Below are 107409 nucleotides of genomic sequence, written 5' to 3'. Positions count from 1 at the left end.
TCCTGGATTTCACAGCTCTTCCTACAGCCAGGCAGAGTGGATTCTTCAATTGTAAATATATGGAAAAACCACTTTTTCATTTTTTTTAATTTTATCTTTTTGCAGCATTTCACTCCCTTGACTCAAAGCTTTTTTTCCTAAGGAGAAAAATAAATAAATAAATAAATAAATAAATAGATAAATAAATCAACTAACTAGCTAACTAAATAAATAAATGTATTCAACTTGGCAAGGATTATTTGATTTAATTGCTGTTCACCTGCCCATTCCAGCTCCCAGGAATCCACAGAAATCATTGCACAAATGGAAAAACTGAGGAATTTTATTTTGAAATTGTGATTTTCAGGAGATTTGGAGCTCCCTGTGTCCAACAGATGGGGCCATTTGCACACCCAACACCTGAGATCCCTCTGAGCAACCTCTCCCAGTGCCCACAGCAAGGTGGCTCCAGAGCCCCTGGGATGAAATTCCCAATTCCCATGGGATGTGCTGAGGAAAAGCTGCCGGGGGGAAGATCAATGGAAAAGGTCTTGGAACAAAATCCTGCTCTTCTACCTCTTTCCCATGATAAAACCTGCCAGTAAAATCTGGAGAAACTCCTCCAGGGTAGATTTGAGCAGCAGTGGGAGAACAGCAAAGATTTTCCCTTTTCCACACCAGCACCATCACCCCTGAAATTTCCACTTGTAGGGATGCAGGATTTCTCTCTGAGCCAGGGAACTTTGAGGATTCACCAGGGAATCACAGCATTCCCAGAATGGGGGTGAGGGACCAGCAAAGAATCCACCAAAAAGGCAGAAAGAAACATTTTGGAAAAGCAGAGAAAATGAAGACTTGTTGCAGAGGTAAATAAGAGCTCCTCTTTTATTCCATTTTCATCCCTTGTGTGTAAAGACTTGAACTTGTAAAAAACAAAATAAAAACATTCAATTTTTTTTAATTTTTTTTTTATAGCAAGAGTTTTCCTGCTGATTAATAATCCTTAAATATTATTCAGTTGGCAAGTGGCAGAGAGCAGTGCTGGGGCTTGTCTGGCCACAGGTTCCATTCTGGATTAAATCCAGGACTGTTGAATTCTCACTCCTGACCTGTGGGAAGGACAGAAAGGCCCCAAACCAAAGTGAAAAACCCCAAATATCAAAGGAAAGCTCAGCAAGGTGCTGAGGACAAGGTTGAGTCACCCAGCCACAACCCAGCAGCACAGGTAGGTGCTGGTGCTGGGGTTTTACAAGGCTGTGCCAGTCACACCTGGAATCACAGAATATCCTGAGCCAGCAGGATTCCATGGGGATCATTGAGAGCAAATCCTGGTCCTGCACAGGATAAGCCCAAAAATCACACACTGTGATTTTTTTTATTCATTTGATTTCTTTGAATTTTCTTTATTACTTTATTATATATATAATATATAATATATATTTTATATTATATATTATATATATAATATATAATATATAATATATAATATATAATATATTACATTTTATATATTATATATTATATATTATATATTTTTATATGTATTTAATATATTATATATATATATATTATGTAAAACATATATATATTTTATGTGGTCTAATTGAGGAGTTAGGGCATGGGTTGGACTTGATGATCTTGAAGGTCTCTTCCAACCTGTTCATTCTGTGACTTCTATGAATTCTGTGAATCATTTATTTATTTATTCTTTTCTTTTCTCCCACCTGAGATAAAATGCCCCACCTTTGCTCAGATTCAAGGCTGTGTTACCCCAGCTCTTCTCTCCCACATCCCTCACCTTCCCCAAGCTGCTTCACCCCCAAACCCTTTTCCCAAAATTTTGGCTCCTCCTATTGCTCCAGGCCAAGATTCTCAATATCAAGGGCCACCTTCATCACCCAAATCCTCACTCACCCCCTGAGCTGCTGCTGGAGATTGTTCCCAGCTTTTTCCTTGGCCCAGGATTTGCTGCAGTTTGCAGGAGCTGCTGGAAGTCTCAGTGAGGCTTTGCCTCAAGACAGGACCTGAAGGAAGGATGGACAAGGTCCAGCCTGTGCTGGAAGTGCCAACAAACCTTGCACATACTTTGGAGGATTTAAAGTAAGTTTTAAATTAGATGGGATTTTTATTTTTATTGTTTTTCATCTGCCCAGCAGCCCAGGCCAGCTCTTGGGAGCTGCAGGATCCTTCTTGGGTTTGGAATTTGGCCCTGTGGAGGAGCCCAGGGCACAGGGAGCACCTTTGCTCCAGGTGGGAGCACACAGAGCTGGGCACAGCCAGGGCAGCCCCTCCTGCCACCCCCGAGGTGCTCAGAGCCCTGAGCAGGATGGGCTGGGACTGGAATCAGGGCTAACTGCAGAATTATGGAATGTGCTGAGTGGGGAGGGACCCACAAGGATCCAATCCTGCACAGGCACCCCAAATCCCAGCCTGAGCATCCCTGGAGCTCTGTGGGGCTCCCTGGGGAGCCTGAGAAGTGACTCCTTCATCCTGTGGGGGAAGATTCCCACCCCAAACCTCTCCTTGTACAGCTCAGCCCTCCCTGAGTCCTGTCACAGCCACAGGGAGAAGAGATGGGTCCCTGCTCCTCCCCTTCCCCTCAGGAGGAGCTGCAGAATTCCTGATTTTGGGGATGTGTCTGAGACTCTTTTGGCTGGAGGTGGGATGCAGGAAGGATGTGGAAATGCAGGAAAGAGGAAACCTGGGCTGGTAAAAGGTTCAGGAGGTGATTAAGAAAGGCTTGTGCAAGGTGATGATTTTTATTTTTGTCTTTTCCACCCTCACAGCTGTTTGCCTGCTCAGGCTCACACCAACAAGCTGTGAAGGAGCACAAATGTCTCAGCAGATCCCCTCCAAAAAAAGATGTATTTTGGGTGTCCTGTGCCTTGCCCATTCTCCTCCACACCAGGCCCACGGTGCAGAGGTGCCTGAGCAGCAGCTGAGTGGCCAAGGAGCCTCTCTGCAGGAGATTTGTGTCCCTTCCATCACTTCTTTCTTGCCTTTGTGTCCCTTCCATCACTTCTTTCTTGCTTTTTCGTCCCTTCCATCACTTGTTTCCAGCTGAACCCAGCATTTTGCTATCTCAGAATGACAAAGCTGCCCCTCCTGCACCCCCTGTGCTCCCCAAAGCCTGGTTTTAAATCAGGGTTTGGTGGCAGGGGATGCTCCAGTGCCCTGTGCCTGCCCTGTGGGAGTGCTGACAATGATTTACAGGTCAGCAGGGTTTGCATGCCCAACACAGCCCCAAAATGCACCTGCAGCTCACAGCCTGCACTGGGATGGATTCTGCTCCTCATCCAGGGGAGCAGAGCACAGATTCCCTCGTGCTCATTGTGGGAACAGCCAAAATAAGAGAGAGGAGGGGAGGGAGGGAGTGGTGTGATGGCTGCCCCCCTAGTCTATCCTCCCTAGATATAGTCTATTCCTTGATCCAGGTGTGCACAAGGTTCAGGCAGCCACAAAAAGTTTGGAAAAAATGTTCCCAAGCCAACCAGACTGTGATCCTGCCCATGGCCCAGTGATGTGATGTGACTTTTTAAAAAAAAAAATTGAGTGCTCAGCAGCTCCAGAGCATTCAGCAGAACATTTTCCTGCTATCAACCCCAGAAATGGATTTTTAAAAAGCCACAAGATGAAGGAGAGTAGCAGTAACATGGAGATAAACTGGAAATTAGTGATCAGGTGTCTCCTAAACCTCCTGGGGAAGGAAAGATGAAAATGCAGAACCACACTTGGTCTGGTCTGTGGCTCCTTCCAAACTCAAATTCTGCTTCTTGTTGCACATCCAAGCTGAGGTCACCAGGCAAAGATGTGTGAGTTATCCATTCACTTGTGGGGCTCTGGGAGCCAGAAACCTCCCAGGACAGGGCTTTGCTGAACCCAGGGGAGATTTCCATGCATTTGGGTCACTCCATGTGCCTCAGGGGGCTCCAGACCAGGAGAAAAGCAGCCCAAGGTCATTGGAAGGATTTCCCACGTGTTTGGTGATGAGATCAGAACCCCACAAATCATAAAATGATCACAAAAACCATGCACTTGTGAGATTTCCTCTCACATGGAGCCCCCAAATCTCAAACCAGCTGCCTCAGTGCAGATGTTGGATGTTGCCTGAGGCACTGTGGGGCATTGAGAACATCCACATGTGCCTGAGCTGCAGGACATCAAACCTGTGGGATGTTCTGCATCCAGGTGGGAAGGCAGCTGGAGGCTGTGGGGCAGCCCAAGGAGGATTTTGGGTGGCTGGAGGTCCCTGTGGTTGAACCCCAGGTGCAGACACCAAATTTAGATGTTCCAGAGTGCATCCACACCCCATTTCTCCAAGGTTTGGAGGTTAAACCAAAGGATTCCTGTGGCCAGCAGGGCTTTAAGGGAGTGGTGAACAAGAAGAAAAAAGCCAAACTGGAGAATTTGGGGACCTGGGGGTGCTTTTCCACCCTCTGCATCCTTTTCCTGGGCATGAACTCTGGCACCAAGAGTCTCCTAAACAGTCATGAGTAGCCCTGGGCTGCTGCCAGATTTTCCTTTGGCCATAGACCTGAGAGCCCCAGAGCTCAGGTTTTATTGGGAAGTGATAAAATAAAACCATTTTGCTGCAGGAACATTCAGCAGGGGGAATCCCCAAGGATCAATGTCAAGAGTTTTACCCAAGCTCTATTTGCAGGTCAAGAGCAATGGCTTCATAAAGAACTGGGAATTGAAACCCTGGAGTTTTTATTTAGTTGGAAATTAGTGTGGTAAATAATTTAGACCTGCTGGAGAGAGAACCTGGCTGGGGACAGAATTTCTAGTTGCTTTTATTGGTTTGCAATAATCTGTTTTTGGTATTTTGTGGAGATTATCAGCCTCTCTCTTTCCTGAGAGAAGGAATTTCAGTTTATATTTTAGGATAGTGCAAAAGGAGACAAAAACAAAAAGGTTTTAAAAGAGTGAAGTGGAGAAACTGGAGACTGGCTCCAAGAAGCAGCAGAGTGACCTGCAGGGAGGAATGATACAGAAATGACTGATGGATTGCTGAAATATGTATTTTCTGTACCTTAAAAATGCCATCTGCAGAACATGAGTTAGGATTTGAACTGAAACTGAATTTCATGGGTGAGGACCCTTGGGAAAGAGAAAAGTGGCTTCAAATAGATGTGGCTGGTCAGAGTGGAGAAAGTTGCTGTGATTTTCACCTGCTGCCCCATCCCTGGAAGTGTCCAAGGCCAGGATGGAGCACCTGGGATAGTGGAAGGTCCCTTGGCAGGGAGCTGGGACAGGATGATCTGCAGGACTTCTTCTGGGATTTTGTGCCAGGCATGGATGTGCCTTTAAGGTGCTCCTTAGACAGGTTTTTTCCTGGATTCTCAGTTAAAAAAAAAAAAAAAAAAAAAAAATCATCCTGGTAGCAAAGGCTTGAAATGAAAGCAATCAGAGCTTCCAGGGGGATGAGATCCCAGAGGCTGGAGGGTTTGTTGGTATTGGATGGAGAGGAGCTGGGCTAAAACAGAGGGGCCAAACAGGCAGGTGTGAACTGTGTGAATTTTAAACAGGTTCATGATTTTGTGCTGGGGAGGTTTTTCTGTGTGTTGCTTTGCAGAAAGAGGAGATATTCTGTCTCTGCTCCTTGGGGTAAAATTGTTACTCCACCATTTGCCTTGGTGATTTTAGTGAGTTTTCTGGGTGTCCTGGTTGGTGATTTCTGGGTGACCCCTCCAGCCCTGAGCCTGTCCCTGCTGCTGCCAGCCAGGCTGCAGACAGCTGCCACTAATGTTTAACTGCAGCCTGTGTCACTGCATTCAGAGCCTGCTCTCCCTCCCCTCTGGACAAGTTTATTCCCAGTGGATGCAGTGACCCCATCACCTCTCAGTGTCCCCTACTGCAAACAAGGCTCTCTGTCCCCAGTGCCCTTCACAGGAACTTTCTGAGAGCTCTTTTCATCTCAGATCTCCAGCTCTGACCCCCTCCAGGGGGGCACATCCTTCCCTGGAGCAGCAGAAGGGGTTTTGTTGGGAAGAGCAGGTGGATTCCTGTGCTGGCATGAGGATGGGGTCCTGACACAGCTCAGGTTTATATTTATATTTATATTATTTATTATTATTTATTTAATTTATATTTATTGAAATATTAAGATTCAGATTTATTGACCCTGAGCAGAGGAAAAACCATCCCTGTCATCCTTTGATGTTGGATTTGCTTCATTATCTTTCACTTGCAAGGTTGGATATTTCAATCAGGGCAGTGAAATGATGATTGATGACTGTGATATGATGACTATGATGATGGTTTTATGTTTTATTATTATCTATATTTGTAGCTATTAGTATGAGTGTTATGGTTATGTATTTTATTATAGACTATTCTCATTGTTGGTGTGATTATGATTGGTGGTTATTGATGATGATGGTGCATTATTATATGTATATTTATATTTATATTTATATTTGTATTCATATTCATATTCATATTTATATTTATATTTATATTTATATTTATATTTATATTTATATTTATATTTATATTTATATTTATATTGAAACATATTATATATATATTTATTTTTTATTTAGTATTTAATATTATATATTTTATATTTATATATATTTTTTTTTAATGTTTTATTTTTATTATTATCCTCTGCAGTACCTGTGCTGTGGGCACTGTCCCATAATCTCCTTCAGGAATTCAGAACCCTCTGGCACAAGGGCACATGGAGGAGCTCCTGCCTGGACCCAGGGCAAAAGTCTGACTGTTTTCACCTCACTCTGTAATTCCCTGTGCCATTCCCCTTGATTCCAGAACCTCCAGCACATTTTCCCCAATGGCCACCACCTCTCCCCATCATCCTGTGTAACATCGCTGCCTAACAACAGCAAAATCAGCTTTAATGACAAAATCTAATTAATGACAAAAGAATGCACTTGAAAGGCTCCTCATCCCTGGAAGGCTGGAAGTGCCAAGTGTCCTCTGGGGAGGAACAAACACTCCAAGTGTTTGCAGACCCTTCTCCTCTTGCCTCTTTCCTCCTGGGATGATGACAAAAACTCCAGGCTGCTGTTCCTGGAGGGGACTTGAAGTGTGTTGACCTTGCTGAGTCACACGAGTCTCAAGGTGACTCTGTGTCTGGTCTGTCAGCCCTGAGTGGATCAATTTCTCTTTTTTTCCCCCTCTTGGGTGTTGTTTCCTGGTGTTGGGCTGTGTGTTTTAGGAGATAGGAAAAATGGGGATATCCTGCTGAGAGTGATGGGAATGGACCAAGGGAGATATCAAGGGAGATGAGATATCAAGGGAGATATCAAGGGAGTTATAAAAGGAGTTATGTGTTCCCAGGGTACTGGGGCTGCTGTTTCCTCCTGTAATTCCCTGTGGGAAGGGACAGGGCTCTGGAAGTGACCAGCTCAAGGGAGTTGGATGCTTTATTTTGATTATGTGTGGAATCAAACTTCTGTCAAATTTAGATGAGTCATAGAATCGTGGATTATCCTGGGCTGGAAGAGATCCACCAGGATCATCCAGTGCAGCTCCTGGCCCTGCACAGACCCCCCAAAAATCCCAGCCTGTCCCTGGGAGTGGTGTCCAAACACTCCTGGGGCTCTGGCAGCCTCAGGAATGTGCCCAGCACCCTCTGGGGACAGAACCTTTCCCTGAAATCCAACCCAAACCTCCCCTGGCACAGCTCCAGCCCTTCCCTGGGTCCTGCCACTGTCACTGAGAGAAAAACTCAGTGCCTGCCCCTCCACTTGGGGTGAAAGTGCACATTTGTCACTGTCACACAGAGGATGCAATCATGAGGTTTGATACTTTCTGAATACACTAAGGAAGAAAATTTGACCCAGAGGCTCCTTCCTTGACACAGACAAACTCTGATTTCTCATGTGGGTGAGTCCAGGGAGATGTCCCCATCAGATGTGCTGCTTGGGGACATGGTTCAGGTGGATTTGGCAGTGCTGGATGAATGGTTGGACTTGATGATCTTGACTTTCCAACCTCAACGATTCCAAGGCCCTCCAGGAATGGGAAAAGTGGTGTGTTCCCTGTGTTAGACATGTCCAAACAAGAGACAACTCCAGAGTGGTGCCAGTGGGTAAAACTTGGCCCCCTGACTCCTCCACAGCATCTCTGATGGATCTGTGCAGACAGCAAAGGGTGCAGGGTGGGATGTGAATCAGAGTCACAGGAGACACCCCTGAGACCCTGAAACCCTGAATGGTGATGGGCCTCAGCCTGACTTGCTGCTGAAAGAATTTGGAGTGAGTTTTGCCTGTGAGCTCACAAGCACTTGTGTGAAATTCCACCTGCTCTAGTGGAAGGTGTCCTGCCCATGGGCAGGTCCCTTCCAACCCAAACTATTCTGTGATTCTGTGGTCATCAGCTCATTTAACTGTTGGGAAATCATGTGGGGTGTAAATAATAATTTCATGTGTGTGTTTCTGCCCTACACACATTTCTGCCTGTGCATGAATATACACACACAGAAATGGATTTGTGGCTGGTTTTTGCTCCTAGCCCAGCATTTCCCTCTCCCCCTTGTGCCAGTGTGAAATCCTTGCCCTGCTCAGCCTGTCACATGAACTGCAGGCCAGGGGCATTATCTGCCTGCCTTTCCTGAACAATGCAAGTAGATGATTAACCATTAAAGCAACACACTTTGCTGAGCCATTAACCAGGGAGGAAAGCCTGTGCTTGGCTGAACAATGAGTTCCATACAGAAACCAGCCCAGCCTGTCCATCCTGGAAGTGCCTCTCTGACAGACCTGGCTGCATTTTGCCTTGGAATGGCTCAGTTTGGGCTCTCATGCAGCCAAACCCGTGCTGGGGAAGGTGCTCCCCACCTTTCCACCTGACCTTGGAAGCTGATCTTGCCCAAATCCACACTTTGGATCAAATCTCAGGAGGTTTAGGAGCTGCCAGTCATTTTCCAGCCTCCCTTTTGCAGGCTGCAGGAATGCTGGGTGGGAATTCAGGAGCTCCAGATTTACTCATCTGGAGGCATTCCAAACACATCAGACAGAATTAATCATTTCTCTCTATCTGATCATTGCTAATTGCATCTTTTTTTTTGGGAATTGTGGTGCTCCATCCCACCCTGGCTGTGTCAGATTAGTCCTCAATCAAACCATCACAGAATCACTGAAGGGCTTGGCTTGGAAAGGAACCTTAAACACCATCCAGTTCCATCACTCCTGTGCTTTAAAATCCACCAGATTCCATCTGGATGTGTGTTTTAGAGTCCTTTTTTTAGTGTTTTAAAGACCATCGAATGGGATTTAAAGACCATCTAATTCTTAAAGACCATCCAGCTCCTTGACTTTTATTTTGGGTCTGTTCACACCCAGCTGTCCAATTTTTATCCCCTGTCATTCTCCTTGGTGGATGCCACTGGAAAATCAGGGAAAAAAATTTCCTAACTCTTTGATCACAAAAAAGCCCAAAAAAACAAAAACAAAACTGGTGATGTGAAAATACAAAGGAGGGAACTCTTCTCTCTGTATACCATCAAAACTGGATGTGACACAAAAACTGGACATTGTGATGGGAAGATTCCTGGTTTTTTTTTGCCCCTGCCCAGGTTAATCCATGGACACAGCCTGGGGGGATGTTCTGCAATGTGTGCATTTGGTACATGGAATATTCCTTGGTGCACCTCAGGCTTCCCAGGAATGCTGAAACAGGAAATCCCCCAAAGGCAGAGATCCTTGGAGTTGCATTTGGCTCAGATTTCCAAAGTCCTTTACAATTAATATTAAAATAGAACACAAAATATTTCTTCTGAGGCTGGGAAGAATAGTGAAAAAATGGGTGAAAATCCTGTTTTTGTGGCACTTGGAGACCCAGTTTTGGGTTTTGAGTTTTATTTTGGATCCACGTTGGTGCTTGGTTAATTGTTGGAGTGGTCTTGAGGGTCTTTTCCATCTTTGATGACTCTGAATTGAAACTTTGAACACAATATCTGCTTGAAACACATTGAGCTTCATCTCTGCTTCCCCACACAAATATCTTTAAAAATCCCCTGTCAGATTAACCAGAGACATGGCAGAAGTTGGATTTTGGGCCTGATATTCAGTTTTTCCCCAGCTGTGAGTTACCTGTTGAGAGCTGGGATTTTTGTTCTGCTGCTTGGATGGAAACAACCCTGGGAAAGGATTTTGGGGTTGTAGCAGGCTGGGATGAGCTTTGCAACAACTTGAGCAGCAGCTGGAACTTGTAAAATTATTATTTCTGTATTTTGGCTGTGCAGGGAGGCAAAAACACTGGCAGCAGGCAGATAGAGCAGCAAGAAAAATACTCTATGAATATTTTTAATATATATCCACTATTCCAGGCTGCTCCCAGCCCGATCCAGGACACTTCCAGGGATCCAGGGGCAGCCACAGCTGCTCTGGGAATTCCATCCCAGCCCCTCCCAGCCAGGAATTCCTCCCCAAAATCCAATCTAAACCTTCTCTCTGGCACTTTGCATCCATTCCCCTCTCATCTTGTCACTCCAGGGTGTTGTTAAAAGGATTTTTTGAACTTGAGTTTTCTTTCAAAAGGCTCATTTTCCTCACAGGAGCAGGGGAATCACTCACAGGAACTTTGTTTTAACTCAGCCAGGACCTGGCACAAGCCAGGTGACAACACCCAGCTCCAGACACTCTGGCAGGGGACCAGACAGATGACAACCCTCAGGACAATGACATTTCAGTTCCAGCAGGAAATCATGAGCCCAGTTTCAAAGAAAGCAAAACACTGTAAAATAAAAAAAAAAATAAAAACTTTTATTAGGAAAAAAAAAAAAAAAAAAAAAAAAAAAGTGAAATAACACGACCAGCATCACCCTAAAAATAAAAGCAAAGAGATTTTTCAGCAGGGTTGGAAAATCCCCCCCCAAACACACATTTTTCAATGGGTGGGCTCAATGTTGTGGCTACAAAAATATTTCTGCTCAGTTTGTTTCTGGCTCTTCTGCAGCTGAAGGGTTGCCAGATCTCTTGGCTGGATCCTTTTGGCATTCTGAAAGATGGGATTGCTCATCCCAAAAAGGTTTGGATGGTGGACTCAGGGAAAAAACTGGGATTTTTTTTTTTTTTTTTTTCAGGCAAAAAGGTCATATTTTGAAATATCCAAGGAAATCTGTTGATGTTTTGGACTTGCCTCGAGGATAATTTTGGTTTTTTTCTCCATAGAAATTTTCTGCCTGGTTTTTTGTGCCACCCACAGAATTTCAGCGTGGATTTTTTTTTGGGGGGGGGGATATTTTTTCTTCCCTGCTAATCTTCATTCCCAGATAATTCAAAAAAAAAAATAAAAAAATAAAAACCAAACAATCAAACAAAACCAAACGACCAAATGCACCAATTAAGCCAAAAAAAAAAAAAAAAAAAAAAAAAAAAAAAAGAAAAAATAAGGGAAAAAAAAAGGGAAATAAAATGAAAATAAAAATAAAATATAAAAAGAAAAAGAAAAGCAAAAGGAAAACAAGGAGAAAAAATGGGGAAAAAAAGGAAAAAAAAGGAAAAAAAAGAAAAAAGGAGAGAGAAAGCACTGCCCACACCTGCACCTCATCCACTCTTTTTATGATTTTTTGTTCTTTGCTGTGTTAAAAACTGATCAAACATCCCCTGTCCTTTCCAGTAGAGCCAATGGAAGGAGAATGTTTCAGCTGGAATTATTTTATCAGAGCAGTAATCAATTAGAGGAATCAAAAAACAAAAAAAAACCCCAAAAAACCATGGTGGAATACAGCACCCAGAGATAACAGAGATGGTTGGAAACTGTTACAAAACTTCCCCCAGAAATTAATTTGTAGAGATTTGAAGAGGTTTCTGTTACCTGTCACCAAGGTGACAGCAGTGACCACAGCCAGGGACAGTTAAACTCCAAAAAAACAATGTGAACTCCCCACTTTTTACTCTTTATTCCCATTTTTCTCCCATTATCTCACCTCTCCTTTCCCCCTCTCATGCTGTTCCTTGGTTTAATGTCTGTCCAAGGTCAAAGAGCCTTGGCTGGGGCACTCCCTGGTCACTGCTGGACAGAGGTGAGTGACCTCAGGGACAGGGGACAGGTCACAGGGCACTGGGGAGGCAAACAAGAGGAGCAGAGCTGATGGATCTGGGAGGGCATTGGGGTATTTACCCTCCCATTAACCCCACAATCTCCTTTTCTTGATTTCTCCAGCCCAGCAGTGTCAGAGCTCAGGGATATTTCAGGGCTGGCTCTGAAAAAGGATTAATCAGCTCAGAGGAGCTCACACAGGGGCTGCTCCCTGCCTGTGCTCCAGCCCAGGTCTGTCTCTTCCACCTGATTTTCACAAGGAAATGACAATTTTCAAATTGTCCTGACAATCCCTGAGTTAATCCAACAGAAGGTGGGAAGTGTCTCTGCTTCCTTGGCACTGCTCCTTCACAACTAAAAAAATCCCTCCTGCAGCTCTGCCTCACAGAATTCCTGCATTCCTGACATGTCCAGTTGTCATAAAGATAAAACAGATTTTGCAGTGGGATTAATTGCATTAAAAATCCTTCTGGTCCAGATTATAAAGTCCATCATTCTCCATGAAATTACCAGTGGAAAGGTGATTTCCATGTGAGGAATTCCTGGGATTGCTCAGAGGGGCTGTACTGATGCCATGGATGTAGTGAACAACTCAGGAAGGATGTGCATGGGAGCAGGAGGCAAAATAATTCTCTTCTTAGGTACTTTAAAAAATAATTTGCTAGCTCTTGGAAACACCAGTGAAAAGAAAGTGACCTCAAGGTTGCTTCATGCAAAAAGGTGAATAATTGGTGTTTCCCTCTGTTTTACTTGGAAGCAACAGCTTCCTAAATTGGAGGGAAAGAAAAAAAAAATCTAAAAATCACCCCTTTTGTCTTCTAGCATGAGATGCTTTCAAAGTATTTTATTGTGTGTCCTGTAATCAGTGGAGGGAGGGGATCTCTGAGGGGAATTTAGGGAAATCTCCTCCTTGTTGAGATTTGAGGGGCTCTGCTGATTTTGACCACCTCGGTGCCCTGGCTGATTTTTTCCCACAAGATTGTCCCATTTGGGGTAAAATTACAGAGGAGGAAGAGGAAATGGGGCACAACTCTGCAACTGGCCCCTTGTCTTTTCTTCACTTAGGAAAGTAGGAAGGGGCAGGAGGGGAAGCAGGGATGTTCTCAGAATTCCAGCTGAAAGGAAAAGGTGTGTTTGGATCACATTTTTACCCCTCAGAATTACTGACCCAGGGAAGGGATGGAGGTATAGCAACACCAGTGGCTGGAGATCAAGGTGATTCCTGATGGAAAAGAAGCAGGAATGTGGCTTCCAGGGAAGGGAGGAAACAGCCTGAAGTCCACAGGATGGTGAAAAAAGAGTGGAATTGCAGGAGGGGAGGGTTGCATGGTGTGATCCCAGTGGAACAAACCCTGTCCCGTGGGCAGGCAGCACTCCCAGCTCCTGGCTGTCATTTCAGCCTCTGTCCAGAGGGCACAGAAATGCCAGGCCCACTTCTAATTCAGGAATCCGAGGAAGGGAAATGTGAGTGGCTCCTCTGGGAGGTGATCTGCTGGGAGGAAACACCAGCAAAGGCTTCTCAGCTGTCCCAGCCCAGCCCCAGCCCTCTCTGCCTTGCTTGGGTTACTCCAACCTGGAGTCACTGCCAAGTATCTGGTGGGGAATCCATGCAGGACTGGCAGTGAGGGATGAGGGAGATGAGCTCATGGGTATTTTCCTTCCCTCTCACCCTCCTGTGAGTCCACTGAGCTGGAGTAGCTGCCCTGGAGAGGTTGGGTTTGTGCAGAGAGATATTCATGGGCAAAATCCTGAGCTCTGCAAAGGGATGGAGTGTTTTAGCTGGTGGTGCAGTGCAGAGAAAAACACCTGGAGCAAAGCTTTAGGGAGAGATGAGAGGTCCTGAGCAGATGATGTGCTGGGATTTCTGCAAAAAATGTGGATGGGAGTGAGGGCTCCTCTGGGATGGGGAAGCCTCAGGCAGGTTCCTGCTCCAGAGTGAGTCACGGAGCAGGAAAAGTTGAAATCACCCTGCAGATCCCCCTGGGGTGGACACAGCAGGGCTGGCTGAGATCCTGGCACCTGAGCTGCCATGGGACAGTGTCCCCTCAGGACAGGGACACAGAGTTTGTGCTGGTGCCAGACCAGTGGTGACAATTTTGGGGATCCTTGTCCAGCATTATCCTTTCACCTGGCATCTTATGATCCCAGACAAAACAATTACAACCCTTTGGAATTGCCACTTACACCGCCAAACTCCTTGTGCGCTTGGCTGCGTCCCTTTATCCCGGACAGAGAAATTCCCATTTCCAGAGCCGATGTGGCACTGCCCTCTGCTGTCGGTGGCCGCGGGGACACCGCCCAAGCCACCGCTCGAGTACAAACACCGGGTTTGTGTCACCCGAGGGACTCCTGAAAGCCACGAAGCTGTGCCAGGAAGATGCTGCGTCCATGGTGCCCAGGCACAAAGCAGCAAAGCCCTGCAGGAGCCAGTGCCCGCTCGGGCTTCCCTTTTTCCCTGGCTGCAAGCAGAAGTTGGGACTATTTTTGGTGCTGCAGCAGTTTGGAAAGAGTCACACACGGCCAGGGCATCACCCCGGACCGGGCACCTCGCTGCGGGCAGAGAAAATGAGTAAGAGCAAGGGTCCCACTGCCTTTCCATGAGCCACAGCTCTGCCCCGGGGCTGCCCGGAGGAACTGGAGTTTCCTGCCTCGTGCTGGGATCACCAGCTCCTCGGGATGTGCGTGGAAATGACTCCTAAGCTGCTTTTTCCACCAGAGAAACTTTGCTCAGGCGAAGCCTCCCAGTGATAACATTGCTTGTCCTGCCCTGCACCCACAGCCCTTGGCCAAGCTCGGGTGGCAGGATAAGGACACTCAGCATGACCCTGGCACTGGTCCCATCTCCCAAATTCTCCTCGAGGAAAGGCTTTAATGCCTTATTTAATATTTAATATTTAATATTGCTCTGGCCTCTGCCGGGCTGTGATGGCCCGTGGAGCTTCTGACCCCACAGGGGGCTGACTTGGTGCCACTTCACCCCAACAACTGGGAGAAGGAAATGGAGATATTCCCAGATAATGGTGAATCGTGGATTTGAGGAAGCTGGAATGGATGTGACACCCACCTCAAGCAAGTTTCAGCCCCCTACCCCATGGGGTGCTCCCAAGTGGGTGGATGTGGGAGGTTTTGAACAGTCATTTTCCACAAGGCTACTTTTGTTTTGGCAAAAATGTGGACAGGAACAAGGCTGAGATGTTTTAAACATTACAAAATAATAATAAAAAAAAATCTTTCCCCTCCTCACCCCCAAAATAAGCAGAATCCACAGTTCACACAATACTGAGAAGGCTGGAAATGCCCAAGGGCACGGTCAGAGTGAGAATAAATTCACCGAGCTCTCAGTGTCACTCCAGGAGCTCTTCCAGGACAAAAACGCTCAATCCCATTAACTCTCCCCCTGTGTGGCTCCTGAAATGGTTTGTCCACAGATTCTGGGGGTCAGAAACACCGACGACCCCAAAAGGTTCTTGCATGCACTCAAATGTCACCTGCAGGGCACAGCTCTGAGGGGCTGAGCCTCAACCCCCAGGGACAGTGATTTTTGAGATGAGCCCAGGGCTGAGTGTCCCCTGCCTCTCAGCAGGGTGACACACACATGCTCAGCAGGGGAACCTTCCTGTTCTGGGGAGCTGGAATCACCTCCAGGATGACGATGACAGTGACATCGACAGACTGGAAAAACGCTGCCACTGAGCCCGGCTGAAAAGGTGACAACTGGGGCATTAACTGCTTCCCCCCCGGGCTGCTCGGTGTCCCTGCAGTGCTGTGGGTGTGCGCAGGGCTGTGCGATTCCTGTGCCCTCCCACATCCCAAATCTGCACAGCTGCCCAGATGTGGCACACCCGGCCCACCCTGCACATCCAACCCTTTCACCACTGATTCTGGCACAGCTGCCCAGATGTGGCACACCCGCCCCACCCTGCACATCCAACCCTTTCACCACTGATTCTCGCACAGCTGCCCAGATGTGGCAATCTGGCACAGCTGCCCAGATGTGGCACACCCACCCTTTGCACAACTGCCCCGACCCTTGCACGACCACCCAACCTTCGCGCACCTCATCCTCGCCCAGCTGCGCACCTCTGGAATCCTCACGCCTCGCACAGCTGACCCTGGCACACCCACCCGGGGCACCCCCACCCCTTTTCCCCGTGTCCCACCGCCCCTCCATCCGCGCTCCCCCGGCTCCGCTCCCGTTCCTCCGCGCTCCGCCCGCCCCGCCGCTCCGTCCCTCCTCCCGGGGAGTGTCCCCGTGTCCCACCCCGCCCCTCGGCCGTGTCCCTCCCCCCCGGCGGCCCCTCCCCGGCCCGCCCCGCCGCCGCTCGGGCTCTCTCCGCCGGCCGCGCTATAAGAAGCGGGGCGGGCGGCGGGGCCGCAGCGGGCGCGGCGGGGGAACGAGATGAGCAGCGCCGGCGCCGCTGCAAGATGCTGGATGGACACGTCCTGCTGGGATGGCTCTCCTCCTGCGCGCTCCTAGGGCTGCTCGCCTGCGCCCCGCGGCCCTCCGCTGCCTACTTCGGGTAGGTGCTGCCCCGCTCCTGCTCTTTCAACTTTTTGCCCGAGTTTATTTTTTTGATGCTGGAGGGGTTTTGCGCTTTTTGGGGATGCCTCGGTGGGTGCGGGCATCCTCTGACAGCCGGGCAGGGGCAGCGACAGCGCCGTGCCCGCTCCTGTCCCGCGTCCCAGCGCTCGCAGCCGGGCACCGGAATCCCTTTGGGTTTGCCAGCCGGGACCGGGCTCTGCGGGAGCCGCGGCTCGCAGTCCCCGGGAGCTGCCGGAATATTCCCCGGGAGCTGCCGGGGCTGAGCGAGCGCTTCGTTCCGCGGTTAGCGCACGGAGCGGACCTGGAGCGCACCAGCCGCGGGCTGTACCCCCGTGCCACACGGGGCAGAAAATTCCTTTTTCTCGCGATTTAAGGGCGTGTTCCGACAACAGGTGCTGGCTGGTGACGCTTTTTGCGGAGGTTTTTTTAATTTTTGGTGGGGGATCCGCGGGTGCGCATCCCCGGCGCTCACCTGTGCGCGCGGCGGGGCGCGGCCGGCAGGGGGCGCTCCCGGCCCGGCGCAGGTGGATCCCGATCCCTTCCCTTCCTTTCCCGGGATTTTATCCCTGTTCTATCCCGCTGTCCCGTCTCTGTGCCATGAGCTGGACCGGCCAGCTCAACCCGCTCCTCTTCAACCCGCGTCGCGCCGCCTCAGCCCCGTGCGGGGTTTTCCCTCCGTGCTTTATGGGCTGTTGCAGCCTCTTATCCTTAATTTTCAACCATCAGCCCCGAAATGTCAGTTTGAGAAGAGGGTGGGACACGCGCACCTGTGTAGGAGGTTTTGGTGTAAGTTTACACAGCAGCGATGATTTTAGTGGCTTTTTTTTCCTGCTCTTCTTTTTTGGGGGATGTTGTGTTGTGACCACTGGTAGGAGCCACTGAACCAGCCCTGGAGAACGTTTTAGCAGACTTGAGGTTTTCCCCCCTTCTTTCCAGTAAAACAAATCCCGGTGTTGAGGCTTGTCCATTGCTTGTGGTCTGGCAAAGTTTTCCAAACAGTGCTACTTACATCTTCTGTTTCCAACTCCAGAACCGTTTCACTTCCTGCTGCTGGGGCTGGTTTTCTAAGGAAACAGCCTGTCCTGTGTGCGCAGGTTTTTAGGAAAAGCCCTTTTCTCCCTCGGCAGTGTGTGGAGGGCTGTTCCCAGCCCTTTGGCTCGTGTGTCTGCCGAGGACCACCGGCACTGTGCAGCTGAATTGTGCCTTGGGGACTGACAGGCTTTGGAAGGAGCTTGGCTGTAACTCCTCTATTAATCCCTGCTGTGCTGGTGTCTGCTCTAGAGCAGCAGGTAGCTCGTTCCAGTTCCTTCTGGGGTTTCTCTCTTGGCTTGTAGAGGTTTTAACTTAAGCAGGGACATCCTGAGCCCAGGGCAGTGTCTGCTGTCTGTCCTGACTGCTCTGGGTTTTTCTCTCAGCCTTGGTACAGCTGCTGTTTCTGATTTGAGACTCCCTCCCTGGCAGTCAGGAGGGGAGAGGAGATGCTGCCAGATGTTCACCCAGCCAGATGTGCACTCCAAGTGCTCCAGGGCTGCTGTGGTGTGCAGAGGAGTTTGCTTATGCAAAGCATCCTTGTCTCTGGTTAAAGCCCAGCAAAGGAGCAGCATCTGCTGCTGATCCCTCTTTGTTCTTCCAAGAGCAGGGGCTGCCCTTGCTGAGCTGCTGGGGACACTGGGAATAGCCAGTGCTGAGACCCCAGGTGCTGATAATCCACACTGAGATCTGACAAGTGTGTGTGGAAGAGGTGAGCCCTCCTTGCTGTGGGCTTCTGTGTGTTGATAAAGAAAGAAATCCCACCTGGTAAAAGCTGGATGTTCCTGCAGAACTCAGTGGCTCTGCAAGTGCCCTGGGAAGGCTGGCATTGATCTTTTTTTTCTTATGCCATGTGCATGAAGGAGCTGCTTCAGGTGAGGCAGCACATCTGCTCATCCTGATAAATCTGTCCTAACAACTTGGCTGCATCAGCTGAGCTAAAACACACCCTCTAGGCATCTTCTTTTGAGTCCAGGGCATCTCCAAAGCCACCTTCTGGTGGCCTGTCTGGGTGCTGGCATCCCTGTGGAGGAGGTGGTGGGGCACAGAGTGAGGCTGTGGCTGCAGCTTGGCTGCTCCCTTCTGCAGGGGGATAGGGACAGCTGTGCATGATCCCTTCCCCCCCACCAGCCCCAATGTCTTATTTCAGGGAAAGCATTCCATGTCTCCAAATGTGTGGCCTGGTGGGGAATTAGTGCCCAGGGAGAGCAGTGTGGGGCATGGTTACAGGATAATGAGATTGTGTCAGCATGGAGTTATGTCTGTGCTGTCCCAGGGGGATGCTGGGCTGGGAACACCACGGCTGGAGGAGGCTGCTGCTTCCCTGGAAGTTTGGCTCTGGTGCTCTTGGAGGGATGCACAAGCAGCCAAGTAGGATAAACACACTCTGGAAGCTGAGTTTGGGGTGTGGGGGGTTAAAGCTGTCGGGCTCTTGCTGCTGTTTTATTCCCCATCCCCAAGCTGCCTGGCTGGGAGATGTGCTGAAGGGGATGGTCCATGAGGGAGAGACAATTTTTCCCTTTTTCTGGGATATTCTGCAGCCTGGGTGTTGCTGCCCTGTTCCCTGCAGCACCTGCAGGGATCTACTGGCAGAGCTGGGACCCTGCAGGCACCTGCTCAGGAGGGATTTGGAGGGTTTGGCTCACCCCTAACAGCTGGGAAACAGCTGGAGGAGCCTGGCAGCAGGGATGTGCTGATGCTACAGCTCCAGAACCTGGCGTGATATGAAACTTTTTAATAGGAGAAAGCATGTCTGCAAATCTGAGCACAGCCAGAGCAGCTTCTGGGAATTGTGTTGGGACTTGCACTTCTGGGCTTTGGAAGTGGCAGGTGACAATAATATTAATTAATATTAAATAATATTAAGTATTAACTATGCTGGGGTGGCAGAGGGGCTGAGGAACTTCAGTCCTGTGCTGGTGGGGAGGGAAACCAGCCCAGAGGAGCTTCTACTTTCCTGAGCTGCCTGATCTGTGGATCCATAAATCAACCCCCCCTCTCTGTTACTGGGGGTTCTGCTTTGGAGTCTGAATCAATTTTGATGCACCTCTTTAAAAAAAATTATAAATAATATAATATATATGTTTATATATATTTTATAATGTTTTGTATACATAATATATATGTATATATATGATATACATTTTATATCTAATATGTATTTAATATATATTTATATATATTATAGATATTTCTATATATTTTTATATATTTATATATTTTATATTTATATATATTTATCTCTTTGTTTATGCATTTATTAATATTTTATATACATTTTTACATATATGAGTATGTATATATATGTATTTTTATATTTATATTTATTTATGCACTTATTTGTTTTATATACTTTTTACATATATATTTTAATATATATTTATGTATATATTTTATATATATATATATAATTATTACTATTTTAATTTTTTTCTGGAAGAAGCATTTTTCCTGCAGCTTGGGCTTTGCTCTGCTTCCCCTCTGCCGAGCAGCTCTCCCCTCTCTGCAAACACTTGTCAAGACAGTAGTAATGTTACAAGTGGCTCATGCTTACATAGTGTTTATATTGACAGATTGCAATGTTCTGCATAAATGTAACTGATCTGTGCCCTGCACGCAGGCAACAGGAACCCTCAAATGCTCACGGGGGGAGAGGGAGGGAGGGGAAGCATAGCTTGCCCTAATTTACCAACATGCACTGCCCAGAGCTGCTCTGGGGGGTTTGCAGTGTGGGAAGTGAGATGTATTTTTATTCCCTCTGGCAGGTGCAGAATAGGTGCCCTGCTCTGCTGTAGGGCAGCAGCCTCGTGGCTCAGGGTGTGATTTTAAGAGAGCCTTAGGAAAAGGGCAGAATGTTGCTTGAAGGGCTTGTTGGTTTTCCTTGGAAAAGCCTGGTTTGTGTAGAATTTTTTTATTTTTTGTTTTTTCCCTCCTCTCTTGCTGTTTGGAGCTGGTGAGTTGAGTCCTGCCTGGCTTTGCTCCCAGGGTTGGCCTCTCTGTGTTTAACCCCCATCCCTTTGCCAAGGGAACCCTGTGCCCTGAAGCTGCATTTGCTTTGCAGGTGCTTGGAAGTGGCACTGGATGTCATGGGGTGCCACAGGGGTGGTGACAAAGCTGGAAACACTTGGAGCAATAACTGTGCCAGATCTGCATCTTCACCCCTGGAGAGTGGCATTTGTCCCACATCAGGCTGGGAGAGGATGGAGCAGCAGGAATTCTGACAGGAATTAATCATTTTTTTGGCTGAATTAGTGCATTGACCACCTTGCTTGACATTGTGGAGCCACTTGTGCCTCAGTTTCCCTCACCTGGGGCTGTTCTCTCTGAACTCAGGTTAATGGTGTTGCAGCCTCCATGTCCAATTATTACATTTTTCTTTTTCCACTGCTGTAAATGACACCCTAGAGGGGGAAGATGGGTTGTCAGGAGAATCTTGAGTGGATACCTGGTGATTTCCTTTAGCCTGGCTGGTGATGCAGAACCAGAGACCAGGAATCCACAGGACTCTGGTCTCCTGCTGAAAGGCCTGGTCAATCATTAACTTCATTTCTGGAAGCTGCTGACAACAATAAAAAGGAGTCCAGCCCCACAACCCCAACACGAAAAGCCCCAGAGTGTTTAATAATTAAAAACCTTGTGCTTTCTCGGGGTAATGAGAATTGCCTTGAGGCTTATTTGGTGGCAGGTAATTAAATTAGGCTGTGGGATAGGAAAAGGGGAGCAAGTTAAGTGGAAAGTCTGGAGGATTTCATGGAGAAACCTCTGTGATGCTGCTTAGTCTGAATCTCTCAGACCAGAGCAGGTTTTGTCAGGTTTTGCTGCTTTCTTCATTTTTCTCTCCTTAATTAATTGTGCTGGCAGACTTGGTGGAGTTGCCTCTTGGAGAATCAGGGAATGATTTGGGTTAGAAAAGATTTTCAAGTTCCCTGAGCAGGGAGAGCTTCCACTATCCCAGGTTGTTCCAAGCCCTGTCAAACCTGGACACTTGCAGGGATCCAGGGAAGGATTTCCTCCTAAGAGCTTCTCTAAACCTTTTCTTTCACTTCAAAACATTCCCACTTGTTTAATGACTATCTACCTGTGTAAAAACATTCTCCCCAGCTCTCCTGTAGATATTCCAGGGATGCTCCATTCAATTCTCTTCATTTAAGGACATGGTGATGTGTTATTTTTAATGAACGTTGATATTTAAACATCCTGTAAGTTTTTTTTAAATGGAAAATCTGAGTCAGAATAAACTGCTGAAGTTAAGCTGGTGGCTGGAGCAGTGAGCATCACTGGCATTTCCACAGGATGAGGCACTGATGGTCCAGAGCTGCACAGGGGGGTGGGACATGGGGATCTTGGCTCAGGAGAGCTGAGGATGGGATTTGCCTTCCCTGTATCCTGATTCACCTCTGTGCCTTGATCCCTTCTAGGAGGCAGTTAGGGAGGTTTTGGAGGTGTTAAATTGGAATATCCCCACTGGGGACCACCTGGGGTGGGAGGACTTGTGATGCCAGAAGATCCTCTCTGCTCCAGTTCGTGGAATGATGGAATCCTTCAGGGCTTGGATTCTGTGGAAGAGAAAGGGACCAGCTCTTCCCCTGGTGTTTGAGGAGAGGACTTGATGCATTAAAAATGCCTTGATCTGCTCTCTCAATTTCTGACCCTGTGGTTCCAGCTGCCTCTGGGGTGGGATGATGAAACCTCCTGTTAGACACAAACTCCCCCAGTTCCCAATTTCCAGGGGTGTGCTGGAGCAATCCAAGAACTCTTGGATGTGGTTTTACCAACCTGAAACCTGCTGAGCCTCCCCACTGGATCAGCCCCTTTTCTCTGCAGCCAAAACATCTCCCTCGTGGCTTGTGCTGTGTTCAAACAATTGATTTCCTCCACCTGAGGAGCCCTCGAGCCCAGGGTTTGTTGTTTGCACTCCTAAATGTTTTTTTGGGGGGCCACTGCTCCTCCTGCAGTATGTGGCTGCAGGCTCTGGACCAAGGATGAGTTTTCCTGACTTTTCCCAGAGCTCAGGAAACAGCTCAGGTCAAGTTGAGAGGACCCAGAAATAATTAGGATTATTATTATGGAAAGGGTTAACCCTTTAGAAGCTTTTTTTTTAATGTCAAGATGCAAATTTTTTTTTTTTCCTCTTCTCTTGTTTGTGCTTTTCCAGGTTCCCTCAGATGGTGGCTGTAAGTGCTAATGAGCCTTATCTCTCCAGATACTGTCATAAAACACACTTATGAAGTTTATCAGCTCAGCAAGCTTTACATTTTATTGTAATGTGTGTTTGCACTTCCCTAAGTGGAACAGGGAGTATTTTGACTCCATGGATAAACACAGCAGTTACAGGATTTGCTGGAGCTGATAGAAAAATCTATGCTGATTTTTTTTTTTTTTTTTTTTTTCTTTCCCCCTCAGCTCCTACCAGGAACTCTCATTTCAAATGGATCAAGCAGCTCCTCATTGTGCTCTGTAGCCTCCCAGTCTGTTATTACAAACCACTCTCTAAGGTGTGGGGAGCATTTTAATTCAGTTGCTGAAAGATTTTGAGGGAGGGGGAAATGACAGGTTAAAAAAAAAAGCAACTTTTTTTTTATTTTGTGGGGGAAGAACTTGGAGGAAAACCTCTTTTCTCTCCATCCACCACAGAACATGCAAACTCAGTGTCTGACAGTGATGCTGAGTTGGGGATGCAGCATGAACACCCAATTCCTGTTCATTCCCAGCAGGCTGGATGGGACTTGGCAGCAATTCTATGAGTAGATTAATTTAACCTGGCTGATTAAAACAGCATTAATTAGGCAGCCACATGGAGTTTGGGGCAAAACTTGCTCTGATTTCTGCATCTGCCATGCCCTGGATGGAGGAATTTCCCAATTGGAGCAAAATTTTCCTTTCTTGGAAAAACTTCTTGGAGTCTTCCACAGTGAAGCAGCAGAATTGGCCATGGGGCAGAGCAGAAAGTGGATTTTTGGGATGTGGAGCAACAGGTGATTTCCCCTAGACATGAATGAAGCATTCAAAGACTCACAGGGATATCTGAGCTCAGCTTAAAACCCTCCCTGGTGCTGGCTCAGGCAATGCTGGGAGGAATGGGCAGAAATTTAACCAGAATATTCATCTGCTGTTGAAATTTTCTGAATTTCTGGGGGTGTAACTGCACCATTTTTTTATTTTTTTATTTTTTTTGGAGATTGCAGCTGATGATTTTAGGTGAAGGTTGTTCTTTTTCCAGCTCTGTTTTAGCATCACTATCAAACACCTCAGTTTCCAGAGTATCCAAGGTGTGAAGGTGAATTTTCTGGGTGTTGGGTGGTTCTCCTCACCTGTGATTGAAGCCCATTGTGCCCTGGTGAGTCTCTTGTGTCTCCCATGGGTGCAGAGGGAGAGTGGGTGAGGGCTCATCAGACAGAGCTTTGAAAATTACTCAGATAATCAATTTCCACTCGAGTTTAACATGGAAGGGCTGCTGGATTTGGGTGTTTCTCAGCTTTTTTTACGTGCTGGGCTGGGAAGTGCCAGCTCAGTGATTTCACTTGGGGTGAGTGCCCACCTTGGCTGGATCCCTGTGTTGGCTGCATTGCTCTCCCAGGGCAATCCATGACTTAGGGGACCTTTCCCAGCTCAGGAACACAGAGTTCAGCTGCTCCCCAGTGCTGCCCATCTCCTCTGACAAGAAACCCAATCCTGCAGCCCAAACCCCTCTGGGGACAGCTCACCAGAGCTGATACTTGATTTAAAAGAACTGACTTGTTTGGCTTAATCTTGACAAAATTCTTTTCTAGCCCTAATCCTCTCCCAGTGTAAGGTGAGATGTTGAAATACCTGGCAAACTCAGAGCTCAGCTCTCTCTGCAATCAAAGGTGAGGGGGGTAAGGGGCTTTTTCAGCCCCTGCCAGGGAGAAATCTCCTGCTGGGAGCAGGCAGGCAGCTCTTTCCCAGTCTGTGGTTAACAAGTTGATCTGACAGGCCAGAGGTGAAGCAGCCACTTGAGCTGAATTACAGGGTCTGACCAAAGATCCAACATTTCCTCTGGCTCATTAGCACAGCTGTGTTGCATCCCTGGGGACTATTTCTATCTTCTGGCTTGTCCCATGTTGACTCTGGAAATCCAGAGGCTTAGCATGAGTTTGGAGAGAGGACTGGAGTGAAGAGCTGCCCTGGGGAGGGTGTGAGCTGGGCTGAGGAAGGCTTTGAGCAGTTCCTGTGGTCAGTGTTACGAGCTGTGATGTCCATACTGGTTTGTGGAGCTGAGGAAAGTGTTTCCAGCTGAGTCCTGCCTCTATGCAAGGTGCAGGAAAAGCACTGGGATGGTGCTTGCAGGGCTGTGGGACCAGGCACAATCCTGCCCTTGCAGGGTCAGCTGGACCCCTCAGCTTGCAGAGGGATCAGCAACCATGAAGAAGCAAATCTGATGTTGTGGAGATGCTTTAAAATAACTGCAGTGGCTGTGGGGATTGTTTTGTGTTTGCAGTGCATGGGCTGGGCTCAGCAGGGTGGGAGGTACCAGGGCAGGGGAAGAGCATCCTCCTCCCTCAGTGCTGCATCCCTGGGGCTGCTCCAGGCTCTTGGGAACTCTGGGAGCTGGGATGACTCACTGGGACAGACCCACCCCAGTCTGGGGCTGCACAGGCTGGGTGACCTGTCACACTGGGACTTTGGGTGTGTTTTTCCTCACAGGTGTGGGGAGTGACTCCTCTGCTCCCAGAGCCTGCAGAGAGCCAGGGTTGGGGGGAGCTGCTCCCAAGGATGCTGTGCTGAGCTGGGCACATCTGGGACAGGTCAGCTGCCCCTCCCTGCCTGTGTGGGGCTATTTGTGAGGCTCCTTTTGACTCTGGTGGCTCTAAAGCTGGTGTGTGACCTGTCTGGGTGTGTTGTTTTACCATTGTGGGTGCTCAGGATCTGCATGGCTTGGGGTGCTTCAGCTGTGCCACTGGACTGTTCTCACAGTGAGCTGAGTCAGGGATTTGGTGCACATCCTTTGGCTCTTCTCAGACCCCCAAGAGGCTGTTGGACCACGAGCTGTGTTTGAAAATGCCCTCAATGTGTGCCTGGCAAGGCTGAGCCTGCTGGGTTGGAGTTTCTCCTCTTGTTGCAGCAATAAAGACAAATTGATAGGAATCTTCCTGCTGACCTGGTGAGGTCTGAAGTGTTTAAAAGCAGGAAACACCAAGCTCCAGCCCATGAGGTCTGGCTGTAAAGCAGGATGAGTGGAGCAGGTTCATTTTGGGGGGTGCAGTGTTGCACCTGCTCTCCTTTTCCAGAGCGTGGCTGGATTTCCAGGGCAGCTGCTGCTCCTGCTCCAGGCAGCAGCCACACGTTGCTCCTGCTGCTGTCAGCTGCCTGAGCTCCTCTGTTTGTGTGTGTGCCTAACACTTGAAGGCTGGGAGAAGGAAGAAACCTGACCAGTGCAATGGAAACCTTCAATTCCCCACGGTCCCAGGAGGAGCAGAGCAGCTCCAGCCTGGAGCTGGGCATGAACTCTGTTTGTACATTGCCCTGCCTCTCCAGGAGCAGCAGCAGCCAGGAAAAATATCAACAGTTCCATGAAAAAGTCTGCTGGTTTGCTAAAGTAGTGGAATAAACATACCTGGAGGTAAAAGAGCCTGAACCACACAGGAAACATTAAGGGGAGCACACACACACAGCCTCTGCCTGTGGATCAGAAACACTGCATCCATGGCAATGGGGACATCAAACAGCAGCTGGGGGATTATTCTTAGCTGGGGGAGAAGTGGCTTGCATGAAACAGGGGCTCTGTGGTTTCCTAGAAAGGCAAAACCTGGGCTGAGCCTGCCCTGTGCTGCTGCTGGGTCCTGGGGGGGGGACCTGGAGTGAAAATTGAGGCAGGATGTGGTTTGAGGTGGTTGGTAGCCCTTTGTTTGATTATTATTTATTTTTATTGCCCTTCTTGGCTTTCTGATCCCTGTTTCTGTGGGAATTGTGTGGGGCTGACCTGCTTTTGCTCTAACCAGTGGAAAAGCTGGGATGGAAACCAGTGGGAAGGGGGGAAGCTTGCAGAAGAGGGGGGTGGGTGTGGTAGCACTAAATGGGGAATTCAATCCCCAACAACCATCAGTGCAGGGTGGAGTTGGCTCCTTCCAGCCCCAAATCCATCCCCTGACCCCTTTGGGATAATGGGGGTGGAGTGAGACATGTATTTGATATTTCAGTGAGGGGGTGTGAGCCTGGAGCATGGCTCAGGTGGGAGATGCTGCCCACAAACCCAAATTCCCTCTGGCAAATCTGCCCAGAAAATCCACGTGGAAAATGCCTTTGGTTGCAACCAGCTGGCACCTGTCAGGCACAGGGAGACATTTCTATTAGTGCTCCTGTTGGAGTGTTTGGATCCCTCCCAGGGCTGAGCTGTCCTCCCCAGGGCAGATTGATGGATTATTGCATGCTGGAGACAGTCCCTGTGCTCCCAGGCCTCATCTGCACAGCTAATCTGAACTGACTTTTAAAGTGGATTAGTTCAATTACTCTTAACTAGCCCTGGTGGAAACTGCTCTCCTTGGGGATTAGAGATGCTTAATTCACTTCAGCAGAGTTGATTTCCATGCAGAGTGGGCTGAACTGAATTAAGGGCACTTTAGAGCCTTGTTTGGAGGAGAACTGATGTGGTTTAACCACCCCACTTTGCATTCCTGGGCTGGATTCACTGCAGCTGAGCATTGCTGGTGTCCCCTCACTGGTGACTAATGCAGGTCTCTCTCACAGACCCTGCTCTGCCTCAGCTGATGTGCCACTCTTCACGTTGGTGTTTTAGAGGTGTTTGCTCTCCTGAATTTTTAAACTTTTTTTTTTATTATTATTATTTTTTTAAATTTCCCTTTACCTCTTCACACCAAGCTCTTTGCTTTTTCCCTCAAAAATGCAGGGCAGTGATCCCACATCAGCTTTTCCCTGCTGTATTCTCTGGATGGAGTGGGAATACTTGACCAACAGCACACTCCTCCTTTAGCTGAGGAGTTTCCCTCCAGTTGTGGTTGGGAAAGACTTTTTTGACCTCGGTTTTCCTGAAGTTTTTTGTGAAAAGTATTCATTCCATGTGGTGCCCTGGGTGTAATTCTTGCTTTGGAGGGAACTGGGTGGGACAGGGCTTTTCCTCTGCATTTGGGGTGTTGGATGATGTGGGTGTGGAAGAGAAGAGGGGAATCCTGCCAGTGCCAGGGAAGATCCCTGAGGGGAAAAATATATATTTTTTTAAATTTTCCTCATGCTGATCCTGAATATTTAGACTGGGGAGGGGAGAAGATGGGACCCCTTATCCTCATCCCTACACCCCAATCTCTGATCTAATACCATCCTAACCCCTGCTTTGGGTCCTGATTTAATCCCTGAGCAGATTGTGGAGGGAAAGGCTGCTTGGCACAGCTTTGCCACCTTCCCCTTCCAAGGAGAGGAAGGGTTAAACCCAGTGCCTGGAGTGAGTGCCAGCTCTGCTCTGGGTAAGGCTCCTGCAGCGTGCCAGAGCAAGGTTTATTTTACTAATAGCCCTGTGTAACTTCACCCTCCCCTCCTGCTCAGGGCATTTCAGCTCAGCATCACTTCACAACTGGGGGAGCACTTTGGGTGGCCACAGCAGCAACTGGCAGCTGTGTAAGGAGTTATTTTATTTTTATTTTTTTGGTGGGGGGTGAACAAACCCTGAGTTTTAGTTGGGTTTTTCATGGCTCTCCTGAAGAGTCACAGGGGAACAGACACAAGGCAGGACAGGGATGCTGGGGCTGAGCCCTGTCTGTGCTGCAGCTCAGAAATCCCTCAAAGGCCCCTCTGTGTGCCCTGCAAGGGCTGTGCCTCTGCCTGAGCCTTTAATCTCATTTTTTTGCCACCAAGGCAAGGGACACATCAGCAAGCTGCTCCTCAGGCTTGGCACCAGCACTGGCACTGTGGCTGCTGAGGCTCTGCTCTCAGCCTGGGGGAGTTTGCTGGGGCAGTGATGGAATCAGATGGAATTTGAGGAGGTTTTTTTCTTCTCATGGGATGGCAGGAATCTTCAGGCTCATCTTGCTGCATCCTCTGCCATGGGCAGGGACATTTTCCACTATCCCAGGGTCTTCCAAGCACTGCCAGGGATCCACAGCTGCTCTGGGCACCCTCTGCCTCCCCACCCTCTCAGGGGATGGTTTCTGCACCTAATCTAAATCTCTGCTCTTGTTCAAAGAGTACCCTTGGAAAGAAATGCCTTTTTTAATTTAAATTTTTAGCTATGACATTGTTTTTAATTACCTGGCCCCAGAGCTTTGTCCCTAGGTTTAGCTGGCAATGCCTGGTCAGTTTAGCACTGTGAGGTGCTGGTGTTTTCTTTAAGACATCAACTTCATTTTTAGCATTTCTTAAGACTTTTGGGGAGAGTTGCTCTGATAAATACTGAAAATAAAGAGTACTGAGAGAGAACACATCAATTTTGTGTAAGCATCCAGCTGAGAAACTCCTGGTGTTGCTGAGAACTTTCACCTCAGGACACCTTTTTATTTGGGAATGATGCTCTATTTCAACCTCAGGATCTCCAAGTAAAACATTCCCCTCTCTTAGGGGTCCCTGGGGCACCCCCAGCCCTGGAAGTGTCCAGGTTGGAGCAACCTGGGGAGGTGAAAGATGTCCCTGCACAGGGATGGATGAGCTTTAAGGTCTTTTCCAACTCAATTCCAGGATTCTGTGATTTTTTTTCCATCCCTTCCTGGAGGGATTGTAGAGCTCCAGACCCACTCTTGTAAGTAGTCAGGAATTCTGGAAATGCCAGCCCTGCCTAGTCCTGGGAGCCTTCAGACCCAAATTAAATTATAATTAAATTATATTATTATTTAATTTGTGCTGCCACTTCTTCCATCGTGTGTTGCTGTGACCATTGTGGGGAGGGTAAAGGATTTGCTGGTGTGGCCCTAAAAATGGTTTTTTAGTAGGTAGAGGTGTCCTGGCAACACCTAAACAGAATTTTTCCTGCTGTAAACTTCCAATCTGAGGGATGTTGGCTTGTGGCATTCATGGATTAGTGAGATTTTCTGTATTTTCTGTGTAAGTTGCCTCCTTCTTTCTACTTTTTCACAGAGGTGGAAACTGTGCTGCTTGAGATCCTCAACTTCCATTTACAAAAATGAGCTAATCAGTGTCAAAATTAGGAGAGATGAATCGAGTGAGGTGTTGGTGTGTGGATTTTGTGGCTTTTTGTGGTTTCATGTTGGGAAGAACAGACCTAGGAAGGTTCTAAGAGCTTCCTGAGTTCTTGCTGTGATCAGGTGGTGAAGGGCAGAATTAAATCTGGAGGAAAATCACAGCTGCTGCCAAATTCTGTCCCTGTGATTTTTGAAGATCCAAAGGGGGAAATTTCTTTGCAGACCAAGCTCTTGTCCAATTAGATGAGGCCAACATCACCCTCAATACAGAAAGATGTTCTCAGAATCACTGAAAACTCTTAAAATCACTCAAAATCTCTGCTCTGGGATTTATATACATCCTGCTTAATGGGTTCACACTGGAACACTCCTTGATCTCTTGCTGCCCTGTTTTCAGCAGCCTCTGGACAACCTGAGGTCCTTTGCATTTAGGTGCCAGGATAATTTGGTGAGGATTTGTCCTTTTTAATGGTTTCTTTCCCACCTCACTCTTTAAAGCTGCTCTAATTCCACATTGCCCTAATTGTGATATGCAAACTTTAAAAGGAAAATCGCAGCCAATGTATTTTAAGATCCTTTTGGGCAAGCAGCCCCCTGCTTAACGTGATAAATTTGGACAGCTTTTCTCACTAAGGGAAATAAAAAGCTTTCCAAATCAAGAAAATTATGTAAGCAAATCCGATGAGTGTGCTCTAAAATTAAACCTGCCTTGCAGGCTTTGGGACCTTTAGTGTGGAACTAGTGTTGGGGTGTTTTTGGGGTGGGTTTTATTTTATTTTATTTTTTTTTTTTTGGAAGCTGTAAAATAAAACCTTGCTGGGCAATGTCCAGTGTTGTTTTTTTTTTTGTTTGTTTTTGTTTTGTTTTGTTTTTTTCTCTGATGCATCCATCACTTATTATGACCTAATGTGGAAGATTATGGAGTTATTATCAGGGACCATCCTTGCCCAGGAGACAATTCCCCTCATCCTGAATGAGCCACAGCAGGTATTGGCCCAGAAATTTTATGGAAGCAGTGGTTGACTTGCCCTGCTCCTCATGGATCTCCTGCCATGCAGCATTCAAAGGCATCACTCTGTAGAATTCCAGAATTTTGGGTTGGAAGGGACCTCAAAGCTCATCTCATTCCAACCCCTTCCACCATCCCAGGGTGCTCCAAGCCCTGTCCAGTCTGGCCTTGGGCACTGCCAGGGATGGGGAATCCACAATCCCTCTGGGAGCTGCAGTGAAATTGTAGCTCTGTGTGGATTTTCTGTGCTGGAACCAAGTTGTGATCCCACAGATGAGAACTGGTGTGAACTTCCTAAACCTGGAATTAGCAAACTGCTATGGACATTCCAGAAGTGATAATTATTCCAGGATGAAGGTAGGATAGAAGTGTTTTTACTGGTCATTTTTCCATAAATGCTTGTCTCCTCATTCCATGTGCATTGGGAAATTCTCTTTTTTTTGCTGCTGTCTTCATCCTGCCTCCCGCTGTATCACCCAAACTCTCCTCCACTTTGTCCAAGGTGTGGTTTTCTGTGGCACGTGGCCAAATTTGCTTTGGAGACCTTCATTCCCTTTTCTCTAGTGACCAGTGACAGGATCCAGGAGAGCAGCAGGAAGCTCTTGAGGGGTTTAGGGTGGATTTCAGGAAAGGTTCTGCCCTGAGGCTGCCAGAGCTCCAGGAGTGTTTGGGTAACACTCTCAGGGACAGGGTGGGATTGTTGGGGTGTCTTTGCAGGGCTGGAGTTGGATTTGATGATGCCTGTGGGTCAGGGTATTCCATGATTTGAGTGTCTCACAAGGTTTCCCTGTTGGGGCTCTGTCCAATTTGGAAAGGGAGGAAAACCCCAGCTCTGCATGCAGTTGTTTTCTCCAGCCAGAGCTGGAGTTAATTGACCTGAACATTTGTTCTAAGTCATCTTTGGGCTGTTGATAGCCCAGGGTGACCATTAGGGGACCATGACACCTGTAAAACTTCACCATTTCACCCTGCTCTGTGCTCTTCACTCATTGTCCCCAACAGCTGTGTCAGCTCAGCCTCCCAAGGTGTTTCCAAGTGGGGAAAATCTCCCCTGGTTCAGTTTTGCTCCTTTATCTGCAGCCTGGGGACAGGTTTCCAGCAAACACTGGGAGCAGTTGTTAGCGTTGCTATCCTTCCCCTCTCTCCCTCTTGGCCCTTGGTCCTCCCCAGCTCGTGCAGCCAGGACTGTGCAGGAGGGATAAACATCTTAATCTCACAGATCCTTCCATCGAAATGTTTCCTGGGGCCCTCCTTCAGGCAGGATTAGCCAGGACCTGGCGTCCCTGAGGTCGCAGCCCTGCTGCTGCTCAGGATGCTGGGCGTGTGTGAAAGCCTCAGCAAAGAGCCTGGGATGCCAGCCCTGTTCTCCAAGGAGCATCTGTGTGTCCTCTTGAGCTTTGGGCTTTGGTCTTGGAGCTCTGCCTGGCCCTGTTAGCCATTGTGATAGCGTTGCCTGGAGCACCCAAATGTGACATGCAGCAACTGGCATTTTGGCTACACTCAAGTGTAAGATTTTTCCAGTGTAGGTTTATATCTGGTTTGTTGGGTTTTTTTTTTTTTTTTCTCTCTCTCTTCTCTCAAGTGTGTCCTTATTACTGTTATGATTTATTTTCAGGCTCTAACTCAGGGTTTTATCGCTTGAAGTGCTTTGGAAACTTGAAGGGATTTTTTTTTTTTTTTTTAAATTGGTGGCATGGCCTTCTTTACCTCAGAGGAAAATTCTAGGGTGAAGAATGCTTTTGATTCCCAAAGAAATTATGTTAGAAAGCTTTTCCTCTTATCTTTGTGTTCTTTGGGCATTACTTTCCTCCTCAAAGCTGCCATTTGCTTTGCTAAAGTTCACTTTGCTTCTTGACAGCTCTGGAATGGATTAGGGTTCGTTACTGGAATGTCAACGTGGATATCCCTCAGCAGAAATTCGGGTGGGAAGTCATGATCCTGGGAAAACAGTCTTGTATTCCTGATTAAAGTGACACAGGGTGGAAGAAATAATGCAAAGAGTATTTTGATGACAAATAGCAGTATTTTTGTGCTGGGATGGGTTGTTCTTGCTCCCTTCATCCCAAGACCTGTAACAATGAAGTGAATGTCTCCCAGTCATTCTTCTCCTGTAAAATGCGTCTCCACAATTTTGGTTTTGGTTTTTCTCGTTGCTGCAGCTGCCTGTGAGCAGAATGTTGTTGGGGCTCTTTCAACCACTGCTTTTTGGGGCTGGACAGTGTCAAACTGGAGGTATTCCTTTCTCCAGGAGCACAAGTGGCACCTAGGGAATGCAGCAAAGCAGGCGAGCTCTGCCTGTTGTGTTGTGGCGGATCTGGGAATCCACAAGTGTCCTGGTTTGGAGGACAGGGATCTGCCAATAAAGGCAGGAGCTTCTCTTTGAAAGGGAGAATAAACCCCCTTCCTCCAAATTATTATAATTTTGAAATTAAGGGGCTCTCAGGCAAAGATATGGGAATAGGAATAACAGTTCTTTACTAGGAAAATTAAAAGAGAAATGCAGTATTACAAAGAACAATCCCAAACACTGCCAGAGTCAGAATCCAAGCTGGCACAGTCAGTCAGTCAGGGTGGTGGCACAGTCCCATTCCATGGTGCTGCATCCTCCTGCAGGGGCAGATGTGGCTCAGCTGCAGCAGTGCTCCTGGAGAAGGGGCAGTTTCCTCTGAAGCTCCAGGGATGATGTGGAAGGGTCTGGTTTTCCTCTGGAATCCAGTGGAAAGAAGGTGCCTTGGTGTCCAAAATCTCAGTTTTTCTCTGGGTAGGAAAGGCTTGGCTCCTGCCCTGGCTGGAGCATCTCCCAGTGGGATGATGGAATTTTATCAGTCATGCACTGGGACTCACTGGCCATGAACAGGAGATATCTCCTGGAGGGAGGATGGGCTGTGGGAAGATAAAGATGATTGCCCAGCTGGTTTAAAGATGGCCCATTAGCAGAGAATATGTGCCAGGAGATCAGGGGCACTGCCACACCTGGCTGCAGCAGATGGGGACAGAATTCACATTTCTGGCCACATCAACCCAACACGACAAGGAATTGAGGTGTGAGAGCTGCAGGTTGGGGTCAGGAGATGCAGGTTGGGGGTGCTGGATGCCTCCCCAGCCTCAGGGAGGTTGGGCAGGAGGCTCTGGCAAGGGGAGCCCCCAAGGCTGGGAAGGGACAGGGCTCTTGACACGGGGCCAGTGGCAAAGTCTGGGCTCAGACAGAGGGGCTGGGAATGTGATCCCAGCTCCCAGGAGCTGTGTCTCCGAGGCCAAGTTTTGTCACAGAGCTCTTGGGTTTCAGCTGCTGCTTCAGCAACGTGGTTGTGTAGGATTTGCTTCAAAAGCTGGGAATTCTCGTTTGGCTTGTCCAAGAAACCAGAGACAAGTTTCACTCTGGGGTCTGTGTCTGCTTAAACTCCAAACTTCCTTGAATCTCCTGAATCTCCCTTCAATTTGCATTAATACCCTTCCTTATAAATACATTTTGCCACAAGAATCAGGGGGAAGACAAATGACTCAGGCTAAGTTGGAGTGCAAGCAGGGCTCAGACAGATTTTAATTTCTTTTCCCCTGAATTGTCCTCATATATTGAGTGGGTGTCTCTGGTTCTGCTTATCCTCCCTGCTGAGGAGGTTTATTCATAAGCAAGTTTTAATTTTAATTTTTAATTGGGAATATAATCTACTCTTGTTCCAGTGTCATAACTAATATTTTTTTTTTTTATATTTTAGTCTATAGCCAATCACCTTTGTGACACTTGGAAATCAATTTAGATCCTTCTGGTTTTATTTTTTTTGAATATTTTTAGCTTATTAACTCTAATTCTGATGGGCTCCATGTGGCTGTGCCCTGTATCCTCCTGGGAATAATGACTCCAGATCCACAGAAAGAGGTGGGATGTGGGATTTGTACAGCTAAGCCCACGTGCATTTTGGAGACAGATGGAAACTCCATTTCAGGCTGGGGCTGCTGTGCTTGTGATTAGCTCTAATGAGCATCTGTTGATGGAGTAGTTCAAGAGGGGTTTTCAGTGTTCTTTATCACTGCTTGTGTTTGGAATATCAAAAGCTGAACTGAAAAGGAAGATTTGAAAATATAGTGAAGGATTCCAGCAAAGCTGTCTGAATATGGAGTATACCCAATGTGGGGGTTTTAATCTTTATTTTAATTTTTATTTCCCTTGTTGTGTTTCCATATCTGAAAAATTCCACCTCTGTTGTCAGAAATACTCACTTTTAATTTATTCACACCTCCAGGATTTCCCTGGTGTGTTTGTATCCTCAGGTACAAACTGGACTCCCTGGAATTTGCTTGTCCCTTGTAGTGCTGAACACAGTTCCTGGCAAATCCATGAAAAATGAGCATAACCACCAAAGTGAATCCAGCTGTAATGTGTGATTCAATGCCAGACACCTTTTCCTGCACAATTACTGCTAATTAAGAGCTCACAGTTTAATTTGGGAAGCTCCAGAGGAAACCTGAATTTCTCAGTTTCCCCTCCTCTCCCTGCCATGGAATTTTGTCCTGTGATTCCAGGCAAGGTTTGTTCTGCAGTTCCTCACCTCTCTCAGTGAATGGGCAATTACTGAATATTTCTTTTCTGTTCTCATTACCTGCCTGGCCCCAGGGCTGATTTAGAACACATTATGCATGTTCTGTATTCCATGGAAAACACATTTGGGTCCTCGTGGGTGTTTTTAAGGTGCTGTCTGAGACAAGAGCTCAGAGAAAGCTGTCAAGAGTCCACTTACTCCAGCATCCCTCCTAGTGCTGAAAATCAGATTTCATTACTTTGGAGTCCTTGGAATTATCACAGGTCATCCTATATTTGCTTGTCACACCAGGGAAACCTAAAGCCTGAAAAATGAGGAATACTGATGGCTTGGGAACAACTGTGAATGCTCTTTCCCTGAATTTGCCTTTTATTGTGGCACTATGAGAATGAATTTTAATTCTCAGAAAAATGAGTTTGCCCCTCCCATTTCTCACTGCTTCCTTTCCCTTTAGCTGTCCTTTGGGAATTAAGATGGGAATGTGGAAAAGGATTCTGCTCCCTTGCAGATATGGCCATTTTTCTGTTTTTAATGGAACTGATTTCCTACTGCATACATAGAATTATGCTGATGTTTCCTGGCCCTTAAGTGGCTCAAATAGAGGTAATTTGTCTGTAATGATTTTGTTCCTTTTGCTTCTTCCACTCCTAGTTCCCAGAGGAATTCACAAGGAATAATTTAGACCCCAAACTTTCCAATCTCTTCATCTCTTTCACAGATGGATTCTGTAGCACTCTGGGTTTCAGAGGAATTTAGGGATGTAGCTGCAATAATTCCTATTAATGCAAGAATTATTTCAAATGAGATGTCAGCTAAATACCTCTGAATCTTTAGAAAACTGATTGCCCAGGCCTGGATTGGGAATGGATCCTGTATTTTCAACACAAACAATTCATGTTGTGAGGCAGAGCATCCTCTTGGGTCAGGGCTCTGTGCTGAGTGCAGAAATTGCACCACTTGGCTTTTCCCAAATGTGTCCTTTATTGGGATTTCTCTCAGCTGGGGCTTTTGGCCTCACTGTAGTTTTTCACAGAAATCTAATGCCCTCCATGCAGCTGAAACTCAACAATCTTAATTTAAAAGGAAAAGATTCAAACCCTCTACTGGAGATTGGTTGGGGAATAAACCCCTCCTTTCTGAGGTCTAAAGAGTAAAATTGTTAAGACAGGGAAATCATGGAATCACTCAATGGTTTGGATTAAAAGGATAAAGGGTAAATCATCTCAAGCCACTGCCCTGGACACCTTCCACCATCCCAGGCTGCTCCAAGTGTCCAGCCTGGCCTGGGACATTCCAGGGATCAGGGGCAGCTGCTCTGGGAATTCCATCCATCCATCCATCCATCCATCCATCCATCCATCCATCCATCCATCCATCCCTCTGGCAGTGGGAGCCATTCCCTGTGTCCTGTCCCTCCATCCCCTGTCCCCACTTTCTCTCCTGGAGGGTACTAGAAGCATTTTCCTTTCTCCTTCAAGTTCTTTGGGGCTTGGAAATGCCCAGTGTGGGATACTGGAAGGAGCCATGGCAGCTTCACTGATCTCTCAGTCCTGTTCAGCAGGTGAAGGTACATCATCATTTTTCTGGGTAACCCATGATTGGGTTGATAATTTTTTCTGGGTAACCCATGATTGGGTTGATAATTTTTTCTGGGTAACCCATGATTGGGTTGATAATTTTTCTGGGTAACCCATGATTGGGTTGGTCATTTTTCTGGATAACCCATGAGATTGGGTTGGTCATTTTTCTGGGTAGTCCATGATTTAGTCACTGTATTTCTGCCCTGCTGCTTTTCTGAGCTGTTGATGGGTGTTTTAGGAAATGGGAACTCTCAGATTGATTGAAGGTGCTTTGGATGATATTTACATGCTGGGATAACTCCAAACCTGTGGACACTCTTCCCATGAGAATCTTCCCTCAAGTTACTTCCTCTCACATTTTTTGCACTTTTCCATTAGAATTGAAGATGTTTTTCCCTTTAACTGCAGGCACCAGGGATGCAGAGGAATAACACAGTGTAGCTCTGTTGTAGCTTTTGTTGGGACTCCTTCTCCAACACCCCCAACTTGAAAATCAAATTTTTTTTTTTTTTTTTACCTGCTGCTCCTGAGGTCACCTTTTTTAGGCAGCGGTTGCCACTCCAGCTGCTTCTTGGAATTGGGGTGGAACAGCCCCAGTTTGATGAAGGATGAGTCTCACAGAGCTGGGGAGCAGCTCTCAGCTCCATGAATATGGATGCAGCTGTGGCATCCCACAGCTTCACCTCCAGCCCCAAAACCAGGCTCTGTCCCCCCCAAAAAGAGCCCAAAATCTCCCCAAACACAGTGAGGAACAGCTGCCACATTCAGGGAGGATTGGGCTGGCCAGGCACACAGTGACATAATGTGTCTTTGCCCTCTGTAATCTCTCACCCCTTCCACCATCCAGGCACACAAGGGCCGATTCAATTCTTAATCTTGGTGTAAGGAAACCACCTCGTGGTCTGGGTGTTTGAGTTGCTCTAAATTGGGATGGCAGGAGCTCCTGAATCTGACAGCTTTGGGCTATTTTAGGTGGTGAAAATCTGCCATTGGCACCATGGGAGGCATTTATGAGTAACAAGCTAATTATGTAAAATGCACACTGTCCACTTGTTAAGATCTTCTTAAAGTTTCATAATCTAATCAGAATTTGCTATGTATAACACTTGGCTTGTTGTCCTCCCCCCCTGGCTTTTTAATGCCCCTTTGTGGGGTGGGTGATGATCAATACAGGAAGGAAATGCTTTCCTTAATACTGGTTGGTGGAGTGTGCCCCACGTGCTGCTCTAATACAAGGCACAAAGGATTTTCCTTTCAATTCCTGAGCACAAATGCATTGCTTTGAAGTGGATCAGAGAACCAGAGGTTGGGTTGGGACTTTTAAATTCCACCCCCACTGCTATCCCTGGTTGTTCCTTATTCATCCTGGGCTTGGATACTTCCAGGGATGTGGTGCCTTACAGGGAGGAATTTCTTCTTTATATCTAATCAGAATATCTCATCTTTTAGTTAAAAATTCTTTCTGCTTATCCTATCACTGTATTTAAAAATGGCTCTCCCTCTTCCTCTGTTTTTTTTTATGGATGCTGTGCTCTGCCCAGCAGCACTCAGAGAATAAAACTGTGGCTTTCCCTGGCCTGGAGTATTTTGGTTAACGTGGCTCTTTGTTCAGACAGACTTTATGTAGTATTAAAAAAAACCCCAGGTATGTGCTGAACTCAGCAAGTATCCTGAGGGTGTTCACCTGAAGTACTGGCCAGGGTGGGTCTGGCTGAGGTCCTTGCCAATGTTCTGTAGTCAAGTCACATTCAAAAGGAAGCTGAGGTCTGTTAAAAACATCAATATTGATCTGTTTGTCCCCTCTGATTAACCCCAGTCACAGCATCAGTTTCCCTTCCACAAAACTGGGCCTGGCTCAGCCCCTGGAGGAGCATCAGGAGGTTGAGGGCAGATGTTCACACTGTTCTTTTCTTCTGCTGGGACAAGCTGGGGTGTGGAGCAGCAGGTTTTGGGGGCTGGGGGAGCCCTGGATGGATGGATGGATGGATGGATGGATGGATGGATGGATGGATGGATCACCCAGTGCCCCTGGATCTGGAGCAGAATTTGTGGTGTTGGTGACTTTCCTGGGAAGCTGCTCCAGATGCAGCAGCAAGAGCAGGTTCCCCTGCACTGCTCATCCTCACCTGAGTGTGAAACCTTTGCCAGGCTCTGTTCAGCTGGAGGTTTGACCATTCAAGTCCCATTGGAGGCTTGTGAAGCCTCAGGACTGCAAGGCTCCTTCAGGAAACCATTCACAAGACTTTTATCATCCCTTTTTTCATGGGATGAGTTTCCTGCAGGAGCTTTTGGGTGTCTTCCTGCTGAGTTTTGTAAGGAATCAACCTCAGTGCTCAGCAGTGATTCCACACCCTGTGCTGGGGCTCAGGATGAGGATGAACTTCCACCACCCCATCACCCCATCCTGCATCCTGCTCTGCCCAGTGCCCTGAAAGTTTGTTTTTTCACCTGTTTAGTTTTGAAACCTGCCACGAGGATAATGTGACATGAGAGTGGAAAAGCTCTGGGGGCTGAGCAGGGCAGGAATTGCAGCCCTGTAAACTGCTCCCAAAATAGCTGAGATGATGTGTCAAACTGCCCAACCATCCCAACCCTCCCGGAGCTGACCTCCCAGGGATATCTAATAGGGGCTGGTAATGGTCTGAGGGGAGGGGGAGAGGATCCCCCTCCTCCCTGAACCCACATGCTTCTTTCTAGAAGTTGTCATTTATCCAAAGTTGACCAGGAGCCAGTCTGTGCTTCCAGCTCCTGGCTATAAAACCAAGGAGGAAGAAGCTCCAGTTGTTTTTTTTTTTTTTTTTTTTTTCTCCAGTTGTTTTTTTCTGTCCAGATGATCTCCACGAGCTCTGTGCTTCCCTCAAAGGTTTAATTTCATTTGTGCTTTCTGGAGAGTGAATTTGATTTTCTCTTCAGCTGCAGAGTGTGTGCACAGGGATGTCTGCAGGCAGCCAGGGAAGCTGCTGCCTTGGCTCCAGGAGTTTCTTCCCTGCCTGCCAGGCTCTGTGGTCTGGGCAGGGGCACTCTGTGGCTGCAGGAAATGCAGGGAACAGAGCAGGCAGTGTTGGGATGGATGCACAGCTCACCCTGCAGAAGGCAGGGCAAGGCCAGGCTGCACCCAGAGCTGCAGAGCCCCAGAAGGACACAAAGGGGAGTTGTGCAGTCCTGGCAGTGCAGAGTGACACTGCCATGGCCCTGGGCACTGCCAGGGCTGCATGGACACCCTGCTCTGCACCAGCCAACAGCTTTTTCACAGCACCTCATCTAAATCTTTATTCAAAACCATTCCTGCTTGTCCTATTCCTTTCCTGTTATCTCATAATTTATTGTTATCTTGTCTCTTTCTTATTACATCATAAAACCTCTCTCTCCCTCTCTCTCCCTCTCTCTCCCTCTCTCTCCCTCTCTCTCCCTCTCTCTCCCCTTTAAGTTCTGGAAGGATTTGTGGTAGGAGCAGATGGAACAGAATTTCCATAGGGCTCAAGTTTGTGCCAAGAAACTCACTGGGCCACTTCCTTTGGTCTCTTGTCTTTAAAATGTTGGATAAATTCTTTTGCTGTGTTCTCTCCATGGCATTTGTGGTCCTTTCCTGGTGCTGAATCCCACCAAAAACTGCTCCAGGAGCAAGGCAGGGATGATGATGTATATCTTCTATAAATGGTATCTAGAAATGTCCTTTGTTTCCTGTGTCATTTTAGGCTCACTTTTATTAAAAATCATGGAATATCTTGAGTTGGAAGGGACCTGCAAGGATTGAGTCCAGCTCCTGGCCCTGCTCAGGACACATCAACAATCTCACCCTGTGCCTGAGCATGAATTTCTCTGATACTATGTCAGGGATGGAGCTGAGATTCTGGGATGAAAGGATATTAAGTAGCGTAAAAAAAAAAAATCCTAAACCTACAAACTATTCCCCCCTCCCCCAAAAACCCAAATAAAAGCCCCAATATTCTGAAAATCTCTCTCTCTCCTTCTGGGTTTTTTGATTTTTTTCTTTCCTCCCCTATATACAACGTGGAGTTAAAACAAATCTTTAATTTTCTTCTGTGGGTTTATTCTTCATCATCCATCCCACTACTCCCAATTTTCCTGTTTCCCTGCACCAAAACTCCAAACTCCTTGTTGCCTGTACTGGAGCAGGCTCCATTCCAAAAGAAGTGATGTTAGGCTAGAAAAAAAAAAAAAAAAAATTAAAAAAAAAAACAAAAACAATGAAATAAAACCAATCAGTGGGAGGAGAAGGAGCAGGGGTTGGGTTGGGGGTCCAGGAGCTGTCCAGCCCAGGAGGGGACAGCATGGGGGGATAATTCCTGGCACAGGGGCACAGCTAATGCCTCTTACAGCAGCACTGAAAGCCCCTATTTGCTGCCTGGCCCGTGCATTCCACTGGCACCATTGGCTTGAAAATCCTTTGTAAATCTCCCTGATTGCTGTTTCATTCTTGAGAGGATGAAGGGGAGAGGAAACAACTTCTCCCTCCCCACCCTCTCTGCTTCTGCTTGTTTGTGGACAGAGTGGGTTGTTCCAGGGGAAATTAGGTCTTGGGGTTGAGATATTTACCTAAAATAAAATGTATTTTGCTTTGATGGGGTTAGAAACTTCCTGATTAAGGTTTGATGGAGGAAGAGGGGAAATTCCTCAGCCTTGTGGTTCAGGTGCAGCAGCAAAGACCCAAAAGTGATTTTTTTTTTTTTTCCTCTGCTGTGGGATATCTCTGAGTTTGTTCCTCCTCTCTGGGGAAGGCAAATCCCTCCTCAGTGAGTTGTAATTCCTGTGCAGGGCTTGGAGGAGTTTCTTGTGGTGCTCCTGGTGGCCAGAAGAGCTGTTCCTCATGGCACCTCCATCCCACCAAGTCCTCTGCAGGAATGGGAACATCTCCAGCCCTCCACAGCTGGATTGAGTCACATCTTCCCTGCTCATCCACTGAGAGATTTTTTTCCTTTATATGTTACATGCCAAACTTTTTGGTAATCTGTCCAGGGGAAGGTGAGGGCTTGTTTTGGCAGGAAATTGGATGGAAGTTTATTTATACATGCAGCAATCCTGTATCTGGGAGAAAACCATTCATGTTTTGTCCCATTCCCAAAAAATCCCTCCTGAACTGATTTAAATCCCTGCTGGTTGTTGGAGGAAAGGCCTGGGGCAATTCCTCTATGTTCTTCAAATTTCCACAAGAGCATCATCATCTCTGGCTGAAATGGGGAACTCTGGGGTAACATCCTGAATGAACTTTGGGATCATTGCTGGAGGCATTCAGGAAAGCTGTGATGGAAAGGGAAAAGCTGGAGGTTTGCACCATTGGTTTATTTGGTCCAGAAGCAGCTGTTGTTTCCCTTTTTTTTTTTTTTTTTTTTTTTTTGCTGGATGCTGGGATAATTCTGGGTAGACCCAAAATTGTGGATCTTTCCATGCCTGGTCCATCCTAAGATGCTCAGATCCATCCACTGAATGGATCTATCCAGGCATAGTTGAAGAAAGCTTGAAACCTACAAGAATCTGCTCCTTTATTCCCTAAAAAAAATAATCCAAAAGCAAAAATCTGTTTGAGCAGATTCCATAAGGAGATTGGTGCTTCCTTCCCTGGTAAGTGGGATCTACTGGGTTGGAAGTTCCTTTGTACTGTCACTTTTTATATCTTCTCTTCTCTTCTCTTCTCTTCTCTTCTCTTCTCTTCTCTTCTCTTCTCTTCTCTTCTCTTCTCTTCTCTTCTCTTCTCTTCTCTTCTCTTCTCTTCCTTTTCTCTTCCTTTTCTCTTCCTTTTCTCTTCCTTTTCTCTTCCTTTTCTTCCCTTCATTTTCTTCTTTTCCTTCATCACTCAGAAGCTGATCCAAGGACTTGGAGAATTTCCCTCCATCCTAAAAATCCCAGAACCTTGCACTAGAAAATCCTTTGCTCTCCTCTGGAGCAGGGCTGTGGGGTTTGGCTGTTTCCCACCTGGATGCTGTGAGGTTGGAAGGCTCTGTCACCCCAAATTTGGGTTTTTTGGGAGGGTGTAAAGGTGTAGTAGCTCAGTGCTGGGGGCTGTGACTGGGGCAGAAGCTCCAGCTGAGGTTTGGGCACTGCTGACTAAGGAGGGAGTGACATTTGAGAGGTTGTCACCTCAATAAAGCTCTGGCCCTGCACTTTGGGAGGAAGATAAGAATCAAAACAGGCACTTGGGGCTTGGTTGTGATGGGAATTGCTGGGCTGGAATTCCCAATTTCCTCTTGAATGGTCTCCCACAGCAAGGCACCATTGTCCAGGGACAATGGCAGGGATGGGTGAGCCCAGGGCAGAGCTGGAATGGTCCTGAGGGAGGAGAAGTGGCATGAGGAGTGGTGGAACAATGAATTTTAACAAAGCTGGGTTTTGATTTCTAGCTGGGGTTCAGGCCTGCATGGTTTGGATTCCCTCAGGCTGGGAAAAACACTTTTTTTTTTTTTTTCTGTCACCTTCCATGACCTCCCAATGTCACAGCATCTGTCAGAGATCAGTGGGAAAACTGCACTGGGAAGGGTTGGGGTAGAAGTGGAGAATCCTGACAGAGCAATCCTGGTGAGCACTTGCTGAGATTTCATTTTGGAAATCCATAACCTTATTTTTATGTAATCTAAAGAGATCTGGGATATTTCAGAGTTTAGAGTTCATGTGGGCACTTAAAGCTATAAACACTTAAAACCCCAAACACAATAAAACCCAAGACAGTGCAGAATGAGGTGATCCAGCTCTTCTTCCAAATATCAAATTTTCATCACTCACCTTGAAATTCACATGGGTTTTTTTGACTTTTGGGTTTTTATACTTGAAATATTCAATAGCCTTTGTGGGAGGAGGAGTGTGATAAATCAATTTAGGAAAGATTCACGGTGTGGGAATGTGATAAGGGGGAGAGAGCAACTGGAGGTTATTAAATAATATAAGCCTGGTGTCCAGCATAACTCAAACTCCTTGAGCTGCAATCATTAATTTAGGTGTTGCAGTGAAGTTTTGTGCTCAAGCTGTCAATTTTCCAGCAGCTTTTTTAATTATTAAAGCGGTGGAAAGAGGGGAAAAAAGGGCTGAAAGTGTGGCAATTCCACAGAAAAAAAAAAAAATTAATGTGGAAAGTGGTACCAGAATTAATTCAGCCATTGTACAGATGGACCAAAGAGGAATTTCCTATGATGGGAACTGCTCACCTTGGATCCCACTTCCAGTGGCTCCTGCAGAGGAAACCCTGGAGCACCTCAGAAATGAGGGTTCACTCCCAGGTCTGTGTAGGTGCCTTAAATCTGCCTCAGCCTGCTCAAATCCTCACCAGGAAAGTCCCCACTTAAACCAGGGAAAATCCCCTGGTGGAAGTGTGAGCTGATGAAAAACTCTTGATGAGTGGGAAGCAGGATCTGCCTTGAATTGCCTCTTGGAAGGGCAGTGATTCCATGATGTCACAGATAAAATTTGGCTTGTGTTGTGGCAGGGGCTCTGCTTGGGATCTCTCCCAAACCCTTGGGTGGTTGAACTCCAGGAAAAAAAATATAATTAGCAATGTTTGAGATAAAGTTCACAAGCAAGGAAGCAGAGTGTGTGAAAAACAGCTGGGTTCTTGCTTTTTGCATCAATTAATGATAAAGCTTCTGATTTCTTGGCTTCAGACTGGTGGAACTGGGATGGGAACAGCACAAATGATGCTGCAAAGGTTCCTCTGAGCGTGGTAGGTGCCCACAGGGCAGCCAGGTCCTTCCTGAGGTTTGGATGTTGCACCCAAAGCAGAAATTGGGCAAAATTAGGTGAAAAAACTACAGAATATCCTGAGCTGGAAGAGAACCATGAGGTTCATCAAAAGTGCAAAATTCTGCAGCAGAAATTTAAAATCCTGAATTCTATAAACAGTCCCTTGACTCTGGAGGTTGATGTTGCTCTGAGAGAGGCTGGAGTTAATTTTCAGAGAGGTAAAGCTTCCTGCAATGAGCTGTTTGCTCTCTCCATGCTCCTGGTGGACACACACACAATCCTTTGGAATCTTGGAATCCAGCTTAAAACAGTTTGGGTTAGAAAGAACCTTAAAGATCATCCAGTTTCAACATTTTTCCACTTAGAGGTGTCCACTCCATCTCCCACTCAGCCCCTTCTTGGAGCAAAAAACCAAAATCACAGAGTTCTGGCTGGCAGTTTAATCATAACAGTGATGGCTTGGGTGTGTAAAAAGCAAAAAAAAATCACCCCCACACAGCCCCTGAAATGTTTCCCTGGGAAGAACAGCTTGGCCTTTGTGAGGAGCTGAGAAAGAGTCCGACTGACACGGTTGCCTTACAGGACCTGGCTCAGCCAGGGTTGCATAAAAGGGTTTTATGGGATTAGGAAGGTTCCCTGCAGCAGTGGGGCAGCTCTCCTGCCTCTGCCTGGCCTTTGGTATTGATCAAAGTGCCTCCTCAGCCCTGTTCTCTGTTCTGGAATGTGAGGGTCCTGGCAGGGAAAAGGGAACATGTGTGTGTGTGCTTCTGTTCTTTACCTGGCAGTTTCTGCTTGCTGTTTTTTTTCCCTCAGTTTTCTCCTCATCTTGTTCCAGGGATGTTTCTGATGGGCAGATCTCTGTTTGTCATGAGTTTTGTGGCACTGTGAAGCACCATGAGTTCTATTTCCTACCACCTGCCAGTCCCTGGGTCTTTATTTGGTGTGTGTTGAGGGTTGTTGGAGATGCACACGATTGCTATCAGCAAGTTTGGGAAGGCTGATCTGGGGGAAACTGTAATTTGAAGTATCCCAAAGCCAAGCACCTGAGGGGCAAAGGTGGGAAGAGGGTGAAAATCAGCAATTGCCTGCAGAAATCTTGGCTGTAGGATCAATTCCTATATCCCTTCTCACTCCAAGATCCTGCTACAGGATCCTTGGAGCTTTTTCCCAGATCATTCAGGTGAACAATCCCTGTTCAGCTGGAAAGAGAAAATGGGGAGAGGGAGTTTAGGAAATGCTTTGGTGCCTCCCTCCCTCTGCTTTGCCAGCTGAGGGTCCCTTGTGCCAACCATGGAAATTTGTAGGAATGAATCTTTAGAGCACCATGAGCCAGGAATGAAGGTCCTGGAGATTTTGTCACAGATCTTTGCTCCAGTGAAGCTCAGACTGAGTTTTTCTCCTGAATGAGCTCCCAGGAGTTTTGGCTAATGAGGCACCAGGGCTGGGTGTTGTCCCCTCTCCTTGGGGAACAGCTGGGACAGACCAAAAATGAAAGGGTTAAAATATGCTTCAAATAGAACTTGCTGTTTGGCTTTTCAGATTTTTTTTTCTTTAATTTTTTTTGGGGGGGGAGCAAAACTTAAGGGAAGATATTTTTTCCATGTTTCCCACAAATCACTCTGTGCTTTTATCACTGCAGGGTTTTTCTGGAGATACCAATCCCTTTGAATGTAACTGAAGGAGAACATTTCCCTGCCCATCTTTGTTCTAAAAATCCCACCTCAGCCATTTTTGCTCCCTCCCTGAGATGATATCTGATATCAAATCACCTCATTGATGCCTCAGTAATGACTGGGTCTGTACTGGATGTCCCTGGCTGGGGCTCAGCTCAGAATTTTCTGCCCACTGTGCACCAAGGTTTGGGAGTTAAAGCATCCTGAGTGCCTGCTGGCAGCATGCATCCCACTGATTAGAGAGAAATAATCCTTAAAAACAGCAAATCCCTGCTCCTGCAGGACAGGTGGGGCTTTAAAGGGTTTCCAGGATCCCAGCAATGGGATCACCCCATTTTTCACCCCATGTCTGAGCCCACCCCAGTGCAGGACTGCAGCATCCCAGTGTGTTCCCAGTTCTGCATTTCTGCCATTCTTTATTTTTGGCCAGGGGTTGTGTCTCCAGGTGCTGGGACAGCAATTCCCATGGAGTGTGTGCACTGGCACATGGCAGAGCCAGCAGAGTGGGGCTGGGTTTTATGTCAGGATCTCTTTGCTAGGGCAGGGTGGCTTTCTGGGCTTTCTCAGGGTGTCTCTTGGGCTTTGATGGGACAAATTATCCTCTGTCCCTTCCCAAGCTGGGTTCTGGCTCTGCTTGATGTGCTAAAATTGTTTTTTTGTTTATGCCCAGGACAGTGACAGTGGTGCTTGTATATTTTTTCCAGTTCCCCAAGTTCATGCAGTGAGACACCTGAAATGATTTCTTTCCACTTTTGGATTTCAACACAGTCCTGTGGTGAAGGTGGCCAAGGGTTTATGTCCAAACAAGCTCTATGAGAGCTGGTAGGGAGCATAAACCCAAATATTTCCTTTTACCTTTTTCCTGCTGCCACCTTGCACACACACTGTGAGGAGCCCACAGGGATGCTCAGCCAGGAGATCCTGATCCCACCACTGACCCCATTCCTACCACGGGCTCTATTTCATAGAGTCCCAGGATGGTTTGGGTTGGAAGGACCTTAAAGGCCATTGTCCTGGTTTAGGGCAAATCTGGGAAAACCCCCTAGGGGTCCCTGTAGGAAACAGATTCAAGCAGTCCCTCCCCCAACTGGTTCAGGGAAATATTTCCTCAGAGAGAAGTGAATTGGTGCAAGACTATTTTAAAGATGTTAAACTGACTGAGTTGTTTTTTGTACGTTTTCAGTGTGAAAGAAAAAAGGTGTGTGTGGGGAGAAAGAGTGGTCTAAAGATTTTTTCTGAGCTTTTTTGTTTTGTTTTGTTTTGTTTTTTTTCCTTATAGTTTCTAGTAATAACATTTCTCTTTGTACCATTTAAAGTTAAGCCTGTTGTGCCTTCCTCCTAATCCCATAAAATTTCACAGAATTCACAGAATGACAGGGTTGGAAGAGACCTTCAAGATTGAGTCCAACCTCAACTAAACCATGGCACCAAATGTTTTTTTAAACACATCCAGGGATGGTGACTCCAGCACCTCCCCAGGCAGAGGAGGCTCAAATTGGTGAACCAAAACCACTCCATTAATTGGTGTTTCTGTCCAGTTTTGAACTAAAACCAGGACAACCATCTAGATCCAAGCCCTGCCCTGGCTGGGGGATTCAGCAGATCAGTTTGCTCAGTGTCCATCCTTGGACACTCCAGGGATGGTGCAGCCACAGGCTCTCTATGCAGCCTGTGCTGGCATTCACAGAGGAGAATTTGTGTTAATTTTTGTTTCTCTTCCCTCACCGTGGTGCCCCTGTGTTGCAGTCAGTGAGTCAGGGGACTCTCTGAATTCTTCAGCGAAAAATCAGAGTGCAGGAGTTGAATTAAAGCCTTTGGATGGATTGAAGTATATTAAGCCACTCACACATAAAGGAGACATTTAAGTTAGTAAGTTTTAGGGTGAGTTCTAATGCTTTTAGTAAGTGAAAGGTTTCAAATGCCAGAGTAGCAGAGCGAGTTCTAGTGAAGGTTGAAACACACTGATATCTTCAGTGGAGGGTCCAGGCCCACAGTTGTAGACAGGACTTAGACATAACAGAGCTATAGTAAGAATATTGCTTACATTTCTTAGATAGAACAAGATAGGTTGTATTGATGCCTTAAGGTCTGAGCTTTCTGTTCTGCTTGGGTGTTCTTTAGGGTGATAAAGACAAAATAGTCTCATACCAGCTATGGATTCAAGGACAGCCTCTTCATACTCCAGGTCCTAAGTATAAACAACATGAGCAGAGGAGGATGACATCTTACAATTTGAGACTATTAATTGGATGGTTGACTCCTGTATGCAAATGGACTGAAGTCTATAAAAATGTGACATCATATCCAAGCCCTCTTTTTACTTCCATCATGGAGCCACTCAGGCAGGACTGGGGCCACTGGTACTGGCAGGGTGTGACGACCTTTCAGTAAATACCCCTAACTCTGTGTGATCTCTGTTCCACCTCCTCAAGGCAACAGTAGTTTATACACAACCTAGAGTTAGGATTTGAATAGGTAGAGGAGCGTTGCTCCGAGCTTGTCGTCCAAAGCGGTAAATCCAGAGCAAGCCCCGTGCCTCAGTGACTGCCACAGCCCGTGTTTCTCGGCAGGCTGACGGGCAGCGAGCCGCTGACCATCCTGCCCGTGACGTCGGAGATGGAGGAGGCGGCCGCCAAGGCGCACTACAAGGTGTGTGACCGCCTGAAGCTGGAGAAGAAGCAGCGGCGCATGTGCCGGCGCGACCCCGGCGTGGCCGAGACGCTGCTGGAGGCCATCAGCATGAGCGCCCTGGAGTGCCAGTACCAGTTCCGCTTCGAGCGCTGGAACTGCACCCTGGAGGGTCGCTACCGCGCCAGCCTGCTCAAGAGAGGTGAGTCTGGGGGTTGGCTGCCTCTTGGGTGTTGTTGGAACACGTAAAGTTTGGGGTTGTGAGCTTGTTGTGGTTTCTGGGAGTGACCCATTGCTTAGCTGTTGGTGTCCGAATTGTTCCCGCTGACTCAGAGACCCTGGCATGGTGCCCAAGGATCCTTGAGGGCTGGACTTGGGTCCTTGGAGAAATTTGCCAATGTTGCAGGAAGAATTACAAGTCACACCAAAAAATAAGTACAGTATAAATTAGACTGTTGGAAGATAGAAAAGTGATTTTTTAGAAATGTTTCTATTAACAGGCTCGTGGTTAAGATGGAGGATTTGGGGCGTGGTTCTTCATGCCAGCCATGTTAAAGTGCCACCTTGGCATCCTTCGATTGGATGGGGACAAAACTAGACATTACAATAAGATTGAAGTGTATTGGGAATTAATTGTAAATATCTAACACGTAATTTGGAGTATAAAAGATAAGTTCTGCCCTGGATGTCTAGCTAGACAGGTTGCTGTTAGCTGGGCAAAGAATTCCTGAGCTAAGAAATAATAAGCAATCCTTGAAACCTCAAAAACCAGCTTCCTGCAGTCTCTCATCAGCCAGCATCAGCGAAAACCTGAATTTTAGACCACCTTCATGTCTTCCTGAGGTGACCTCAAGCATAAAGAGACACCTCAGGCTGTGACAACTAGCAGAAAATTTTGAGAATATGGAAACCATAAGCAAGATTGCAATGAAAGCCATCTTTGTGATACCAAACCTTAGTTACTAAATAACTAGAAGACAATAGGATGGCTGGCAAAAAGTAATCCCCTCTTGACAGAACAATGGTCCAAAGGTAGAGAAGACCCTGCTAGCTTGGCAGAAGGGCTCCAAAGAGTAGTTTTTAGGTTTAAAGTATATACATGGCAATGTAATGGTTCCTATAGGCTGTATGTAAATGCTGTAGGATTTGCATCATGGATTGGATTGGTTAGTGGATATTAGAATATTCAACATAGAAGAAGATTTATTGTAAATGGGAAAATCGCTCTTTTCACTCTCTTACTTCCCTCTCTTTCCACTCTTACTTCTTAGAACTCTCACTACCCCCCACTCTCTCTGCCCTGCTCCAGCTGTGGCTGGCAGCTCCAGCAGGGCCCTTTTCACCCATGCCCTGTGCAATGAACCACAAGTTTCAAGACCTGGCTTATGGAGATCTCTCTGTCTGTCACGACCATCCTGACCACTGTCCCATCGTACGCTCTCCTACAACCCATCTGTCAGGAAAATCAATCCACGGATACCAAAGGTTTATGTCCAAAAAGGAGACAGAGGAGTCATTTTTGCTTTATTCAAATAAAGGGAGAGGCCATGGGGCATCTCCAGTTTTTGGAGGATGCAGCCTCCCTTTTTATCCCAATTTCTCGGCCACATTTCCCTCTCTCTTTCCCACTGTCTGAGGTACTTAAGAGGTACAGATTTCCCAGAATACCTAAGCATACCAGTTTGAAAGCAAAACCAGTGAGAGACTCCAAGTCACAAATACAATTTAATAGGAAAAAAAAAAAAAAAAAGAAAAATGAAATACATGCAAGAGTACAAAGGAAAAACCACTGACAGAGTCAGAATACAACCTGACACCTCGCTGGTTAGGGTGATGGCAGCAGTCCAGATGTGGTTTTGTTGAAGCAATGATCCTGTAGGAAGGTCTGGTAGCTCTTGTCCTCTGGAAACCACTGGGAAAGGGCTGCTTTGGTGTTCCAAATCTCAGTTTTTACCTAGGTAGGAAAGGCTTGGCTCCTCCCCTGGCTGGAGCATCTCCCAGTGGGATGATGTAATTTTATCAGTCATGGCCCATTAACAGGAGATATCTCCTGGAGTTAGGATGGGTTGTGGGAAAGATAAAGAACATTGCCCCATCTGGTTTTTAACAGCTGACCCATTAGCAGAGGATATCTCCCACAGAGATAAGAGTCACTGCCCCACCTGGTTTCAGCAGATGGTGGTAGAATACAAACTTTTGGGCACATCTTTACATTGTAACCTAGCACACTAAGATTCCCCTCTAATGTACAACCCTCCATTTTAATTTTTAATTCTTACGGAATTTATGTTTTTTTCCCCCATTGCATCTTTCATCTTTCAATATCCAATTTCATTTATCAGCAAACCTACAATTTGTTTGTGGAGGCAAATATCTTCTTTCATTTATCTATCAGTGGAATCCTTTCCGTTGTTTCTTTTATCTCTCAGTGCTAGTCTTACCTACCCACAGCTTGTTTGTAAAGACAAATCCATCATTCCTCTCGCTCTGGAGAACACTGCTTTTGACCTGAGGTCTTGGAGAAGGCTTCCAAATTTGAGTGATGGAGTTGGAGTCACAGGTGTGTAATTGAAATAGAAATGGACATGCTCAAGGCCAAGCTCAATGGGTCGTTAAGGAACCTGTTCTAATGGAAAGTGGCAGGAGGGCTTGGAACTCAGTGATCTTTAAGTGTATAATTTCACATGGTGAAGGGTTTTGAATTTGAAATTTTTATAATGTAGTGGTAGGTATGGGACAAGATGGAGGGTTTTGGGTGTTGTTTCCTTTCTGTGTTCTTCCTTCTTCTTGATTTCAGGCAGTAGTTTCTGGTTGGACAGTTCGTGCTGCACTGAGTGTCACAGGAGTTTGGTTATTGGGTCAAAAGTATAAATAATATAGGTGTTAATTATCTGTTGGACTGTTTGGCTTTAAGAGAGCTTGTAACTAGCTAGGTTGATCTCCATTTTGCTCACTTTTAGCTGGTAGCTAGAAGTGTTGCAGAACTCTCTGTACTTTAGATAAGATTTAATAAACAACCAAGTCCAAACACGAGAAATTCGTCTCCTTCATGTTTTTAATCCTGATTCTGAGTGAAGACGGAAGAAACTGCAGACAAACCACTAATTAAGAGGTTCAAATACCACCTTTTCAAGTTTTTATCTTCTTTTTTTTTCTTTTTGTAGTTAGAGTTGGGATTAAAGCACTAGAGACGGAATTTCGTGTTCAGTCTGAGATGTTTATTAATTTTTATTTATAGTACAGTGAGCACTATGGCACTTTTAGTTAACAAGCTAAAAATGAAGAAATGGCAACGAATCTCACTCATAACAAGGTCTTTTAAAGCCAAACAGTCTAATTAAAGTCTAACACCTGCATTTTTTTTTTTTACTTTTGACCTAATGACCAAACATCCATGACCCACAGTGGGGCGTTTTCTGTTTAATTAAAGTACTGCCTATACCCAAGAAAAGTAAGGACAATAAGGAAGAAAAACACCCTAAAACTTCTATTTTGTCCTGTACCTATTGCTATATTCTAAAACCCCAAATTCCAAACCCTTCACCATGTGATACTACACTTCTATTCAAACTACAAACAAGTGATTCTAGTTCTATCACTCAATTTTGGAAGCTTTCTCCAAGGCCTTAAATCAAAACCAGTGTTCTTTTGGGGAATCAATACCTGACAGCACAGAAAATTCAAAACTCCCAGGCTTCAGGGTTCCAACAGCTGCCCTCCTCCCCTGCCCTGATGGTCAGGCTGGGCCATCCTTTGCTGGTGCTGCTTGCCCCAAGGTCCACAGAGAGCTCTTTGGAGAGCTGGAGCTCATCCCTGGAAGTGCAGGGCAGGCAAAGAATGTGCTAATGGGGGTAATTTATGGGCTCACCCCTGCCTGCTTCCCACTGCTGGCCCTGGCTGCTCTCCTTGGAGGCTGGAGGTGTTTTGTGCAGGTCTCTGCAGCCAGGAGCTACATTTTGTGCCCATTCCTGCTGGAAATTGAGCTGCTGCTGGAGGAGAGGGTTGGGAAGCTCTCAAAGCTGTCCCCTCTTTCTTTATTATTTTATTTATTTATTTCCTAATTATTTTTCCTATTTTTTTTATGCCAGTCTGTCAGACAAGAAGTCTTTTTTTAAGGAAATAAGGCAAACCAGACTGTTCTGTGCTGTTCTTTTAGAAAGGGGCAAGGGGAACCCTGTCATAGTACAGGGCAAAACCTGCAAATGTCTGTGTGCTGTTACTGCCATGGATGTTAGCAGTGGGTAATTCCCACACCTCTTCCCAGCAGCTCAGGTGGAGATGGCCAGGAGTCAGGAATATTGAAGGAGAAAGTGATATTTTTATTTCTTTTCTTCGTACTACCATAGTCCAGTTTCTCCCTCCCACCCTCCCAGTAAAATCCAGTTCTTATTTCCAGGCTGCAGCCCCATTTTACAGACAGCATGAGAGGGTCTCCAGGGCTTTAGTGACTTCCAGAAAGTGCCACACTCAGCAATGAGCCTGGACCTGGAAAAGCCAGGGTGTGAAGTCTCTAAAGATAAGAGCAGAGGTTTGCAGGGCTAATTAGTGAGAAGGAGTAATTCAGAAGCACCAGGGCTTAACTAATGCACTGTCACTGACTGGTGGAAACAAGGAAAGTCCTTATGAAACCCAAGAGGTCCAGCCAGAGCTGCAAGACATTTAAAAATATCCCTGCATGCCAGAGGAGTCCCTGGATTAGTGGTGCCTTGGGGAAGCCAAGCACTTTCTCATGCTGACACCTGGAGGCCACAGCTCGTTCCTTCAGACCTGCCTGTCCCCTGGCCAGAGTTAAAACCCCACGGAGACCCCCCCAGGGCAGCCCTTGTCAGGGACCCAGGTAATAAATGTGAGCTCTGGGGGCTGCAGGGCTCTGCTGCTGTCTCATTCTGCCATGGTTTATATCCCTGCAGCATCTCTGCCCTGCCCCAGTGCTGTAAATCCTTCAGCTGCTGCTCCCCAGCAGTAACACAGTGCCCTGTAAATCTTTCTCCTCCTCTCCAGGAGCTGCTGGTTCCTGGTTCAGCATTGCAGCAAGGGATGGTCCAGGGCAAAGGCTGACATGTATCACCCACCAGGGCACAGCTTTCCAAATTCATCCCTGAGGGCTCGTGTCATCTCCTCCAGGACTTTGCAGGGAGAAGGGAAAAAGGGAAAAAAAACCACTTTGTTCACTTTTTTCACTTAAAAGTTTCTCCCTCTGCTTTTACACTTAGGTCACCAGAGCAGCTCTGGCTGCTGGTTTGCAGTTTGGGCTGATGCAGCCCCGTTTCTTAAAATAACAGAGGATTGTTTAAGGGACTCGTTATCCTCTTTGGATACTCGTGCACAATTTTGGAAATGGCTGAAACTGGATAGCCAGGGCAGGCAGACTGTCAATGCACTGGGGCTTAGAATGCCTGCATTGATTTAAAGCTCATTATCTTGTTACAAAATATCTTGGTGCAATCAAATAGTGCGTGGTGGAGATGGCTTTAAAATCTGGCCAGAGCCAAATGTCACATGGAGCTCGTTGGGAGCTGCCTGTGGGTGAGATGATCCCAGTGCTGATGGGCACAGGGAATTTGGAAAGCTTTCAGTGATGGAGAGGCTGGGCTGCTAATTAATCAATTAAGGCTGATGGCTGTGAGTGAAGAGTGCAAGGCCAGCTTGGATGGGGCTTGGAGCAATCTGGGATAGTGGAAGGGGTCCCTGCCCATAGCAGGGGGTGGCACTGGATGGATCTCAGGGTCCCTTCCAACCCAAACCATGCCATGATTGCAGTCTCAGACCTCCAGGAGAGAGTTTGCACACCCCATCCCACTGAGGATTCTCTGTTTTACACTGGTACCTCTTCATTCTGTGCAGCTGTGGCAAGAATCCTCCAGCCCAGCAGCACAGAGTCTGGGCAACATCTGTCTGTGGTAGTGGCATCCCTCTGACAGGCATGTGGGCAGTCTGACCTGGGGTGTCATCCTGAGAAAAATAGTTTACAAAGGATGAGAGATGCTTAGAAGGCATTTTCTAGGAGTGATCTGGATACCTATGAGGGTTTTTTTGAGTGAATTAAGAATTCTCTCACTGCTCCCAGTGAAGTATTTACAATGCTGAAGGTGTTTCTGGACTGTCAGAGGACATGGTCTGACCTCAGAGAGAAAACAAAATCTGTTATTTTAACTCTCACCTCTCTTTGCAGTGTCCTCATTGAGTGTAGAGTTGAACCCTTTTTATTTTAATGTTTCTAGTGAGGAAAAGGTTCCTGTTCTCCTTTTCCAGGTGAGCAGTAGAATGATTGGATAATTCCTACCACAATCTGGGAGAAAGCAGAACCTCAGAACCCTTGGGAGGACCAAACCTCAGTCTCCTGGGCTGGGTTTTCATCAGTCTTCCTGCTCCTGGGAGTGTTTTGGGGAGGCAGACTCTGGGAATGGCCACATGAATTTGCTTGGAGTGTCATGACCCTCCCAAGGAACAGTTCCAAAAATGACCTGGCAGTGTCTCTGCATGTCCTTGGTTGACACACCAGCTCTCAGATATATCCACTACTGTCACCATCCACTTGTGTTATTTTTGAGTGGGGGATTTCTTGAGTCCCATCCAAAGCTGGTCTGGAATTGCATCTCAAATATGCAGTCGTTTACAGCTTCCATAGCTGGAGAATGGGCAGCTATAAATACTGCCATGTTTGCTTTTCATTTCTGGCTTTTGTAATTTGGATTGAAACCTTGGGTCCCTCTGGGTGTCATTTGCCTGCTGGGGGAGTGGATGCTGTCACATCCCTGTAGGTGAGTGTGGAGGTGTAGAGAAAGGAAGGTTTGAGGTATAAACTGTTTTTTTTTTTTTAATTGAGGTGCTGTTCTGGGTGACACATCTGCTTCCCAGCCCTCAGATGTCTTCTGTCAGCAATTCTGCTGGTCTGCAGTAGGACCCAGTGATTTGGTTCAGGAGGAGAGGGAAGAATGAGGAGGACTGGAAGGTCTGTGCTGGGCTCCTGCTGTTTGGTGTCCCTTGGCAGCAGCAGTGGTGCCTCCATGTCCTGCCCAGCTCTTCATGGAGTCAAACAGTGCTTTGGCTTTGAGGGGACCTTAAAGCTCCTCCAGTTTCACATTCCATTAGACCAGGTTGTTCCAGGCCCTGTCCAGCCTGATCCTGCACATTTCCAGGGATGGGGCAGCTCTTGCTCAGCTCTTTCCATTTTCAGGCAGAGACTGTGAGTGACAGCCACTGAGCTGCCCTGATTCCATTTGCATTCCTGGACCCTGGCTTGTGCCACCTCTGTCCATCATTGCTTGCCCTCCCCATGCCCTCTTCACCATCAATGATCCAGCAGAACTTTCCATGCTTTGAGGGTCAGGAGCACAGACCAGGTTTTTCCAGTGGTCCCCACCGCAGGAAGAACAGGCAGAAACTGATGCCCAGAAAATTCTACCTGAACTTGAGGAAGAATTTTTCTGGGCAGTGACTGAGCAGTGGTGTGGAGTCTCTGGGGATATTCCAGAGCAGTCTGGATGTAATCCTGAGCCCTGTGCTCTGGGATGGCCCTGCTGGAGCAGGAGGTGCCACCAGATGCCCACTGTGGTCCCCTCTTTATCACTCTGCTATTCTGTGACACTGCTCACACTCTTCTCCTGCTGGAGTCAGTGAGCCAGAGGTTTCTGAATTCTTCAGAGAGAAATCAGAATGCAGGGATTGAATTAAAAGTGTGAGTTCTAGTGAAGGCTGAAAAACATGCTGTTTTCAGCAGAGGCTCCATGACCATAATTGTAGACACTGCTTGAACATAATAGAGCTATAGTAAGAATATTGCTTACATTTTTCAGATAGAACAAGATAGATTGTATGGCTAGTCAATATGTTTAACACCTAGAGTGTTAAACTAGAATTCCAGTAAGTTAAGAAATGGTGATGTGAGTTTGTGTCTTAGCTTGTTGAGAAGATTCTATATAAGATTTTGAAGAGATTCTATATAAGAGTATTGAAAAGAATCAGTGCTTTTTTGCCATTTACTTTTTGCCATCTCTTTTCTGCTTATCTTTTCAAGACTAGCATGCTTCTGCAATAAATAACCTTGTAGCAACTACTGGCTGCTTTACTCACTTAAGACAACCCAACAAAGTTGGGTCATAACCTCATGTTCTCCCAGTGGGATTTCCCTCCATTTCCTGATGTTCTTTTCCGTTTTTGGCTGGAATGAGAGCGTGTCCCTGGTGTCCCTGCAGGTTCCTGTACACCATCTCCTCTGCAGGGCTGACCCACACCATGGGGTGGGATTTCCCTCCATTTCCTTGTGGTTTTTTTTTCCTTTTTTGGGCTAGAATCAGAGCATGTCCCTGGTGCAGGTTTCAAGGATACAGCATTCCTGTGCACCATCTCCTCAGCAGGGCCGACCCACACCATGGCATGGGACTTCCCTGAAATTTCCTGGCATTTTTCTCCCTTTTGGGCTGGAATGAGAGCATGTCCCTGTGTCCCTGCAGGTTCCTGTACACCATCTCCTCAGCGGGGCTGACCCACGCCATGGGGTTGGATTTCCCTCCATTTCCTTATGTTCTTTTCCCTTTTTGGGCTGTCTGGTGTCCCTGCAGATTGCTGTACACCATCTCCTCGGCAGGGCTGACCCGTGCCATGGGGTGGGATTTCCATTTCCTGGTGGTTTTTCTCCCTTTTGGGCTGGAATCAGAGCGTGTCCCTGGTGTCCCTGCAGGTTCCTGTACACCATCTCCTCAGCGGGGCTGACCCACACCATGGTGTGGGATTTCCCTCAATTTCCTGGCATTTTTCTCCTTTTTGGCTGGAATGAGAGCGTGTCCCTGTGTCCCTGCAGATTCCAGTACACCATCTCCTCTGCAGGGCTGACCCACACCATGGGGTGGGATTTCCCTCCATCTCCTGCTGTTCTTTCCCTTTTTGGCTGGAATGAGAGCTTGTCCCTGGTGTCCCTGCAGGTTTCAAGGAGACAGCCTTCCTGTATGCCATCTCCTCAGCAGGGCTGACCCACGCCCTGGCCAAGGCGTGCAGCGCGGGGCGCATGGAGCGCTGCACCTGCGACGAGGCGCCCGACCTGGAGAACAGGGAGGCCTGGCAGTGGGGAGGCTGCGGGGACAACCTCAAGTACAGCAACAAATTCGTCAAGGAGTTCCTGGGGAGGAAGCCCAACAAGGACCTGCGAGCCAGGGTGGACTTCCACAACAACCTGGTGGGCATGAAGGTGCGTTGGAGGTGGGGGGGGTTGCACTGTTTGGGGGTTTTGGGGGGAATAATGGTGGTTTTGGGTGTGGAACAGAGTGTTGGGTGTGAAGTGAATGGGGTGATGCTCTTTCTGGAGTTTGGGTTGGTTTTCACTGTGGATAACCCTTGGAGATAGAAATGGGACTGATTCTAGGGAATATGAGATGGAGACAAAGATTGCTGGTTTCCCACAGGAGGAGAGGATTTCACACCACAAAGGGGTGCAAAGAAGGTTCCTCAGTCTTGCATGGAATAGAACATGGAAGAAAGGTTTTATGCTGCCACTTCTTCTTGAGGGATGCCTCTCTTGCAGCTGTTCAGTGTAGCATCTCCTTGGCCAGGTTTCTTTATAACTGGCTGGAGAAACACCTGGCTGGGAACCAGGGTGGAGAGATTAATTTCTGGCTGACCTCAGACCTAAAAGTCCCTTCTGTTTTATCTTCTGGCAGTCACCTAGAACAGGAGATGGTGCTTGGTTGTAGAGTCAATTTTTCTTTTCCTATCTTTATCCTCTCTTGCTGCACTTTACACCTGTGAGCTGCCTGGGGGCTTCCCTGCAGGACTGCCAGAGTTCAGGAAGCATTTGGATGATGCTCTGGGGCACATGGTGTGATTTTTGGGTTTGTGCCGTGCAGGGCCAGGATTTGGAATTGATGATCCCTGTGAGTCCCTTCCAGCTCAGCATTTTCTGTGACAGATGTAAAGGACAAAGTGTCTGCAAGCCCTGGGTCATCCAGCAAGGGGGAAGAGGAGAGGGCTTTCCACCTTCTCCCATGATATGCTTGGCTGTACCTACCCTAGAGTTGCTCCAACACGAAAATCCCCCAGATTGGCCAGCACAGGTGCTCAGGATCAGTGTTTCATTGCACCAACCTCCAAGGGGGACATACTGCAGGGCCAGAAATAGCCCTCCAGCCTTGTTATTGTCTGTGTGATTGGATGCAGGCTTGGGGCTGGGATGGGGGACCTGGGTCTCCAGTTTCCCAGGCAAATGCAGCCCAGCCAGTTGTGCATTCTAGGAATGGCCACCCCAGCTCAGTTGTTGCTGTGTCTATGTATAAAATGTCATTCCTCACGATGGAATTGGGGCATTGGGGAATGCCACCAGCCAGGGCTGGCCAGCAAAATGTCTCCCCCTCTCCCCACCACCAGATGCTCCTAGACAGCGCTGAGATCAGGATTAGAAATATCCTGGATTTAGCTGGTGTCTGGTTTTGGCTGACAGCTTTCCTGCTCTGGATTAAAGGGCTCAGTGTCTCTGAACTCCTCAGCAGTTCTTTGACGTGTGAAATGGGCTTTGCAGGATGATGAGACTTGTTTCAATCCTTGTGTTGGTTGCTCTGTCCCATCTTTTGGAGCTGAGTGTGTAGCAGATGGGGCTGGCAATGGAGAAGATGGAACACACAGGCTGTGATTCCATGCTGGATCTTTCTGTGAGATGTCCTGGCTCTCCTCTCATTCCCAAGTCACACAATACTCACCAAAACCTCCAAGGATGTGACTTCAGCTGCCACTGGCAAGTCCTTGTAGCTCCAGGAATATCCACCAACAGTGGCAGGGCTAAAAAACCTCCCAGATGGGTTTCACCCAACTCCCAGTGTTCCCAACCCCAAGAGCTGCAGTCAGGATGTCCACATGGCTGAGGCCACTCTTGGATTTAAGATTTGTGTCCTTTATTACCCATCTGTGCTCTACACTGCCTGCCTTTGAACTCCAAGGATGAGCTGGAGGGCTTGAACCTTCCCTTCTGTGTCCTGATCCTTGTAGTTAGCTCCCAGGGGAAGATGCAGGACTCTCCAGCATCCTCTGCCTCCACTTCCCCTGGCACAGTCGGACTCTGGCAGTGGTTTCAGAGTGTGAGACCTGCAGCTGAACAGCTGAGTAACAGTTGTGACAGTTGTCCAGACACCCAGAGCCCTCCTGGCAGTGCAAGTCACAGACCTTTGCTGCAGGTCAGTGATCCAGTGTTCCTATTTTCGTCCCCCACAACGTGTCTGTCGAGTTGGGATTGCTGTCTGCAGCTTTCCTTTGCCCGTTTGCAGCAGCAGTTGAAATGATTTCTCTGTTTGTGCTGCTGGAATAATTCATTGTGCTGTGGGGTGGTTGAAAGGCAAGCCAAGCAGCTCTCCAGGCTCCCAGCACCACCAGGGAAGGAGGGAATGTTGAGAAGGAAGCTTTCAGGAGGGTGGTGGTTGAAGATCAGGAGAACACACATTTATCTGGTTGGGATATGTGGCCCTGAACCACTGGCACAATTCATTGTCACTAAGATGATGATCAGAGATGAGGACCCAGGCTGCCTTTGTGGCTACAAAGTCAAAACTTGGGAGTGCTTGCTTCAGATTCCACAATATTGCAGCCTCCTGATGCATCTTTGCCACTGCTTGCTCTCAGGTTTGATCTCTGCTCTTCTTCCTGTTCCCACTAAATCTGTCCTAGTTTGAAGGACAGGTGTCTGCCAATAAAGGCAGAAGCTTCTCTTTGAAATGGAGAATGTAAACACCCTTCCTCCAAATTATTATAATTGTGAAATTAAGGGGCTCTCAGGCAAAGATATGGGAATTAGGAATAACAATTCTTTACTAGGAAAATTAAAATAGAAATGCAGTATTACAAAGAACAATCCCAAACCCTGCCAGAGTCAGAATCCAAGCTGGCACAGTCAGTCAGTCAGGGTGGTGGCACAGTCCCATTCCATGGTGCTGCATCCTCCTGCAGGGGCAGATGTGGTTCAGCTGGAGCAGTGCTCCTGGAGAAGGTGCAGTTTCCTCTGAAGCTCCAGGGATGATGTGGAAGGGTCTGGCTTTCCTCTGGAATCCAGTGGAAAGAAGGGACCTTGGTGTCCAAAATCTCAGTTTTTCTCTGGGTAGGAAAGGCTTGGCTCCTGCCCTGGCTGGAGCATCTCCCAGTGGGATGATGGAATTTTATCAGTCATGCACTGGGACTCACTGGCCATGAACAGGAGATATCTCCTGGAGGGAGGATGGGCTGTAGGAAGATAAAGATGATTGCCCAGCTGGTTTAAAGATGCCCATTAGCAGAGAATGTGTGCCAGGAGATAAAGATCACTGCCACACCCAGTTTTTAACAATGGCCCATTAACAGGAGATATCTTCCACAGGGATAAGAATTGCTGCCACACCCAGTTTTTAACAATGGCCCATTAACAGGTGATACCTCCTGGATGAAGGGTGGGTCATGGGAAAGATAAAGATGATTGCCCAGCTGGTTTAACGATGGCCCATTAGCAGAGAATGTGTGCCAGGAGATCAGGGGCACTGCCCCACCCAGCTGCAACAGATGGGGACGGAATTCACATTTCTGGCCACATCAACCCAACACACCTGTAAGTGCAGGGATGAGAGGATGGAGGCTGAGAGCACTGCTGCATTCCTTGCTGAGTTGATGGATATTTTCCTTGAGGAAGGTAGGGAGTTAAAAATGATTCTCAGCACATTTTCTGTGTCTTAAAAGGAGCTGCTCACCAACCAACTGCACCAGTGACTGCAGCAGTCTGAAACCACTTTGGGCTAACCTGGTGTGGTTATTGGAACAATAACTCATCTGGGTTTGATTTGGGGTGGATCAAAGACACTCTAGGAGTGCAGACAGCCTTGATTTGTGCCATTTTTGGAGCTGAACAGTTTGGAGCTGGAGTTCTTGCAGTGTGTGTGTTCACTGGGGGAGTGGAGAAGTCCCTATGAAAGCTAGAGCACAAGCTTGGTGGTCTCCCACTAATTCTTTACATGTCATTTTTCCCATCTAATTACTCCCAAACGTGGCAAAACATACAAACAGTCCCTTGAGACCCAGCAAAACAAGGACTGACTAATTTGGCAAGCAGCCCTCTCCCCTCCTGGTCACCACAGCAGTTTCTCCATGGTGCCACAGCAGCAAACAATCCGTGTGTTTCTGCAAGGGTGACATGATCCCATCCCGCCTAGTTTTAGTGTCTCTTGGTAGACGTTCTCATTTAATTATGATTTTACTTCTGCTTTTTTACAACCTTGATGGGCTGCCTGTAATTTTGCTGCCACCAGTGAAATAATCACTGAACATGTTGTGCCCGTGGTGGCTCACCAAGTTATATGATATGAGCTCAGTGGTTAATGAAAGGGCGAGCTTGTCTAGTGTGAGGATGAGGTAATTAGACCAGGACTTCTCCAGCCTTCTCTTTATTGAAAAGCAGGAGTTCTGAATAGGCCACTTATTAAAAAAGCAATTTCCCTTCCTTTGCCAGATCTACTCCCCTTCATTCAGCCATTCTTTCCGAGGGGTCTTGGGTGGAGAGGGTGTTTTGGGGGGAGATGTGTGTGTGGAGGGGATGGGGGAGAAGTCAACTCTATTAAAGCTCCATTGCCAGCAATGAAGTTTCTGAGTCATATTAAATGAAGCCCAGGCAGCCTTGCTAAAGCTCTCATCTTCTCTCTGTGCTCCCCCCTTTTCCCCCTTGTACACACAAGTGCAGCCCTCTTTTGTAACCCATTAATGAAAAGGCTGAATATTAGAGCACTCAATTAGTTCCACTGGGCTTGAGTAAGTGATGTTTTAATTAAATTTGCCCACTTTCTCAGCAAAGTATCATTAAACATGACTTTCCAACTCCCTCTCTGGAGCGTTGCTAAGTTTCTTAATCCCAGGAGTGCTGACCTCTTCCAGAGGTATGTCTGGTCAAGCATGTCTTATAGATCCAAGGGGCACAATTAAAAGGGGCTGCTGTTACCCTAGGAAAAAAAAAAAAAAATTATCATGTTCTCATTGCCTTTTTCCTTCATCCTTCCAGAAGGAGGGATGTAAACCTTTGCCTGAAGTGTATAACCACAGTTGTCTTGAGAGCTGGGAGTGTTTAATACAAAATTGTGGGGAGGCAGAATTGGAGAACAAGAAAAGATCTCTCCTTAAGCAGTTTCCTGCTTTGAAACTGGTTCCTTTCATGAGGCTTCATTGTTTTGTTTTGTTTTTTTTTTTTTGCACAAGATGATTTGGTCTGTGCAGAGCAAGTGTTTGTGAAGGATCACACAATCCTGGAATGGCTTGGGTTGGCTTGTCCCATCTCCCTGTCATGCTCCTTGTCACCCTTGTAGGCTTCGAATCCAGACCCATCCTGAGACAGCTACACCTGAAACCATCTGGGATGCTCTGGAGAGGATGGTGGGAGGTGCCTGGACTTCCCCTTGCTGTTGACTTGCTTATTTTGGAATTCCATGTGAGGAATGGCTTTTCCCCCCAGGCAGTGCTGGCAGGGACCTCTCTGGAGGGCTGGAGATGCACTCTCCATATCAGGGAGATGTTTGCCCAGCTATCATCTGTCTGAGGAACTTCATGAGCTATCACATAACACGTTATCAGAGCATGCCACCCTCTTCATTTCTGGAGCTCTGCTGGGCAGAGGGGGGAAACTGAGACCCAGAAAGATTAAGTGACTCACTAAAGGTCACACACAGGCAGAGGGAGGCACAACTCTCCTGTTGCAGAGGCAGTGTTTACAAGCACTGCCCATCCAGTCTCACACAGTTCCTACTCCTTAACACAGTTCAAATTGAACTCCAGGTTTTGCTGCACCCTCATGATGTGTAATAATTGCTGTTTTGGAACTTTATCCACTTGGTGCATGAAAAAAAAAGAAAATAAAAAGGAAAAAAGACTTAAAGCATCCTTTTGGCAGTTTTTTTTAGGGATGTGTTTGCAGTGAGAAATGGGGCATCACGTGTTCACCAAGGTACAAATCAAACCCAGCAAATAACAGCCTGAGAAGAGCTCTTAACATACAGATCAGTTTTCAGGGCCACCACTGGTATTAATTGCTGCAGGTTATGACAGGTAGGAATGCCCAGGCGTGCTCTCTGGATTTTCCTCTCCTTTCAGGCTGAGAATGGCTCAGCCAAAGCCTTTCTTAGGCCTGGAAATCAATACTCTGGAAAAAAATTGCTTGCTGTGTCCCATAAGTGATTGCAGTTGGTTGTTTATGTGGAGCTTTTTTAGCATGGGAAGCATGCTAGGAATACTGAGCATGGGGAAAATACTTCTGAAGTTCTCAATTTGAAGTAGGGTTATGTTGTTCTATGATTAAATGTTTGTATTTTAATACCTATGTCACTAAAATATGAGTGTTCCTGTTTTTTGAAGAGGGAAGGGTGGTGGGAGGGGAAAACTGTTCTGAAACAGCAGGTTGAGAACAGGATGAAAAGAATGATTTTTTTTAGCAAGGTAGGAGAAAAAAAAAAAGGACAGCTTCTAACAATCTGTGAAACTTCAATAATTCAGGCAGTGGCATTGAAGGGACAAGTCTGGTGCACTGGCTGTGTGTGGGGACCGTGGCTGCTGTCCAGACAAACATTAATACTTGAGCAGAGAGAATGACTAAGCCTGTTTAAATTGAAGAGGGCTCTGCACACGGGGCTTGGAAGGGCTTGGATTTGTGGGGAGGCATCCCAAAGCCCTCTCCAAAGGCAGGCAAGGCTTTTCCCTGGGCGAGCTGGCCCCGAGGAGGAGGGTTTGCTGCCTGCTGTCCCCCCAAGCATAGCGAATGGTTTGAAGCCCTGGAGCCTCAGCCCAGCCATGACGACAGCGATGAGCGAGGAATTCCCACGGCTGCATGTCCACCCTGCACTGCTGCTGCCCAGACAAAAAACAAAAAAAAAAAAAAAACCCAAAAAAAAAAAAACCCCAAACCACCCCCAGAGCCCCGTGACCCAGCTGGGAATGAATGGGAATCCTGTGCTCGGCTGAAACACTGAGAAATTGTGTGTTGCAGCATGTCTGAGACTGATCATGACGGGGGCACTGGGGCTGAGCTTCCTTGTGGGGAGGGAGGATTACATGTTGCATAGCAATGCTCTGCTGTGATCCCTTCTGCCCGTGGCTCCTTGTAAAGCCACTTGGGAAGGCAGTCCAGCAGTGCTATCTGATTTCCTCTGAGCAGCAAAGCTCAGGAAAAATGGTTCTGTCTTGCTTTGTGTTTTCCTTACTCTGTGTGTTGGGTGTTCTCACAGCAAGGTCAGTGGGAATTTGTGTTCCTGAGTCAAGCCAAATAGCTCAAAAAATACTCATTTTCGTCCCAAACTGTTCTGTTTGAGACTGCCAAACCATGTGGTTGCTCAGAGGAGAGTGGGAGGACAGAATTTTCACGTGTGATGCCATCCCTGACCCAGCACTTGTCTTTGTCTGGCTTTGTTTTCATGGTAGGAGCTCTCTACAGCACCCAATACTAAAAGGATGCTCCTCATTGCTGTTACTCCTGAGTTACTACAACCCTGCTGCTGTGTGGTGGCTGTGGAGTTGGGGCCATGGGGAGCATGAAATATTTTTGTGCCTTGGATTGAAGCTGAGCCATTCTGTTTCACATCTGTGACAAACGTGCAGGTGGCCACATCCTTGGTGTAGACAAAATGATTATTCAGGGGTGTGCTCAGAACAGGTTCAGGGCTGTGTAGGATGCAGGTAAATCAAGCTCTGAACTGTGATGAGCCTTTAAAAGACAGCAGCAGCTACTACATCTCTTGAAATATGATTTTATATGGTAAAACCCTATTCCTCCTCATCTAACCAAGAGGTTTTTTGGGAATAAATATTGCATTTTTCTATCCTGGAAGCCCCTCCAGGTTTGAAAGCACGATCCAGACATCTGTCCCAGGATCCAGCCAACAAAGCTTTCCCCAGCCCTGCTCCAAACAACCTGCTGACTTGGATCAGTCTTGCTCTGTTTCCTGAAGAAACGAGCTGGATTTAGGTGTCTCTGACACAAGAGGAGGAGAGGTGGTTGTGGAAGCTGGGGAGTGGGACGGGAAGCAGAAGGGCTTTGCCAGGATTCATTTTGGCTGGTTGGTGGCTGGGGCCCCAGGCAGCAGTTCCCCATCAGGCAGCAGCTGACTGACAGCAGCAGGGGAGGCTGCCTGGGCAAGGCATTTTTCTGGGGTTTTCACTCCTGCTGCCTCATAACGTTCTCTATCCCATCCTGGTCCTTCCAGGAGGAGGTTTATGGGGCGGGTGGGATGCACTGCACTCAACAGCAGCCCTGTGAAAATCCACACCCTGTGCCTCATGAACTGCTGCATTCATGGGGGTGGGGACAATTGAAACCTTTTATGGTCCACCAGTGCCTGGCACCTGAGCTGTCCCAGCCTCCAGCTAAAAGTGAGTCAGGAAAATCCAGACTGGGGTTCATTTGGAATTTCGTTTGACCCCAAATGAGGAGAGCAGAATTAATCTACACTTATTACTCCTTGAGGGACCTTTGTGCTGCTGGAGGGACAGCTGGTGTGAGGAGAATGTTTTAAAGCACCTCCATTAGTGCTAGGTGGAGATATTTAGACACCTGAGTCTGGCCCAGAGGGTGGGATTCTGCTCACAGAATCCCCTAAACTGAGGTGCCTCTGTGTGAGCTGGGTCCCCAGGCTCCTGTTGGTGATGGAGGTGTGCTCAGCTGTCAGTGGGAGCCTGGAGAGCTGTTCAGTGGAGCAGGTGTTACCTCACTGCAGGGTCCTCCCCTGACTCTGACAGGAGTTCTGAGGTGTTTCTCAAGCAGAGGTGTTTAAACTCAAGTGTTTGCCTGGGTGAGGTCAACCCTGGCTGCCTGATGTGATTCAAGTGCCTAAACCTACATGCTTTCACCTGACTGAAGGTCTTCTGCCATCAGCCAGCTGCCCATCCATCAGGATCAGGTTTTCCAACACGTGTTGGGCTGTATCCACCAGCCCCACGTGGATGCCTTGGCCGCAGTGCTCCTGCTTCGTCAGCACTCCCACAGAGCTCCAGAGAGCTCCTGACAAGAGCTGCCCCGACTCCACGTTCCCTTCCTGACTTTCATGACCCTGTCTTGTTCAATCAGCTCCAAGCTGAGCCCAGTTGCTGTTGGTTTCTTGCCTTTCCCAACTCCTGCACAATGGGGGTTGTCTCCTTTTCCAGGTGGAGCAGATGCAAGCGCGCTGGGGGAGGAGGAAAGGTTGTGGAAAGCCTGAATGGATGAATGACTGCAGTGTGCAGCCCTTTCCCAAGTATCCCAGCAATTTCTGCCCGGTTTGCTGATGGTGTGGGCGTGAAATCAGGTGTTGGAGCTTTGTTTCACACGAACTCAGCTCTCACTTCTGGGCAGGCAGTGAAACGAGACTTTACACGAGGGAGGGCGCGGGTGAGGGTTGGGGTTTTTCCCACCCCCACGGTGTTGAAATGTGTTCTGCACGCTCTTGTCTGACATTGTGGGATTTCTTGTGGACTTGGCGAGACACTTTGGCACACAAAGCGTGACAGCCCTTCCCCAAGCCATCCCAGCTGAGCGCTATAACCAGCAACACATCTCCCCCTGTAACCCGTCACCGCTCCGAATGCTACTGTGTATTATTGGATTGCACTTGCAAAGGTCTTTGGCTGTCACAGGAATGAAGTGTGACCATTGGACAGGCTCTGCTGAAGGCTGCATTATGCATATTGTCTTTCTAAAAATGTTTCTGGAATATCACAGTTGGGCCAGGCCCCAATTCCGAGTCCATGACCTATTGCACGGTTGCACATGGGGCTCAGCAGGATTTGTGCAGCCAAATAATTAAGAACAGGATGGTCAGGAAATGGACTGCAGCCAGTCCTCTGCTGTCAGGAGGCCACAACGTAGCCAGATGCCATCATGGGTATGGTGGGGGGGTTGTTTTCTTTTTTAGGTACCGTAGATGCCCAAAGGAAGGGCACTTTCAGCAATACTTTGGTACCTTGTCAGGACCCAGCTCTGTAAAACAAACTCTGTTCTCACCCGCTGTTCTAAGGGAGGGTTGTATCTTATCCATTTAAAGCCAATAGGACGTAATTTTGGGGAAGTGGCAGGTTGGGAAAATTAGAAATACAAATCTGTGTTTATAATTTGTGGACAAAATGTGGGGTATCTGTGGTTGTCCAAATAACATCTCGGCTCTTGTGTTCCCATGGAGGTATCCCAGGTGACAGTCTCTCTCTGGAGAAGGGGAGCTGGAACATTCCAGTGCTGTTTCTAAGGAGATGGATGTGGCTTTGTGCCATGAAATATCTTTATTGCAGTTGATTTTTTTAAAGGATGGGACCTTTTGTTTAGCATCAGTCAGTTGATGATGCTAAACTAAGATTACTTCTGCTCATACTTGGGTCTGGGTTCGTGTGGTATGGAGAAGTTTCCTGTTCTGGAGCATGTGCCACCCCACCTCTTTCCACTAAACCAATTTCTTCCACTTTTATATCTTATCTACTTATTACTGACAAAGATAAATAGGTGTCACAATATGTATTAATCTCTTAGTTGTGTCACAGTTTCAGATATCTGTCTACATGATGAGCAGCAGCACTGGACAATCTTTATGTGCCTTTCTAGTATCTTTAATTAGCCAATTAAGCAAAGTTTTTGCAGGTAAATGTCATACTCTGGGAACTAAGAGCCTTTTGAAATAAATATTCCCTGTAGGATGTGTCTTTCAACAGATACCTTTTTGCACAGTCATCAACTTTGTGTCCCTCAAGCGTCTTCTAGAAAATACCGATTTGATTTCTTTGGCCATGACTGATTCTCTTTGGGGCCGTGTGTGTGTGTCTGCAGGTCATCAAAGCCGGCGTGGAGACCACCTGCAAATGCCACGGCGTGTCCGGATCCTGCACCGTCCGGACGTGCTGGAGGCAGCTCTCCCCCTTCCACGAGATCGGGAAGCAGCTGAAGCAGAAATACGAGACCTCGCTCAAGGTGGGCAGCACCACCAACGAGGCCACGGGGGAAGGCGACATTTCCCCGCCTAAAAAATCCATCCCCGGCCACAGCGATCAAATCCCAAGGACTACGGATCTGGTGTACATCGACGACTCGCCGAGTTTCTGCCTGATGAGTCGCTACTCGCCCGGGACCTCGGGAAGGAAGTGTTACAAGGACAAGAACTGCGACAGCATCTGCTGCGGCCGGGGGCACAACACGCAGAGCCGGGTGGTGACGCGCCCGTGCCAGTGCCAGGTGCGTTGGTGCTGCTACGTGGAGTGCAAGCAGTGCACCCAGAGAGAGGAGGTTTACACCTGCAAGGACTGACACATCCCCCCGGGATGGGCCGGCTTGGAGAACTGCCTATGGAGACAAACAGGGTTTGATTGACCTTCTGGGATCTGGAAGCTATGTTGAGACATAAGCACTTTGTAGGGTACAGGTGACCCAGCTGTGTTGCTGTTTTGTTTTGGGGTTTTCTTGTTTTGTTTTTTTGTTTTTGTTTTTCCTGTAGACTGAATTTTCATGAGGTCCAACCATGTGGAAATAAGTGCCTGTCACACTGGGGTTAGACGCCAGTTGACCTTCACCTTCGTCTTCTACGCAGTTTGATGGATCATTTCTTCTTGGAACATTGTTTCAGCCATCCTCCATGAACTCCTGGGCTAAAATAATCCCTTTGGCATAAATATCCTGTACTTCTTTATTCCTGGAGCTCACCCATCTGCTTAGAGATCTGAGCAGATACAAAAGATCCTTTTGCTTTGAGTGCGGTGCTACATGAAGCAGATGCATTTCTCCTAAAACTGGAGAGGGATTTGTAGGGAATGATGGACTCTTCCAGTGGAGTTTCTGCACATGGAGCAAACCAGGCTCTGACAAAGAGACCCACTGGGAGCATCAGCTCTTTAATGACAGCTCCATATCCATGAGCACTGTCACCACATGCAGCTCGAAAATGTTGGGTCCACCACGCTGCCGACAGAAACAGATCCAAGAGAGAGGTTGGGAAGACAGCAGAACACCAGACGTGCCTGTCCCCTTCAGTCCAATCCCACATTCTTTATTTAAAACAATTCACCCAAATGCAGATTCTTTAGCACTATAGCTGTCTTAAATTTATTTTTTTTTAAACCACTAGATACTTTTGTTTCATTTTTCACTTGGCCCATGTTTTTCCTCTCCTCTTCCCGCCTCTTGCCGATGGAGGCCAACCTGTGGTAACTGCTTCAGAAATCCCAACTGGAACTTGTTGAGTCTTATGCCAGCTGAATTTGGGCATTTCTCTTGAGTAGGACAAGAGGAATCCAAATTTCTGAATCTTGGAACCCAGGGCTCTTGCATTGTGGAGCAGCTGTTTTGGCCTGGATCAGACGTCTGGAGGAGTTGACTTTTCTTTCCTAGGTCATCATTCCATTTTCTCTAAACCATGGCAGTGGTACATGACACAAGCTGTATGTAAACCCTATGACCTTAAGATGAATTTTTTTTTTTTTTTTAACCACTAGATCCAGAACTGTATTTTAAAACACACCTGCTAAATCCTAACAAACTGGTGGATTTGGAATAAACCAATTGACACAGAGGCAACCTGAGAGAAGCCAGAAATTTGACTGCAGGGGTTGATCACTCCAATGCTGTGAAACACACGACAATCTCCAGCATTTCTTTTTCACTTGGAAGAGGAGATTTACAATCCAGGACTTGGTGTGCCAATATTCTCCCTATAAAAGTGGATTGGAGGCAGCCAGTGAACGCCTGAAGGAAGCTTTCTAAGGAAAAAATGGGGAGCAGAGGGTGTTTTGTTTGATTTTTGGTAGCAATTATTGATTGTCCAGTAGTAGCAATTTCCACCAATTGTAAGCCATTAATCTGGTATTCAAAAGAGGAGATTCTCAAGCATTAGTAAAAATCAGTAAAACAAAACGAGAGCAACTTCCCAAGATGGACCATTTTTTTCAAAGTATTTTTTTCCTTATTTTTCTTTAATTTTTAATTCCCTCCCCCCAAATTGTAGCCACTAATATTTAAGTTGTTCATATGCATCTGCTGGGAAGGGAAAATATAGATTTGGGGTTTTCTTGGTAACAAATACCTGCAGCTCAGCCTGGCTTGTTGGCATCAAATATTGAGGAGGGGGCCTGGGGAGAGACAGGGTGTTACTCTTCAATAGCACCATGGTTCTGCAAAGTGAAGAAAAATGTCTCTTTTTTTTTTGGTGTTTCCTTATTTGCTGTACAATTCTAGAGGTTGGGATAATGCTGGAGGGAGTGAGGATGGAATCCACATGTGGAATTCCCACCCTCCACCCCAGCAAAGCACCAGGAAGGTCTCACAGCTTTTGGGAAAGTCACCCTTGAGCAGTTTATCTAATGGTTTAAAAAATAAATTGCCTAGAAACCTATTATTCAGTGTGTATATATAGATATATATACACACCCTGACACATAAATATATATATATATAAATATTGAACATTTATTTATTGTAAAGCCCTTCAGAAGGACCTTCTTATGGTTTCAATGTGGTATTATGTTAAATTCTCTTTTTCCCTCTGTCTCTCTCTCTCTCACACATATGTGCAAACTCACTGTTACATTTTTGTGTGTTCTAGAATAGCTCTTCCCCTCCAAAGTAAAACCAGATCCAAACCTGCTCAAAACAGGAATTTTGGGGTCTGAATTACTATTTCTGGCCCCATTCTTTTTTTTTAAAATCTATTCTTAATTAAAGGAGGGGCCCGCAATTTATGTGCATTATTATTATTATTAATTATTATTATTATTATTGTTATATTTAAACCATGGGCCTCATTTTCCTCCTTTTCACTGGTGTCTCTGTCTCCATTGACCTCACTGGAGTAAGTCCACATTGCACTGGTGTGAGAGGAGAATGAGTCCCTAGAAGCAGAAGAGAGGGGAGTGTTGGCATGGATATCCTGGCTGAGAAAATGCCAGGATGGGATGGGACAGGGCAGCTTGGTGTGTTCAGCAGTGTGGGGGAGAGAGAGATGGGTGGGAAACAAGGCAGATTGTCCAAGCTTGTCTAGAAGAAATCAGCAAAGAGTGAATGAACTACTGAGTGAAAGAGCTCTTCTGTGTATTATAACTCACGCACTGAAGCCTGGATGCTTTCTGTAAGTATTTAAAAAATAATAATAAAAAAAAGGACAAAAAAAGACAAAAAAAAAGAATAACAAAAAAAAAAAACAAAACACACCACAAATTGTATTTATGTTCATGTGGATATAGTACTTGCCTGTTATATAATGTAAATAGCAAGGTTTATTCTCCTGTGGTTAAAAAAAAAAATTATAAATAAATAGTAGCGAGGCACATGTGTTAAATGTATAGGCAGTGTATAAAATATACTAACACTCTGAAATCAGGAGAACTTGTCTTCTTGGCCTTTTGACCTAGGGTGGTAAAACAAATGTGGGTTATTTTTCTTCTCCCCCCTGCACCACGCTGTGGGTGTGTTTGGAATGGGGGGTCTTTAATTCCAGCATTTTCCAATGTTTGCCTTATCCTTGAAGAAGGAATGGGGGCAAAAGCCTCCTTTTGGAAAAATCCAGTGGAACTGCAGTGGGAGCTGGGAGAGAAGATGTCAAACCATCTCAAAACCCTCTGGAGTGCTAGGCCTGGGTTTTGTGATGGTCAGAGATGTGTTGGAGTTGAATTAACTCATGGAGTGCGAGTGCTACTCCATCCACAAGTCTGGAAAACCCTAAGTAGGAGACTGGGAACTCCTGTGTAAAACACTGGGGAGTGTCCTGTAAAACCTTTTTTGTCCCAGCTGGATTCAACTGGATTTTTCCAGAGAGGCTGATTCTGCCACCACACCATTGGATCTCCAGTGCAATTCAACGAAATTGCTCAGTTTTGTAAAACTACTTCAGCGGTGGATTTGGGTCCCTGAACTTTTTCATGGTGTCATTTCTTATATATATATATATGTATTAAAAAAAAAAAAAAAAGTGCAAAACAACTTCCCCCCTTTTTGTTATCCCCAGAGAAACAGGATTTTGCTCAGATGTAACTGGAGAAGGACGGATGGGTGGAGGGGAGATCTCTGGTTCCTGACCCCCTTTCACCCCCTGTTCCCCCAAAAGTGTCAAAGTGTTGGTTCTCCTAAGCTGATCCAGCCCAGATCAGTTTTGGGGTGGGGGGGGTGCAACCATTATTTATATAACTTTTTTATTAATTTTTTTAAAAAGAGAAGTTAGCTGATGGAAGAATATTTTTATTGAATAGTGCATTTTAGTTATGTCAGAAATATAAAAAAAAAAAAGTATATATAATATTTTTGTAAACAAGGCAAACTGAAAATGTTTGCTGTTTTATATTAGAATTTTCTATTAAAAGAAATAAAAACCCACAGAAATAATTGTTGCACCCGTCATCTGTTTTTTAACAAGCTTCTATTCTGTGTGACTGACTCATTTGTGGTGGATGTGGAGAAATGCAAAACAAGTCCTAAACATTATGTTCTTATCTTCCAGTTATCAAAAACTCCAGTTGGCGAAACATGCAGTGTTTAATCAAAGGGGTTTTTTAATTATTACCATAATTAATGCTGAAAAAAATGAGTTATGAAAAATGAGTGGCTTTTAATAGAAGTATAAAATAATCTACCCCAAAAATTCAAGTTTACCCTTTTTTTTTAGTTGAACATCCTCTTTTTGAGATGGGTCTGGATGGAGGAAATCCCAAATTTATTTGCAATAACTGGGGATTTGCCATTGAGCTCAGTTGGCTTGGGAAGAAGGGCTCTTAAAAAGATGGGGAAAATAAAATCATAATCTGAGTAATTTGGAAGGTTAAATGAAAAGGACCAAATTCCAGACTTGATCCAACACCAGCAACTTTCATCTCTTTGAGTGGGGCAGTGTAAAACTGGGGAGCTGGGGATTTGATCTGCTGTGATTCAGGAAGTTTTTCCATCACCTTGGGAAGCAGGGAGTGATTTATGAGCCCCTTCTTTTCTAAAGAACACTTGGGATTGCTGGTTTGGAGACCTGAGCAGGGGCTAAAATAATTCCTGAGGAGTTTTTGTTGCCAAGCAGCTCGTTGACATCTGCCTTCCTTCAGCTCAGGTCTGGAATTCCTCTGTCCGTCGTTTTTCAGCTGCCCAGTTTTAGGGAATATACAGTCGGGTGCTTTGGCTGGGCTAGGCTTGGATGAGACCCCAGATGAAGGGACAGATTTCTCAAGGGTACTTTCATGGAGTAGAAGCTGCTTAAGGTGATTTTCTGGTGGATTATGGTGCCTGTGAAAAATTCCTCAGTTGATGCTGCAGTAAAATCCGGTCTGTTCTGTACCCGACGGAACAGGTGCAGTAAAGCTCCTCATTCCTGGTTTATCCAGCTCTGCAGGCACATCTGTTGGGTTGAGTCTGGCTTCTGTGGCCAGCTCATCCTGGATTTCAGTTTTTAGGATGCTAATTAGGTGATGACTTTTTAAAAAGTGACGTTTTCCCACAAGAAATGCAAGATACGACCTTTCTGGACCACGTTGCTCAGTGTGGCACGGGATGAGGTCCAGAGGAATCACAGCAATCAGGGAATGTTTGGGCTTGGAAGGGGTCTTTAAGATCCATCTCATTCCATCCTCCTGGTTGAATCTGCTCAACCCCCTGGAACCTGGATATTAGCACTGAATTGCTTTTAGATCTATTTTTCACCGACTGACGTTGTGTTTGACCAAATTATTTGCAAGTTCCACAAATTGAATATTTCTGAATAGAGCAAACAAAAGAAAAAAGGGAATCTTGAGGCTTTGTGGGTGGGGAGGAAAAGAAAATGGATTTGGCAGCACTGTTTTACTCTGGCTTCCTGTAACTACAATTCCTCAGGTGCAGGGAGGGAGTGGGGACCGAGACAAGAAATTATGCAGACACATCAAATTCACCTGTCAGGAAAAACCTCAGAGTTTTGCCTTTTTCTCTGTTGTTGCTGAGTGTTTTCAGAAATGGGGAAAACCCTTCTTAGCACAGGGCAGAAAGGACAGGAGATTGCTTGCCCCAGGAATGTTGGGAAGGGTGTTGGCATTGATGTGCAATGGATCTGGAATTTCCCCCCTTAGGACAGGAGCCCCTGGTCTGCAATCCATGGGGACACCTCTGGAAGGTGTTTGACCCATGTGCAGGTGCCATTTCTCCCTGCTGGCAGCAGAAGGGGATAAAAACATCCAGGTTGATAGAGGTGGGATTGAATTCAGGAAAAGTGAGATATGTGTGGGTCATCCCCCCAGCTCCCCTTGAGCATGGATCCATCTGAAACACCAATCACCAAACCAGCCCAGGAGTTCCCCTTGGACCACCCCACCTTTCACAATTTGAAGCAGGAATGTAAAGTCTAGGATTTGTTTTGCACACCTGGGATGGCATTTCCTTTTAAAGGGAGGTGGAAATACTAACATGAAGGATTAGTATTTTTCTTGTTTTTTCTTTTTTGTTTTGTTTTGTTTATTTTCCAATGTCTTATGGGAGCCTAAGTTATTTTTCTCTACCTCATATGTACAGCTTGTAGGTATAAATCTGATTCTGAGTGACTGTTGAGAATGTATTTAAGTTATTTAACATCTTTGTATAACAAAAAAAAAAGAAAAAAAGCAAGAACAAATGAAACAATAAATGTATTTTAAATTATACTTGAAGTGTGCTCTTCTTCCTTCACATCTGTTGGAAAAGTCTTTGTACAGTGGTTGTGGTAGATCCTTCCTTCAGCCTTATTCATGAACATAAGCCTGGCCTTGGGGCTAATTTAAGCCCCAAAAGTACCCTGAGCTGGAGAAAAGCCTCTCCATCCATTGTAAATGACATCCTTAAACAAGCTCAGGAGGCTGAGGGACTCCAGCAGCTTCCCCTGGGATTCCATGGTCATCATACTTTGCTGGAGAAGTCAGGATACCTTGGCAGAGTGTCACCATCAGGATGTGATTCCAAAATAACTGCCTGCAGCTCAGAATAGGTTGGACGTGGCCAAATTTAGTCTGGGGGAATGACAACGATTAAAAAAATTGTTGTTATCCCAGGCAACACATTGACTTGCTTGATCAAATGTCCTTTTTTCACTGTGGATCTCTGGAGCTGTTCAGAACCTCACTGCAGCTGAGCTTGAAATAACCAGAGTGGGGAGGGAGCCACGAGCACCATCCAGAACAACTCCTGACACCCCAACAATCCCAGCCTGAGAGTGTCCAAATTCTCCTGCAGCTCTGGCAGCCTTGGGAATGTGCCCATTCCCTGGGGAGCCTGGCCAGTGCCAGCACCCTCTGGGGCAAGAACTTTTCCTGACACCCACCCTAAACCCTGGAACAAGATCATCCTTAACCCCCTCCAACCCAACCTGTGTGATTCTGTTACTTGGAGACTCTGACTTGTGTCTCCTAAGGGTTTCCAAAATCCCTTTGGTTTTCCAATTCTCCCCATTCAAAATTCTTGTATTTATTCATTTATTTTACCTTTCCTGCTGTGGGGAAAGCACCCAGGCTTTTAACCCAATCAGAGCTGCTCATCCTCAGAGAGAAATGCTGGATCTTTATCCAGGATTCTGCTGGTGTCCCAAAGGTGTTCTCCTCACAGATTATTATTCACCCAAAGAATTGTTCACTAAATCAGTGAAAACTCTGCACAACCACTGTTCCTCCTGCTTTTGCTTTGCTTTGTCCCTTCTTGTGATAAGCTCAAAGCTCTGAGGAAGCAGGCAAACACTTTGATCCAGGTATTTTTCATACAGTCACAGAATGGTTTGTGTTGGAAGGGAGCTCAAGGATTATCTAATTCCCACCCCCTTGCCATGGGCACCTTCCACTAAACCAGGCTGCTCAGATTTTAACCCACGAGAGCGGACGAATGGAGGTGATGGGATGGGAGATGGATCTACCTCTGCTTTGCTTCCCCACCAAACCCTGCAGGGCAAGCCCCTGCCTTCTCCAGCTTCCCAGCTGGCCTCCCATTTTCACTTCCTGGCAGTTTGGTGATGGGAACTGGCAGCTTTGGAACCTCACAGAGCTGCTAACGGGATGAAGCCGCAGAGCCGAGGATGTGGCAGAGTTTTGACAGCTGTTCCCACAGAGGAAGTGGGTGATGCGAGAGTGCATTGTGAGAATTTGGGATTAGAACAAGGATCAGATGAGAGATTTCACCTCCAGAAAAATTAAAATAGGTTTTCCCCCCCCCTTTCTCTCAGTTGTTTTCCTCGGTGTCGTTGCGAGGTCTCGAAGGTGGTTTCAGCCTGAAGCTGTGGGTGTGCTGAGCAGAAGGGGAGCATGAGAAGTCAAATCCACTAAAAACAGAGTTGCCTTTAGCTTAGAAATAAATAGTGAGTTGTCTGAATCTCTTGCAAGCATCCAGGTACACTGAGAGAACTGTGTGTAACCCAGCTGGGGAACCAGTGCTTGAGCACAGATGGGTGGAGAAGAGCATGTGAGTAAAAACACAGAATGAGGAGAGAGAGAAAAAACAGTGAGGGGACAAATTTTATACCAAGCTTCCTCTTAAATAGGCATGAAAGACTAAAATCTGACTGTTGTTTGGACAAAAATATAATTAATCACCAAGAGATGAGATGGAAATCAGGTGCCAGAATCACAGAATGGTTTGGGTTGGAAGGGACCTTAAAGTTCCTCTCATTCCACCCCACTGTCATGGGCATGGACACTTTCCACTAGAGCAGGTTGCTCCAGCCTGGCCTTAAACTCTTGATATTGATTCTTCATCATCATTAACATCATTAACATTAATATCATTACCATTGCTCAGGCTGTGCAGTGTTTTGAGCATCTCCTTTTAGAGGTTCTGAGTGAGCTGCTTAATGCCTGAACTTTTTAAATCTAAATAGAATGACAGACAGAGGGCAGAGAGATGAAAGAGGGTCAGAAATGAGCCATGACTTGGCCAAACTCATCCCTTAACTCCCTGTGAGAGCTGGCCTGGGGTCTGGGGGTGTTGGGATGTGAGCAGGGCAGAGCCCCAGGTGGTGCCAGGTTCACACCCTGCCCCTGTGCTGTGGGCTGTGGGTGGGAGAGCAGCAGCATTTTCCCATTTCCCAAGGGATCTGCTTCCAGCTGTCTCCTCCACTTCTGCCAAAGGCCAGTCCTGCAGTGGAACCAAGGCTGGGGAGGATGGTGGAGGTGTGACTCCCTCATGTCCCTCCAGGTGTGAGTGCTGCCAAATGCAAAATGAGGAATTTCCCTTGGGATCTGGCACAGCCAGGTGCTGGGAAATTGCTTGGAAAAAAAGGAGGAACCATTCAACCTTCTCCATCCTCTCCCAAGCATCTCTGCTCCTCTTCCAGGAGTTGTTGGCACAGGAGTGGATTGGACTTTTTTGGCCATGAAAGAATTAAACACAGCCCTTGTGGGAGGAGGGTTTCTGGAGGTCACTGGACAGACTCAGGAGCTTATTATTTTCTGTTCTTCAGGGTTGTATTTTATTATATGGTGTGGGTATAAGAGAGAGAGCTTAGAGAGAGGTTAGAGATCAGAGGTAAGAAGAGAGAGGCAAGAGAGGAGAGGAGGAGAGGAAGAGTGGGGAGAGAAGAGAGGAAGAGAAGGAAGATTTTTCCATTTGCAGTACAGTAAGTATTATTCCATAATGAATATTCTAAGTTCTAATAACCAATCTAATACAATATACTAATTTCCTAATATTTGCATGCAACCTATAGGAACAACTAAATTATCATGTTTTATGGCTTTATCCTTATCTTCAGATCTTTCCTGCCAAGCTTAGGACAAAATGTCTGCTAATTCTTTAGCATGTGTAGTATTTAGTATTATCTAAACAAAGGAAGAGGCCTCAAACCTTAACATAACTATTTTCAACATCTATGTCAAATACTGCTAACATCTCTACTTCATCTATTGTTTCAAAACTACTTGCTAAACATCCATAATTCTTTGCTATTCCTTCACCAACAGCCCTCATGCTGGTGCCACCTGGCCTCAGCCTGCCCACAACCAACCTGTGAAATATCCTGGCCTTGCAGAACAAGGTGGCTCTTTCCAAAATGTGTCCTGGGAATGGCCCTTGGCCCGTGCCAGCTCCTGAGCCATGCCCAGGAGTTACTTGTGATCCTGATTTTACCTGAGCCAGAGGCACGCCAGGGATTTTCTAATATTTTAACAATATATTTGAGTGAGTTCCACTGCCCAGGAATGTTCCTTGTTCCTCATCAAATGGGCTAAAATCGATGCAGAAATTCAAATGATCTGCAAATAACCCTCCCAAGCCAAGCCTGAAGTGTTTTGGGTCGGTTCTTTTTGATTCTGCTGGTGGAAAAACCACATTTCTGGAAGGCTGACCTTCCTGGTTGGGCTTCGATAATTAATTGAAGGAATTAAAGCAAGAAACAAGTTGGAGCTGCTCCAGCACATCAGCCTCTAGCTACCCCTGAAGTAATAGTGAGTAAATATAATTGGACCTTACAAAACACTTGTATATATATATATATATATATATAATTATTTTTTAAAATAAAACATGGCCAGAGCTTGAAAAAAGCTTCATATCAAATGACAAAGTGAGGATGGTCCATTTGGGGGTTTATCAATCTTTGTAGGCTCTTAAAACCCTTCCATTGCTTCATTCCACATTCTCAAGGACTGAACAGCCACAGATTCCATTCATTATTTAAATGAGGTTCTTGTCTAAGGGATGCAGGGGGTGCAGCCTCCCCTGGGGTTAATGGGGAGAGGATCAGTGGGAATCAGTCAGCTTTTCACCCTCCTCTTCCTCCACTCTTTATTGGGTTCTTGGTGTGCCTGGGCTCCCACTCATTTCTTTCTTTCTTGTTTGTAATTCCTGAAATTGGTCAAAAATGTGTGGATGTGGTTAAATGGTGAATATGACGGTGCTGGGTTAAGTTGGATTTGATGATCTCAATGGTATTTTCCACCCTTAATGATTCCATGATTTACATTCCCATAAAAATAATAATAAAAAAAAAATAAAATAAAATGTAAGGCTGGCAGCATTCCCTGCAGAATTCCAAACTCAGGGACTGGTACAAAATCATCTTGAGTCAACAGACAGACCCTGACCAGACCAGAATCCCAGATCCACACAACTAATACCAGAATATCAATTATAAATATCAGAATATCAATTGTAAATATCAGAATATCAATTATACATATCAGAATAACAATTATAAATACCAGAATTCTAGTCCAGAGCCTGCTTTTCAATCCATTTCCCACCTCTCCTTCAATGATGAACTTCCTGAAATTCCATTCCTGTCGTGGCTTTTTGTCATTCCTGTCATTCCTCCTCATCTTCCCAGGGCAGTGTTAATTTGCAAGGTGCTAATTACAACCCTAAATTAACACTCATTTCTGCCTCTCACTTGCACAGAAAAATCTCTCAAAGGATTAGAACTTGGAGCAACCTGGTCTGGTGGGAAATGTCCCTGCCCATGGGACAGGGATGATCTTTAAGGTCCTTTCCCACTCAAACAAATCTGGAATTCTGGTTTTTTTTTTAGAGTTTTCAGGCTCTCCCTGAGTGATGTCCCAGGAGAACTGAGCAGCCTTTTGGGAGGGCTGAGGGAATAAAATGAAAATAAAGTGGTTGGGCACTGAGGTGGTGACTGAAGGGATCTCCAGCCTGAAGAAACCCCCCAAAATCTGCTGGGAAATTCCACCAGCTGACCCTGCTTGGTGATTCAGACAGAAGGCTCTGCATGCCTGAAATTTCACTTATTTTTGTAAGAATTAAGGAGGGAAAAATGGGGTTTGTTACTTCTAATTAAAATTGTCATGGCAAGAACTTAAAAAAAACAAAGCATCAAGAAGATATTTGAGACACTTTGATTTGGTGTCTTGGTGATGAATGGCCAAATGTCCCAGACATCAAGGCTGGACTGGAATCATGTTTTCCATGAGCCACCTCTCTCTTGTTCCTCTGCTTCTTGTCTCCTGAGGCAAGGAAACTTCAATAAAACCAAAGCTTTCCCTTCCTCAGGTGGGAATGATCTCACTTGTGCCTGTTTTCCTTTGGAATTCCTTGTGACAGTCACTGGGACACAAACCCAGCTCCAAAACTAGAAGGGTTTGTTTGTGACTGATTTCTGGATTGCATTTGCCATGAATTTTGAATTTTCCCTCTTAAAAACCCTCCTCCTATCAGCTGCCATATGGAAAAAAACACAAACAAACCATTCCTAACTTTTTTTTGGATGCTCTGGGCTGGTGGTGGCCTTGCCCAAAACATGTTTAGTTGAGTCTTCTTTGCTTTATTGTGTCAATAATTTGGATTTTGAGCTGAAAGTGGGATCTGTAGTGGGAGGGCTTTGCTGGGGAGAAGGTTTCCACTTTCAGTCGTGGTTTGAGGCTGCAGAGGTGGGAGAAACAGGCACAGGTGAATTTTTCTGAAGCTTCAGCAAGATTTGGTGACAGAAAATGAGCTGGACCAGGATATTTCAACAGCAGGACCTTGGTGAGAGTGACTGCTGGATAATAGTTTGGGTTGTTTCCTTTTTATCTGTGCAAAAATAATTTTTTGGGGGTTGAAAAACTGAAAAAAAATTTGAAAATTCAGCTCTGATACTTCAAAAAACAGAGTTCAATTATTTCCATTCCCACTTTCCCCAGTGGATTTGCCTCCTGGGCTCACCAGATTATGCTGGTGCATCCATGGTGCATTCATCCATGGAGATGAATTTGGAAATTTGGGCTGTGTCCCAGAGCAGTGGCAGGAGATATCTGAATTTTAATTGTCATTTAAAAAAAAATAAAAAAAAAAAAAATTCATTGTGTGGAAGTACAAAAGAAAGGATATCAGGGAGGAAATCTGATGAAAACAGCAATATTTCTCATGAAAATCAGAATATATTTTAGAAAAGAGATAACTCCACTGCAAGAATTTATGGGAATTTGGGGTTTTTTTGCAGATAAAAGGATTCTCAGAGATCATCAGGATAATCCTGAAGGTTCCTGATGCAGTTTCTTGGCTCCTGATGCCAAGATCATCCCAAGGCCAACCTCACCCAAACCATCTGGATTTTACCTCTCACTCACCTGAAATCACATCTGAGATGTGACACAACATTCTCAGAAGGGGAAGGTTGTTTACATGAATTCATATTTCATTTTTATTTTTGGATTCTCTATTGTGAATTTCTGAGAAATCCAGAGCCAGTTCTAACAGGTTAAACACACTCAAAATGCAAAACAAGCAGCTGTGTGGGAGACCTGATAATTCAAGTATTCGGGAGTTATAGAGATGAAAATATGGTTCATAATTTAATTATTATTCATTTTAAATTAGTTATTTTTAAATTAATTTTATTTTCTATACTAATTATCATTCTGGAGTATTCTTGCTTTCTTAATTCCCTATTTAAAGTATCTGTGTGGAACATTTGGTGTAGGAATCACCAGTGGAAGGAATGTGATAGAGTTATTCCTTATTATTTGAGGAAAAAAAAGCATAAAAGGAGAGCAGGATCTAAATAAAATCTTTTTGCTGGGTGCCCTCCCCAGTTCTCTGTCCATCCTGGCTCCCACTTGAGCACCCACCTCAACTGCAATTGGAATTATTATGACAAGTGCTAGAAATCCTTGGGAATTAACCTGCAATTCCTGACTTTGCTGTGGTTATTTCCAAGCATTTTCTTTTATTCTGGAGTTGGGGGACAAAGCATGGCTCCAAAATTTCCTTGTTTTCAAGGTGGGGATTCTCCCCATGCCCTCCCCTGCCCCAGGGAAGAGGCAGCAGCACATTCCAAGTTCCATCCTGGCTCGGGCAGCTCTCCCTTCCTGCAGGAGGGTGGAGGATGGGGAACAGCAGGAATCACCCCTGGAGATCCCAAAGGATGGGGGTTGGAACCCTGAATCCTGGGAGTTCTGAATTTTCTCTGCTTTCTGACCCTGACCCCCTACAGAACACTGCTTTGACTTGAGGGCTTGGAGGAAATTTCCAAATTTGAGTTAAAATCACTGGTGTGTAGTTAGAAATGTGTAATTTCACATGGTGAAGGGTTTGGGATTTGGGGTTTAGAATATAGTAACAGGTATGGGACAAGATGGAGGTTCTGGGTTCTCTTCCTTCTTTCTTGTTCCTTCTTCTTCATTTCAGGAAGTTTTTGGTTGGATAGAAAATAGAAAGTACCCCAGTGTGGGTCACAGGTGTTTGGTTATTGGGTCAAAAGTATAAATAATATAGATATTAGCTCTTAATTGGATAGTTGGGCCTTAAAAGAATTTATGACTAGCTAGACTCATCTCAATTTTCTCACTTTTAGCTTGTTAGCTAGAAGTACTGCAGCAATCTCTGTGCTATAGATAAGATTTAATGAAAAATTGACACAAAACACAAAAATCCTGTCTCTTGTGCTTCTATCCTGACTCTGACTAAAAACAACAACAAAATAAAACACACAAAAAAAAAAAAAACCCAAAAACAAAACAAAAAAAAATTAAACACTAACATTAATAGGTGGGGGCTGGATTGGGACATCTGCTCTGTTGGTCTCCACACCCTCAGCTCAGGGCACTGGGGTGATTTATGGGATAAATGGAGTTCTGTGGGGTGCAGGGTTTTTGGAAGTGCTGCCATGGCTCTGCCTCCCTTTCCCACCCTTCCTGATCCCATGTTGTCTCTCTACAGCCTCACCAGAGCTTCCAAACCCAGAATTAACCCCTGCAGCTCCCATAACTCTCTACCAAGGCTCCACTTCCCACACCCTGATGTTTTTCCCACCAGTGACCTCAGCTGCTGGCATGTGGAAGATCCCAAATGGATGCCCCCAGCATTCCCAAGCCATTTCCAGCAACCATAAATAACAGTGTTTGGAACCAGCTTGATGGTGGAAGTCAAAGCATTGCATGCTTGGGGCTGTGGCAGCTTCATTAGCCATGAACCAGCCCCAGGAATTTTTGCCAGCTCATGATTTTTGATCCATTATGATGGTTAGAAATTAGGTATTTAGGATTTAAGAAAAAGTTGGAACTTTTTAATGATTCCTTTTTTTTTTTTTTTAATTCTTCTTCTTGCTATTTTCTCAGGAATATGTGCTGTTATGCATTTTAAAATATCAAATTTGTAGCTTGCAAAAAAAGAGCTGCTTTTAGGGAATGTTTTGCATTTCTGCAGTTAGTTGGATTTTTTTTTTTTTTTTTTGGTAACCTTCTTCCTCTCTCCTTGGTTTCTTTCTCTCCCTTTCTCTTTTTTATTTTCTCTCTCTTTCATTCTCTCAGTTGGTAACAGCAAAAAACAGACAATGATGTTGCTGCTGCTGTTCTAATTTTACCTGGAGAAATTAAGGCCTGGTCTGAACTTATTTTGGACCAGGAACTGACCTGATCCTGCAGATATTTCAATCAGGATTTATTTTTTCAGTCATTCAAAGGGCTTTGAAGGGTCCTGCGCTGATCCAATGTTATCTCATGGAGTCTGTATCTGTATCTTATCTTTTACAACCCCTTATCATTGCAGTCATGCCAAATACACTGATAAAGCTGAAGTTATCTGCACCAGCATGAGGCAGAGGTGAAGCCTCTACTCTTTGGAAGCAAAGCAGGACAGGTGAGACTCTTCAGGTTGTCCCAGAGGACACAAGGTGCCAGCTCTGTGCAGCTGGGTTCAGCCTTGGACATCCCAAAGGACAATCTGGGAGATTTCATTGCTCTGACCCCACTTGGAGAAGCCTTTAGGAGTCACAGATTATCCTGAGTTGGAGGGGACCCATCAGGACCATCCAACCCAGCTCCTGGCCCTGCACAGACCATCCCCAAGAGTCACACCCTGTGCCCCAAGGGTGTTGTCCAAACTCTTCTTGATGGTCTTTTAGCTCAAGAGAAATTCAGCCCCAAGGAAGACTCTGGGAACAGCTGCCAGCCCCAGGCTCCCTCTGCTTTCTCCCCAAATTCCTCTTCCCAGCTGTGGTTTCCACATGGCTCTCACCATGGGCAGGGGATGGGTGCTGAATTTTCTTCCCTGCAGGAAGAAAATGTGTTCCCAGCCCACGGGAGGAGTCACATCAGAGCCCCCCAGAACAAGGAACTCTCAGCAGAATGTCACAGGAACAATCCCTGTCCCCTTGGAGCCTGACCCAATGACCACAGCAATGGCCCAAATGTCCTTTTTGCCACCAGGTGGAGCTGGGAGAGAATTCCTTGGAAGGGGCCAGCTGAAAGCACCCCGGGATGAAGGCATGAACAAACAGGAATTTTTTGTTTGCTCATCTGGTGGCTTCCAGTGCTTCTCCCAGAAAATTCTTGTCTTTCTCACAGAGAAATTTCCTCACGAAAAGCAAAAAAAGGGGAAATTGCAGATTGTTCAATTTGCAATGAATAAACTCCTGCATGGTTGGAACTCAATGATGTTTAAGATCTCCAAACCCAAGCCTGTGGGATTCTGGGGTTCCCTGGCTGGCTGTTGGCTAAGAGGAATAGCAGACACAACATTTGTCATCGTTTACCTCCTGTGTGACTGCTCAGTCAGTGTCCACTCATGGTCACCTCATGTCCAGGACTGTCCAGGGTTGATGGGGACAAGGCTGGCTGCAAGCTGTTCCCATGGAATTTCTGTCCCCACTTTTTGGTGGCTGCTCAGGGGGATGGCAGCAGCATTCCTGAGCACCCTGCTGGTTCACTGGGTGTGGAAATGCTCTGTCCTTGCTCTTCTCCCATCCACGAGAGGCTCCCAGCCCCAGGAGACACTGACAGAGCTTCTCCCACCCAAAGGAGCTGGTTCTGTGCACAGGTGGGATTGGTCTTTTCTCCCAGAAAACCTCCTCACCACCAGCTCAAACATCCCTCACTGCATAGATCAATGTTTTCCCAGAGTTTTCACAAGATCATGGAAACTCAGAATGGTTTGGGTTGAAGAGACCTTAAAACTCATCTCATTCCACTCCTGCCAAGGGCAGGAACAACGTCCCTTGTTCCAAGCCCATCCAGCCTGGCCTTGAACACTTCCAGGAACATCCACAACTTCTCTGGGCAACCACCACCTTCACAGTGAAGGGTTTTTCTCTCCCAGTTTTATTTACACCCAACCAGGGTGTTTCTAGCCTCTCTTTTTTTGTTTCCCCCAGCTGTGCCATTCCTTCCTCAAGCTGGGTTTATGTCTTTTCCATACTTGGCATCTTTCACAGGGCTGCTGGAAAGGCTTTGCAAGCTCCCATGGAGGTACCCCAGGTAATAAAATTCATGTTACTGAATGCTGTGCAAACAAGTGAGGTCACTCTGTTTAGTAAATCTGTTTTTCCCCCGACTGAGGATAAAACCTTGTTCTCTCAGAATGCTGGAAAGTTTTAACACCTTCCTTTTTTCCCTCTCAGTTTTTTTTTTTTGCTCATTTTCAATTCCCTCCATCGGTTCCCCTTGTGAGTATCCCACCTATTTATCCACTGCTGTTATTGTTGTTGGATGACTGGGAAAGATCTGCCTTTGGTGAGCAGTCTCCCAGCCCACAATGCTGCCTTTTTCTCAGCAAAGAAGCTGAGGATCACTAATACCAGCTTTATTTTCCTTGGCACTTCCCAGAGCCGGAGCCACCCAGCCTTTCCTTGCTCCTTAATCAATATTAAAGGGCTGAGAGTGCAGGCAGCTTCCCTCTGCAAATAATTATTAATCAATGGTGTGGGGCTTTGGTGGGGAAGGGAGCTCAAGAAGCCTTTAGGATGGGAGGGTGCCTCAGCTGGGTTTTGGCTGAGGGGATGGGTGTTTATGTCAGGTATTGGTGTTTAGATTAGATTAAAAAAATGACTTTTTTTTTACAATGAGGGTGGTGAAACTGGCACAGAGAGGTGGTGGATGCCCCATCCCTGGAAACATTTAAGGACAAGTTGAACAGAGCTTGATTTAGCTGAAGATGTCCCTGCTCGTGTCAGGGAGGTTGGAGTAAATGACCTTTAAAGGTCCCTTCCAACCCAAACTATTCTGTGATTCAAGAATCCATCTCAAGCCCAGACTTAATTTGAAATTCTGGAGTAGCTCAAGTTGTATATTGACATTTCTTTAATTTAAGGAACATTTAGGTTCTTAATTGAATCAATATATTTGGAAAACCAAGGGTATAAGAATTTAAATTCTGAGAAAATAAAGAATTGGCTCAATGTAAACACTGTTTGAATTTAGTCATTGGTCTGCACTGCTCCTGAATACACTGATTAAAATATTTAAATTCCTTCAATTTAAAAGGATTCAATTCCAATATAACAATTTTCTGTGAAATGCATCTTCTGGGAAAGCAATGTTGGGCAGTTGAAATTCTTGGAGAGCAGAAACAAAACCCATTCTGTGACCTTGATATTGCAAAGCCCTGCTTGCAAGCCAATGGGAAATTTTCTGCAGGAATGCTTTCCTGTTGGAAAAAGCCAATTTGATAATACTGATATGGTTTGTAAACAGCAATTCTGACAAGCTTTCTTTAAAAAGGAAAGTTTAGATTTCCAGTTGCAGGAGGTGCTTTTATTCCTATTTATTTTAAGATTCTGCAGCATATTGTTTGTATAAAAACAATAAACCTCAAACTCACTCCCAAATTTTGTCTTTATTGACATTTATATCGACTGCAAGTGTCCTTTCCCCTCAGAGCCCTGTTTCGTAGGAAATCTTGAAAATATTTCCCTTTCCCTTGCATCCAGACTGGAAAGATATTTGAAAGCATGGGATTTACCACAGAATGGAAAGTTGGGTTCCTCTCCAGCTCCAGTGCTTGCAGGTTCTTCACAGAGCCTTTCTGAAAGGGACCAGATTGTGGAAAAGCCTTTCCAGGAACGTGGTGGAACCCCCTGTTGCTTGAGGAATGTTAAAGCTGATTTGACAAAGCCCTGGGGAATATGTTCTTGAGGGCAATTTGGGATTGGCAGGCAAGTGGACGGGTTGCCTTAAGACATTCTTTATGCTTCCATGAAGGGAGGACAAAATGTTTATTTTGGTTTCAGGGTTTAATAGGTTTGGAGATATTTCAAGCTACTGGAGGCTTCAAAATTATTCAGCCCAGAGACTTTGCCTTAGTTTTCAATTTATTTTTTTTTTTCAGGACTAAGAGCAATCTGGGCAGAAACAAAACTCTGCCCAAAACACAAAACCTCTCTCGTGTCACAGCTGGGGTCAAAAAGCACTTTTCCACCTGAAAAATGAGATTTTAGAGGAGCAAAGCTTTTTCCCCCTGTCAACGCACTCCTAAATTTCCTACAACCTTCAGTCAGATTGACTTGGGGAAGGTTCAGTGTGAGAAATAAAACTCCTGAAATGAATATTAATTCCTCCAGCAGTTGTTTTCTGCAGCAGGGCGAGTGTCTCGTGGCCTCCTCGTCTCCGTTTCCGTTGGCTGTTGGCGTTTCCGTGAACTTTGCAAGGAGCCGTGTTTTCTCCAGGACGTGGAGCCTTTTCTTGCCTTTTCTCTTTTCCAACTGCAAGTCAGGGAGCCAAAGCCCTTGGAAATGTCAACTCCAAGGGGAAACAGGTGATGTGAACTCGCCATGAGTAAGGCTGGAGGGTGGCTGCAGGAACATGACATTCCAAGAGTTTTACATAAAAACGCCGATCTGCTGGAGCATGAAACGACCCTGCTGGTCTTTTTTTAAATTTTTTTTTTTTTCCTTTTCCCTTCTTTTCCTGCCTCTTTTAATTGTGTGTGTCCTTTTCACTGAGCCATGGGTTGTGTGTTTTGGATGAGGAGGAACCTCCTGCTCTCTCGTGTGACAGGATCCAAGGACGGGCCCACCAAGAGCAGATAAAACCTCGGGAAATCTCCGAATCCAAGTGTGAGTCACCAGAAGAGTTGATTTGAAAGGACAGCTGTACTAACATTGACTAAGATGCCTATTAAAAATACTGGCAGCCATGGAGGGATCACTCAGTATTTGATCATCCATTTTGGAAATTAGTAAAACAATCCGCAGAGATTCTGAATAATATTTTCATGTCGAGATAAGAACTTTTAATTTGTGGGCGTTTTTTAGCATTTTACGATTTCCTCCCAATTTTACTCAGGAAATCATAGAAACACAAAATACTCCTACTTTGGTGGAACTGATATTTGAAACAAAAACAGAAGCCTAGGCTACATTTGGTGAACCTAATTATGTTTTTCCCCCATGATCCATTATTCTCTTTATTAGCCTGTGACAAACTGCCTGAGGTTTCTGGGAAATGAGCAATTAATTCCATGTTCTCAGGGGCTCAGTTTGTGTGTGGTTCAATGCCTGGGTAAGGCACAAGGTTTTGGGGGCATTTGGAGCCTTTCTGGGCAAATCCTCAGTGATGAAGATGCCTTTCCCATGGGACCAGATGGATTTTCAAGATCTCCCCAAAGACCCATGTTCAGGTGTGGTTTTGGGACCACATCACAAGGTCTGTCCTTGCACATGGCAGTCCTAACCCTCCCTGTATTTTATCCACCAGGAATGCCTTGCTAAGTCCAGGAATGTGTCCATTGGTTCAGAGAACCTCTTCAGGGAAGGTTGATCCTCAAATCCTTGGAAACAAGAGGCTGGTTGTTTTTCTGTGTGAATCCATCCCATGGTAGGATAAACCTGTTTCTCCCAAAGTCAGGTTGAGTGTTAGGATGACTTTGGTGAGGAAGGACCCATGATGCCTTGGGTTTTAGCTTTTTTTTTTTTTTTTTTGGACTCTTTGCTGTTTGATGCGTAACTCTGAAACTTCATATTAGATGTTAGTAAATTCTCTTCACAGGGTAATTAGACAAAACAATCCCTTTCTAGCTAGAGAATCAAGGACAACTGCTACCCAAAAATCATAAACAATGGTGAGGGAAAGGGGGCAAACCAAGGAGTTGAGACTTCATAGCCTGGGGCTGTGGTTGGACAATTAACCCAATGTGCAAATTAACCAAAACTTATAAAAGTATAAAACTCATGACCAGGATCCATGTTGGATTTAATTTGCTTGCAGCCTCGGCCAGGCTCTTGAACTGCCCAAGGTGAATCCTTTCAATAAATTCCTATTTTATCCTTTCTATAAATTCCTATTTTATCCTTTCTATAAATTCCTATTTTATCCCTTTTGCTCTGTCTGGTCTCTGTTCCAGGTCAACCTTTCAAGGCATCACCCACAGGCAGATTCCCGGGACCAGGGTGAGCTTCCAGAAGGGATTTTCTTTGAGTTTCCTTCTGGAGAATCAATCCCAACCTTCAACCTCTGTCTCTCAATCCTTCCTATTTTCCCCTTGGCCAGAGTGGGATGCAGCAGCAAAGGGACTTTGCTGTTTGCTCTCTCCAGGGATGGAGGGCAGTGGCAGCACTGGATTCACTGTGGAGACCGCTTGGGAATTAGGGAATTATGGAATATCCTGAGCTGCAAGAAACCCACAAGGATCTTCAAAGTCCAGTTCTGTAGATGGAACATTTCTATTTTGGCCCACATTTCCTCAGCCCTCTGCTGCACTGGTGGTTTGGGGATATCAGAGTTGCTTTTGCTGCTTGTTGCAATACAAATTGCAATTTTCATGGGAAGAAAATTATTTTTAAATATGGAGATCTTCTTTAACTGAAGTTTTAACTGAAGAAATGAAGCTTGTATTTCTTAGGGGTTTGTTTTCAGGTTTTTTTGATGCTTTTCAATTTGGTTTGGGTTTTGTATGTTTGTTTGAGGTTTTGTTTTGTTGGGGTTTTCTTTGCTCCCAAAGGAGAGAGGGGCAAAACCTCTTTGCTTTTGTCAAGGTTAACAGCTGGACTTTAAGATCTCAGTGGTCTTTTCTAACTCAAACAATTCTGTGATTCTACATTTGTGTGAGCCTGCATGCAAATGAAAGCAGAAGGTATAAATAATATGAGTAGAAAAACACATTTTTTTTTCAAGTGCTGTAAATATGCTGCTTTTTTAAAGAGCTTTCTTACCTCAAGACAAAAACTGAGCTCCCTGAGCACTTGTTAAAAAATAGCAGAGGTGTGAGGCCCATGGGAGAACAGCCCAAGAACTGGTACCAAGAAGAGTGACCAAGGATGAGCTGAAATTGGAATTTAGACCTCCCACACCCACGATGATTTGCAGCCTCACTCAGGGCTGGTGCTGGAGGGAGGGGTTGGGTTGGTGGTGCTCATGCAATGACAGCAAAACCTGGGTTGTTTTATCTTATCTTATCTTCCAATAACTCTTATCTATCTTCCAATAACTCTTATCTACCAACAGCTGCTGTTTTCCAATCAGGCCCTCAGTGTTTGTACATAAATTCTGCCCTGCAGGGATCCTGGTGTTGTCCTTCCTATTCCAGAGGAGAGGAACAGGAGATGGGAGAGATTTCCATCCATTCATTGTCCTTTGCTAATCCTCAAGGAAAGTCCTTCTTTCACCAGAGATGATTTACACTGCTCTGACTCAAGCCAGGCTGTCAAAACCTCCCTCCATGAATCCATGTGAAAAAAAAAGTGGGGGAACTTCTGTCTTTCCAACTTTTGAAGAAAATGGGAATGGCTGGTGAAGGAAACCATTGAAAGGGAAGCAGAATTTCATCCCCACTCTCCCCAAAGTCATCCTCCCTCTTGCCACCGTGGTACCAGATAAAATTCAGATTTGTGCTACTCCCTGATGAAAATCCATTTCCCCCCATGCTCCTGTTGACAGCCTGCCAGGAGAGGTTATTAGATACCATCCCTGAAGCCTGTGCACACTGACCTGTTTGGAGGGAATCAAATAAAACCCTATTCCCTCCCCAGCCCAGGCCCACCCAGGGAGAAGCAGGCTGGTGGCTCGACAAAACTCGGATTATTCTGTCCAGAGAGCTGCACTTTTAATGGATTAAACATCTCTGTCTTTTGTGGTTGCCTGCTTAAGAAAGAAAATCATTACAAGAAGAAAATGTTGAACCGGTGTATATTTTCATCTCTTGATTCAGAGTCATTTTTCTTTCCTCCCTGCTTTCTTCCTCTCTGCTTTTCTCTGTACAGAGGAGTAAATTTTGCCTCTGTGATATTTCTTTGGCTGAACATGATTCAGCACTGCTGGTGCTCTAAATCAAGGTAATCAAAATAATCCTGTTCTTTTAATCCAGCCACTGGACCCAACCCTGTGTACTACATATATATTTTTTTCCAAAGGTTTGGCTCTGACATCACTGAAATATTGCAGCAAAATATCAGGAATAAACCAGCATTGTTCATTCCTGCTTTCATCCCCAGCCAAACTCCTGCAGCTCTCCACAGGCCTCAAAGAAGACCTGGCTGCCTAGAAATGCCTGAGCAGGATTCCTCCTCCAGTGCTGGGCTGCTGCAGGAAGAGGAGAAAAGCTGGAATTAAAGATTCTGGGAGAATTGTGTAGAGGTTAAAAAAAAAACCAAACAAAAAGCAAAAAAAAAACCAACAACAACAACAAAAAAATCAACAACAACACAACAGAAAAATCAAATAGGATGGGATAATGGGATGGGATAATGGGATGGGATAGGATGGGATGGGATAATGGGATGGGATAATGGGATGGGATAGGATGGGATGGGATAATGGGATGGGATAATGGGATGGGATAGGATGGGATGGGATAATGGGATGGGATAATGGGACGGGAAAATGGGATGGGATAATGGGATGGGATAATGGGATGGGATAGGATGGGATGGGATAATGGGATGGGATAATGGGATGGGATAATGGGATGGGATAGGATGGGATGGGATAATGATGGATAATGGGATGGGATAATGGGATGGAATAGGATGGATGGGATAATGGATGGGATAATGGGATGGATAATGGATGGGATGGGATCCATGGGATGGGGTGGATGGGATGGGATGGGATGGGATGGGATGGGATGGGGTGGGATAGGATAATGGGATGGGATGGGGATAATGGGATGGATAGGATGGGGGGAATGGGGTTGGGATAATGGGATTGATACTGGGGATAATGGGAATGGGATGGGATGGGATGGGATGGGATGGGATGGGATGGGATGGGATGGGATGGGATGGGATGGGATGGGATGGGATGGGATGGGATGGGATGGGATGGGCCAGCTCTGGGCTGATGCCACCCAGCAAAGCTCTGACAGTGTCCAAAGCTCTCTCTGCTTAACCCAGCTGGAGATTTGACCCAGGATATTCCATCTGAGGCTCCAGTTTGCAGTGCAGGATGAGGAGACAGTGGTAAAAACAATCCAACCCAAGCTCTGCTGTGCTCTCCCTTACATTCCCACTCCAGCCCTCCCAAGTGCTGCAGGTCACTTCCACGGGTGGGAATGTTGTTGGTGGAATGGATTTTCCTCTTGAGGGAGTGGGAAGCTGATAAGGAGTGTGGGAACTCCACCAGCAAACAGGTGATATCTGATATCCCAGTTTTTGATCCTGGTTTGTGCTCAAAACTCCTGTTTGCTGTCTGAGTGGCTTTCTCCTTTTGCTTCCACATCTAAACCTCCAAAAAAACCAGAAGCTTTCAGCTCAGACACAACATTTAAGCCCAGATATGTTGTTTAAAGGATTAAGCTGATATTTTATATTGTGGCAGAATGGATTATATGAGGAAATTGGACAAAACTGTCAGTGTAAGATCCCATTGCTCATTGGATAAGTTCCTAAATTTTTGACCTTTTTTAGGAAATCAAACACCTGCAGGTCACATAGAAGTTTTGGTGCCTAAATCTTAAAATGCAGAAAATTGTAGATATAGATGTACCTGAATCCACAGCTTCTGAAAATTTCGTGTGTGTTATTCCTGATTTTTTTGGTTTTTTTGTTTTTTTTTTGAGAATATGAGATCTGGAAATCAGCATGAACAGTTAAATTTTACACTCAGTCCCTCTCCTCTGATATCAGGGAGGCTGCATCAATTCCTCATTTGAAACGTTAGCTCTGGGAAGTTGCTAAAAGTTCCTGGGAAGGAATCAGCTCAAAGTTTCAAGGAATCTCATTGAGAAGTTATGAGTAACAGGAAAAAACCAAAGGCCAAAGCTGGCTTTCCAACTAACCATTTATTTTCCCAGAGAAGTCCCTTATTAATTTTTATGGTGCATAAATACCAGAAAATGAGACACCATTAATTAGTGACTGGTTTTGCTCTTTGTACTGAACTCAGTTCAATTCAAGCCAAACTGGGATTTTTTTTCTTTAATTTTTTTTTTTATTAAGAGTAAGAGAAAAGTTCATATGTGGATAGACAGTTTTTGGTGCTTATTTAATTTTATGAGCAAGTCTGATCCTAATTTAAATTAGTGCAGTTTTCTTTTTGCTCCAATCACTGGAACCCTCTCTCAAAAACCTCTTTCTTCACCTCCACCCCAAATATTCCAGGATGTGCATCATGGTGCTAAGGGATGGATACAGCACCTGGAAGAGTGAATTCCATTTGGTTTAGATGTTGATCCAAAATCTATTGGCTCAACAGAGACATTTAAGAGCATCCTTAGGGTGGCAAGAGAACAATTTGGGAAGAGCCTTGTGGGAATGGATGAGTGTTGGATGTGCACCTAAATTCACTTGGATACCAAGAAAAAAAGTAAAATCTAAATAGCTAAGCCCATTTGAGTTTGAAAACCTTGGAGATTGGATTCACTGTTCACACATGTTATTTCTGAACAACACATCCTCAACCCAAAGCAATAATATCCTCCAGCTTTGGGTTTTGTGTCAAGGTCTCGTTGCAGATCCAACACTTCTGCTCCAATTCCCACCAAGGCAGGAAAAGAATCCACCTTACAAGGTGTTTTTCTGTATCCTCTACTGTCCCACTGGATGAAAGATTAGATTGGTTACACCTCATGCAGGTTTGAAGTGTAAAATTCTTTGGGAATCTCTCCACCTGGAACAGATTTGCTTCATTTAAGGTGAGGGTATTGCTGGAATGTGCCTGGTTCCAGCTGAGAGATGAGTTATGTCCAACAGCCAAGCTACAAATTTACCTTCCAAATAAAGAATTCCTCCTTTTTACACCCCTTTTTAAGAATTTTAATTACACAAATGACCTCTCCACCTCTATCAGCTGGAGGAGTGTGCATGCTTAGCTTGAAAACATAGGTGAGGACTGAAAGTTTCAAAGATTTTTCACCCCCAGAAGGAGGAGGTGGGAAGGAGGTAGAATGGACTTTTTCTGTGGTTTCCAGTTCTCAGTGTCCCACCTCACTCACAGCTGCTGTGCAGAAAAACCATCATGGAACATCCACCAGCCCATCCATGTCATTGTTTGGGTATTTTTCACCACATTTTGCTTAATGAAATAATTATTAAACAGAAGAATTAATTCCAGAAGCCAAAATAAATCAAGACAAGAAACACAGTGCACTGGAAGCACTTTGCCTCCAGGCTCTGCCAGCCCCTTTGGAATGAGAAGACAATGTAAAAATTGGAGATCTGGGTGTTCAGACCGCAGAGCTGGGAAAACAGAGTTGTCTGAATGTAGGGTGGTGAGAAATGGTGTGAAAATTACAGGTCTTAGGCTCGAGCACAGCTGTAGAGCACCCAGGGGTATGTGCTGCCCTGGCTTTCTGCTATTCTTGGCTCTCTGAGTCCCTCTGAAGTGGCAGATGACATCCTGAGAGTCTCCATGATCCCTGTGCTCTGGGAAAACTCGCAGGATTAACTCAGGAGAAAACCTGGAGGATTTGGAGAGGCCCAAACTCGGGGTCACTCAGGGGAATTCAAACCCAGGGGTTGCCTAAGGGGAGCAGCAGGATTTGGGAGAGGTTTATGAGTGTTCAGAGGGGTAAATGTTCTCTCTGGGCTCTTCCTGCCTGCTCTGCTGTTCCACCCCAGTGCTGGATAATGTGTGTGGGCAAGGACAGCTCTTCCAGAGGCTGGTTTAGAGCCTGGCGCCTTTACCAGTAAAACTGGACCCATTTTTTCAGCATTTGCCTGGAATCACTGTTGACATTACAGTTTAACTGAAGACAGACTCACTTGTGGCTTAGAAGATGTAGGTGCAAGTCCCAAGTGGGATTCTGGACAAGCCACTTGAACCTCCCCTGTGCCTTGGCTTTTTTTTTTTTTTTTTTTTCTCAGAAACGAAATGTTTTGGTTTTGAGCAAAACTGTTTTCCCCTTTTTAAAATTTTTCTCCCTCCCGTTTTTATGTTTTAGATGGAAAATTTCTAAAAGTTGAGGTTTGTTTTGTTTTGTTTTCCCGGTTCCAGTTCCTGTTGGAGAACAATTTTTTTTTTTGTGGAAAACACAACTTTTCCCACAAAGTGTTCTGAACTCTACCAGAGGAAAGCACAATATGAGTTCTATTATTCTTGTGGTCCACTTGGGGTCAGGACACATTCCCTGGTCACGTAGCCTTACCCAGTGTGCTCTCCTGGAATGGGAATGCTGATGGGAGAGAAGCCCTCAAGGACATGGCTTGGGTTTTTTTTTTTTTTGGGTCTATTTGCTCTTTAAACATTTCTAACCTCTTCTTAAATTCAGCCTTCTGCCCCCTTTTTTCAACCGTTTCCAAAGGGAGGCATCCCAAATCCGTTCTTCAAGGGTTTTTTTTTTTCTGTGTGGAAGTACCACACACAGCTCCTATTACCCTCCTTCACCTCTCCCCCTCCCCACTCTTCATCCTCTTCCCCAGATCCCTCCCAAACACTCGGGCTTGGCTCATTCCCGAAGCCAGTTTGGTTTTCCTTCAAGGAGCCTTTCTGCAGCTCTCGTTGCAAACCACACATTAGCAAAAGCAACGAGCTCCTCCAAGCCTCTGTGCTGTTGTGGATCCAGGAAAAAAATAATAAAATCCCTCAAGAACAACAAACATCTTTCCCTCCCTCCCTCTGCAGACCTGGTGAAAAACCAGGATGTTCCCATCCTGAAGCAGGAGTTCATCGGGTTGGCATCGCTGAAATCCACGGCGCGAGGGGGATTTTTGGGGAGCTGTGCCACAACACTGAACTCTTTTACCCACCCGTTGCTGGGATCACTGTCTGGTTTGGAGCAGAACCCACGACCTGGAAGGGAATGTTTAATTTAAAAGGGAACCTGGAGTTTAATTGTCCTTTGGTTTTGGCTGCGCTGCGAGCGCGTCTTGCGGAAAGGGAGCAAACCCAAATCTAGTCAGGGCTGATTTACTCGGGTTTATTTTGTTTAATTCGCATGAATGTAAACCAAAAACGATTTAAAAGCGGGGTGTCTGAGCAAAGCAGCCAGAATATGATCAAGGAGAGGGACCAAGGAGTGATTTTCCAGCAGCTCAGTGCCTGTTCACCCCCAGCTCTCAGACCACAACTTCTGGTTTCTCACTTGCCCCCAGACAAGATGGGCTCTGAGGAAGACACGAGGAGCCTCCTTGAGGCTGCAGTAATGAACTCTAATTATTAGTTGGATGTCTGGGTTTCTACATGGGGATGTATCTGCTCAGTCATCTGTGGAGAGGCAGACTGGAAGGCACACAAAATGTGTGGGATCTGCCGCTGGCTTTGAAGAGAATCCTGTAACTCAAAAAACGCTGTCAACTTTCCCAAGAAGTTAATCCCCTTCCTTACCCTCTCTCTCCCCCAGATTGCTTGAATAACATGAATCATTCCACCCTGCACATGGCAGATGAGGAAATTTTCATCTTAAAGCATTAATTTTCTATTGGGTTTTTTTCCTAGAATAAAGCACTATCAAAATCAATTTGCTTTCACATATTTCCATCTTTTTGCATGAAAAGCAAAGTTTCAGATTAAAACCTCTCATGAGCTCAACAGCCACCAAGATTCTAACAAATTGTGCCACAACTCCTTGCTTTGTCACTGCTGCTGGTAAAAAAGCACTGTAAAAAAAAAAACAACCCATGGTCAGACAGTGCTGTAATGTCCCAGTCTGCATCAGAGGGAAAGGCTGTGCTGGAAACATCACTGGCTCTTTTTTGGATACAAACCAAACTTTTGAGATATTCTTCAGGTGGCAGGTTGACTTTCAAATTGTTATAAAGTCCCTCCTTTATTTTTTTCTTTTTTTTCTTTTTTTCTTTTTTTCTTTTTTTCTTTTTTTTCTTCTCCCAACTGAGGTTTTATTGGTTATTTAGGGTTGCCTGTTTCTCCTTCCTCTGCCCAAACCCCTCTTTCCCCACTTCCTTCTAAAGTGCCTTGAAGCAAGACTTTCAATGATGCTCAGACACACATGGACTTGTGAAATCAGAATTTGCTCCCTGGACACAGCAAGAGGTTTTTTTGTCCTCCAGCATTATTGGTTTTCTCACTGGGGAAAACAAATGGGGTTTTCCCATTCTTCATCCATGAAGGACTGTTCATACAATGTTATAATGGTTTGGGTTGGAAAGGACCTCAAAGATCCTCCAGTTCCACCCCCTGCCATGGGCAGGGACATCTCTCAGCATCCCAGGCTGATCCAAGCCCTGTCCAACCTGGTCTTGAAAAATTCCAGGCATCAGCTTCAGTTTCTCTGTGCCAGGTTGCTTCACCTTAATAGTGAATATTTTCTTAATATTTCATCTAAACCTACCCACCTCCAGCTTAAAATCATTCCTCCTTTTCCTGTCACTCCAGCCCTTGTCCAAAGTTCCTCTCCAGCTCTCTTGGAAGCTCCCTCTAGGCTGGAAGGGGCTCTAGGGTCTGCTGAGAGCCTTCCATTCCCCAGGATGAGCAGCTCCAGTTTTCCCAGTGCTCAGCTCATGTCCAGCTCCTCCCTGGCTCTGGTTGGGGCAGCCTTTGCCTGCCCTCACCTCCTGGCTGATAAATGCTTGGTAAAAGTCATAAGCAGATTTGATTTTGGGAGGGTGTGGGGAGTGATGTGAAGTCAAGGAGAGGAGATTAAATTCTCATTATGATAAACCACTCCTCAGCTCATTGGAAATTTCATCCCCAGAAAAAATACACATAAATCTAATTTTGTTCCTTTTTAAATTTTTAAATTTTTTTTTTCAATTTTTGTTTAATTTTTTTTTTTTTGCCTCATCTCTGCACCTCACTTGCTATGATCTCTGTTTCCTTTGGAGTGAAGGCATTTTGCACAATGAGTGGCATTTTCTCTTCTACCTATCCCTTCCCCATTTTTCAGCCTGGAATGTGGGATTAGATGTTGTAATGTGGCATTAGGAGCCATAAAGGTCAATATCCTGCCTTCCAAAGTCACTCTTGGGCTCACAAGGCTTTGTTAATGAAAACCCCATAACCCTGCTTCCCTCTCCCTCCCGAGAAAAAGGATTTAGGAAACAGCTCAGGGTGAGAAAGGGGGAGGAAAATAATAATGACCAATAAATTAAATAAAGACCAAGCCTTGTCCTGCCATACACAGGAGTCAGGAGCCCTTTTGCATTTGAGACACCCAGCAATTACCAACTAATCCACTGGGCAAATGCAAGATGGTGCCTCCAGCCATTCTTCCCAGCCCAGCTGTTTTGTGTGGGGAATGTTTGCAGACTGAATTAAGGGACAAGCAGGGAAAATACCCTCCTTGTTTCCCTCAGGGCAGCAGGGTGGCTGCACAAAGCCTCCAAAGGCTCTTTGGGCTCAGCTTTGGAAGGTAGAGGCTGTAAATGAGAATGTAAACCCCCTTCCTCCAAATTATTATTATAATTTTGAAATTAAGGGGCTCTCAGGCAAAGATATGGGAATTAGGAATAACAGTTCTTTGCTAGGAAAATTAAAATAGAAATGCAGTATTACAAAGAACAATCCCAGCCCTGCCAGAGTCAGAATCCAAGCTGGCACAGTCAGTCAGTCAGGGTGGTGGCACAGTCCCATTCCATGGTGCTGCATCCTCCTGCAGGGGCAGATGTGGTTCAGCTGGAGCAGTGCTCCTGGAGAAGGTGCAGTTTCCTCTGAAGCTCCAGGGATGATGTGGAAAGGTCTGGCTTTCCTCTGGAATCCAGTGGAAAGAAGGTGCCTTGGTGTCCAAAATCTCAGTTTTTATCTGGGTAGGAAAGGCTTGGCTCCTGCCCTGGCTGGAGCATCTCCCAGTGGGATGATGGAATTTTATCAGCCATGCACTGGGACTCAGTGGCCATGAACAGGAGATATCTCCTGGAGGGAGGATGGGCTGTGGGAAGATAAAGATGATTGCCCAGCTGATTTAAAGATGGCCCATTAGCAGAGAATGTGTGCCAGGAGATCAGGGGCACTGCCACACCCAGTTTTAACAGATGAGGACAGAATTCACATTTCTGGCCATATCAACCCAACACACAGAGACACTTGAATAACAACAGCATCTTCTTTATTGTGAATGTTCTCCACTTTATATACTCTTAACAAAGTGTGACCCTCTGTCATTGCCTGCACAATAATCTATTACATTCATTGGAGTAAAGCAATTAGCATCAATATGTTTGGTAAAAGTTTTGCAAAAATTTAATCAGGCACGTATACACATTTATGCACGTAGTTTAACTACAAAAATCCTTTGTGTATATTTTTTAATCAGTTTCCATGCTAATGTCCTTGTTTTCTTCCTTGCTACAGATATACTCAGAATTCACCAATTAATTACTCTTTCTTCTGCTGACTCATTTTGGCTTACAGCTGTCCAGCCCCTCTACACTCTGATTTTTCCTCCTCACTCTGCTAAAGGAGCTCTCTCCTAGCACTGAGGGCTTCCAGTGCCATTTGGAAAACACAAATGTCCTTCACACTTGTGTCTAATAATAAAATTGAATTTGGAATTACCATAAGGGTCTGAACTGTAGGAAATGCAGTACAGGGCCAAGTGCAGCTTTGTCCTTAAAACCCATAGCTGTCAGATAGATGCTGTCAGTATTTTTTGTTTTCTACCTGGGCAACTGGGAAATTTGATGTTTCTTTGTCTAAAATCAGCAGAACTTTTCAGGAAACCAAAGAGGTCCAAAGGCATAAAGATAGGAAGGAAGGGTGCCTACAGAATAAAATTTCTGCATCATCATAAATCCCAGAAATTGGTCACTGACTTTGGTTTGCTCCTCCAAACTGTTTTCCCAAGCTTGGCAATATTTTTCAGGCTCAGATGGGAAATGTTACCCTGAACCTGACAGAGTCTAAGGTAGTATCTTCCTGAAAAAAAACAACTTTTTCTATGATGAAATAACATTTGTCCATCAGAAAATTTTCCATCACAAACAATAATCCAGGAGCTCTTTGTACCCAAGCAAATTTTCAAGCAATCTTATCTGAGTGATATTTACAGGTTTCTCAAGCAGTATTGTCATGCTCTAAATAAGAAGTTATAATTTTGCTAGGTCAGAAATATTTTGAAGGATAAATATCCTAATAAATTATAATATCTCCAAGCATTAGGAGATAATAATATGTCTGTTCTGGTTATTTCTTGAGTAATTCCATAATATAAGAGCAGTCCTTACTCCTATTCTGGACTAGGTAGCTTTGTGCCCGTTGTAATATGAAATCCTACAAAATTCTGATTTCTAATATCCAAAGATATCCAGTAAAATCTGAGAATGAGCAATTGTAGGGAATTGAACTGGTATCTCAGGCTTTTTAATTGTTTCTTTTCTTGGTTATGGTATTTTAAAGAGGAGAATATCCCCTGGGATTATAATTAATAATCTCAGTGTTGATGTCTAGAGCTGTTTAAGTGATAGGTAAAGCAGTAGATAAATAAAACAATACATGGATTTATATTGAATAAATCAATAAATCATTAAATTAGTGATACCTCAGATATTAGGACTCTGTCCCACAGACTCCCATCTATTAGTGTACTGGACTTTTTTTTGGGCATATCTGCATAACTTTATCCATAAAAAACCATAACAGTGAATTAGACAAATCCTGCTTCACACTAAGTTTGGATTGAGTTGGAATATTTGAGAGGGCTTTTTTTTCACTCTCAGATTTCCAAAATCCTCATCAGGAATCTGCTGGAGGCTCCACTCTGAGCATTAAAAATAAATTTAGCACCCAGCCCAGCAGCCCCAGTGCAGCAACCCAGTGGGAGCCACAGCATTTCTCCCACCCAGCCATGGGAAGTGCCATAAAAAATCAGGGAGGGTTTGAAATGAAAATCCGTGATTGATGGTGCTCACGAGAGCTGTAGACCCAGAATTGCTCCAGTGTTCATAAACTGAGGACATTCCTCTCAACAGCTCTGAGGAAAGGTGTCCCTTTGACACCTTGGCTGTCCTCCAGCCCCAGCTCCAGCAAGACCTCACACGGGGCCAGGGAGGAGAGGGAACTGCTGGAGTCAGTGAGTCAGGGGTCTCTCTGAGTTCTTCAGAGAGACATCAGAGTGCAGGGGTTGAATTAAAGCCTTTACATGGGTTGAAGTATGTGATGCCATTCACACATAAAGGAGACATTTAAGTGGAAGTAAGTTGGTAATTTTAGGGTGAGTTCTAATGCTTTTAGTAAGTGAAAGGTTTCAAATGCCACAGTAGTAGTTCAAGTTCTAGAGAAGGTTGAAACACACTGATATATTCAGCAAGAGACTCCAGGCCCACATTGTAGACAGGACTTAGACATAATAGAGCTATAGGAAGAATATTGCTGACATTTTTTAGATAGAACAAGATAGATTGTATGTGTAGTTCTATACATAACCTGGTGTGCTAAGAAACCAGAATTCTAATAGGTTGAGGAGTGGTGGTCTGAGTGTCATCTTAGCTTGTTGGAAAAATCCTGTATAAGAGTTTGTATTGGGGAGAGTTGGTGCTTTTAGCCATTCTGGCTTTTAGCCACTTGCTTTTAGCCATTCACTTATTGCTATTGCAATTGCCATTGCTTTCTGTGTGCTTTTTGAGACTGATGTCTGCTTTGTAATAAGATGTGCTTTGTAATAAATAACCTGGATCCATTTTTATTGTGAAAAATAGAAAATATCCCTCTCCTGTTTTCCTCCTAGCTCAGAGCAGCCTGTTTTGTTTGCAGTGGCCAAAGGCTCTGGAGTGTTGGCGGTGAGTGACGTGAAACGGATTTGTGGTCTCAGCCCATTTCCCAGGACACTCAGGGGCTGTGTCATCCTTAACATCTTTAATTGTCCAGGGATCCAGCAGGGAAGCCAAACCCTGCTCTGGTGCAGGGGTTAATTAATGGTGTTCTGCAGAGCAGACGCAGTGGTTGGGAAGTGGGAAGAGGCACGGCGCTCTGACCCTGATTAAGTGTGGATTTGTGGAGAAAAGCCATCCCCCTTTCTGAACCTCGAGGAAAACCAAAGCAAACCAAATAAAGAGAATCACAGCATCATTTTCAGCTGGAAAGGAGCTCCAAGATCATCGAGTCCAACCATTCCCCCAGCACTGCCAAGGCCATGACTAAACCCTGTCCCCAAGTGCCGAATCCACACATATTTTAAATAGCTCCAGGAATGGCTGCTCAACCACTTCCCTGGGCAGCCTGTTCCAGTGCCTGACAACCCCTTCAGGGAAAACATTTTCCCTCATGTCCAACCTAAACCTCTCCTGGCCCAGCCTGAGACTGTTCCTTCTCCTCCTGTCCCTGTTCCCTGAAGCAGAGCTCCAGCAGAGGGGCTGTCCCCTCCTGTCAGGGAGTTGTGCAGAGCCAGAAATTCCCCCTGGGCCTCCTTTTCTCAGGCTGAGCCCCTTTCCCAGCTCCCTCAGCCCTTCCTGGGGCTCCAGACCCTTCCCCAGCTCTGTTCCCTGCCCTGGAACACACCCCAGCCCCTCAATGTCCTGAATAACTTCCTTTTCCCCCTCTCCCATCCCATTGCTGGGAAAAGGTGGAAAGTAGCTATTCAAGTCTGATTTTGGTTTTCACCTCAGTCTGGGGGTGTTCTATCCTCATCCAGATTTGCCCTAGATTTACCTCCCAAGACAGCTGAGGTTGGATTTTATCTCCTGGTTCTCTGGATGGGTGGTGTAGTTAATGGCTTATGTCCTCAGGCCACTCATGGATTATTGTGAGGTTTTAGGATTTAAATGATAGAATCAAATGTTTGGAGTGGAAAGCACCTTAGAGATCATCTTGTGCCATTCCCTACCATGGGCAGTGACAACTTCCAGCACCCCAGGCTGCTCCAAGCCCTGTCCAGCCTGGCCTTGGGCACCTCCAGGGATCCAGGGGCAGCCACAAGCTCTGTTCCAGGTGCAGAGGATGTTTGCACTGCATTCATCTTGGAGGATTTACACCCCTCCACCTACAGCCTAGTAGAAACAGAGGTTGGCAGCATCTTTATTTTGGCCCAGATTTTCCCAGGAGCTTTTCCTATCAATTAAATTAGAAGTCAGTGTTAGTAATATTCCTGCTCACCCATTTATAATTTGATTTATAGTGAAGATAAAGGATTTGGTGCATTGAAGAGATTTTAATCCTCCTTCTGACAAGTCAGTTGTCTTGCCTCAGTTTCCCCAATGTCAGTAAAAAGTCTGTCATTCCTGGATTTATAATATCCATTATTTTAAGGGCTTTTGCTTTATTGTCTTTAGCAGCTTGCCTGGTGTTCCAGAAGTGTTTCAGGCCCTCAGCACTCCACACCTCGTGGTGACAAAAACATTGTGGGCAAGAGCACTAAAACTCCAGCAATTTAGCTGGCTCATATGTCCTGTCCCATTATTTCAGGAATTATTTCTCTGCTGTTTAGCACTTTTATAATGAACTGATCCCACTGGTTTTCCAGTGGAAGACAAGGAGACAGCTTGACCAGGACAAATCAAACCCAGGACTCAGCTCAAAGCGGTGTCACATCTATTTTGAGAATTTGATTTTTAGTTTCAATTAAGGAAACCTTCAGATGGTCAAAGAGCCCTGTGGCTTTGCAGCAAGTACAGGAGGTTCTTGGTTCAGGGGTTGGAGAGCTGAGCCCTCCTTGGTGGCACAGTGGTGGGATGGGGATGCTTTTGGGAGGAGTCATCCACACATCCCCAGGGAATTGGGTTTGTGGGCTGGCTCTGGCCACCAGAGGATGCCTGGAGGGGCAGAAGGGATTTTGGGATGGTGACAGGGAGGGAGGGTGACAAACACTTTGTGCCATCCATGAGGAGGACAAAGTGATTTGTCAGAACTTTGGGACAAGGGGGAGTTGAGAGGGATCCTTTGTGTGTGAAATGCCAGCTGGGCTGGAATTCCAGCCAGGAGGTTTTTCCCTTGGGAGGGAACCCAACAGCTTTAGGAACATCCTGTGACAGAATGTAGGAGTCATCTCCTCCTGGGAACAGCCCTGCCACCCTGGCTCAGCTTGCTGCAGGGCTTGGAAATGCTCTCATTCATTCCCAAGGATACAATCCCTGGCTCCTGGTCACCCTGCCAGAGGTCAGCTCTGTCACAGTGCTGTCACTGCCCTGGGGGGACATCGGGGTGACAGCCAAGGGCTGAGGGTTTGATGGCAGGGAAATGACCCCTGGAACAGCACTGGAAATGGGAACCTGAGGATTGGATGGGAAGGAAATAACCCATGGGACAGCACTGGAAATGGGAACCTGAGGATTGGATGGGAAGGAAATAATCCATGGGACAGCACTGGAAATGGGAACATGAGGATTGGATGGGAAGGAAATAACCCATGGGACAGCACTGGAAATGGGAACCTGAGGATTGGATGGCAGAGAAATACCCCATGGAACAGCACTGGAAATGGGAACATGAGGATTGGATGGGAAGGAAATAACCCATGGAACAGCACTGGAAATGGGAACATGAGGATTGGATGGCAGAGAAATATCCCATGGAACAGCACTGGAAATGGGAACATGAGGATCTGATAGAAGGGAAATAACCCATGGAGCAGTGCTGGAAATGGGAACATGAGGATTGGATGGGAAGGAAATAACCCATGGAACAGCACTGGAAATGGGAACATGGGAATTTGACAGGAGGGAAATAACCCCTGGAACAGCACTGGCAAGGGGAGCCTGATCACTCTGTGCAGCTCCCTGAAAGGTGGCTGTGCTCAGCTGGGGTTGGGTTTCTCCAGGCAGCACTGACAGAACCAGAGGACACAGCCTCAAGCTAAGCCAAGGGAAATATAGGCTGGATATCAGGAGAAAGATTTTTACAGAAAGAGTGATAAAGTGCTGGAATGGTCTGCCCAGGGGGGTGGTGGAGTCACCATTCTGGGTGTGTTTATAAAGCCTGGATGTGGCACTGGGTGCCATGGGCTAGTTGAGCTGTTAGGGCTGGGTTGGACTTGATGGTCTTGGGGGTCTCTTCCAACCCAGTGATTCTGAGGATTTGATGGGAGGGAAATAACCCATGGAACAGCAATGGAAAGGGGAGGTTGAAGATCTGATGGGAGGGAAAGATCCCCTGGAACAGCACTGGAAATGGGAACCTGAGGATTGGATGGGAAGGAAATAACCCCTGGAACAGTGCTGGAAATGGGAAGCCTGAGGGTTTGATGGAAGGGAAATAACCCATGGAATATCTCAGGAAGTGGGAATCTGAGGATTTGGTGGGAGGGAAATAACCCATGGAACTGGGAATGGGAACCTGAGGATTTAGTGGGAGGGAAAGAGCCCCTGGAACAGCTCTGGAGAGCCTGAGGAGCTGTGGCAGAGCTGCCGTGCCTCTGCCAGATGTGGCTGGGATGATGCAGGGGCATCCAGCTGTTGCTCTGCTCCCTCCAGCTGTTCCTCCTCACCAGCAGGGACAAGCCCAGCCCTCACCCTCCAAATGGATCAATATTCCCAGCCTCCAACCCCCATTCCACAGGGCCCCTTGACCAGGGTGGCAATGGGGAAATTAGCTGGGTGGATGTTTTGTTTAACGATGAGGATATATTTGTATAATGACATGTTCAGGTCTCAAATAATGAGCTCAGATTTTTCTCTCCCCCCACCCCCCTCCCTCCCCATTCTCCTTGCTTTCCAGGGAATGCTGGCAGGTTTGGCTCTGTGCATCATACCACAAAAATCTCACTCCTCCAGAAGAAGGAGAATACACGGAGGAGCTTTCTACCAGGCTGATGTATCCCACATGCTTTTCTATCTCAGCTTGGATTTCTTCAGGCCAGACAAAAGGATCAAAGACAGGGAGGGGCAGGGCTGGGGGGAGCTTTAATCCTTGCAGACATGGAGAGCAGGGCAGCAGAGCAGGGCTAGAAAGGCTCAGACGTAGCCAAATTTAAGAGCTGGTATTTATGAGCTGTGCCTAGAAATTGCCTCTGAGGATTGCAGAGCAGCTGGTGTCCCTTTCAGCTGACATTTGTATGGAGCACAGCACAGGCATGGGCAGGGAAGACAAATCATGGATGGAATTGGTGGATGCAGGAGCAGGAAATGGGTGTTGTGTGGTCCAGGTTGCCTTTCTGTGGGTTTGTGTCGTGTTATCTGCATGGAGCTAAGGCAGGTGTTAGTCCCAGGACTGAAATGCTGCTGGGATGGCAGTAAATCTAAATGTCTTCAGCTAAATCAATCTTCAGAGAGTTTCTGCTAAAGGTGTTCTCCTTCCACCATATCTGAGATTCTGCCATTCTTCTCCAGCTCTGAGGGTGTCCTGCAGTCAACTCTCCATGGGGAGGAACACGAGGTGGAATTCCAGCAATAGGAAGAAGGATTTCTGCAGGAGGAGCTACCCAAGGGTAGTAATTTAAAATATATTCCAGCTCACAAATATTTGAAGGATTTTTCCAAAGGGTTGCTGTGCTTATTGAATGCTTGTTAAGTAACTGCACAGTGCCTTGTCTCTGAGTTTTGACTGGGAATTATTAACACCCACTCAGTAACATTTCACATTCCAGGCTCTGGATTTTAAGACAGTTTAATGTATTCAGGGGACTCCAGGAAAGAAGAGAAGCTGGTGACAAATGAACATCATCCTGGTGACACACACATCTCCCATAGCTGTCCCCCAGTGAAGAAATTCTTTTTCCTGGCCTCTCAGAAAACCAAATAAAACAAGTTTTATGCTGAGGTGCTATGTGAGGGTGAAGGATTCTGTGAGGCACTGCTGTCCCTAAGCAAGCAGCTCATAAATATATTTATATTTATATTTATATTTATATTTATTTATATTTATTATATTTA

The 107409-nt window shown here is 45.9% G+C and overlaps 1 protein-coding gene across 2 annotated transcripts; it reads left to right on the top strand.

The window, feature by feature from the left end:
* The first annotated feature begins 16320 nt into the window (after window positions 1-16320).
* WNT9A (Wnt family member 9A) lies at window positions 16321-75328 on the top strand. 2 transcript variants are annotated; one of them, XM_079300515.1, is made up of 5 exons: window positions 16321-16511; window positions 48721-48980; window positions 57700-57962; window positions 68532-68933; window positions 69193-75328. In XM_079300515.1, the coding sequence occupies exons 1-5, from the start codon at window positions 16417-16419 to the stop codon at window positions 69205-69207; spliced, it is 1035 nt and encodes a 344-aa protein (XP_079156641.1). In that variant the 5' UTR covers window positions 16321-16416; the 3' UTR covers window positions 69208-75328. The 2 variants fall into 2 exon arrangements, with proteins under 2 accessions (XP_079156641.1, XP_079156640.1); XM_079300514.1 differs by having other exon boundaries at window positions 68532-75328.
* The last annotated feature ends 32081 nt before the right edge of the window (window positions 75329-107409 follow it).

The sequence above is a fragment of the Erithacus rubecula genome (assembly GCF_903797595.1).
Source record: "Erithacus rubecula genome assembly, chromosome: 3".
Taxonomy (NCBI): domain Eukaryota; kingdom Metazoa; phylum Chordata; class Aves; order Passeriformes; family Muscicapidae; genus Erithacus; species Erithacus rubecula.
This window is presented reverse-complemented; position numbering and strand designations above follow the sequence as displayed.

Excerpts from the sequence above, each read along its gene's own strand:
- WNT9A (XM_079300514.1), top strand. The coding sequence starts at position 16,417 with ATGCTGGATGGACACGTCCTGCTGGGATGGCTCTCCTCCTGCGCGCTC. Across the intron at positions 48,981-57,699 it reads CGCCAGCCTGCTCAAGAGAG|GTTTCAAGGAGACAGCCTTC; the intron begins GTGAGTCTGGGG and ends GTGTCCCTGCAG. Across the intron at positions 57,963-68,531 it reads ACAACCTGGTGGGCATGAAG|GTCATCAAAGCCGGCGTGGA; the intron begins GTGCGTTGGAGG and ends GTGTGTCTGCAG.